This window comes from Monomorium pharaonis, chromosome 3 (assembly GCF_013373865.1).
Source record: "Monomorium pharaonis isolate MP-MQ-018 chromosome 3, ASM1337386v2, whole genome shotgun sequence".
Taxonomy (NCBI): Eukaryota; Metazoa; Arthropoda; class Insecta; order Hymenoptera; family Formicidae; genus Monomorium; species Monomorium pharaonis.
This window is the reverse complement of record NC_050469.1, coordinates 1-104,648: the sequence shown is the minus strand read 5'-3', so window position 1 is coordinate 104,648 and position 104,648 is coordinate 1. Positions and strand designations below refer to the sequence as shown.

General features: G+C 37.5%; 1 protein-coding gene and 1 long non-coding RNA gene across 2 annotated transcripts; both read right to left on the bottom strand.

The window, feature by feature from the left end:
- Positions 1-4,138: 4,138 nt before the first annotated feature.
- LOC114255451 (neurogenic locus Notch protein-like) lies at positions 4,139-65,386 on the bottom strand. Its single transcript, XM_028194113.1, has 4 exons — positions 65,305-65,386; positions 63,299-63,485; positions 6,646-6,917; positions 4,139-4,338 (listed from the first exon to the last, which is right to left on the bottom strand). The coding sequence occupies exons 1-4, from the start codon at positions 65,384-65,386 to the stop codon at positions 4,139-4,141; spliced, it is 741 nt and encodes a 246-aa protein (XP_028049914.1).
- A 37,282-nt stretch (positions 65,387-102,668) lies between these two features.
- Positions 102,669-104,632, bottom strand: LOC118644924. Its single transcript, XR_004962700.1, has 2 exons — positions 103,409-104,632; positions 102,669-103,160 (listed from the first exon to the last, which is right to left on the bottom strand). It is a non-coding gene; the product is annotated as an uncharacterized LOC118644924 (long non-coding RNA).
- Positions 104,633-104,648: the final 16 nt, after the last annotated feature.

Genomic DNA, 104,648 nt, shown 5'->3' with positions numbered 1-104,648 from the left:
TGAAATTTTGCGCTTGTGAAAGGCAATGCCTGCCACCTATCGCTCTCTTCGCCCTCGCGCCACGGCAGCGCCGGCATTACGGTATACCGATCCTACGTAACAATTTAATAGCATAGTATCTCCAACCAACACCTGGCGGTCGGGTATGCCACCAGGTATCAAAGTCTTTATTAGGATTGAACGTTACTGCGACCCTGTTTGCTCATACGCCGCCGTGTAATATCGGCGACAACAGTATATAGAATATCCGCTTCCCACCTTTAGATGCGTACACGCTAAAGTCTCGGTTGCATTGCTATTAATTAGTTCTCATCTTTCTTTCTTTTTGCTTTTATTACTAATTAAATATGTTACCGTTTCTTAAGAGAAAAACACATTTTTTTCATCCTAGATACATATATTTGGCCTGGAGCTGTACCAATTCTAAAAGACTAGAGCTGTACGTCAAAGAAACTAGAATTGTATAAGTTTAAGAATCTAAGGCTGTGTCAAGCTTAAAAGAAATCTGGAGACTTCTATTAAGACTTGTATTTAGCTTAAGGAAAAAGAAGTTAAGCAATATATACGTATATAAATAAATTCTTTAGCCAATATTAGATGATTAAATCTCGATTGTCTTATTTCTCACAACACGGTTTTTCTTTACTTTGTAACTTTAATACATAACCGGATATCTCGATCAAAAGTGTCTCTTCTCTTTTTTATTCTACTTTTTCCCCTCGATATAAGAAACGATATACAAGCGTACAAACATGTATAATTGTGAAATATTTATAATTGATGTGTCAAAATGTATCAAATTTATAATTAAAATATTACTTATAAATTATATTAAAAATAAAATATCATTAACATTATAAATTATTAATGAATTGAAAAATATTTAAAATATATTTTTTTAGTTTAAATCTCAAAAAGAAACTTTTTGTTACAATTCAATTTAATTAGCATCTTAATAAAACATTCTTCTCTGAATTTGATATAAGCGTTATGTATTTTAATTCTACAATATGAGTTCGCCGGTCAATGCAGTTGCCATTTATCATTTTGTAACAGTTACTTTTCACTCGCGCGGCTCTGAAAATCAGTGACAGGACGAAGATGAATATATCGAGTCGTGCCAGCTGAGAAACGAATGTTGTCGATGCGCCGACAAAGCCTCTTCTCGCCACTCACGGTAAGTGACTTTAAAGTAGACGGGAGCGTCTTTATGCACGCACGCTCTCGCATACACGCAATGCACCGACGTCGCACCGATATAATTCAATATAATGTAGGGACCAGCGACATTATCTGGTCCGGTGCAGTCAGCTTGGACTCCGGGGGCTTCGATTAATCTCGACTCGATCTCAACGAAGCGCGGATTTATGGTCTCCTCGCACGGCTGGTTGGGTCCCCCTGCACTTAAACCTGTTTTTTTGACGCGGGCCCTTTTCTTTTCCGCGGTGAGTTTTCTTTTCCCTCTTTTTTTCTCTCGTCAAATCTGCTCCTTTGAGATTCTATTATTTCTGTCTGTCGATTCTCGCTGACCGGATCCCGTGCCACCACTTGCGAATCCCGAGCAAATCTACCACCTTCTGATCTTTCACTTTTTTCGAGGCTCGTGTTTTTATTATCGATAATGCTCCGAAAAGTTATCTCATTACCGCCGTCTCATTATCTTCACATCTTACCTGGTTTCTCAATGCTTATGTCGAAATACACACGAATTGGATATTTCGATCGTTCCTTCCATACTGGCTTTCAAAAAAGTTGTTCCGAGGCGACTACGTATTAAAAAAAAAAAAAAAAACCGTTTAACTTTCTCTGATATCCACTTCCTCGATCGACGTCGTTCCTCATCATTGTCGTGCATCTCTCGGGCCACAATTGCATGTCGGAACTTTGCGAGCGGAACGGAGGTAATTTTCAACGTAACGAAACGCCGAATTAGGAGCAAATCAGTAATGGACCGTAAAATCGAGTCTATGAATTTCTCGTTGCCTCGCGTCGTTACGCATTTCGCGTTCCGGGGACCGTGCTCAATTGGTAATTACCACAAGGAGACAACCAATGACACCGCCAGCACATCCTCTTCCACTTGCGTCGAGATGCATCTCTTTCTTTGAATGCACTCGGATGTTCTTTTCGAAAGACCGCTCTGCGGCGGCGGCGGCGGCGCGGCGTACGTTCTTATTCGTTCGCTTTGTTGGGGATCCGCACCCTCTCCCGTTCCACATATGCAGATCCCGATTGCTCGTAGAATCGATTATCCGCGGCCCGATCGTGACCATGCACGTTCACGCGATGCACGGGTGTGCACCGCAACCCCGGACAAATGAGAGATTCCTGGCTGCCAAGCTATGGCCTCGCCTCGATATACGCGCTGGCGATTTCAGACTGTTCATTCCAGCCGTTTCTTTCCACCGGCCATGCTTACGTTAAGGCGTTCCTATCATTAAGATGCATCAACGGCGACTATTCCGCGAACGAGTCCGTAACAAGACCAACTTTTTACTCTCGAGGAAATTTCAAGTATGTGCTTCATTCTAATGGAATTTTAATTTAGTTTTAATTTAAGTTTTATTTATTAATTTCATTTAAAAAATAATTAAGAGCTTGCTAAAGGAAGGTCACCAATATCAGTATACTATATCATTTTGCTTTTCTTAGGTGATATTTCTTAAACAAAAGCTAAAAATTAAACTTTGGAAATCTGGATAAAAACTAATAACTGTCTTTTATTATGGTAGTACAATACAATGTTTCACGTAACTATAAATAAACGCCTGAGAAATGGAGGCGTCAAAACTGACGTAATAGGGTAACATCTTTTCTTTTCTTTAACATAAATCATATAAAATATTTACAAATTAATGTACATGTGGATTCTTAGAAGTCTTTCACGATGAACTAAAAGTTTTCATTTTTTTATCTAAGTAGATCATGTTTTATCAGTACATTAGTACAGTTGTAATGTTTAGTTTCTGAAAAATAAGGGAATGCTGTTTCAGGAGGCCATTAGTACTGGCGATTATCTTTCTTTAAATATCGTATTATGTTTAACAAATTAAATAAGTTGTCTTAAGGTAGGAAACTCGTGTAGATCGAAATTTCTTAGCAATTTTTTTTTTTTTACTTAAACTTATAGGAAATCTTCCATAGAATATGAAAAAAATAGCAGAAACCGATTTGAAACTTCCTTTTATGTTATTTCTGTCAAAAAGTGAAACAATTGCTCTGAGCAGAGAGTGTAAGTATACGGCGGCGGGCGCTTAACCGTCGATCTTTTTTATAACGATGAAAGGAGAAGAAAGACAGAAGAAAGTGCAAGAGTTTCTTTATGTCTATTTGTCTATTTATGTTTGTTCGTTTGAGTTTAACGGTCGTGTTAACTTTAAACGCGTTTTTCTTGAAATTTTTCGTGCCGGGACGGATTGTTCGAAAACTACTCGACCGATTTCAAAACTTTCAGAAAATATTCTTCAACTTATTGCATAAACCTCTCCAATTTTTAATTTTCAATGTTGAACAAAACTTGTGAGCAATTATTCATTTAAAAAAAGTCAATTTTTTTTAAAACATTGTAATTTTTGTAATTTTGTAAATTTTAATAATATTGGAGGTTTATGCAATGCGCGTTTTAGCATTACAAATTAAAGAAATTATTTTGGATTTTCTGTTTCAGACCATTTTTGCGGTCTCCATTTGTCCCGGCGCACTTTCGAGGTGCCATTTTTGAGCCGTCATTGCTAACTTATTTGTTGATATTTACAAGAAAATTATATCTTATAATTAGTAATGTCAACAAAAAACACAAAATTTCAAATAATTCCATCCGTTAGTTTTTCCCTCAAAAATTTCTAAAAAACAAGTCATTTACACGAGTTTCCCCCCTTAAGAGACACTGCACGTATTAAAGAGAAAGAGTGACAAGAAGATTTATAAAAATAATTAGAAAGTCCAGTTTCTCAGATATCTCGAGAGCAGCATTCCATCGATAATTATGCAGTGTCTTCAATGTCCACTTTAAAACGCTTGACTTAAAAAATTATCCCTGAATCTCGAGCGAAATGATCGCCTCAATGCACATGTCGTATAATCATCTCGGAGGCGCATACAATGTGTTGCAGGGCAACCGTTAAGCATGTCGTTCGATTTACCTGTAAGATCCGTGGGTATTCCTGCAGGTACCGTGTCTGCACGGGTTCCTCTCACACTCGTCGATGTCGTCCGCGCAATTTGGTCCTGTGAAGCCAGGTGCACACGTGCACTTGTAGCTGTCCTCGAGCGAGAGACACTCGGCCCCATTTCGACAGGGCGACGAGGCACAGTGATCCTTTCGCTCGCAATGGTCACCTGAGAAAAAAAGAAACGATGTTGTTCAACGTCTCACATATTCTTATTATATACATATGCGACTAAAAAATCGCATGGTTTGCGATGTCATATTGAGAACTTGAGTTACGATTCAATTTAATTATAATTACGAGTTTGCCGTGTTGTTTTCGTCCATTTGTTAAATTACTTGATTTAACTCTGTTTATTATCTCTAAAGGATTTTACATTAGCAAAATTTGAAGCTCTAACGTTTAGGTACAAAATATTAATTTAGAAGAAACAGAATCAAATATACATATACGTAAATATAAAATTGATAATTATTTTCTTGTTATTGTTAATATTAAGTATATAAACTTAAGAAAATAAAAAATATTTAATAAATAACTTAGATTTCGCATTTCAATGTTTTCGATTGACTTCTACATCTCGCAATCTTTGAAAATTCAACGTTGCAAATGCGTATAAAATAATAATAATATATTGGTCGATATATATAATATATTATAATTGGTAACAGGTATAACAATCTGAAATGAAAAATGACATAATTTACTGTACCATATAAACATGTAAAAAGTTTATATCAAAAAAAATTTTACTCTTTAATTAATTTTATATGAACATTGTTTTTGTAACCTAAGCTACAAAATAGATTAAATCACAGTTGTTTTAAAATTAAAATTTATGACAGTAGATTTTATTTGCACACTGTACAAAAAATTATATTTAGTATTTTAATCGAAGGTTGATCAAGACTAAAAAACCAACATATTTTTTGTGAGAGCATGATACAAAAAATTATAGCGATTACTTGTTAAACCATCGTAAAATATTCTTAGAACCTCTAAAGTCAAACGCTACAACACAAAAACGTTAACATAAAGTTTTATTGATACCAGCGAGGATAAGAATAAATTAGCTCAGCATTTCTTACCGACTAGCGTTTAGTCCGCAAGTAGAGATACCTATCCCTTAAGATGGCGGTAATCCCGGACGGCGGAGCATGTATCTAAGGTAAGAGTCTCTTTCTCTTCCCTTCGCAAACTACTGATTAGTGGAACTAATTACCGGAGTTGCTACTTGTTCTCTTGTGGCCGAGATGTCTTTGCGATTTGCACCGTGCAACCGCTATAACTTTAGCGGTGCTCATTGTTCACGATTCAAGTATATTCCAGAAAGTTCTCTTCTCTATTTATTGGTTAAAGAAGAAGATTACATATTTTACATATCAAAATTATGAGTTTAAAGAGACAAATTTTATATACGATTTTGTACATAATGTTTATCTTTTAAACTTCTTTCGCAGATAAAAATATTTTTAAGATCAAATTTAAATGTATTAAGAAAAAGAATTATTAATATATTGTTGAAACAACTAAACAAGAATAAATATTGGTATATAAAATGAGTCATTATTATCTTAAAATCAGTAAATTGCCTCTCTGAGTCATTGAGAGTTCACTGAAAATGCAGGAAACTAAGTACCACTCATCCAAAGGTACCGCCGCACAGTTCTTCGTCAATTATCCTACGAACGCACTCTTCAACCTGCCGTTCGTTCCTTCGTCCACCTCTTTCTTTATATTTCATTGCCTCTCTTTCGAAAGTTCCTGCGTTTCTATATTTATTCGTTAAGCATACCAGTACATATTTTATCTTGAAGAACAGTTGTAAAAAGATAAAGTTATTTCAATTTCTACGATTTACGCGATACTGAACTTACAGCGATCAACAATTATGTCAAATGTGTATTATATACCGAGACAAATTTTGTTTTAAATTTGATGCAAATCCTGTCATCCGATGTTACACATATATGCATAGTAACTTTTAATAGCTCAATGCAAATTTACAGTTATAGCTCGGTCTCGAGGTTTCTTTATGACGCACGGCACAATACGAACTGGTTAATTGCAACACGTTATCGTCTTGTCTATCTATTAACCTTGCTATTCAACCCACGCGAATCGATAAGCATATTTAAGTATTCAATGACTAACGCGCGGCCTGTGTTCATTGTCGGACTTGTGCAATTATTCCCCTTTAAGAATCCGCATAGTTTTCCTTTAACACCTTTGACAACCGTAACGAGTTGGTTTTCATCATTTCATCATTCATGTAATTAGTCATTTACATTTTAATGTTTATCGGCGTTTGCAACGATCTTTGATAAGCAGAGTTTTGAATCGCGGATCGGCAAGTCTTATTACACAACAACAAATGTAGAAATCGTCAGCGCGTGATCGTAACGACTCATGAATTTACTCAAAGTTATAGCGATTTCAATTTCCGGTCACAAGAGGATGTTAATTGTTTACTAACCTGTGAATCCGTTACTGCACATGCACATGTATTCGTGCAACGACCTGAGATTACATGTGGCACCGTTGAAGCAGGGTGAGGAGTCGCAGGCATTCTCGATAGGGATTTCGCAAAGGCTGGCGGTAAAACCGACCGGACATGCACACGTGAAGGATGGTGTGCCACCGCCGATGCCCTCGCGTACCCTGCATGAGCCGCCGTTTTGGCAGCGCAACGCCGTATGACATGGATTCAGATGTTGACAGTATTCTCCCACGTATTTTGATGTGCAGCTGAAACAGAATTAAGGCGAGGTTAAAGAATCGATATTTTCCCTTGTTATTGCAAATATAGGCAATTTCGAACGATGGATCGATTACACGAGAGAATTGCATGATTTATACGCATTATATACCTAATTCTATCTTTGATTTAAATAAACGTTTTCAAGAATTTTGCTTTTTTTTCAGAAATGTAGGTGGAAAAAGCTTATTCACAAAACAAGAAATTCTTTTTGTATTAACATTAAAATATTAAAATATTCTTCATTAATTTGTACATAAAATTTTCCTACACAGATATATATGAGCTTACAGATTGATTATGCTTCAAGTAAAATTTTCATCAATTAACAGAGTTATCGTAATTACTTTTATAAAATTCTCATAAAATTATATTTATGGAATCTTATCGAAGTAATTTTGAAATATCCTAAGAATAAATTAAAAACTCAATTTAAAAGAATTTTATTTTATTAGAAATACTATATTTTTTCTTCTAAGTTTGGTGTAAATAAAAAAACAGCGATGAAAAAGGGGCAGCAGCATTTCGATCGAGGCGGGCAATTTCAAGGGGATATAATGTGTTCTCGTGAAAAGATATTTTTCGTATTGCGGTCCAGACTTCCACGAAGGTCCAGAAAGAGAAAGAGTCTGGATTCGGGCTTTGTGGTCTGTTACACGTATCAGTAAATTCGGCAAGCAAGTAGCTAAACTTTGTTTGTTGCACCTTTTATAATCCCCGTCGAATTCATCGTTCGCGTGAAGTGGCATGAGAAAAAGAACGTCTTCCAGACGAGAAAAAAGTATCTACGTGATCGCTCTTCACACCAAGCAACTAATCCACGATATATTCCCCGAGTTACTAGGAATTATATCGCATGTTACTTTAAAATCGAATTATTCCGCCTGTGTGAAGTTAGCACCGCATCTTTCAAAATCGTAAGTTTTATCAAGAGTACTATTTGCACCCCAAAGAGTACTAGAGTTCCTGATAGGTATTAGCAAGAGTACCGCCGAAATACTTAGAGAAATTGCAATTTGAAAATATGAGGTGCTAACTTCCCGTGGCACCGCAACATGAAAAATATATTGTTTTAAAGATCCTATCTTAAAGTACTCGAAAAGTACTACAGTTCCTGATACATTTTAACAATAGTACCAACCGCCAAATATTATAAAAAAATTATTGAAATTTGGAGATGGCACCGCAAAATAAAAAAAATATTGTTTTAATAATTTCATCTTAAAGTACTCAAAAAGTACTAGAGTTCCTGATACATTTTAACAATAGTACCAACCGCCAAATGTTTTAAAAAAATTATTGAAATTTGGGGATGGCACCGCAAAATTAAAAAATCATTCTTTTAATGATCCTATCTTAAAGTACTCGAAAAGTACTAGAGTTCCTGATACATTTTAATAATAGTATTAACTAATAAATACTGAAAAAAAAAATTTTTTAAGATTACAGCCTATCTTTTATAAAAGTGGCCGTAACTCCTTTGCCTTTAATTTTACAGTTTTGTGCCTTAATAACTTTTGAAAGTACTCGCTGGGGTGCCAAAAGTACTTCAATCAAAACCCGGAAATTGTAAAAAAATTTATATATATATATATACATAAATACAAGTTTTTGGAAAAAATAGATTGATATATAACGTACAATTTGCTGGCCTTTTAAAGGTTGAGCTACAAAGCTATAAAATCAAAAACAAAAAAGGTACGGTCACTTTTAATTATGTTAAGTCCTCGAAAGAGATACAATTTTTTCACAATTTCCGGGTTCTGACTGGAGTACTTTTGGCACCCCAGCGAGTACTTTCGAAAGTTATTAAGGCACAAAGCTGTGAAACTTGACGCAAAAGAGTTACGGCCACTTTTAGATACAGTCAGTCCCTTAGGGAGATAAAATTTTTTTACAATTTCCGGGTTTTGATTGGAGTACTTTTGGCACCCCAACGAGTACTTTCGAAAGTTATCAAGGTACAAAGCTGTGAAACTTGACGCAAAGAAGTTACGGTCACTTTTAGATACAGTCAGTCCTCCAGAGAGGTGAAATTTTTTTACAATTTCCGGGTTTTGATTGGAGTACTTTTGGCACCCCAGCGAGTACTTTCAAAAGTTATTAAGGCACAAAGCTGTGAAACTTGACGCAAAGGAGTTACGGTCACTTTTAGATACAGTCAGTCCTCCAGAGAGGTGAAATTTTTTTACAATTTCCGGGTTTTGATTGGAGTACTTTTGGCACCCCAGCGAGTACTTTCAAAAGTTATTAAGGCACAAAACTGTAACATTGAAGGCAAAGGAGTTACGGCCACTTTTATAAAAGATAGGCTGTAATCTTAAAAAATTTTTTTGTTCAGTATTTATTAGTTAATACTATTATTAAAATGTATCAGGAACTCTAGTACTTTTCGAGTACTTTAAGATAGGATCATTAAAAGAATGATTTTTTAATTTTGCGGTGCCATCCCCAAATTTCAATAATTTTTTTAAAACATTTGGCGGTTGGTACTATTGTTAAAATGTATCAGGAACTCTAGTACTTTTTGAGTACTTTAAGATGAAATTATTAAAACAATATTTTTTTTATTTTGCGGTGCCATCTCCAAATTTCAATAATTTTTTTATAATATTTGGCGGTTGGTACTATTGTTAAAATGTATCAGGAACTGTAGTACTTTTCGAGTACTTTAAGATAGGATCTTTAAAACAATATATTTTTCATGTTGCGGTGCCACGGGAAGTTAGCACCTCATATTTTCAAATTGCAATTTCTCTAAGTATTTCGGCGGTACTCTTGCTAATACCTATCAGGAACTCTAGTACTCTTTGGGGTGCAAACAGTACTCTTGATAAAACTTACAATTTTGAAAGATGCGGTGCTAACTTCACACAGGCAATTATTCCTGGGTTTCGTAATGAACGAGTTATTCGTACTTTCAACCTTAAATAAAAATTCAACATGCTCGCGATCTTGTATTTAATCGTCATCAACGTTTATCGATTTAAAAGCTTCATAGAATTGCCCCGAAGTGACAGACTAGATGCACAAATACCGTTTCAATAACGAGGTCAACGATCCGTGCTTTCTCGATAAGGAAATTGCCGTGTTTCTGTCGACTTTTGTGACAAAAAGGCGATGGTCTAACGAGCCCTAATGATCACCGGATGGAGCACGTCATATTGCAAGCTGCAATCGATCGTCGCTTTTACATTTCAGTCCCATCGATATATGCGGGATAACCTAGAGTAACTGGTATACTTAAGATAACTTGTGTCTCCTTACGCTGGTCGACCAGAGAGCTGGAGATTTTTCAACGATACGTAGCACGCATATCCTCATTAACTTGAAAGGACCTTCATTACCTTCTTACGGCATAAGACAAATTGCGGAGCATTTATGGAATGAGTTCGCTCGCTTTCATGTTTGTAATACGACTTTATCACTCGATGGCATTGACCCATTTATCTTTTCTAAATCTAACTTGCCATAATCTTTGCGAAATAACGTTTGGAAAACTAATTTACGGTATCATTTACAACTTGGAAGAGCAATTGAAAAAATCCAACAAAGATAGTGCTTTTATGTAGACAATACTTTAGTATACAAATTATATAACAATAGTAAAATAATTTTAAATAATTAGAGTAATAAAATTAAAGAATATATGTTCAAACGTATACTCAATATTAATTAAAAATATATATTAAAAATTTCTTTAAAAAATCTCGATTTTGTGAAGTTTGAAAAGCTAAAGACCAATCCAGTTCAAGTTCCTTGATGTTCGTACGATTCTCAGGACTCAATTTTTCAGACCTTTATTTTTCATTACGTTTTGAAAATATTAATTATTACAAAATATTATAAACAATATTATAAAAATTGCTACATCATCTTTCTAGTTTACATTTATGTTTTCACTGTTTTATTTTTAGCTTTTGTTTAAGAAAGACAAAATGTTATTGATGGTCTTCCTCTATATCCATTTTATCGATGCAAGGATACTATATATACTAAGATTATGGTAGCCTTATATACAGGAAAGTATCGAGCGTATTGTCCTGCAGCTGCAGCTGCATCACACCGGACCTCGTCTCATTCTTTCGCCGCTTTCCATCGCATATATGTGCGCGCATGGTCGTTTAGAGAGCAACAGCCGATATTTCTATAAACGGAAACGACGATTCCACGGTCATTACTTGCTCAACAACGAGTTTCTTCTTGACTGCCGATCAGGACCGGTGTGCGTTGTGCCATTTGAATTTATTGACTTCTACCCGAGAATATCCGCCCTCAAAGAGATGCAACGAGAACCGCTAATACGAGCGAGTTAAAGTCAGATGCAACAAATTGACGTCATTTTCGCTCGTGCAATAACTCTCTCTTTCATATGTAAGATGCAAGAAATTATAGTCGCGGCAATTTTTTAACAGTTATATATACAATATATAAAGAATATTGGAGTGTTAAATTGAATAAAAATATTATGTGAAAAATATAAAATCGTAAAATAATTTATTCTAAATCTATATAGCACACAAGTTAGAAGAGTGCAACATTGTAACGCTGTCGCAGGAATACAAATTGCACATAAATTATTTATTCGCAGCACGTATATTAAGTTACGTGTCGCATTTAATTTAATATGTATATTTCATACATGACATTATCATGACGCTCTTGCTCTACCGATATCTGACGTGATAAGCCGGATCGGATATGCCGGGCGAACGAGATTGTAATTATCGACGAATGTCGCAACACCCGTACACATCCTGCTTCTGGATAATCTTGCAAATACATAGATAAGTATCCTTCTTGTAAGCGCATAGATAAGTACAAATAAGCGACGGCCGGGCGGCCAAGAATAGATTCGTGTTATGCAAATTATCAGTTCCACGTTGCTCTTGATCTGCAATGAGATTGCCGCGCGATTCCGGAAGCGTTTTATCAATTCTACGCCCAGAACGACCCGTCTTTATTTCGCCCTGCAAACCGGTCGTCGTAGAAGCCGTGAATTGTACGAGCGCCAGCGTTTAGTGGACGCGACGCGCGGTTGAACGATAAGGACATTGTCGCGCGCTACCGGTATAGAGCGGTTTCGCACGTTTATGAACGCGTACGAAAACGCTTCGCCGCGAGGCGAGACTCGTCGCCCTCCTCGCTAATTGCGACGGTCATCAATTACGGAGTCATTTAAGCGCCAGCGCGGTCGGCGTCTGGAGCGAACGCGATTTGCCAGAGAAAAGACAGGCGCCTGTGCGCCGCACATGCTCGCGCGCGATGATACGTGATGAATGATGTAGAAAAACGTAATATTTATGTGTGTACATTCTGCAAAGATTACATCTGATTAATTGCATGGCGAATTCGGAAAGGAACGCATTATTTATCCTTTTAACACTCACCATTTGATAAATCTGATTTCTCTCAGGGAATAAAAATAATGGTGCTTATTAAATATTATTAATCTCTGCTATTCACGTATTTTATTGAGATATATATTTTTTTTTTCATGCAGACAGTTTTGTGTATGTTCTTTTCATTTCATAATAATTTTTCGTTTGGTTCGTATATTACAAATATTTATGGTATATAATTATGGTTTTAATAGTAATATTACAACGTTACACAAATAGAAATGGAACATCTGTTTTGTAAACTTTCTAATACATGAGAATAGAGCTATTAATTATCATGTATTATAACATGTGTCCTATTCAAAGCTTCATTTTTAGGGTTGACTAAATAACTCTAACAATGCTAACTAATAACTCAAACAAATCTGTAGAATACTAAAATGCGTCTTAAATTTTGTCAGCAAATAGAATACGGAACTTAGGGTGCATTCTAATTGGATAGGAAACACACAACTCATTCAGAGATAATTAATAAATCAGACTATTATTGAATGTGTAATCTTCATTCTAAATAAATTCTCTTCCTAAAAAATTTTATTTTATCATTGATTTTGGGAAATTATCATACTAAATGCACATTGAATAAAACTATAATGCTATTTAAAATTTTTCATATATCTGATGCAAACAAAAACGACCTACATCAATTTTAACCCGTTTCGCATAATAAAGATTATTGAAATGCTCGTACATTGTGTGATCGAGAACGTGGGAGTGCAAAGTTCCTACTGGCTCCATGCCAATTTCCGCGATCTCTTCCTAGCTCGCGAACAAAGTTCTTAATTCGTTCACACGATAAATTAGTAGATGCTGTATACTCGGGCGAGTTTAGATATTACGTCAAAAATATATAATTATAAAGAAATATATAATAATGATTCTTTACTTTTAATATTTAAGAACGTTGGTCATCGATAGATAAAGTTTGTGCAATGACATATGATACATTAATCATTATTCAATCATTTGAAGTAACGGCGCTTTCTATGATAAGTATAACAAAATTTCTCTAACGAGTTGCATCAGGAAGTCGATTACATATGTGACAAAAATTATCTGCGGAATGAAATTAATAAAGCTAGATATTGCACGTGGTCGCAGCATTCAATGTGGCACATCCACGTGAAAGATCGATAGTCAAGATTTCCGTGAAGTTATCGTGCAACCTCATCCGGAAATTAACGGATCGCTCGCCGAAATTGCCTCGTAAATTCGAAGGATATTCTCTCGCCCGACTTGTTCCTGTCTCTTCCTTCGCTGGAAGACATGATGAATGGTCGTATGCGTTCCTCGTGATCTAAACAGGTATCCGATATCGCGTCGCGTGCAACGTAAATCCTTACTGATCTTTGAAACTTAATTGACTAATAAACGCGATGCAATGAAACGTGATGGGAAGTGACAAAGATATGATAATGAACAAATCAAAATATTTGATTAAAGTATTATATTAAATTTTTAAAAATCAAGAAAATTTTAAATAAAATAAATTACTTGTTTGTTTATTATATTTAGATTAAATAATTTTTGAAATAAAAGATTTTTAAAAATATTTAAGTATCGATCTTTTGTTATTTTTATGTTTTTAATTAAAAACAACTTTAAGTTTTATTTTTTCTATTTGTAAATTAATAGACAATGTTTAAAAAGTAACGAATGAGCTTCTTTACAAAGTCATAATTTAAAACTGCTATAAATATCAACAATTTTTTGTAAGTTTTTTATTTTAATATCTGATTTGCGTAGAGACAAAACTTCTGGTACACTGCATAGATTTGCAATATTTTAACTGACAAGTATACGCCATTAATATCGGCACATGAGATTACAAGTTAAAGGCCATGTTAAAACTTTTTCGTCTAAAATATTCGCAACGCGAACGTGTGACGGGAAAAAAGTAGGCGAATGAAAAACAAAAAGAGAAATGAAGGGAGAAAAAATATAAAGGCGACTACCGTCATCCCCCGCCGATAATGCGCGGCACTTAGCACTAAAATGGTAGCCTCCGGTGTCATTACGAATCGTCCACTTAGCCGGTAATAACCCGGCAGTCCCAGACGGAACGGAAAGCCAAGCGTGAGCAAAACGAGCTTGAGCATCTCGAATCGAGGATCTCGGGAGGAGGGGCCTCCCTCTTTCCTTTCATCGGTCGATCGTACATCAAGAATGGCACGATAAATTCTCGAACATCGAATTCCGCAAACGATTCCTGCCAAATCTGGAAACTGTGAAGAAAAGCATAATCGAGTGTCGCTGAACGATTATACTCAAACTGAGAATGCTGTTGCTGCACGAAAAGATAATTTTGCAAAAACTTTTATTAATTAAAGATACATTATTAAGGATTATATATGGATTTTAAGAAATATTAGTCGTCGTCAAATGTTAATACACACGAAGATCAGATATTACATCCTGATAATTTTTTTTATGACAAACCAACTTTCCAAAAAATATGCCGTACATCATATTTTTCTTCTTCGTCGAGATGAATGACTTCCGGATGTTGAGAAATATAAGCCATTGCCGCTTAAAATGATAATTACCGTAACAGAGAGTCAAGTCAATATTTTTATAACAAGATGTAGTGAGAGAACATCATTAATTATGTCTTTGTCAACAGTATACCTCCTTTAATTCTTGTACTTCTTTTAAAAACATCAATTGAAGAAAGTTTCAAACTCTCTTTAATAAAGAAATACTGTTGTTTGATTTTTGTACAAGATAGAAATTTATTTCACCGAACTTGTAACGCCCAATCGCCTAAACCGATAATTTCGTAATGTTGAAAAACATATACCTCGTAATTACAAAAGGGATAATCGTCAAGAATTGAGTGAGAGTGAAGGAAGATAAAGGTCGCTTATTATTGACTGGCGGTGACCGACGAATTTGGGACCGGAACCAACGACTTTGAAGGTAAAGGCATTTGGCCGCGGTAGATTCCCCGGCTTCTTTCGGCACGAGTTCGAATTACTTCGGCGAACGAAAGAAACGGAAAGAGAGCGGGAGGAAGGAAAGACAACGAAGAGACGAGGGAGGCACGAGTATCCGCGAAGGGAAAAGAGGACGGACGAGTGGGCGAGAAGAGGATGATGAGAGAGGAAAAGGGGTAAAAGACAGTTGTTATTGGTGGCTCTTAGGCGGGCAACACGCTTCGTCGGTCGCATTAACGACTCGACCAGGCCAGATTGTTCGTTTTTGCGAACAGCGAGAGATCAGCCGCCGCTTTTTCCGGCCACCTTGAACACGAGCAATTGCACTCGTCGAAAAGCGGACGTGCCGCACCGCGGCATCAGATCGGCAATCGTTTTATATAGGCGAGGAGCGCGAGCGATTTTTCGGCGGCGAATGATCGATCACTCAATGTCGGTCGCTACGTGATCGTCGCTCGAAGCTCCGCAAGAAAGAACTTATATGATCCAGATGTCTAACTAATACATTTCTATGTTTAAAAATGAAATCAATTCTTTGTCAATGAAATAAATTCTAAAAGAAATAATATTTAGTCGAAGACCATAAACCACTTAAAATAATTAAAATTTAAATAAATTAAAAATAAAACCTATAGACTTACAAGATAACATTTAATCATATACTGAATTAAAATTGTTTTATAACTGAAATGACGTTTATAAAAAATCAACACTTTGAGATATTCTTAAATTAAAGAGGAAAAATTATAATATTATTATACAATTATTAAACATACAATTATTTAAAAAATTAAAAAATTGATAAATGTTACATGTAATTAGAATTATCATTTTCGAATTATATTATACGTGAGAAAAGTATTGATATTTTAAAATATCAGGTGGTACAACTATATTTTCGAAGGTAAGCTTTCTAATAATACGTTAGAAACCCACTAATTTTACCATCCTGGGATTAGTCTATCGAATCCCGAAATAGATAGAAACAATTCCTCATACCTTCTAATGTTAATGTCTTTCTAACTCTTTCATGTTATACTAACTAGATTTCAGATTATGTACAAAATCAAGTAACTATTTCATAAAGAAATATGGAAATAATTATCGTCAAAATATGCAGAAGAGAATCTTTAATAGCAATTTCCGCCAATGCAAGAAATATATCCGGTTTCGTGAGCAAGTTTTATCTATTACAAAATATTTATAATTTTTCTGCTGCTAATGGACTCGAAATTGGATAGTAAAATGGCGTGCAAATGAGATAATAAAGTTAATAACGCCACAGGATTTATTAATACATATCATTAAATACAAGGAGAAAAGAGAAAAGGAGAACTAATTTCATACACACGTGACGCAAGTACTCGATATTATACAAATTAGTATTATAAAAATGTAAATTTATAAAACATTTTTTATCTCTTTTGTTATCTTCTCCTTGCCAAAAATTTTTATATTTTGCATATATTTAACGTATATTTTATGTATATGTCATTCTGTTTATTTCACAAATACCACAAAGTTTTGACATGCCAGTTACGTTTCGAAATTCCTCATTTACGTTACGAGCGACAAAATTGGTTGTGGATTACAAAGGCAGTCGCTTTGTATCCCAGAAGGCCTAATGTTTCTGTTGCGCGAAGGCGCAGTATCACGAAAACTCATCTAGAAGCCGGTCCTTCCACGACGGGATAGTAGACGGAGACAGGGAAAGGATGCAGCTCTTCGGCGACTAAGATCACCAGTCAGCCACCAGCATCACCACCCACCATCAATGCCCGGTGGACCGCCCAACCACTCGTGCCGGGTCCATTAGTGTCTCAGCTTGTAATTTGCCGCGCCGAATGTTAATGGACTTCGAGGATCTCCCCCGTCCCCCCCTCCCCATCAGTCTCCTCCCCGAAAAACTCCTCTTAGTACGCTGGTTGACCGTGTCCTTGCGTCTCACGAACGGAAAGGTTCGGAGTCTAGAAAACCGACTACCGAAACCGAAAAAACGAGTTAACGGACGCCAGTAATAGGAAGAAATATTCTTTCACTCACTCGTATCTGCGCGTACCTTCTCTCACTCTTTCTCTATTTGGATCTAGAAGCATGTAATTAGCCCTGGATGTTGATCACTCCGGCACCCGCGGCGACCAGCTAATTAAGAAACGCCACCGTAATACCGTCGTCGTCGAATTAGCATCCATTAAGGCTGGGAGCGTCGCCGACAGAAAACCGATGCCGACTGTCGGAGGAAGTCATTGGTAAACGAGAAAGGTATGGTGGAAGGTCAATAGCGGTTCGTCGAATAATTAAGGGTCAACGGACGCGATCAATTAACGGTAGGACAGAGATAAACATCTGAGAATAGGGAGGTTGTTGCGATGATCATGCTTGTTGTATCGCGTACGATTACGACGCATGATTAAAGATTGCTTCCATTAAATTAAAGGTGCGGAAGAAAGTTCCGGTAAAATATTTTTTTTTTGTAAAGAAAAAAGTACGCGAAGACAGCGAGACTATATATATTAAATGTAAATATAAAATATCATTTTGTTTTCTCATATCTGCAAAAAGTTTCTTATTCCTCCTAGAGAATATTATATTAATCTTACGTAAAATTATATTCTTATCCTTAATCAAAACGCACGAGTATTACATCACAAAGGAAACGAAATATTTTACTTTAATTGATTACCTATTTATGTTAAGCTTAACTCGACATAGAAATAACATTGAAAGTTTGAGCTTCCAGAATGTAGTACAATTGCGGAGACATGTGTACTTAATTATGCGCCTGTAAGTAGAGAATGCGAAAAGTACGAACAGAAAAACGTTCGCCTTGCACATCGTGATGTCACAATTGATGTATTTAGAGACGATCAGGGGAGAGGGGGGGGGTTATGAGGGTAAAGGAGTGCTTTTGTGAATAAAGCGGCGGGAAGACCGAGTAAAATTTCCCACGTGGATAATGTGACTGCGGGTTGAGGGAGTCGTCCTGTTTCGTGGTGGAGCGAGTACCATTTACGAACTGAGATGAATAACAACCCTTGTTTACGAGAATTTCGGATTGCTCAGATAACAAATAATCTCTCATTAGTTTCTGATTATTCTATATTTAATAAGACTTAACAATTGCAGTTTGCAACAAAAGAAATATTCTTAGATATATTGTTTTTTCCTTTATTAATATTTAACTTTATAATGTAAAACAATACATGTAAAACAAAATATTCTATTACTTATTAGGAAAAAATGTGTTTTATTTCCATATAAATATATCTTTCAGATCAGAAACGTGTTACTTATTTATACTGTAATCGAAATGTTGAGAAACAAAATATTGCGTAATCGCATTCCGCAAGTGTTTTGCAACTTTGGCAAAATACTTTTCTATTGTCAAATTACGAACGAGATAAAATAACAAGAGTGTTATTAAATTAATAATATGATATCTCTTGCGCTCTAACAATTAGAAAAAAAAAACCAAATCCAAAACGAAATCTAAATAAAGAAGGGACCGAAATGTGTTCCCAGGAGAGGACAACGACGTGTGTCCTGCGGCTTTCGAAACGTAACACTCGGCTCGTGTGGCCGACACGATCATAAAATGCGAGACCGCTGACGATTGCGACAGCGAACGTGTTTTGAAAAAAAGCGAGGCGTACGATGGTAGGCCTTTTTTTAAGATGCGACCTGCGGTAACGCCATAGGTGATCGCGGTCGTGCCGTGCTCCATACGACGCACGCACGTGCGTGTACCAAGGTGAAAAAAGTGTCGTCGTTACTCGTCACGACATCGAGAATCGTGGTGTAAACCGCGGACCATTGACGCACGCATTCTTTTCCATAGCGGGAGCAATTCGATCTCTCACCGAGCATAAACGCAAGATGCGACAATTATATCTAATCATGCAATCCGATTATATCTTGCGCGGGCGTACACCTTCGTATCTTAAATCCCGTTCATTTTGTCATTATACGAATATCGGTCAGAGGGGTCGACATACCGGTCGCCTGTTACAGAATTAATGTTCACACTGTAACCCCCGCATAAATAATTAATCTGTGTCTTCGAAGAGTTCCCACGCACGACTCTGTGAGGCCTCCATTACACCGGTAGGTACCATAAACTACGATATGTGCTGTTTCCAGTAATAATAAACTTTATGCGCGCTTTATGCGTACATGACGGTGCGTGTAATGCGTGCTCTCGAGCATGTAAAACAGAGACCCCGTTTTTGTCAGGTCTCCTTGATGACGACAACGACGACGATCGGTACCATGTGCAACGCAAGCATGCTTTTAACGAAGCTATCGAGTGCGAGCGGAGGGAGAATGAGAAACCGAAGAAGAAAGAAGGAAGGAAGGAGGCGGGGAGAAAGAGAGCACGGGAAAAGGTGAGGAGATTCTCACGGAGGGCACTGGTTTATTTTTGTACTCCCTCGCACTTCAAGGGTGGTTCATTGATAAGGTAATGGTCCCATGATACGTCGTTAAGTTTAACGCCCTGAGAACGTAATGTGACGTTTAACAAATATACTATCGCACGCGCAGCAGTGTGAGAAAACTGTCAATGACTCATATTCCAAGACACAAATAAACGTGGAAGTACATTTGGATTGGTTAAAATCGAAACAATCTTCAACAAGCTGAAACTTAAAAAATATCTCTCCGTGAAGGAGATCTATGACAAATTTAACTGCGCATTATCCTTATAATATCGACATACTAAAAAAAAGAAAGAGTACTCGTCGTTATATTTAACGTTCGTTGACTCGAGCGCTGATATCGCGATTGATGAAATTTGTACAAGTTCACGTAATATTACCGTTTAATTTGACGCTACGCTGCGTCATGTACGCCGAGTAATATGTAATTTAGCCGTCAAACGCTAATGTTCGCCGAGCCACCGAGTCGGGACTCGTTGAACAACGCGAGGCGTGGAGGTGAGAGGCCACTAAGAATTCGATCGATCCGAAGATTCGACAGGCGAACGAACCGGCCGGGTGTAATTATCGAAAAATCATGGGGGGATCTGGGTCGATCGGAAGATGTGGCCGAAGGAGCCCAATTAGGTCGTCGATTCGCCGGTCGACAACGTGCCGTGTCTGTCGGCCACCTGTGGCCATTCACCGACAAGAAATGCCGGCACTTTAGGCGATCCTTCGGGATCGGGAACACGATCCTTTTTCCGGCAATGCGTGACCGATCATTTCGAAAGAAATCAATGACGCTGCTGCTGATCAATGATCATCCGCGGACCTCAGAAATAATCATTTCGCATAAGGTAAACAGAGATAGAAGATATTCATTTACTTTTACTATATACATGTAATTATATGTAAGAAAAAGATGAACGCTATTAACAACGGTTTAAAAGATAAAAAATAATATTCTTTTACAGTCACTAATTATATTTAATGTTTCAGCAAATATATGAGACATGTTTACATAAAAAAATTTAGTGACAATGTAATTAATTTTTTCAATTTGAAAAAAAAAACCTTTATAAAATTAAGAGCATTAAGAAACAAATTATCTCAAGATTGTGAAAGAATGAATCACGCCGCTCTAAATTGCACTGGATTCTTTAGTCACGTTGCAATTGCGTTTGATCAAGGATTGAAGAAATCAATCAATTTCATTTTACGTCCATCACTATAGCCTGCAGTTTCCAGTTCGCTAGCTCATTATAATGCAATCTTTATCATAAATGCATAAACGTCTCGTGCAGATTTTATGTTGCGATGTTCCGTGAGGATGACGGCATGCTTGGTAACCAGATGGGATGTCGTATGAAAGGGTTAAACGTTAAAAAGCACAACGAGAAAGAAAAAACTGTAGAATGGAGAAAAACGTGGAGGGAAAGAGAGAGAGAAGAGAGACAGCACACAAAGCCTTCTTCTCGTCACCGAGACGCAAGTCGCATCGTCAACAATTTACGGCGGTGGCGTTTGCGTAGCGCCATGTGTGTCTGTCGTTTCTCCTCTTTCCCTCTACTGTCATCCTCCTTGCACTCCTCTTCAACAGGATAGAAAAAGCTTTCTCCGGCTCTTTTTTTTTACTGGAGCGTGGCAATGATATTTCCGTCTGCTCACTTCAAGCCGACAAACAGGTCGGCCGGAATATTTTTCTATGGCGTCCCCTTCTTCTCGTGACGTGCACAAGGACCTTGCGTTTATCTCGCTCTTTCGCCCCTCTTCAGAGTGATCGCGTTGGAAAATATACATTCCTCTCGACAGAACCTCTTCCAGAATTCAAGGGATTGCTCGCGTTAATGGAAAAGACGCATGGACACGTATGTACAAGAGGACGATAAAAAAATTTTGAAACCAGCTTGTTAACTAAATAGATCGTAAAAATTAGTTTTCATATAAATAAGTCTATTTCTTTAGAGAAATTAGTAACTACGAAGAACTTTACGGTATTCCTAGTCAATTCTTATTTTTAGACCGTAGTCTCAAGTAACGTCTTCAGATTTTAATACGGCTCTGTGATTGCCTAATGACATCTTAAGACAGTACTTAAAACGATCTTAAATACAAGGACCCGACTATGAATGCCGGCCTAGATCTTTACTCCAAGACTCTGAAATAGAATAACAAAGAGTCAAGAGAGGAAAAAAGTGTTTTTTTTTTATGTTCACAAAGTCAAAACAAATATGAAGTAAAGAGAAAATAAAATTTACATATTGCAACTTGCTTATAAAATGGATAAAATTAATACAGTAGTGCAACTCCAATTCAAACGCGCTTGGAAGAAGATACCGAAAGGAGAGGAAGAGGAGGAGGAACGATTTGCAAGCCACTTATGAACGCACGTGAGAGCCCACGTTTCTGATTGTCAGATCTTGGACTTACGCGCACAGAGCAGATTGCCATAATACGCGTATGTATACTCGCATCTCGATGGTCGATCGCTGATCTCATCAAGGTCGCTCAGGTGTGGCTCGCCTCTATCGAGAATAACGCACGGAAACTGCTGGCGATCATAATAATCAAGATGGCGGTACAAAGTTATACCATCTCGCAAGAAGGCACGGCGCACTCACACACCCCGGCGAATTCCACGTGCAATTTAATTTTATTGCAACCGGTACCTCGTTACTTTCGTAAGAAGCGCAATGTACTGAATATCCTCCATTGATTTTCAATGCATCGATGCTTGAAACGTACCACCGACAAATTATGATCGTTGACGGCAACGCAAAGTTAAGGACGTGACTTCCGTCGCCGCGTCGGGTCGTTTCAAAAACTCGAGTACGAACATCCGTTACAAACACTTCGGTTATGCCGTAGCGGAAAACGGCGCGAAACCGCAGCAACGAGATTGCGCGCGGCGAGGCCGCTTATTCGCGTTTACACCGATGTAAAACTCTCCCCCAGATCGACCGCGGACAGATACCGGAGGTCTGCGTACTCCTCCGATGTGGATCAAGGTGGGACTCGTTTTCCTATGAAGTTCCCAGAAACCTTTCCGGCCGCGTCTACGTGAACAGACACGGTCGCCTGCGTCGCCTTCATAGCGATTCTACATTCCTCGTTCCGTATGTTCCAAGTCATATCGATAAAAATGAATCGGACTATCGGGTAGTTATTAAACATTCAACATAATTGACAATTAATTTTCAGTTCCGTTTGTTTCATAAACAGTTGCATTCTATATTTACACAAAAATTTAAAAATTACATAAAGTTAAACCTGCGCAAAAAAAATTAATATTAATTCAATAATGATTTATCTTATAGGCAAGCAAAAATATAAAACCTTTAAAAAATTTAATAATGTTAAATAGTTTTATTGGAAACGATATATAATATGGTTTCAGCAAAATATTATATTTTTATTTTAATATTAGAATAATTACATTGCTAATTGTCTCTAGAGCACAATAAATATTACACATATTCAATATTTTTTCCTCTGAATATAATAAAAATTATCATTGAATAATGGGAATATACTTTTCTTGATAAAACTATAAAAAAATTTCTTCATATAGGTAAATTATGTCTATCTCAAGATTAATAAATCCTTTAAAGAAGATGTTGTTATATTCTTACTTATAAATGAGACAATGATTATAGATTTGACTAATTTTTCTCTGTATAGAGCTCTGAATATATAATGTCCGAAAATTATACTATATATTATTTATATACATTTTATATAAAAAGAAAAATACTTATGTACAAGTTTAAACAAAAAGCACTACAAATAACAACAATAATGTTATAAATAATATAACTAAGATACTATCTTTTTCTTGTAATGGAATTATCGTAACGACTCATGCGTTTGCTGAAGGATGAGGTTCACCCTTTACCAGCGTGGGAGAATTCTTTTCTTTGGTAATTATATCGCGTATTAAAACTAGATTTATCGTCGGGTGGAGTCACGCGCAGAAATACCGCGAATACCGCCGACGCGAATAAATATGCCGACTTGTGTAAGCGTCACGCGGCTGTGCACACATAACAGTACTATCTTACTCACCTCGACGAAGATTTTACATATCCGTCTTGCAATGCGCTTTTACGCGCTAGATCGATGACGAAGAAACAAATACATAAATATTAATGTTGCCTGCCATGGTAGTGACGTTATAAATTACAAATTTTTACGAATAACATTCTGCGATTATTACACCGTGAATATCGCTTACTAAAAATCAAACGATTTTATCTCACTCTCTGCATAATAAAACTCCATTCCGACAAAACTGTTATAATGCAATATATTATTTTTTAGAATACGAGAAAAATTGTGCGTTTATTAAATGACGCAGAGTTAACGCTCAGTTAATAAACGATAAAATTGTGGAACTAATAAAAGCGTAGAAGCTAAATGAATATTTTGATTGTTTGGTTTGCTCTTATTTACGATATAATCTAGAAATTGAATAAATTATGATGTCAATCTCTCAAATAATAACAAATTTAAGTAATTGTGAAAACAACTTTTGTGTTTGATAAAAAAATGTCGGAAATAAAAATATCAGAATAGCAGGCAAATATAATTAATCACTGTAATATAATTAGAAAATGATTTCCTACTTTGACATCTTCTAATACAAGCGGTGCATACTTCGAGTGCCTAAGTACGTACGAAAGTAAGATCGGTGGGAATCGAAGTCTGGCAGGCTGACCTCATGAGTGTCATGTCAACGAGCTTAAACTCCAGCCATTGTCGATCGTCGTTCACTCTGCTCTCGCCTTGACGAGCTATGCTTTGAAAAAAAAAAGGCCGCCAAGCAACGCCTCGCTGAAGACAAACGTGATAATCGTGGAAAGCAATTGGTACGCAATTGATGGGGAAAAACGGGAAGAGTAAATTGATAATCAACCTCGAATTTCTTTCTTGTTAGTTGTCATAAAGGGAAATGATTACCACCATTTCTGACAATAGAAGAAGTTTAACACTAATGAACGATAAATGGCGCTCAAATCGAGTTCTAAGACAAGTCGTGCAGAATTGTTCGCTGCAAACCGCTGCAGTCAGGTCGCGGTCACGAGAAAGTAGAGGATCGTAAGTTGCGAGGCTCCCGTTGATAAGAGAACTTGATGAGGCTGATGAGAGGGAAAAGAGAGATATGGGCGAGGGCGGGGACGAAAGGAGAGGAGCGACCGAAATTGGTGAGAAGCAAACAAAGGGTTGCGGGGGACCGAGTAAATAAAGGACCGCGGATTCTATTAGCGACGGTTTGCCTCCTCCTACTGAAACAATAAACTGACGAGGATGGACGAGGCTGAGACAGCGGCTAGCGCGGAAAAAAAAGATACTGAAGAAAAAAGAAGGAGAGGATAACACCACTCAGAGTTGTTCGCTAATCTTCTTTCGTGCCCTCTCCTCCCTTTGGTTCAACGGAGGCGGATCGCGCTTTGTCCCTGCGGTTTCTGCAAGCTGCTTCCCGCCGAAAGATATCTTCTTTCATTGCACTCTAGGAAATACTCCCAAGGATAATCAGAAGGTTCGGCCGCAACACAATCACGAACAGCGCGATATTATTACAAGATAAAAATCTTTAATGCCTATATTAAGAATATCACGGTTTGCGGGATGAGATGTCGATTATTATAAGAATGACACAACAACAAAATCTGAAATATTCGTAGTTTAGAAATATCTGTAGAGTCTCTGAAAAACTAAAAGTTTTTTTCACATTTATAATTACCTGAGTATGCGTTAAAAGTATTCAGTAGCAATGAAAAATATAAGACAAATAAATACTAATATTTTATTTCTGTACGTTTGTAATCGTGAAGAAACGTATGGTCGCGTCAATTGTTTTGAATCTCTTGAAATTAAATAAATTATACATTCTTGCAGGAAATAGGTTCCGTTCACGTGAAATGTTCAGTATGACAGGTACATTGTCCAATCTTGTAATTGCCACGGCTATGAACTAACGACATTCTGACATACTCTTCAGGTAAGAGCATATGGACTGCCATAAGTGCCAGCTCGATTATACCGTCGTCGAATCAAATTCGACGACGCGATGATGCCGCTCGGAGAGGCAAAGGCAAATGAGTGCCTAGGATGATGGAAAGTGGCTCGGCGGTCTTTTTGCGCGATACTGCGAACACGAGGCTCGTTGCGAGGCCGCCTTAATGCATTCTCGCTCGTCGATAATGACAGCGATTTTCTTTCCGGCGCGCGGCGCGCGCAGAGCGAACAATTCGAGACGAAAGCGGGTGAAATGCGCGATAATTTCAATTACGGATCGAGCACGAACGTTACTCGGCCTAATCGCGAGATTTTATTGTGACCCTGTGTTCAACAGCGATTAAACTCCAACGCTGATACGTTTTCTTCCCGAGAATATACTAGTATTAGGACTTTAGTAGACCCGCGCCGCTCCATTACCGTTATTTTACCTATAATGGGGTGTTACGATACGTAATCGTTACATTATGAGCTAATAAAGATAGAACTGGAAGAATAAACAAGTACGACTGATTTCACTAGTCTTCTACTAGTTATATCTAGTATTCGTTAAATTTCAAGTGTTTTTACGAGCATAAATCTTTTCTATCGAATTCAGATAATTCTAAAAATAGAATGTATAAAATTATATAAAAAGTTTCCACACGAAGTTTTGAATTAAAAATTGCTGCACGAAATACATATTACTTGTTTATAATGTAGAAAACGCGTAAATATTAAGAACAGGAAGTAAAGAGTTACTAGTGATGCCGCTATACTATTACTTTTTTATAATATGTAATTTGATAATAATGTTATAATTTTTCATAACAGTAATGGTACCGCCGGGATTGGCGAACAGTCACTAGACAAGTAACTCGTATTACGTATTGAAAAAAAGTAACTCATAATCATTACGTAATAAGTCACTTAACGAGTCGACCAACAAGTTGCATTTTTCAATGTAACGTGTAATGATAATGAGCTACTTGTCAAACTGCTATTACGAAAAATAAAGTCATTATTATAAAACCCTTCATTAATATAAAAAATCATTATTATAAAAAATGATGACGCGTTATATTTGTAACATTATGCTTTACTTCCTAGCGCTGATAAATAAGTATGTAAATGAAAATGCAAGTTGCATATCGCGTAAACTGTAAACGCGTACTTGTATGCATCGTGGGACTTGTTTATCATGAACAGTATAACGAAAAACATATTTGCTATGCCACGTAACAAATAGCCGAGAGAGCGGCTCATACAAAGCAGAAACGAATAATGATGTACATCTACGTATAATGTCGAATCCTACACGCAAATACGTGTTCTATCCCAAGCAATTGATTGAGGGAGGAATTCCGAGAAATAATGTATCAAAATATCCTATTGACTTCGTGCAAAAATAAAGCTTTATTTTACGCGTGGAAAATAAGTGCACATAAAAATATATATGTAATTTTTGTGATCTTGATAACATGATCTGGATTTTTAATTAATATCACTGTATTTATAATTATAATTTTAATTACAGCTTTAAATTTTTATAGCTGTAGAAAAAAATTAACATCAAATTCAATGAACTCAATCATATCAATTTAACAATTATAGTCTCATATATAAGCAAGAATATATTATAAAAGCTTCTTTAAACAGTTTAATAATATTAAATTTCAGCAAAATATATTTTTATTTCAATATTATAATAATCATCTAGAAAACACAATATGTGTGATTGTTTTGATAATAACAGTATTAAAAATAGTATGAAAAAGTTATATTTCTGGATTTGAAGAATTATTTCTTGTCTGATATTTATTTCTTTCAAAAAATTATTTGGAATAAAAGTGAGTCTATTTTTCTCGATAAAACTGTACAAAATTACTAAATGTAAGCAAGTTATGTCTGTTAAAAATTATTAAATTCTTTAGAAAAAAATTTGAGACTAATTTTTCTGTGTGAAAATTTCTCGAGTTATTAAAGACGTTAGTAACTTTAGCTTTCTTCACACGTGAACACAATACTTCAAAGCGGTAATTGAGTACCTGATGACGCGTCGAACGCATACATGGGTTCTCGTAATAATGTCTACGCGGTCGCGAATTACTTGCATTTTTGCACTCTGTGTCACGAAAAGTGCGTCCCCACTGGGCCAGCTTGTCATAGGTCACGCGATACGTACCGTGCCGACAATCTAAAAGGCGTCTTACGATGTTGTGATTATACACTGGTGCTAAAAGCGGTACAATTTCAGATTAGTTACGCGTCGTTCATGTCGGTAACTCCTTTGAGATAAAGGTTCAAGTTTAAATTCTGATTTTATGAAGAGTAAAAGGCTCGCTCTTTCTCGAAATTAGAAATACATATACCTTTATATTTTATCATAATACAATAAACAAGCGGTTATTTATATTTGTATTTTGCGTTTTTTTTCTGAGAACTTTAATATTTTAAAACGTATCTTTAGAATTAATAAAGTATATAAAATCGGGCAGAAGAAATAACATTTTTACTAATTGTAAGTATTTTTGCTTGTATGTTACTACACAATATTCCTTAACAGGTAATATTTGCTGATTCACGTATCTCTAATTGCACGATCGCGAGCGTATCCGCGGGCGAAATTCCCTCCTTCTCTCTCGCTTAGAGTATCCGTCTGTTGTTGACAAAAAAATTTACGACCTGCGGGCCACGTAGGCAATTTACTTAATATCATTAGAGCGATAAAAGTGTGCGATTGCCAACGCAGAGGCATTGCCGCGCATGCCGCGTCCTCTCCGGTAATGGCAGAAGCGGATTCTATGCGTTGCTTGGAATCCGGCCGGGTATGCGGCAGAACTGTGCTTTAATGGTTCGAACGGTTTCTTCCGACGACGAGGAAGTTTGGTGAGGGAAGCGTAAGCCGAGTGGACCTATTCGAATTGCTCCCGATGGAGCGCGCTGTACTTCCGGTTCCGCGGCGCTCGCGGAAGTTCGCCGCCGGCGTCGATGAAAGCGAATCGAAAGCCCTGGCTCGTTAACGAGAGCACTGGACTCTCGAAGCGGCGACACGATCCATTAAAGTCACGCAGTGAGCGACGCGACGATGCGCGCGATCGGTGGGAGGCGAAAACAACACGTGTAACGTGAGTACTTTTATGCTCTAATGGCCGAGGAAAACAATAGTTACGGGCGAGCACCTGCAAATGCTGCCGTGAAACAAGCAGCTCGAACACGATTTCGCTCCCTTTCATTAGCGACCGATCGGGAGGCGGTTAACTTCTCACTCGACTGCGAAACGCGACAGCGGAAAAAGGGACAGAGATAAAAGGTATAATCGAGGCAAAAATCTGCATACTAATTTCACGATCGTGATCGGCAATACTTGATCATTAATCGAACGCATACTAGTAGCAATTGTAGTATGATTTCATCTAATAAATACGTTTCAACCGTCATAGAACGAAAATTCTGTTCGGACCGACGGAGTGACTCCTCGCCGACAGACGAACAAACGAAACGAATTAGCGGACACCGAGGATAATGAGCCGCGAGAGCGCGGTAAATTTTTTTCCACCGCGCCCACTTCCTGCTCGGATGTACCTCGCGCACGTCAGTCAAAAATCTCTCCGAACGCAGGGAGGGAGATGGTAAGGGTCCCTTGCGGCGGGGATTACACAAACGCGCGCTGCACGCGAGGAGGAAGCAAGACGGATGGCCGCGGATGTACGGGTATTAGCTTAGAAGGAAGAAGGGATAGGGATGTGGAGAGAAAGAGACACACGCGTATACGAGGAATGATACACGGAACGAACCGGAGGTCGCAGCGAGAAGATGCAAAGGCGCGCTAAATCGTCGGTGGATACCCGTCTTCCTCGTCTTCTCTCGTCGTTGTTCCACCCTTACTAACGATCTCGTACGTGGGGGCCTCGCATGGCCCTCGTGTACGCATATATGCCGCTTGCACTTAGGCTGCGTGCACAACGGCCTAAGTGCCGGTTATACGTTTGCGTTATGCCTAACAACCGGACCGAATTTCAAACAAATTGATCACGCTAAGAATATTAAATATTCATACGTTTGAAATCATTGCAAATTAATCCGTGTAAGCTAACAGTGAATGATTCATAAGCTTACCGATTGACTCAAGATGTAAATTATATTTATTTGCTTTTTAGCTCACAAGCATATCAAAGATTTATTTCCATGATTTTCATTATAAATAAAAATGACAAATTTAGTATAATAACTTATCGCTTGCCGCTCGCCAACTGTGCACGAAACTTTACTCCCTACTTCGACGTGTACACCTCCTCACGATGATTACGACTACGATTGCGATGTAAATCGCGGGCCTACGTTCAATCACGCGCGTACGAGTGTAAGTCTTCTTCCATCGTGGCCTTCGACTACACCGCTTCGACCGACGTGCTCGTCGCTCTTCCTACATTACCTGACGGAGATCGAACGTGCGGGTGATACGCACGACAGAAACGAAGAACAGCGGTGAATCCAGATCCCCATTCTAATGTCGATATGCGAGAGTAAAAGAAGACGTTTCGGAGATTCGAGCTTTTCTCTCGAGACGAATAAGGAACATTCGCCTTATGCGATTTCATGAATTATCTTGGGTATCTCGATTTGAAAGAGAGAATAATGTTCTAGTCTTAAATGTATAATTTGAAAGAAATAAATCTGTATGTAATCTCATCATTTTCTAAATCTCTGAAACAAGGGAGCTGCAAATAATTTTTTGCGAGACAAGAATTAGATCCAAATAAAATTACATAAAAGAAAAATTAGTCTGAAATCTATAATCATTGTCTCATATATAAGCAAAAATATTTTAAAGTCATAACTTGTTTATATGAAAAATTCTGTATAGTTTCATCAAGAAAAATATATATATAATCATTTTCACTGAATTGAGAGGTAAAAATATTAGATAAAAGATAACGATATCAAACTAGAAATTAAAATCTTTTAATATTATTATTGTCAACACAATTATATTATGCCCTTTAGATGACTATTATAATATTGAAATAAAAATCTAACACTTTGCTGAAAATTTCAAGATTACCAATCTCTTTGAAGATGTTGTAATGTAATATATTGTTTTTTATATACAAGATAATAATTGTTAAGTTGATACTATTTTTTTTCTGTATAATACGACTTCGTAGTACGACGTTCTGACGGGCTCGCCTATCACCGGGATTACGTTAAACGTTCAGGCTGAGATTGCGCCATGGTTCTCCGTGTCCTTCGAGTGGCCAAACGTGACATGAACTAGTAGTACTCGCAACATCGGTGAATTACCTACGCGTAATTATTCGCGATCCGATTAGTATTGAGCCCGCTCGATCCGCTTACTCGCGTCTCCATCGGAGCAAAGCAATCTCCGCTATTATTCGTAAACGCTTGATTCTCGTTTCCATGTTAAATGCCGGTGACGGTGTCGGGACATGGCTTCACCTCCACCAACTGCGTCGTCTACTTTTTCGCCCGATACGTTTCGAAAGTACGTACTAACGTTCTCCCTAGTCCTGCAGCGATGCTGCGAGCGCGATCGGCAGGCTGAGCGATCGTTTTTGCGTCACGCTTTCCAGGTATCTTCCTGAGTCAGCCTACATAAGGTTGCTTACTAACTCCGTCTCGTGAGGATTCCACTTTTTTTACACGACTTCTCCCTCGCCGATGTATCTGGCGGTGCGGCGGCAGCACGCTACTCGTTCCCGAAGAACCAGCCATCGATAGGATATTCGAGTTTATCGTTTCCTGTCGTTTTATGGTCTTCCTTCGACTTCGCCGCCTACCCCACCCTTCCTTTCTCCTCGTCTGCCCGTTGTTCGACCTCGTTTCGTTATTTTACCTAAATCTTTGCAAAAGAGTAGCGAAAGAACAAAATTTTGGTACCCGCAAGAACTTTGTTGATAGACGATTTATCTTTAGCTTGAAATTCTCGATTCAACGATGCCGAAACTTTGTGATTTTCGATTCTAAACAAAATTTACAAAGCGTATAATTATAAGATTTATAATTTTCTAAAACAACAATGTAAAATCTCCGAAACGTACGTATTAAAGATAATTGATGATGAAAAGGAGTATCGCATGTATTTGGAGATAACTAGTTCGCGTCCAAATATGTTTTAGAACCACTATTAGCCAGACGCGAATTCCTCTCGCAACGATTACTCCTCAAATTCTTTTCGTGCGAACAATGTCTGTAGCGCGGCATAAAGACACGCCGAACACTAAAATTCTCACAGACACCGTCTCTCGCTTTACAACTTTTTCTTACGTGTAGAAAATAGTTCCTTTGCTACATCGGCGCGGGTCGATGGCCGTTAAATGCGCTGGAGAAACCGGCGTATGCACGCGAGGTGTTCGCCGCTCGACGCTTCGGACAGGAGGCTAGGGTCGTGACAAAAATGAACTTTCATCGAATTACGTTGCCACAATCAGGTTGACGCGTCGCTGGCCTGACGCGGCCTGGGTAATTTTGTAATTAAAGAAGATATTACGAGAATGCAAGCGTAAAGTAGTTAATGATCGGCCGATGAGTAGAGACCCCTCCTCACTCTGTTACGCCTTCCGATCGAAAATGATCGCTTTCACATCGTAATCTCATCTGCGTATCAATGCATTTTCAAATCATTGCAGTAAAATCGTTGTTGCGATGAAATGAGTAACGCTTTTACTTATCGCGACTTTGCTGTTTGCGAACTAATATCGTCTTTTAATAATCTATGATTTTTTTGAATTCTGAAGCTAATTATTTTTAAAATAAAGAGCACAATAAATGAAGAGTAACATCAAGCAACGCATTCTTTCCTTATGCCAAATTCATAATATTGGTACACATTTTTTAAAATAAAATTAATACAAATCTATGTAAGCTGTTATTGATAATAATTTTAATATAAAACGCAACGTGTCAAATACAAATCATTGGTGAGCAGAATAAAATTTAGAGAAAATTTTATATTTTATGTAATAAAACTTGAAATGGATATTGATGTAAACTTTGGAAAGACGGAAAGATGTGTCATAATATTAGTTAACATTAATAATAGGATATAAGTTTCCCATTGCGAACGTGCAGACTATCTTGTACGACAGATTAACAGATTAACAGAAAGATTCTTGTCTAGGTGAACAGATTGAGAGATAGAAACGACATCATTCTAGACGTTGAAAACATTCAGAGAATGTCTGTCTACGAGACTATCTTTTATGTTGCGCTAAAGAAACAGTAATTTATGAAACAATCACGAATAGACGTACAATTAAGCAGCGGAAGGCTAAACAAAAGTGTAACTGAATGTCGAGACTTATTTTACATCTACAGATGGACGTAGGACATAAGTATTAAAAGGTTTAAATGCCTCTTTAAACTAAATAAATTTTGTGCTTATGTATGTGTATATATATACATATGGTTAGAAGATTTTACATCATAATATATAAATATTATTTTTCAAATATAAAAAATACCCGACATTAATAAAGAACTTATATTTAGTGCTCGAATATTTTCATATAATGAATGCAATTGATCTACACGTATATTGATTGATAGTATTGCGCATTTTGATTACCACGTAAGTGATCGGAGTTTCTCTAAATGCCAAAGAAACTTGAAACGTCAAGCACTATCAAGGAATCCCAAGAGAGATGTGCACGTCTGCACATCTTTTTCTAGAAATCACGTTACGAACCAGACTAGACTAGACTGCAAGACGCTGAATCGAGTTGAAGAAACTGAAAAACGTTGCTAAGAAAATCAAAGCACACGTGGGAAAATCGGTGGTGGGAGAACGCACCTCACGATGAATTAATGATTTTGAAATTAATGATATTATTCCTGATATGAGACAATGACTGTAAAAAGATAATCTGAATAGAACACGTAATTTCCAGATTAAACAAGAATACAAAATGAAGAAAGTGCTTCTAAATATGTTGAACACAAATAATAGAAAACATTAATTTTTAGATTAATATTAATTTTTATTCAATTTTAGCGCGTAATTTTAGAATTAATATCACCCGAGATATTTAACGTTAAAACACAATGTACTATAAAATTATAACAAATAAATTTGATCAAAAGCATGAAACTTTATATTAAAAAATTGATAATAAATGTTGACAGAAAATTTTTATCCAAAATAAAGAGTATACCATTTCAAGAACTACCGTTTATATTTTGCACATAAAAAATCCTCTTACAATAAAGATCGCTCTCTCCGTTTCAATGCTGCGCTTGATTAATATAGTACTTCATCAGTACCGATCTTAATAGTCATCGCAAAACGAGATAAATCAGAGCGACGAGATCAGCTAAGGCGGCGCATTACAAGGCGGCACATTTCGCGTTAATAAGAGCCTTGAACTCCACATGGCGAGCACGGGCGACGTGGATCGGGGCGCGCTTACATCGGCATAGCATTTAACTCCCCCGCTTTACATGGCCGCGCTGCGACGTGAGGCCTCGATCTGACGATTGGCCTCCCACGGGAATGAGATGTGCGTCGTCGGGCCGCGCGTGCTGTGTAACTCTAATTAATAGTCTGTTAAAAGCCGGGAGCTGTCCGCTCGGACGCCGATGTACGCGCCCATTTAATTAATTATGTACCGGCCGGGCCGGCTGAACGTAAGTGTTACGCGCGCTTCTCGCGGGGACGGCGATACCAGTCCCGTCGGGAAGACGTCGCGCGTCGCGGCCGAGAGGCAACCGTCGACTAGGAAGAAAGACAATGTGCTCGTTACGGATTCGTCGGTGCTGTTGTGCGAGAGACACAATGTGCAATTTGCTCCGTGCCGCTCGCGATGAAACGCACTCGGCAAGTGGATTACAGGCGGACCGAATGAGCTATAAACGCGGACGGCACGCCGACAGATCCGCGCGCTAATTAACAATTGCTAAATTTAATTGTTTCGATAGAATTAATGAAAAGCGGGTGATTTTATATTCTCGTGATTAAAACAATTAAGGGTACAATTATTAATTGAAAATTGTTTTGAGTTACGATATTTATAGCAACATGTTTCTGCCAGTCGCAAAATTTTCGGCCTTTAATTATATGTATAAATTGTTAACGTTTTTCGCTAATTTTTATCAGTAATTAAATGCGCGTATTTAAACGTAAAACAAAACTGGATCTTACGTATCAACAATAGAAGTGCTATGTTTTATTAACGTGAAATATATATCTTAACTTGAAGTAATAAAGATGTGTTGCAACAGTGTAAATTTCTGTGAATGAAAAATCGGATTTATCATTATTACATAATCTAAAGAGCTTGTCGCATCTTTCATCCTGCAACAAAAATTTTGTCGCAATAATTATCGTCTTGTCGTTAATCATTTGTTATTATAACGCGTAATAACGATACTTCAGAGGTGCACTAAAATTATTCTTTTCACGACCAGCAAAAATCATGCTTAGGTTTCTGCGAAATTTTAAACACGCGAATTACTTGCGTACTTCCGCGCTCCCTTGCATCGTGAGTGCATATCGCACTGCACACAGATGCACCAATACCTTCGCATCGCTCGAGTTCAGGTTTCGCATTGACGAGGCAAATTCTGCATGCCGCCGGATGCCGGCAGCGCCGTCTTAATAAGCGGAAATTCCAGCGACCTTGACGCCTCCTTGCCGATAACGACGATAAAGATCACGATGGTCAGAACGATAATAAACCATCGCTAATGAGCACTCGCGTTTCATCCCCTTTTCTTAACGTCATAAGAGGGCGGACCTTTTCGTCGGTAAATTAAAATATAATTTCGAATGTGTAAAACAACCCTTGATAGAGCTCGGAATTTTAATATTTAATATTTAGGAAACGCGCGCGGTTATACTAAACGTCTCACGCATGAGTTGTCTACAAGGTAAAATGCACAATTACCGATTAGCTAAATAAAAATTTTTGTTTAACTGATTCTCTGACCTGACATGAATCGATCCACCGTGTATAATTACCAATTTGAATGTTTCACTCACCTGTAATAAAAGAAAAATATAAATTAATAATCATTACTATCAACTATATTAATAATTTATTAAGTTTAATTTTATGAATAAATAAGTATTAAATAATACAAATAATTCTAAATATAAAAGTAAAAATGTATTTTTGTTTCTATAATGTATTATAACATAAGTTATGGTGAAAATCATTCCTGTAAATATTAAATAATTATCTGTCTTAAATATTTGATATTGCAATGATACGTTTCATGATTATTAGCCTCTCGTTAGCCTGAGAATGAACGAGAATTGTACACAATAAAATCGATCGACTAATTATATCGCAAGATCCGCTGAAAATTTGTATTGGCATAACTCGCCGAAGTAAACGAAGTTAACGAAAAACGCTCAACAGTCGGTAGTCAAGTTGGATCGCCATTACAATGTTTGTTCACGTAAAATATGTACGACTGACGAAGTCGTTTTCATTTTGTCCTCCCCTTCTCACCCGCGTATCCAATCCTCAAATATATCAATGATCACCAACCGAGAATACCGAAACATGTCAAATATGGACACTGCACTTGAAATGCCAAGCGAGACACCTTGAAGTACACGTTGGACTCTACTAAAAAAGTGTCCTACGAGTTTATATTTTTCTACGTACGCTTTCGAACGTGTATAATTCTTAATCTCTTGACAAATGGAAGAAACATATCTCTCGAGAAAAATTTGGATATTCCTGTCAGGATACAATTTGAACATTCCATTGGAATACATAATTTTGTAATGTGCACCATGAAATATAAAGGATCCTTTTAAAATTTATTTAAAAAATTGAAGAATACGGAAATTCGAGACATACTACACAGAACGTTAACCGCGCAAAAGTAGTGAAGAAAAAAAAGAAAAAAACGAAGTGATTGCGAAGCTTTTCAGAAACAGCCAGAGATGTACGAGGATGGTTAGAGGTCATCAGCATCGCAACACCATCGTGTTTCTGACCTCGTTGACTGAGCACGCCAGATGACTCGGTAAACAAGAGAGCTTCTTCCCGGGTGTAAATCCAGGTGATGTTCCAGGATTCAAAATCATTCTCATATTAAGATTAAACCTTAGAGGATCAAACTTGATTTTTTGTGACAAATGAAATACACTTCTGTAACCCTTAACTCTTTTATAATTGCGGTCTTAATACAAACTGCTGCATTTAGAATATGAAATCTCTCGTTATGTAACATAAAATATAAATAAATTCTTTAATTCATCGATTTATCAAATGCATTATGCGTAAATGCATTTTTATGCAAAGTGATATTTGTACATAATATAATTAATCGATGAATTAAAAAAAAACTCGTCTAACATATTTAATTTTTACAAATAAGTATATAATATAAACATGAAAAAATATGTTAAAATGTTTAGAATGAATAAATCCAAGATTCATAAGATTTATTTCAAACTATTCAGAAATAAAATTATACTTAAATTTCTCTTTAAATGTATTAAATACATAAAATAAATTGAAATAATATATATTAAAACAAAATAATATATAATAAAATAGAATTTATGTGTTATTAATGTAATCTGCTCTTAATTCTAGGCACTTTGAACATCCACTTGTTGCGTGAAAAACTATAAAATGTGATTACATAAAAGGCTAATGATATGTGGATATTTCGAATCGAATCGAAAATACTTCGCAAGTCCTTGCGAAAGAACCGCTAATCGTAGCCATTAATAACGCAAGATCCTAAAAAAAAAAAGGTGACACTTCTTTCGAAACAAGAAGAAACGAGGCGGGGAGTACAAAGCGATATTTTAAAGGCGTAGCTTTAATCGAGAAAACTTTTTTCGACACATCAGCGCAAATCGCGAGTCATGCCACTTGCCTCCAGCCCTAACCGTTAGTTATGTCCCTCTTGCCCATCGTGGTTTAAAGTGACTCTTCCCCCTCCTCGTTTCGTGCGCGGCAATACTCCCTTAATCTTTTTTTTTTCCGTCGGCATAATTGCATATAATAATAGCTTTATTCACAAGCGCGAGCGTAATAACGTTTTAATGGTACCGCGCTGGTTTTTACAGTGGCCATTGTGTCCTCTCTGGACACATAATGGTCTTCTGATTTCACACGGGTTTTATCATTAAGGTCTCTTCTCTCGCTTACTTTCCGCATCAAAAGTGGAACTTGATTTTTTACAACGTCTTAATGGCTCCCGCGGCTCGCATTTTGCGTGCCATTAATTTTTCCATGGAAACATCGGAAGCGAAAATAATTTATGCGTTTCGCAATTTGTGGACGGATTGAATAATGATGCCAAAAAATATACTACTATCTAAACATCGTTTTCATTTTTCTTCGTTCGATAGTCGACGCGACAATATATAAAAAGTACTTAAGATTCCTCGTCACAAGTTAACCGTATATAGGGTATATTAGCGGTAATCAGGTAGCGAGCGTCTACTAGAAAGGACTCGGACGAGATTCGTTCTCTTTGGTAGTCCCACATTGACGCGTTTTTTCATTCGCCGAGAAATAGATCACCCGCTAATTGGCTTGAAAAGCACGGTGGTTCCCGCTTGCCGATCGTGAGAGGTTCCGAGAGATTGACGTTACGATCAAATCATGGTGCAACGTTCGCACACGTGGATTCCGGAAGATCGGTAAACGCGTGTCGTTGGGTCATTCAGTAGTGAGAAAATAAACGAATAATTGATCATTTTGTTTCTCAAATATTTTTTCAAATAAACAATAAAATCAATATGTGTTGATACATTTAAAATAATAATCAAAACTAAAAAAAAAAACGAATTTTAAAATGTAAAGTAAAAAGTAAAAAAGTAAAAATAGGGAGGATTAAAAATGTAAAGTCTTAATATAAAAAGAATATATAATCTTCTCTCTCTTTATTACATTTACAAAAGATTTACATATATGAGTTTTTGCAACTGTGATTGAAGAAAAGTTAAATTCTAATTTTTCTTATTAGAATAGTTTAGATGACGCAAGCTTTCAACCTATCCACTTAACCATAACGTATTTATCACCGCCATACCTCGTCGAGCGACTCGGCATAAACGACCCGCGGAGAGCTAAGAACCGTGGGACACTATATCAATTTTGCATTTTACTATCAACGAACGGCGGCCCGGATCGCCTTTTGCATTCGCGGTACGAAACAACGAGCGCGCGGAGTAACACGTCCGGCAGTTTGTGAGTTTCTCAAACTTTCACCGGGCTCGCCCAACTCGCTCGCATAGACCATCGATAAGAACACGCAGCCCGGGAAAATCGTGACTCCGATATCGGCCCGGGCAAACCGGCTGCGCCGCGGTTCCGCGAGGCAGCCATGCGCGAAGTGACATCGGTGTGCATACGCCGATCTCCCGCGCGCGCATACAGCGTGATTACGTTTTACGCCAAACGCTCGCTCTAGCATGACCGCGAATGCCGGCTGGACCGAAAGAACAAGAAACGAGAGGCATAAGTTAATGGTTACGCGCGCTCTTTCCGGCCCACTTGTCGGAGCAATAGATAAATCTAATATCTATAATCTAGAATGTAAGCATCCCTAAAGGATATCAAATTAAGCGAAGATGCGAATGTACGCACAAAAAATTAATATCAATTAAATTGTGTCATATGTAACCAAGAATACAAAATATATTCTTTAAATAGAATTTGATAATTTTAAAATTTACTTTTTTATTTAAATATTCCAAAAGTATTTATGTAAAATTTGTTTAGAAAGAATATAATTCTCTAAACATAATTAATTTTAAAATTATTTAGTGTTTAATAAGAAAGTAACATTCCAAATTAAAATCAAAATTTTTACATAGACTAATAAATATTCGTCTAAAAGTTTATTTAGATTCACTTACTCCTAAGTTTTAAAGTTACTTATCTAAAACTGAAACAAAATAAAGTCATTTTCACCGTATAAACATTATCCATTATAATCCAAATTCTTTTTTTCTTTGCAGTAAATTTCGGGTTCAAAATTCAAAGATTTACGACTAAAACTTTTTGTCGTTTAATTAGAAAAAAAGTATTTGGAGTTATTCACTGGCCAATATGGGTGTTATCATGTTCAGTGCAATATTGACAGTAAATATGAAATTATTTAGTAGCCAATATTGGTGTCATTATGGATATTGCAATATTGGTAGTGCATTAACATTTTATTAATAACCAATATTATTTTTACATTGGATTTTAATATCGGCCAAGACTTTCTCAGTATAACCAATATTTAGCCAACGTTGCCCAATGTATTGCCAATGTATTGTGCTACGAGGGAAGAGCCTACAGTTTTTAAAACTTTGATAATTTTTAGCTACACGCATTAATTGTAAGCAAATAAGAACCAAGATACAATATCCTGCTTAAGGAAGTGCTACTGCCATGTTTACATTATTAAGAGTAATTTTAACTTCCAAGTACAAGATATATCCTTTCTTTCGATATAGATCGTAAAGTCGAACGAGAAACAACATTTATGGATCGAGACCGTAATAGCCGCCAAGACTAATAGTACACGCGACGCTAGTTTTTCAGATGACTTCGTGCGAGAGCCATTACGAAAGCGTGAGAAGGGTGAGTTGGTACTGGTAGCTCTTCGACCAAGGGCTCGCGCTAATTACGTCATTATGCGGGACAGGGTGGATAGCTCTAACGAACCTGCTGCGCTTCGCAACGTGCCCATCCTATGAATAGTGATGAGTATATAACCAGCAACCAATTACGTAGTATTATAATATAGTAAGCCAGCTCCTCCGCGCTCAGTGACCCCTTTTGCATAATAATTAAAAATATTCGACACGAGCTTTCATAAAAGCTCCATCCTCCTCAATTATCTCTGGATTCAAGCATCAACATCTCTTGCAATTGAAATTGTAAACAAAATTGAAATTATTATAATAAGATGTAGGCTGCACTGCAATATTAAAATAGAATTAAAAGAATAAATGTACAGCTTATACATTTTTATCAAGTTTTTAAAACGTATTACACAGTTGTATACATGTGCGTAAAATTGTGTAATGCGTTAGATACTTTCCTCCATATTCGTGCAAAATCATTCTGGAGCGAATTATCAATATTTGAAGTCTAATTGACCGAGAGAAATATTTTCTCATAAGAAAATAACCGTCCATACGTATTCACGCTCGGAAATGAGATTTCTATAAGCGAGCTAATCAAAGATTTCGAAATTTCTCTCTAACCACAGCATCGCAAATCTATCGAATCTGGAGTGGGCCTAAATACGAGACCGGTATCTGTATCATTGTTGTAAGTTGCGATACGCGCGAACGTATCATTATCATAATCGTCAGCGGTCTCGCATACGGACCGAGGAATCGACCTCGGAGATTCTCGGTGTGGGCCTGTCGGAGGCCTAATCGCGATAATGGCCTGGAATCGCTTCGTGACCGCAGAAACGGAAAACGTCTCGGCCTGATCCAAGACGAGAAAATGGAGCCGAGTTGTCGATCGATCGATCGATCGGTCGCCCACACTTTTGCGTCCATCCGGCGTGGATTGACCGATCATTGAATGCTAAGCTGAAGCCCATTGCGCCGCGCGCTTTTATCGTCGTTGCAAAATCTCGATGTGGTTATAATGGACAAGACAATGTTTGCTCGCCTGCTTGCTTGGTTGCTCGCGAAGGGCACAGAGAGTTGCATTCGATATGATTTCGTATGCACGATAACGAAACGGAATTGTTACACTGCTACAGCATTCTAAGCAGTACGTTCCTCGCGAATCTCACAATTTTCATTTCATTTGGAAACATTTGCCACACCCAGCGCGCTATTACGCAATAACAATTTATGCGAGACTTTCGTTTATTTTATTTTAATACTTGCACTCGAGAGAAGGGAAGAGGTAAGTTGAGAAGCCGATTCCTCGCCGGGTAGGAAAAACGGTAATAGAAAAGACACAGTACAAGTAGGAAATGCTGTAAATAGACGTAAAAACAACGACGGCAAAGCGGGTGTACCGTAAAGATAAATGCAATGAGATAACAACAAAGTAAAAACGCCCGTTGCTGTACGTGACACGTAGCAATTACACTCGACGCAATAAAATCCAATCGATCGTTTGCACTCTTCGAGATTTATTTACCCATGCCCTCCACCTATCTAATTAAAGAAGCTTTTTTGTCCTTTTATTATTGTGGAACGAATAATTATAGCTAACGTGACAAGTGCGGTGTAATTTCGCAATAAGGCCAATTCAATGTGTTAAACAAACACACAAAAGCAAAGTTATTATTCATACATATCGAATGCGAAATCGACATACTTCTAGTCGTCAAACTACATATCTATTGTTCCCAATTAAATACAAACGATAGATTCGGATATTAAAGACATAAAATTAAAATTAAATCCGTATGAATTCGCAATTCACAACTCATAACGATACAATAAATTCAAAGTATAATGTTTATCCGTAACAAAGTTAAGTTGTGTTAATTCCACGGATAACTACGACTGATTACTCTCCTTGTATAGCAAAATCAGTTTTTGTTTTTTTTTGCAACCTCTAACGACTACTAGGTGCGACTAGATAATGTACCGCAATTACGAAGAATAAGCACGAAAACGGAGTCAGAAGGCACGAAAAGATGCGCGCACGATGGAAGAGAAGAAGTAGGCTGGACCAAGAGGGTTACCCTCCGGATCGTTAATAATACGGCGGGCCTGCGAGTCCCTCTTCAGGTATGCCGGTCTCGAAAAGCACCTTCTTTCACGGCGAAACGTTACCATCATCGGGATCGGCCACTTCTAGGCACCTTAGCCTCTCTATGCGCCTCCCTACACGCCTCCGAGCACGAGCGCGGTTTAATCATAGTTTCGTATGGTCCATACGGCACCAATAACGAACATGTATGGGGCAATTCAAGTATAGACTCGGGGACTTGAGGAGCGAGGTCAAAGAATTCGAGGCGAGCGAACTGGTCGGCAGTCTGAATTTTTACGCAAATAGAAGAAGTACCGGACGATGGAGGAGAGAGGCGAGAGAGTTGAAAGAGGGAAGAGAGAAGGAAATGGACCGCGTTAGTCACGAGAAGTGAATGAAGCGGCCGGCTGGCCACTCGAGGCCTTCTCCCCTAGCAAACTCATAACTCCAGAGAGTCCTGAACGTCGCGAACGTGCGGATCGAATCTTTCCGAGAAAAGTCAAGGGATGCGGCGACATGGATTGTAATTGTTCGGAAAACATTGAGAGATAGTTTAGAAAAAAAAATAACTTAAAAACCGATCTTTAAGAAAAAATGAAGAGAGAAGAGCAAAGAAATCTGTTCTATGTAAGACTTCGGTATTTTCGTTCTCTCCACATTTTGTTGATGCAACGGGTGGAACGAATCAATTCAACGCCGGATGTTCATTACGGGACAACATCATGGTCCTCAGCATGATAAATTACAAGCTTCGCCGGATTATCCGCTGCTTAGCAAATAGGACTTTAATACCTAATAAAAGTAGTATAAAATCTCTATGTCAAGATGACTCGCGATAAATCGTGCCTGAACGTATTCGCTAAGCTGTTCGCAATGTATCGCCAAACCTATACTTTGTATGACATGAGCCTGATTACTTTCTCGGACAATAATTAGAGACACGAATAAAAAGGAGCACGCTCGAGCTATGTGAAGAAAGTCTGACTTCATGAAACGTATGTCATTCCTATATGTTTTTATTTATTTAATGTCTTTAAAAATTTAATAAATCATATCTTAATAAAGTAAGATTTTAAATTGTTAGCTCTGCAAATAATACATGAAGGGCAATAATATCGTAATTATATTTTTCAGAAAAATCTGACAATTTTATGATTATTTTTCGTGCGATAAGGTTTTAACTTTCTCCAAAGCCAAGCTTGAAACGGGTAGCGTAAAAAGAATGAGATATGGACGGAACGATCGTGTCCTAGCTACATCGTTGAAAGAGGGAAGTCTGGACTTTACCAGAGCAGAATAACAAATGAACTGGCGGGACCTAGTGGGTCTGCCACGGTGCCGCTCCGAAATCGAAGAAAGTAACGCTGGAACCGGCTCGGCCGGAGCATACTAATCGTTCTATGAAGGATGAAGGGAAAGGAAGGCCAGAAACAAAAAAGAGGCATCCCAAAGGGGACCTGGAACACTCGATGTGTTATACAGGGCGAATGGAAAACAAGATTCTAGCGCATTCGGCAGTTTATCAGAAAACATATGACATATAAAATGATTTTAATCTTAGAATTAAATTCTGCTTGTTTGTTAATTCCGGTATTGGGATTAAGCATAAAATGTCAAATCATATTAAAATATGTACAGGCTAATACCACTTCAGAGCCAACGCAAGTTATTCGTGTGTATATCCAAGTATATATTATATTATTCAATTGAATATACAGTTAGGTATACGCTCATGTTAGCTTTGCATCATCCTATTCACATTTTACTTTATTTCTTTCCTAATTCTTGTCAATAAATTTATCAAATTATACTGTATCTAAAAAGCTCGAATTTTTACTGCAATAAGTGACGATTTTCTAATTAGAAAATACTAACCGCTGCTGCAAAATTTTTCTAACGCGAGAGAGATAGACATTTGCGAGTCACCCGTTAGGGCAATGGAATTTGTTTCTCGTTTCGGCCACACGCCACTTATTACGGCACACTGTGTTCGAGGGAGCGCATCCACTTAGTGACCCGTGCAGCCGAAACTTCTCCGGGAGAGATATCCGCTTGGCTGGCTCGACTAGCCAGGATCCTGGCACGCGATGTGGTCCAGGATCAGGATAGTTGCCATTACTGGTTTTATCGCGTGAAATAATATTCACAAACAACTGTAGATAAGCCTAAAACACGAGCTTCTTTCAATAGTTTGAATAAAACCCCTAATATTCCTTCGTACTAATTTCCAAAGTATCCGATACGCGTCTTTCTCGAGGAAATCTTCCTCGAAGACGAACGAATAAACGCAAAGGATGACATTCGCGAGCGCAATTTACTCGCGAATGCGAATCGTGCAGGTGCATTTTACTGTGTCTCATATATCGTGACAGGTTATTAAAAAGGAAAGACCGTATCACGGATTTTTTAAATCAGCCAGTTAAACAAACTGGTTCGTACGCGACGCAAGCATGTTAGGGTTCGTTCTGATTATAATTCGAGATTTCCAACTCGCGCGTACTGGTTTTGATTCCGGTTTGACGATGACGTTTGTATTTAACTGCGACAAACTGCAAGTGCGACGTGAGTCTCGCAAGAGAACGACCGCTTTTCCATTCCAATATCCAGATCCGTATTTCGAAACATCGCAAGTCGAGAAAGATTTCTGACGATTACTCGTCACAAGAATATTCGTGCGCGCAGTAGATCATACCGAAGTGTCTTTCAAGTCGTGAAACAATCACGATTTAACAAGAAGTTTCGAAATAAATAATCGTTGGCAAAAAGAACTTTTACTAAGAGATTATAGATATTTAAACAAATAAATTTCGAAATTTTCACAACGACGAATCAAGAGCAGAACTGTCGTGCATTGTTTGTAATAAATAAATAAAAAATATATAATTTGAATGTCTTATATACAATATTCTTTTCAATGTTTCCTAAATGTATGTAAAAACGTATATAAACGTTTTGTGAAAACATATTATTATATATATATATATATTTAATATAATTGATATAACTATTCAGGAATATTCAGACACATATTTTATATAAAAGGTTTAGTTTTTTAACATTATAAGAACACATAGAAAAGAACGAAGAAAGAACCATCAATCCCGTCTAATTTACGAGAAGGAGGGGACACACTTTCAAGATGCAGGCCGTGACTCGAGGCATGTAATCAGCTCTTCCTTCAGTTCTTAAACACCATGGTGCCACATGGTATTGCCATGCCAGGATATCATCGGTGATCACCGACGTGGCGGCCAAATCCTCAGAGGCAAGACCATGCATAGACGTCGGAAGAATAAAGGGGGGGGGGATATAATACGGGATTCTAAATGACGCTTTAAGCGCAGAACCCACCGAATCTATAGACACGGCTGGACGGTAGCTTTCCTCCGTGTCTGACGTCAGGCTATCGCCGGCGGGGAAGAGGGACAAAAAGAATGATGGAGACTCCTGTGCAATTACACCGCAGGTGGCTACGAGCTGAGCGCGACGACTTTGGGGCTACCTATTCGGGGCATGACGCGAAGCGCGCATGGTGATTAACGCAAAGGGATCTTCAGGGGTCTTCGAAAAGAGTGCTTCCGATGGGTATCGGTTTTGGTTAAAAAAAGAAAAAGAGAATATAACCAGATCGCTCGCTAGCTAATTATTACTTTAATGCTCTGATTATTTTAAAAATTAATGGTCCTTCTTTTTCCACTTGATTTACAATTTACATTATTCATGCACGAATAACAAACGACGATGTCATCATTCACATGCAAACAAATCATCGAGAGATACAGACGTCATTCATATGCATATGTCGTGGTGGTTGCGGCACTAGTGCACGTCTGCAGGTTAAACGCGTCGTCGATTTCCGAAATTTATCTTCGCGATTCCTTCGCTCTTGGGACCGAGCGTGAATAGAGTGCGATGCCAAAGCGCTTCACTTGTTTGCGAGATTTTTTCAGCCGTAAACAGAACTGGAACTATACAATGCGAATGCGAGAGCATGAATCCGCTTTAAAAGCGCGGATCCTACTGTCGTGGACGACACGAGAAATGAGAGCCCTGTCCTCGATTTGAATTTGCGGCATAACGAGAAACGGACGAGGAGCGAGAAAGATAGAGGGAAAGATAAAGGGCGGGGCGTGGGAGGGTTCCGTTCCGGACGGATAGGAATTACCATGCGAAAGGAACCCGACCCTTCCAAAAGCTTATGTTTATTTCAATTATCGTCGTTCCTACGTCCGCGTCTCCACGGGCGGATCGCTGAAATAAGAAAGACAAGAGGAAAAAAGTAAAATAATAAAATAAAAATTATGGGGGAAAGAAAGAGCGGCAGGATGATACGAATGATGGCAACGTTTATAATATTTCCCATGGCTTGATCTTCTTTTCGTCCCTCGAGACGACCGATCTCGAGCGAGCGATACGTTAAGGGTGTATCGGACATACAATCTTAGACAAAAGTGCATGAAACTTGAAATACTTAAATATCTATGCCTAACGCATAGTAAATCTAGATGTAAGAAACTTGAACGATAGTTGGAGTCTTATTTTTACTCTTACAAAGGTATTTTTTACGTATTTGCGATTTTTTTCACTTATGAGTTTAAACTTTTGACAGTGAAAATGCACAATTATCTCAAGTTATATTTTATTTCTTTAAAACGGTGTAGTGAAGATAATTAAAACTTGGCAGATATTTTCATCTATTCATATACTAGATGTACACAAAAATTCAAAACACTAGTACTATTTCTTCTATATTTTTTTAGCTGTTTCATCCGTCAAGATCGTCCTTTTCCATAAGATAGAAAAGGATACCATGTAAAATCAGTAAAAATTAAAATAGTTATAACTCAGCAACCGTTTAGTGGATGCATTTTCAATTTTTTGCAGTACATTAGGGAAACCAAAAGAACAATTTCACAAATTTTTAGCAACTTTGTACCATTTTGAACTTCAGTCCGATACATCCTTAGGTATTCGATTCGTTAAGTATTCGAAAGATCATTATTCAGGTCGGTTTTGGTAATCTACTGTTTTATTTTATTTTGACAGAATTGTTTTGGTTTATAATAATTATCTATGTAATAAAACTAGCTATTAAAATATTGTACATGATATTAGAATCAAGAAAAATGTGAAAGAATCTGATGTTTCTCTTCGATTATTTAACATTTTAACATAATGACGATAAGAGAAAGTGCATGTACGTTTTCGATATTCGTATGCATAATGTCATTAATTGGATTTACGTGTTACGCGAAAGCGTTTTCACGTCAATACTTAAAAAAACATAAAACGTGTGGTACACGTGTACCGTTTTCTACATACGTCGCGGATTTTATTTTTACTGTAATGAGAAAATTATGTAGAGCGCTTCTTAAATAGTAATACCGCTTTTGGTATTTCAACTTGCTCACTTGTGTAATATCTTAAATTGCTTGTTTACGTATAATCTACGATTTCCCTAATCGTTTTTTGTGACACTGCGACTCATTAACATTGGCTTTCATACGTATAATACTGTATGCATAATGCAAATGTGTCGAGCACGGATTCGCAATACAGATCTGTTCTGAACGCCATTCGTGCATGTTGTTCCACGATCTAAATGCAAATTAGAGCAAGCAGTATCAATTAAAATTAATATTAATCATATAAAATAAAAAAGCTTTAAACCACAAGTTTTACATTTGTTAAATTGCTTTGAGAAGTAAAAATTTTGTTTCATACAAAGTTTGTGTGTCACATATACTAAAGAAAACTGAAAAGCATTACCATCACAAATATAATTATGATTCAGAAATCATAGCGAAATTATGAAATCCCTGAAGTTAGGAAGTTCCACGGTATTCGATAAAGTCACACGTAGAATAATTGTAGATTAAAACATAGGTGAATGCCCGGCATCGAGTTTCTCAGGTTGCTGATCCTGTGCGAAAGATTCACGATATCCTTATACATGATTATGGCATTAATACACGGCGACAGGAATGAAATTCGCGTGGCTCGGTAAAATGGAGAGGCACCGCTCATTTTTCGCGTTCGGCTCGGCTGCACACGCGCCGATCATAATTAAGAAGTGATCTCAAGCCGCATCTCTCTATCTCCCTCCTATAAACGCATTCAATTTCTGTATATATTCATAAAAACCACACGTACCCGCATGTAACCACGTTATGTATCGATAGTAGAAAGGCTGTAGATACATCGCCAAGCGCATGTACGATACTATGTAGCAGATCCCATAGATACATAAAATGAGAACATTACACAGAAAAATTGCAGTCTTCATGAAAAAAAGAAAAGGAAGGAAAAACTGTTACAAATAAGATTTTTAATCCACATGTGGAATATTTGATATAAATTTATGCCAAATATTATTAGTTAAAAAATCTCTTGTATCTTATAACCGTACTCTTTTTTTTTCTTTTTTTCCCTTTTCATCGTATGTACGTTATCTTTTACACAATGCTAATTATAAATTCAAGTTTAATTAGAAGTGTTTCAGGTATACAATATCCTTTCATTAATTTAGATTTAATTGAGCCAAACGTCGGAAACAATTGTTATACCAGGATCTACGTAACTTCCGCAAAAATTTCTGCCATGGGAGCGCGTGGTTTCTCACACAGAATAAAATATTCCTTCATCGGCAAGATGCCAGGAGGAAAGCCGGTGAGATTGTCAGATAGAAATTTAACGTGGTATCGCAACGTTTTCTTATTAACCTACTGAACACCGAAACATTGTATATGTACACACGAGCCCTCCGCTACTGTCAGGCATGAATGAATGCAGCGACTTAATTATGAGAGTTAGGACGCACAATCTCGGTCGAGCTGTCTGGCTCGAATATATATGCAAACAGGCGATTATCGTTTTTAATTAATGACGTTCATGAATATTACACGTCCGAACTTTTTATGTTACTCGTCGCTCGACGTGCGGCGCAATATTCATTCATGTTTGCACTTCGGCTTGGGAACTTTTCTATATCGAACAATGTGGCAATGTATAAAGAGTAGACGATTAGCCGTCATTAATTAGGAAGACCACATAATCTCAGGATTGTTTTAAGAAAGATTCATATATATACATCTGTGTTTAGTCACAGTAAGCCTTTAGTTACAAACGCTATACGTATATGTGGATGTGCATGTTCCATTAAAAAAAGTAAAAATTTATGTAACGAGACAAAAAAATTCCTATAAATAATATTTATCTGAAGCTCTTTTTACAATTAACTTATAATTACATTGTTATCTTGTGCTAACTAAAGAATGATTGAAATGGAAAGAATAAATATAAGTACACATTATATTTTTGTCGATAATTTAAGAAAATTTTTTATCATACAGAATACACATCAAACAGGTGAACGCTATGTTTTTACGCGCGTGATAGAAACGAGACGGGAAGCTTGAAAGGAGAATATTTAAAAAAAAGAGTGAAGAACGAAGAAGAGAAAAAGCACGACACGAAATAAAAGGAGGCCCTTAAATAGCATCCACGGGGGTGTTGTGAAACAGGCGCCATAAAGAAAGTCGAAAAACGAGTTGCTGGCGACTTGGCATCACCATTTCGTCGGGCGACGATCATTTTTACTGCGGACGGTCTATAAGACATACAGTCGGTCAAAGGTATCGTCGTATTTTCGTCCGCCGGTGGAATGCTTAGAAATATTTAATCGGCAAAAAGGTACTATGACATTCCAATCATCATTTGTAACCAACTTTGACGAAAAATGCTAAGAAAGCATGGCTGGTAACAAACAAGTTTCTCGTGTTTGTTACAAATATTATTATATAGCAATGTTTCATTTATATTGTGCTCTTTTTTTTCTATTTGTTAAACATATATTTAAAAGAAAAATTATAAGGATAATAGCTACTAATTTTAAATGATTGAAAATAAACTAATAAACTAAATAAATATTTCGTGATTAAAAAATAATATTTATAAGAAGTATATAAAAGGTAACAAAAAGTATAATAATGTATTTATTAATGTCAACATTTTGACATTGATACAAAAGTAATAATCGCCTCTCAGACGTAATTAGCATGCGCGGGGCACTTGACAAGCATGCGCTAACATCCATCCACCTTTTCATAATAAGCCGAAATGAATATATTTCGCCAGTGTTATTTATTTTCGCAGAAACGTGTGGAAATCGCGCGATTTGCACCGAAGAGCGTCGATGACGGATATAAACAGGTTGGTCACCGAGAAAAGAAAAAAAGTGGAAGGAAGAATCGCGGGCTACCTCGGAGATCGTTAGGCGTACGTTTCTAATTGACGCTAAATAATGTTTTTTCCCCTGCTTCGAGATTCGCGCCAATCCTCCTACCCGCGCGGGCTTCCTCGAACAGACCTATTACTGTACGACAATATTCGCGTTGGCAATCAGCACGTCGGTGCGAGAGGACAACGGTTACGTTCGCGGACGCTTCATTATGCGCGGCGTCGACGACGACCACGGCCACGAAGACGACGAAGACGTCGCATCGTCGCTGCTCTCGACTCGGCACTAACGAGGAGACTACTCTTTGACCGCGGTATCAACGTCCGCAAGATGTTCCAGACACTGACCAACGCCACCATCGAGTTACTCGACTATCAAGTAAATAACGAAGATCAATGGAGATCAACACAGTTTGTATAACGTATTAAACAATTGCATATTTCATAACTAGTATACAATCATGTATACAGTTATACAAAAATATATGTGTTATATATTATACATACATAAAATTATGACTTATGTATATTACGTATAATTCTTCTAATAAATATAAATATCAACGCTAGCTTAATACACACTTTTAAATATAGCTTTAGTTTCTTGGAAACAGCTAATCGATTATAATTATATAGTTGAAAGCACTTATATACAATTTTTTAAAAATAAACAATTATACAAATACTTTTTAGAGATTTTGAAGTATAATATATGTAAGAGTGACTTAATAATTTTCTTATAAAAAAGTGATAAAAATTAAAGTACAGAGCCTATAAAGGTCTAGAAAAAAGAAGGGCATTAAGTGTTAAATACATTTTTCATATATTTGATTCGAGATTGCATGATAGAACCTTTAAAATTTTATATTACTTCTGGACTAAATTTTCCTTTCTTTATATGTATATAATTTTCATACTAAGCTACTCTTCTGCAATATTTGAGACATTTTTCGAACAGTAATCCTTTCTTGCTCATTTTAATTGTTGCATATCTATGAGATTTCTGCGGAGTTAAAAAGTTTAGTAACTTAATAAGTAACAATATCCGCACAAATAGGAGTTAATCACCGTAAATTAACATAGAACATCCGGGATCTACGTCAACGAACGGAAGAACACCGTAGCAACAAACGACGTTTCGTCGGTTTTATTGGGCATTTCTCGGCTCTTGTTACCGTCCAGCGGAAATAGTTGCGGAATGCCGTAAGCACGTCTTCTCTCATGAGAACGAGTAAAACCGTCTCGCGTAAGGCATTCGCAAATAATACGTTCCGAAGGGTTGTGAAGGTTCTGCAAACATTTCAGGCACCGCTCTCTTATCCTACGCGTCGTAGACCCGCGATACTTCCAGGTCTGAAAAATCTCAGTCCTTAACCTTCGCATTTCTCTATACGTGAGCCTTCTCTAGGCATCGATCGAGCTTCTATAGATAAAAAAATATTACGGATCGAACCCCCCCCCCCCTCTGCTCCTCTCTTCTCTTTTGTACTGAAAAGTAATCAAGCTTATGTAATGCGAAGCAATGGAAGAAATGTCAAACAACTACGATTACACTTGTGATGCTGATACAGAGCTCGGATAAATTTTAGGTATAAAATCCAAGTGTATAACGAAATCAACATCACCTGATGTAATCGAGCAAATTAACCAACGTCGTTCTCTCCCTCTCTCCCACCACGTTTTACCGATTTATTTTACGAATACGAGCGTGACAGAGATCGCTATCTTAATCGATACTTTGATGAATATTCAACGAGCGGCGCGATATGAATCTTCAAAGAACCCTCCGCGCGACTCGTGGTGCGTGGTGCGCCGCGAGTATGACATCGCTGCGATTGCGGCAAACGAGCGAGAAGAGAGGATTAATTCCGCAACATTTTGCCACCTTAAAAGCGAAGTGGTTCACCGAAGCGTCGCCGCGGCGCGCATCCATTCGGAACCAATGTCATCACGCATCGGCGACGAGACGGTAGCGATGATGAGCCGAGCGACGATAATCATTAGAGCAGCATTCGTTGCGCGAAGGAGGCGGAAAAAGAGAGGTGAGGATGGAGAGCGGGGCGAGGTGAACGTCGAAGACCCCACTGTTGAGTCGGACGGTAAACCGATGCGCCGGCCGGCGAGACAAGTGGTGGAAATGAATATTGTGCGCGGGCGAGGCATACAGAGAAAGAACGTGGCGGAGAGAAAGAAGCGACGGACGGGTCCGCGCCGCGCTTGAATCTATGCGGATGTCGGGAGGGAATGAGAGACACCAGTAGGAGGAATAGAGATGGACCATTGCGCAGGGAAAGGAAGGGTAAGGGAAAGATCCCCGAGAGAGGGAGAGAGAGAGGAGGGAAGAAAGAAAGAAAGCCACGGGTGCGAGAAGGAGGTGGACGACGCGACGGTAGGGATTCGCATAACAGAGGGAGCGACGAGGACGGAGAACGCCGCTCGCGCCGTGGCGCACGAGAGAGCAAGTGACCGGCGGTGGAGGAGAAGGGTGGCGGCCGATTACCTGTGTAGGGAGGCAGGGAGGGGAGGGGAGGGGCGCGACGGGGACCGAAGCCTCGGCGCATGCGCGGCTGGCGTGGGAACGCGCGCTTATGCCCAGACAATCCCTCGTCCTCTCTCTCGCGCCGTTGCCCCCGCTATTTTCGTCTCGCTCGCGAGTCGCTCGTTCCCTCGCCCATTCGAGGGGGCCCTCGATCTTTCCTTCTTCCACCTTCCACTTTCCACTGCCTCTGTCCCTCTCGCTCTCGCTCTCGCTCTCGCTATCGAAAGGGTCCGCTCTCTCCCTCCCCAACATCGCAGTTGTGGGGACACGGCGCGGGCGAGCCGCACCGATCACGGCCGAGTGCGCACGATCCAAGGCCCCGCGGGCGCGCGTTGTTACTCGTTCAGGGGTGCTCAGTATCTGGGTGATCGCCAATGTAAATAAAGATAATACTTGGCGTACGGTAATGTCGCGTAATTACTCGGCATACCGAATATAACTGCACTGCCGGCTTTTCTAGCGCTTCAATTATGCTACGGCGCGCGGCGGCCGTTGTCAGAGTGACTCGCATACTTGCAGACGGCAATAAAATACTATCGCGGCGCACGCATTTGTTTCTGTTAATAAGAGATATAATTTAATAATACTGCAGTATTTTTACATCATTATAATACAGCATGCTTAATTTAATTGGCAAAATCTCATTTTAAACTTCCGAAAATGTTACAAAGAGATAGAGATGGAATAAAATATAAGAGTTTTAAATAAAATAATCGCAAATTTAAGTAATCGCGTACGGAAATAGAAATATGGAAATTCCTAGAACACCTTTGCTATGTAATTATTTTGTTATAATAGAACGTATGTAATAAAAATCATTCATTCAAGCTCGCGAGATTGTTTTGAAAATTGCACTGCGCCTTTCTCGGGCGTGCGTCGACGCGCAAACCGGATGTTTTGATAATGGCAAACGATTTGCAGGTAGGTCCCGTCCGCGGGAAATCTCGCAGTCGATCGACACGCGCGATAGATCATTTGGCGCGGCCCCGGCATTTGTACCGCCGTTTGCGCACGGGTAAATTGTACAACGCGTGCTGCGACGAGCGGGCGACACGCGCGTGTCTCGCGGCACACGGACACGCTGGATTGACTGCGCGTAGTACGACTATACGAGAGCTACGCCCGCCGCACCGCGCCGGCGCATGCTAATGCATAACGGCGCGCGCTCGGCGGGGCGCTCGCGCTCCGGAGCGAGGAAAAAGAAAAGGACACGGTATTTTGACAGCGCGCCGTCGCTAACCTTCGTCATCCGCCGTCGATTCCGTCTCTTTAGGCTTTCGCGCGGTCGAGACTTATGGAACAAAGAATATCGCGCTCTTTACCCTCACGACCGCGCCGCGTTGGTCCCTCTAAAATCCCAAAGTTCACGGTCACGAATGACACAGGCGAAAATGGCGCATCGATGCATCGCTGCAGATATACCTGTGAGTTTAAATCCCAAGACTATTCGGACGTCGAACTCGAACGAACCATCTGTCGTAATTTTCCGCCAAAACTGTAGAACGTCGCACTTACATGCACGTACGACACCCCCCAAAAAGTATGCTCCTTATAAGCGAAGAATTTTTTTAAGCATTTCCTTTAAGCAAAAAATCTTACATAAAGTATATTTCTCTTTAAAAACATTACACTTCTTTTACAAAAGAGTGAATAGGTCAATATCAATCAAAAATAAATTCTTCTATACGAAATTCTAATATAATATAATCCAAATAGTCTCTAGTGTTTTATGATTAGAGGATATTCCATTAAGATTTTAAAACATCCTTTTTTTCTTGAAACCATATATCACGGGAAAATCTAGGATCAAGTGAAAGTCCCTAAATAACAGAATATTCGATTTTTGGGAGAAGGGATGAAAGAGGATAGATTAAGCTACGATATTCTTGTACATTTTCTCTTTAAATCAACATAAAAATTTGAAATTCGAAGCCTTCGTTTCTAAGTATATAGCAAAGTAGCGCTTCTACGTTTGAACTGTTTTTGTGACTTTATGACTCGTCTCCTGTGTTTGAGTGGATCACATAAAAACGTACGCCATCCAAAAAAAGGGTGAGATCACGAAAATGGCGTATTCGCGAGCCGCAAGATACGCGAGGTAGATTATTCTCCTGAGATTAGTTCCGCGATTTGCTACCACGCCGTACCACGTTCGATAGAGCGCCCTCGGGGAGAACGGATTAACTTTTTATCGTCCCGATATAAGAGTAATCTCACCGGGAGTTCCGCGGTGACTCTTTCATGCATTCCGTAGCCGGCGAAAAAGTCGATGAGGAATGACGTTACTGTGTGTCCGTAATCTACGTAAATCGCGCGGCGACGCGCCGCCATGGCAGACCAATAATTTCCCAGCGAGCGAACGTAAAGCATTTGTCTCTCTCTCTCTCTCTCTCTCTTTTTCCTTCTGTCTCCCTCTCATTCTTTCTACACCGGTAGAACAGATGGCAATGATTACTGCTAATGACAGCCATCAATTCACGGCGCATTCGTGCGGCCAGAAGCCACCGTAATGCGCGAGCGTGCGTGGCTGCGAGGAACCAGCTTGGAGACATTAAATATCGACGGAAACGGCATTCAAAGCGTAATTTCGGCGCTAATAAAGAAAATAAACACCGAAACCTCGAATAAAAAGACAAGACTGAGAAAGACAAGAGAGTTGACAGAATTGGAGCATGAAAGATCTTCTGTTCGCGTCTGTGAAAAAAATACATTTCGTAAATACATTATGTCGATTACAGACCGCATCGGTAGCGAGCGCATTTCCGTTCGGTGTATAAAGAATGATTGAATTCAACTTAATTTAAAAACGAGCATAATGATCCTCGAGTTAAAATAACCAATAAACCTTTTGGTTACACAAATGATATTACACAAAAAAGTATACACACAAGCATCCTGTTATATACGTATTTCTCCTTTTTCGTTTGCAAATTATGAATTAGTCGCTTTATTTCCACGGTACTGAAATATTTCAATACAGACGTACCCTTCGATAACACTGTCAAGAGTAAAGTGAATAGAAAGTTAATTCGAGTACAAATTGGCGCTAATGTTACATATCCAAACTCTATTCTCCCCGGAAATTACGACTAATAGCTTCGAACGGTTTAAACTAGTACGGTAATTAATGTCTCTGGTTTACACGAGCGCTTACACGGAAACGTGAGTCTTCCCGAGAGATGATTCCTGGAATCATTTGTATGGGATTTATATCGGAGTAATCACATTTCGAGTGTCGATAATGAACGCACGGATACGGAATTAATCATCCTTTCTGTGATCGCTGGGGATTTAGGATACATTTATAAAAGGATTGCCCGCGATATGCGCACAATGACAACCCTGCGAGCCGAAGGGTTGCGTGCATATCGCCATCCATCATCACGCATATGTTGCTCCCTTCGATCAACCCTTAAGGGGTGAAGTGAAAATTTTCACGAGTTAACGGTTAACAGCTGTGTTTAGCCCGCTGCTTCCGTTTTTATTCACTTGGAAAAATATGAAAAACGATAACTTTAATTATTTATTAAACTTATTGTATGAACAATTTCTCTTCAGAAGGCATTATTAAAATATATATGCAATTATCGTGTTAACTTTAACAAGTTAAATAATAAAACTATCTCGTTCAAGGAAGAAACGCTTTTCCAAAAATAATTGTAAAAGTAGAATTAAAAAAACACTCGTAAATGTTGAAAGTTAATTTATGATACTGATAAAAAAGATTATTTGATTCAAAACATGTTTTTGGTACTTACTGTTCATATAACTTATTTACATCTAACAAATAAATATATTACTTGTTTAAAATAACTAACACTGATTTAATATAAAATAGTTATTCGAATAGTACTGAAATAATACGTTTATTCGAGCAATCATTCAATTTCTTTGTGTGTAAAAATAACTAGAAAAATTTTATACAAAATTAGATTTATTCTGTGTAAAGAAAATAATAACTCAGTCAAACGTGGCTAACGGCGGAAATGGAAGAATAATATTGTTTTTCGTGGCAACCCATTCGGTGCGAAACGTTCGGCTTCGATTCGACAGGCATGCGCGGAGGCCACGTGTACCGCCACGTGACCTGTCCACACTTGATGCTTCAGTATATACACGCGCGAACGCGCCCACAAAGAGATGCCGCACGTTGCATTTACTAAAATTCACGTGTAAGATTCAGCCGCGGGAGTCACGCGTGTGAATGTATCTTACAACATAAACGCATAACGTACGCGTGTGAAAGCCGCGGACGTGGCGAGGGGTTGTCTTTATGCGAAATCCTTTATTCTGCTAGGGTTGTTTTAATTCGTCATATTGTCAAGTGGAATCGCTCAAATTTGTTATCACTTTGGATTATATTTATTTTACTAAGCTTCGACTTTCATAAAGGCTGTAATAATATGATATCAAAAAATCAAATCGACGTTATAAAATGTTTATTTCAACTGAATTCGTTAACTTTTTCTCAATCTTCTAAAAAATTCTAACCCTTTTTTTGTAAATTTGATAATTTACAAATCAATAACGTTTTAAACTATTATTATATATCATCGATATATCGAGATAACCTATTAGTTGAAAAATGCAATGAATTTTTTGCTAAATACGTTTATCCAAATTCCAACTTACATTTTATGAGTTCAGTGCCTCATGTTAAACAAACCGGAATCGCGAAAGCCTGACAGGTTCATTTAGCGCGCCGAGAACCAATGACAGGCTTACGTGAATCGGGAACGGTTTTCAGTCTCCAGAAAATTTATTTTTAGTACCTCAGGTTTTTTTTACGTTCGTCCCGTCGTCAACCAATTAAGAGTCATTTATATAGAAGATTTCTTCTTCTCCGCGATTGGCGATCGTTCAACGCATAAATACGCAAAGAGATGAGAGCTCAAGGCTTCGGGAGTAATAACGTACGCTCCGCTTTTTTCCTTTTTGTTAGCAGACTTGGGCGCAGGTCCCATTAAATCGAACCCCAAAGTGCCTCGGGCTTTAGCCCGTGTTACGCCGATTGCCTCTCTAATTAAACAATTAACATATTCTCTTTCCTTACGGGTGACGGGAGTCTTGAAATATTCTCGGCTCACTCGCCGTAAAAGCCGAACGCGCTATAAAGCCGTTACGCTCGCGGTATATCAAAATAATTTAAGATTCGCTTGCCTGCGGTTTTCCACTTAAGTGGTGAAACGAACTTCGCGGTGACGGTAATAGAAAATTTCGCGGCGCGCGATAAAAAAAAGTGCGGACGTTTCTAAAATTTCTTACAATTATTTCCACGCGATGATTAGAGACGCGGAACGCGGGTCTCTCGGTAATAACATTTATTGCGCGCTCGCGCAAATTGCACTCGCGTTAACGCCACGCGAGATCAAACGCCACAACGAGGATCAGGTGAAACAAGAGTACAAAATATAACCGAGATCGTGAAGCGCGAAATCTGTCCAGGGTCTGGACGCGCGGAGGTCGTCGGGGCATAACGGTATTAAATCCAAGGGTTGCAATTAATTCTGATACCGCGCGCGCCTCCGTATCTTAGATTACGCGAAATGAGATAGCCGCGGCTGCATACATGCAGCCCGACCCGCATCTGTAACGAGTCCAAGAAATATTGCGGTACACGGCGCATTCTTTTACCAAACGCGTATAGATAGTATATGTCGACGTGATCGTATGTGTCGTCACGCGTGTATGCGCGCGTAATTGTACGCGCGTCGCGCGCGAAGTTTCATTAACCTCTCTAGTGCATCGTCCCGAAAAAAAAAAAAACGCAATTTTACTCGTCATAATTAATTGTTCAGCTAATTTAGAAACCACTTTATCTTAATTAAAATGTCACGATCAAGAGCTGGAGTTGCAAATAATGAAAAAAATTAAGTGGGACATTAAGTAAAAAAAAAAGTTGAAGCTATATGTATATGAACTCGTCGTTATTTATTTATGCAGAATATAATGCAGAATGAATTTTATTGAATTTGTTGGCTTCGTGTGAGAATTAAATTGTACATAACACAACAAAAATTAGTATCAATAATCAATCTTATAAGCAAAAATATAAAATTTTCTTTAGAGTTTGATAATCTTAAATTTTAAAATATTATATTTCAATATTATAATAGTCATCTAAAGAGTATAATATACATAATTATTTTGATAATAACAATGTTAAAAGATTCAAACTTTTTATTTAAAGATATCTGATATATGAGCAATTCATAAAAATACATAAAAGTTTTTATAACGTTTTTTATGTCTTTTAAAAAAAAGAGTCGACAATGATTGCTTTTGAGAAAGAAAAAAACGTTTAATAAATTTTTTAATCTAAAACATCTAAACTATCTAAAGGATAGTATCTCAGTCTCAGAATAATGATAAACGTTCTCAGGTTCATGCCACTGTTTGCAGAAAGTCGGACTGTACATGTGTATGTGTGTGTGTGGGTAAAACAAGGGAACCATCGTCAAGTATCAAGGGATCACGGAGGCGTCGAGCTGACTGATACAAAAGTGAAACCTACGACGACCGGGAGAGAGATAAAGGTAATTTAGATGCGTCGCCGGGTCACGACTGCCGACTATTACCGCTATTACCGGATCCCGACCCATCTCGTTCCATCCCGTTCCGTATCGTCCCACGCCATTCTGTTGGTATTACGTTCCGTCGATGCGAGTCTAAGCGTCATTTTGCGCGCGATCGAATCGTGGCGGATTGCGATTGTAGACACATCGATTGCCATGCGAAGAAAAACACTCTCGAGCGAACTTTGCGTCACGATAAACGTGAACGAAATTTCGGTCACGCGAATTTACAGGTTTGCACGAGATGCGTGGAATCGAAGATGCCATTATTGCAAATCTGCGCGTACTTCTATCGAAGCGTGCAAAACTCCATTTGTCAAGTGACTAAGCGACTGTCTGTATGACACTATATTTCTCTTGTATGACATGACGTTATGTGCTTGTATATAAAATAATTATTAACAAAATATTTTAATATATAATGTAATTAATAATTAAAATAGTTTTAACGATATAAATTAACAATAAGTAACGTATAAAAATTATAATTATTACTTAAAACATATCTAAAGTTTTTAAAATAATATCTAATAAAATATTTATAAATGTTATATATGTATTAATATATTATCAAACGCAAAAGAATGAAAATATAAAAATAACCTTTAGTATTAAATATAGCACAGAATTCGATGATGTAACTTCATTTGTGTAATCTATCCATTAGTATATAATATCACTTACAAATCTTTCAGATGAAACATTGATGCTACCAAAGATAATTGGAAATTGACAAATTAAAATATATAATACTAAATTATTAAATTTTAAAGGCAAATACATAAAATATCTTGTTGATAAATTTATATAATATCATACAGACTTTTGTGTTCTAAGTGGCAAGGTTCTCAACAGCGACCGTCTGTTCACGTATTGGTTATAGGGACAGATTTGCTGTGTTCGACTACTAAAGTATGGTCAGAAATCATGCCCGCCGCGTTCATTACCCCGTATTTTGAGAGGGCGATCGACGGAGGAAAACGGCATGATAATTTTCCAATTATCCATGACGACCGTGAGCCCTTCGGCGCTCACGTAGTAAACATCGATCGTTTCGATCTGGCGTGAGAGTGCAACGATGGAAAGCAATGAGCCAGCTTGTCGCGGAAAGACAAAATGTGAACGCTAATTCGAACTCAGCATCGGCATCTACGTGCAAACTATTATATGTAACAAAGATGCGATAAAAAATATTTTTTTATTTGAATTTTCAAGTCGGAATAATTAAATAAAAAGTGCGAACTTATATAGTTGTTACTGTATACTGAAGATGGCCGAAAACAATGTGCCGAAACGTCTGTACATTTATTAAATTGTTATTAAGCAAACTCCAACCAGTTTTGGCTCTATTAGCGTTTTATTTATTTTTAGTTTATCTTTGCTAAATCAAAAGTACCGTTGATTAAAATTTTATATATTATCATGAAAATAAATTATGCAAGTTATAAAGATAAATAAAATGATCATAAAACATTTTAATAATTTTTCTTAAGAAAAACATAAAACTCACGTGCATTGAAGTATTATTTATACGGTATTCAAATAAACAATAAAAAATAAATTTTACTTGTCAATAAATTACGTATAAAAAATCGATAATTTTAATATATTCTACGAACGTTATAGTTACGAGTATAGAAGATCAATATTGATCAAGAAATAGAGACACGAGGTAATCGGATTCCTCGGCTACATTGCGCGCGAGTAAATAATTCCACGCGTGCGTAAGTGCGTACGTTGGCACGAAGTAAAAAAAGTCCGGCCAGAAGTGGAATATTCGCTCGCGGAATAAGGGTGTTTTACTACTGGTGAACGTTTTATGACACAGTCCTCAGCGCGCATTAAAGTTACGCTGCGTCGACCATTCTGAGAATTGCAAAATAGATAGATGTTGTCTCTCGTGCGATTTGGAACGTAATGTTTGCGTCTCTAGACGACGAGCGACTTTACTGCGACTTTACGACAAGGGAGGAATACGCGTGTCGATGATGTAATTAACTAATAAAATTCTACAATGCAGTGCAGCATTTAATTCAAAATTATGTGTACAATTATATTTAATATGAAAAAAGCATATCACTCGAGAGCAAAATTATTGCTTTTTACATAGCAACTGTACCAAAATTTTATATAAAAATATTTTATATAAAAATTCTAAAATTTAATTTTTTGAGAGAACCGATATATTCTTCTTTTAAAATTATTACTCATTAATACACATCTCTCCTGCTGTAGCATTTATTTGTTTTATTCGTAATAGTCGAAATCAATATAAAATAAACCTCGGTGTGTCATTATCATGTGTTATTATCTAATTAAAATCATTCAAAAATACCAAAAGCGCTTTAGAAGATTAGAATATTAAAAAAAAAAAAACGCCATGATTTTCTGACGCAAACTTTTCCAGAGCTCGCGTGATTTCGCGTCGTGGAAGTCGCGACTGCCAGTTCTCCGCGCCCTTCTTCTCTTCATCCTTCTTCCTTCTTCTTCTTTTTCACGGTTTCTCATCCTTTTCGCGTGGGAGGCGGCGAAACGTCCGGTTCTCTCGCCTCCTCCTTGTCTTTCCCTCTCACCCCGTCATACCCCTTGTGCCTCTCTCGGTATCTCTCTTTATCCCCCCTCCCTTCTTGGACCCGGTCGTCGATCGCCAACTCGGCGTAAAGGTGCGTTTACTACGTGAGCACCGACGAACGAATCAATTCGTTGTAATACGATTCATTGATTGATTAAAAGAGAATGAATCTCATCCAATGTGAATAAATTAAATTGAATCGAATATTTGAAGTAATTTTCCTTAATTTTCTAATGTTTGAGTGTATTTTCTGTTTGAGTGTAAATTCAATAGCTTTTTCTAGTTTGTACTTCTCAATATGATTTGATTTCAATTTTTTTTTACATTGTATTATTGTAATATTGTTACAAAATATATATAATTTTAATATTGATTGCATTTTCAAATTTGTTAAATTCAGTATCCAAGTGGTATATATAAAACGATCGATTAATAAACAAGAAACGCGAAGAAATCAATCGGAACAAAGAATTCGTTTACAATAATCCGAACGTTAACGTTGTATGTATATTACAAACTTGCTCATACCTGCGCATAATGTGGTGTACACTCAAAAAAGAATTTAATAATAATAATCAAGCTTTGGTAAAATAATTTTAATGAAATGTTTGATTAATATAATCAAGTATTTACTAATATTTAGTAATTATATTAACCAGACGCGTAACAATAGTAATAAATTAATAACTAAACAATTAGTAAAGATTACTAACAATAAGTTTTCCTAAATATACATATAATTATATCAACTAAATAATTAACTGATACAATTTCACCAAAGTTTATTAACCATCATTTATAAGGTTTATTATTGCAAAACTCTTTTTTGTGCATGAATGATGTGTGTATGTGTGTGTGTGCGGTATAAACATCTCGAAAAACTCGATTGCCTATAATAGAAGCAGTCGTTTCACGCGCAATCGCACGGCACGCATGCCGAACGATACGTACAAACAGCTGACGGAGAGGCAGAAACGTCGATTCGTAATTACAATAATAGGAATGCCAGAGTACAGTGTCTACTCACTTGCAATGTGATTCGTCACGTGGCGACGACACGCAAAGTCCTCCGTTTTTACAAGGGCTCGGCGAACACGACACGAAACCTGTAATAATGACAAAAATCTCAGTTATTTTATGTTTTGCGTGATAAAATATTAAATAGTGAGATACAATACAAACAAAAATAATAAACGTGCTTATATTATAACATACTACTTATACGTATAATACGTAAACATAGTATCAATTTCAGAGAGATATCTGAAAGGAAGCGTCGTTGAAAGTGTTGCATAAATGATTGGAGTTTTTAGTAGATTTCCTCTCCTCACATATAAAGCTTGACATAACAAGTCCCAATGAAAAATTCCAGGCTTTTTATGCAATTTGCGAAGGACTACACGAGCAACGAACGCGAAATCTCGCTTATCGAAACCTCACTGCAATTAGAGTGCATCACGGACCCACGAAGAAAGGGAGTCCAACGGGTTCGAAGGGAACCTTTGACATACCATGCAAATTGAACTTTCGTGTAGGACCCGACGAAGAAGACGGAGATAAAAGAGAGGCGAGAGGCGAGAGGTGAGAAGAAAGAGAGAGAAGAGAAAAGACAAAACATCTCGTATTCCAGAAGTACTTAGAAAGAAAGGACGAATATTGGTGGCTCTCTCGCAGTAAACCGATACCAGAGAGGAAGGGACTCGACGAGACCATTCTCGCTGCGTATCCTGTTTAAAAATATTTTGGTTTTACAATGCTAGCTAAAAGTTATCGAAATTTTATACACCTGCAGATTTTTTTCTTTCCGAATCAACAACAAAAGTTTTGATCTAAATTTTGAGTCTAAAAAAACAATTAAAAAACGATAAAAAATTTGATTTAGTAATTAAGATTTGATTAATGATTTATGTAGCAAAATAATTGTGTTTTAAGTTTTAGATAAATAATGTTTAAACGAATAAGTGGACTCAAATAAACCTTTGAACAAATATTTATTAGAGTTTTATTATACGTATAAAATAATTTAATTTATGACGTTACTTCTTCGTTAAATTTGCAAATAAATACTACAATACGATTTTATACAAGAAAAATAAACAGAACACAAGACTAAACAAAAAGTTTAATAACTTTAAACTAATAAGAGAATTACATTGAAATTTTACAAAAATGTGCAACATAATAATAAAATAATCTGTAAAATTTTTAAGTTTTTCGTAATACTTTGAAATGTAACACATATCTATCGTCGTAACTTCGAATAACTTTCATACGCGGTTGCACTCGTATGTGCAGCACACATTCGGCGAAAGAGTTAAAAGCTACGTCATCAAATTTCGCGATCCAGCATAAAATCCAAAAGTCCCGATAGAGCCAACGCCCCGCGGTTATTGGAATTTATTCGACGATCGAGCCTTCGATATTTCGCGCGTACGTTTTGTCCGAGTATCGGCGACGACACGCAGTAAAAGCGTTTTACGATCACGGAGGTGAAATTTTTATCCTTCCCATAAAATTTAATATCGAGTCGTCGGTGACGGAACGCGCTTTTGCGTGTCGCGCGTAAGGGGCGCTAGGAAGTAGGGGTCGAATCGCTCGTACAGAAAAGCGCGTGTTTAAAGACTCGATTAACGTGACCGGCGTGGCACGTAAAGCACCATGAACAACTAACGCGCGCATGCTCGACATCGATATAATAACAACGCAGCAAATAACCGCGTAGGCAAGCAGCGAGAGGAGGGAAGTAGAAGCCTCATGTACTTGTGTTTTATCAGAGTATACCGCAAAGGAGGGCCACGTCATTTATGGTGAACTTTCCTCGTGCCGTCGTACAAGGGTCTCTCAACTTCCTGCTACAGGATTACCTTCGCATAAATTTGCAAAGTATTTTCAGTTATACCTATAGGCGCGTGGTTGCTTCAGTTTTACTTTATTTATTATTCGACTTTTGTATTACACGAACGAATCCATGCTTTTCATGCAACCACCAGCTTCTAACAAGCTACGGTGTGTTGTACTGTCGTGAATATTCACCTAATTCGATATTCGCATCCGTCACGTCACGTTGGGGTATCAACGGAGTAAAGTCCGTGACGTAATGAGCACGAGGCTTCATGAAGCCGCGTGGGACGCGCAGAAAGCCGTCTTAACGTTTGAAAATGTCAGTAATGGCATACATTATTCGATCGTCACCTCAATCTCACACCAGCGACACCGCGTTGTGATCCTGCGATTCCGGCAGGCATGACCCGATTTTATGAAATTTGCCATCGAACTTTTACAAGGGTTTCACAATGCCCATAAATAAGGTGGACGACAAATATTCCTTCCAAGAAATGTTGTACAAGAAAAATTCTCCCAACAGAAGAGCATTTGTCTTAGGACAATTTATATGAGCCAATAACGAGGCAAACACTGAAAACAGGGAGGAAGAAAACTGGGAGCTCCGTCCATCTTTTCAATTTCTACTTAGAGTTTAGCAGTTGGTACGTTGGTCGAAATGGTCGTTGGCCTGTCAGGGCCATCGGGACGATTCAATCTGTTTGGGCCTGCGACACGACGCGACGATGCGATGCGAGAGTGACGCGCGTAATAAAGTCGACCAGCTGTCAACGTTGTCGCGACGGCAACGAGAGCGAAGACAATCGGCGACACTGGGCGACGCGTCTCGCGCCGCTCGGTCGCAACCAAGACGGATGAGATCAGTTAAACCAAACTGCCTTCGTGACAAATCCTCCGTTTCCTCTGTCGCTTCGCGGCTCTCTGTTCTCCGCATCTCTCGTCGACGCACTTGCGCGCTCTCTTTTCACTCTTCGTCCGTAATTCGTTGTACGTGGGCTCGCGAGCAAGCGAGCCGTCTTCTCTCTCTCCTTTTCGGTTCGCGATTCGTCAGGATTTCCGGCTGCCGACACGCGCGATTAACCGTCGTAGCCGGTCGTTAATCGAGAGGAACGCTCGTGTTCGGTCGGAGAAATTGAAGCACGACCATTGCGTCACCTATTGTTGCGGTCGTAATAGATTCCTCGCACTTGGCCGTTCTTCGTTACTGTTATTGGTCGAAATGGGAGATGTATTAACCTTGAGTGTTTTTTTGTGTCAAGGTTGTTTACGAGAAGAAAGTCGATAGATGCGATCGGTTCACGCCGTAAGAGATGAATACTACGCTTTCTATCGCCATATTTGTAACAGATTCCTATTAGTACCACCTTTTTATCGAAATAGCAGAAATTTAAAACTTACACACACACACACACACATGTGTAATATATTCCTTCGTTCGACGTGGAATTGAAAACAAGAAAAGAGAACGTGAGTGAACGACAAGTCATTAATGAAAGATTGTTGCATAGAGCTAATATTTAATTATGGCGATTGCGTAATCGCCATAGTTATTTTCACTTTCAACCTCCGGCGAACAGCTGTACCGTCATGTGTGCTCGCACAATAATCTGCATTATTCCGAGAAAAAAACCAGTTTAATTGTTTCAATTCCAGAGTAAATTACCACAGCGGTAGAAAGCCACCGTTGAATTACGCCTTCCTTCCTGCTCCCGTCCGCAAAATTAATTCGCGCTAGCACTAAGTGTAGCCTCCGTGCAATTTGTCGCAAATGCGAAAAACTAGAGTTGCGTCATATAGTAAATATAAGAATTTTGTCTATTTCGATATATGACTTAAATTTTATCTCTGTGTCGTTCAATTTTTCTTTAATACTAGAACAACCGGCATTAAATGTATATTATATCTATTTCTACCATCTGTTATTATTTTTAATTTTACTTATGATATAATTCTTTGAAATATTTTCTTATAGTCCGTGACTACTGTCGTAAATAGTTCATTTTTTTACGTAAAATTTTTTCCACGTACGAAAATGCCAGAAAATAAAATCACAAATATAACTAAACTATGATTAAAATAAACTTTGTATATTAAAAATTCACGCCTTATCTCTCTTCTTATCTTTCTCTGTTGATTAAATTAACACATTTTTATTTTCTGTTTTCAATATAAAACGACTATATCGCGTACGCCGTTGCAATCTTCGATATCTCAAGAATCCGTGATACGCGAGGGCGAACAATAGCGCGAGGAATAATAATATGAGAGCTCGATATAGGACGGACTCTCGCAGGGTCGCGCGATAAAGCGCGATAATGAACGGCGCGACGCAATCCGAGATTGGAATCGACTGCATACACGCGGGTGCGTGCCATCACGCGTGTCGTTGGAATTGCGTGTAGTTATCCCGGCGCGGCGGGCCCCGCGTTACCGGGGTCATGTTAGACCGACCGGCGCGGCGGTGGAACGGCGGTATATTTTGCATCACGTCGTGCACCGTCGCGCGTCGTTCTCGTCGGTAGTATCGAACGCGCGCGCTTACGTAAAAGCCCGATATTCAAGCCGGTATCGAGACGTGCACGTAAATGTTATGCATCTACGCAGACACACCACGGCACGGCAATGATGCACAATCCACGACGACCTCTTTCTCTTTCCCGCGGGATGAACGATCGTCCGAAGTACCGGCAGCACCGCGGTTCCCGCATACGATGCGATACGTGCATGCGAGCTCGATATCATAAATCTGGTGGAGGACAAGATTGTATTTTTGCTGACGCCGGGAATTTATTGGCTTTGCGGTCTATCAATTTTTTTTTTCCTTAATAAACGGTAATGCAGGAACGCACGATTAAGATAAATATATACGTAAACATATTTTATGAAAGTATGTATTCTACAGAAAAAAGAATTAGTCTCTAATTTACAATCATTGTCTCCATATGTAAGCAAGAATATGTGATCTTTTTTAAAGAGTTGGATAATCTTAAATTTCAAAAGATTATATTTTTATTTCAAAATAGTTATCTAAACAGCACAAAATTTTTAAAAAATAATAGTATTAATATAATAACAGTTAAATTCTTGAAAATATCGTTAATTTTTATCTGATATTTTTCCTTCCCCACTCATGAAAATTATTTTGAAATAAAGATGCTTTTTTTTCGATGAAACTGTACAAAATTTTTTCATGTGGGCAAATTATGTCTGTTAAAAATAATATTCTTTAAAGAAAATTTTATATTCTTACTTGCATATGAAACAATGATTGTAGATTTGAGATTAATTTTTTCTGTGTAATTACATTGAGATGTATTAATTACACCGTGACATAACTCGCATTTATAAAATTATGAGCATAATCAGACTAGGAAAATACCAAACTATTCTATTTTCTTATTTTATTAAAAAAATGCAAATCAACAGTTCCAACTAATTGCTTGTTTTCAAACAATGATAATTCTATACATCGTACAAAGCTTTTTCTAATGGTCAATTTCTTTCTCGAAGCAATACTGTGATTGCAGTTCTCCGCATTATACTACTGTTATTTGATTTTAATCAAATTAGAAAGTTTACCGCAAATGGAATAATTTTTTAACTACTTTATTAAATAGGTAATTGAAATCCTGCCCCCCTCCCCCCTCAATCTCTTGTATCGTATGCATCGTGCTCGAGGCGCAACGGCGGTGTCAATGCCACGGGAATATGCAACGAGGCTCCCTCTTCCAAAGTGCATTAAAACGAATCTCTCTCGCTCTGTCTTGCCCTTTACTCGCGCACGTCTTAAAAGAACAGACTTCGAACCGAAGAGATATGTACTCTCAATCAGCGTGGGCGTCGATTTCTCGCCCGCCGCGCGACGACTCCGTTCGACTCACCCACGCGCGGATCAAGATCGATGCGAGGTGCGTCGCTACTTTTTTCTTCTTACATCCTCGTGCAAACGGATGCAAGGGCTCGAGGTACCGTTCGCATAGTGCGATGTACCCAACTTATCGTTTGACCCTCAAAGAAATTCATTACTTAATTTACTCGTTGATCTCGCCAAATACCTTGTCCAAAATAAAAACGGAGAATATTTAAGAAAAACATTTGCGATTTCACCAAACGCACTCTTTGTAAGTTTGATAATCGGCAAGTTTAGCCTTTGCCTAATCGGTTTTCACTCAAAGATCATCCGGCGCTTATTGCATTTGCGCCGCGCATTACCGGTGCGTACGCCACGCGATACGGCGACGGAGATGGGTAGCGGCGAGTCACGACCTCTCCCGTGGATTACGTAACCCGCGCCACGTGTGCATAAACCGTGTGCGGTATCACCATCGGAATATATCGGCGTGATATGCAGCTCTGCCTCCACCGCGTTGCATCGGCTGCCTGCTCGGTCGTTACGTGCGCCGGGCGTTTTCGCCGGCAAACTCCCCGGGGCGAATTTAATTCATTCTTGACGAGGCAGAAGATCCACTTTTACTACTCATGACCCAACATTTCAGAAGGTCGTTGCACCGCAGCCTCGTTCTCGGAGTCGGGGTCGGGGGTTACGCGCGCCTCGTTCCTACGTCGCGCTATCCGTTTGGGCTCGCATTTTACGACCGCTCGCGCTCGCATTAAGAGAAACCACCCGTTAAATACTCGAAAAAGCCGCTCCCGATATCTTTAACGTCTTCCGTTCCTCTCGTTTACGATTCTCGAAACACTAAAAGTCCAAATGCCACCACGAGCGCGTTATCGCCGGTCAAATGGATTTAAATCTCTCATCAGCGACGTTCGGAAAACTTTCATTTCCACTGAACGTTTTTAAGTGGATACCCAGAGAGCGATGTTAAACCGTACATGTAACCATCGTGTCTCGCGTATTATCGATTTTATCATAGTCTCCTACATATATAAAATATTAACACCATAAAAGCAAATGAGTAACCTTAAACAATTTTAACTGCTTGAACTCTTAATATATTATTTTTCTATAAGAAAGTACAGCTTATAAAATAGTATGTCTCGAGTATTTATAATATAATATATGACATACTTGTCGCAAAAATGATAACTTTTATTAGTATTTTCTACATATAGGAAGCGCTGTTATCGCGTAATGTTGCAAATAGTGAGGGAATACAGTCTGATAAAGACTCCTTTCACGTCTTGACATCACGGCTAACCTACCTCGCGTTTCCTCTGGAAGAAACGCGACTCGACACGAAGAGAACGTTTGAACTTTTGCGTCTATAAAAGTTTGCTGTATCATATAGACTCGATTCTATGAATTTGATGAATGAAATCGTAAAGTCCTCGAGGCTTCGCGGTCGAGGTTGACACAGAAAAAGAATTAACCCACCATCGTTCGCACTTATGTAATAACAGTTTATAATAAAAAATGACGTGAGTTAATGATGCTATTAACCCTCTGCGAACCAGAATAAAAGTCATGTTCCGGTTGGGATTAATTTTACTCTGAAAATTATCCTGAATATTATTATTATAAAAAACATAAACACAAAAATTTATCATCGTTAAAATTTTTGTTTGTTATTACACATAATGATAGAACTCTAGCAACACTATCTGGAATTGGTATTAAAAATGATAATATTTATTGTTTTCTTGTACTTTAGAGAAAAGGTATCGTGCTAACTTTGCAAAGTTAGCACATTTTTTCATATAAGGATTGCAGGACTCTTTTTTATTTTTATAAAGAACTCAAGAACTATGAAAAGTGCTACTAGAATTGTAATTATTTTTTTTTCTATATTAATAGAATTTCGTACCAGCTTCAAAGATCAGCAATTTTCATCGCGAAAAACGTAAAATTATCTAAATTAGAAATCAAACCTGTTTTCACACACACATTTTTTATAGTTATTTTTATCTTTATATTATTATAAAATCCGTTTTATATTCATCATGAAATACATATCTTATCGTGTTAAGCATTTCTTTGTGCGATACGATGGCAAATATTCCTAAGAAACTAATGGTTTCATATATCGCACTTACGGTACGCGAATGAGACGACCGCTATGCAGTGATTTACAGTTCCCGGATTGACAAAGTCAACGTACAACTATTGATAGCGCTTAATCAATAGGACGGCAATAAATCATTAACACATTATAACGCTAATGTCCAGGAAGCTATTGCATCGTTTATCATAATATCCTCAAATTAATATCTGTTAACAAATCTGACGGGTTATCGTCTATAAATTTACATCCATGTTATTATAGGCGACTATGTCCAAAGAAAATATGCTAAATCCGTTAATGTTGCCCTTTCGCACAATATTGTCTTCATACGTTGCTATTGTTATCTAAGATCATTATATTACAGTGCATTAATTTAATGAGTTCTTCCATAATTATTATGCATTTTTATTATAATTTAACACACGATATTTTGAATTATTATTTTAAACTCCCCTCATATTAGTAAAAAGTGTCTATGTAGTCTATACTATAATAATTTCTTATATTTGGAAACAATTTTAAATTATAAAAAATTGCGAAAAAATAGTCAATTATTTCAAAGGATTACTCTGTTCATCCATCCAACCTCCTTAAAAAAATAGCTATTCAAAATAATCGAACACGTTTTTCATGATTTTTCTTAATTTTTAAAAAAATTGTTTCCGAAGTATAAAGAGTGTACAATGAAAAGAAACTTTATAAACACTCTGTATTACTTATATTATAATCAAAGGATTGTGCGATCAGTTCACCAGTTTATGTCCTAAAAGCTGAACAAGACATCCACCCACGTTGGATTCTACGAACGTGCGGTTAACCTGTTGTGAGAAACCGTCCGTGAGATAAGAGAGAAAGAAAAAGAGAGAGAGAGAGAGAGAGAGAGAGAGAGAAAGAGAGAGAGAGAGAGAGAGACTCAAAACATGGAAACTCAATTTCGAAGGATTAGAAGACACTGTTTCGTCGAGAGGTGCTAAAATGTCGCTTTCTATTCAGAATGATGTTCTAACTTTTTAATTAATTTTAGTTTCTAAGCTGCGAATATTGTTTCGAGTTGAAAGCACAAGTGGATTATAAAAAAATAAAACTAGAGAATTTTTTAAGAAAAATTAACAATGATGTATTTCGTTGACCACTAACTTAGACCACATTTTTTAATATAAAAATCTCAAAGTATGATACGACATAATTTTTATCTTTACATACTGTTTTAGAAATTATGTTGTCTTTTTTCTTTTTCGCAAGGAAAAGTCTTAATTCATCCAAAAATAATAACCGTAAAGAATTGCATCACATTATGACGGTTTAAAGTGCAGTTTTGAGCATGAAACAGCGGAAGTCAGTCTCTACCAGTGACATGTCATTAGCACGCGAACAAATCGTCCCTCGGAAGCTTATCGGATGTGTCAATCGACAGGCTGCCGATGGTAGACACGTAAATTTTGCCGGTTGTGTGGGAAGGGAACGCTACACGACCCTTTCGTCGAAGAGAGGCTCTCGTGATCTTGACGTCGCGATCGAAGAAAAGGTAGATGGATAGAGCGACGGAGATAGAAGAGCTGGTTTTAAACGCTACAACACGCAGCGAGACTAAATCCTGAACTGTTTCAGACGCATCTTTTCTTAGGAATGTCGCCTCTGATGCTGCTGCGCGAAAGATGAACGATAAAACAAATATTTTATTGACAATGTCATAATATGCTTTCGATGTCAAAGAAAAAAAAAAGTAATATATATATATATCTGATTAATAGGAAAAATGTCTTGATTGTATATTTTATCGTAACCACTTTCTTTCTTTTCTGACTGTCCTGAAATAAGTACCGATCATTTTCATACTGAGACATTAAAACAAGATACGGGATGAAAGTCGTTGCGAGAACGCAACGCTAATTCCTTTCTCACGAAAATCTAAACGATCCTTCTTGTTATCCTTGAAAAATCTCGAAAACCATTTTCACTATTGTTATTCGGACACGATTGTTACGAATCACGTCTACGCCGCGTCGAAATCGTTCGTCGTCATTCCCGGCACGATTCGAGACGGCTGGCTCGCATTAGCGGGCCCATTAATCACAATTACGTGAATTCAGGTCCTGGCACCGCGTGCGTGCGTGCATGCGTGCGTGCGTGCCAGCCACTCACGTGCGCTAAAAGCGGCTACATGTGTGCGCAAGTCCGCATCTCGCGGATGAGGACACGCTCAGCGGTGAGAAACGCCACAATTCACCATGGTAAAAATACGCCGCCCACTGGACAACCGGCGACAAACCCCCTCTTGTCGTCGCGTTCGCAACGGGCAGATTGCATATCCCCCTCCCTATCCCCTTACCCCTAGCGGAATCTCGATTGCGCGCAGAAAGCTTCTTGAAAATCATCCGCTCGAATCATTCGCGGAATTCGCGTGGGTCCAACAAAATAATTCTCGTGGACCGTCCGGGCTGATGTTCACCGACCCCTCTTCCCATCTTTTCGGCCGCACGCATACCGTTGAGGATTCCCGTTGGTTTCGTGCCATACAACCGTGTTGTTTTCGTGCGGTTGCACAAACCGAGTGCCCTGCAGGATTACCAAAAAAAGCGATAGTGGTAACAATAGCGTCGCAAAAATTTTCCACATAGTTTTTTCGGAAATTAATATAGAAATTGCTTGAAATCAATACACAATTATTAAAAAAGTCAGTTAATCATAGTCGATAAAGTTCCAAATATAATTCTAAATGCACAAAAAATTATTATAAATTCCACAATCATTTTCTGATATATATATAAGCAAGAAAATAAAATTTTTGAAAAAATTGATTGAACTATACTAACTTTTTTCTGTGCGTACACAAATATAATTTGTACCAAATTAAATATTTAGTTAGATAACCTGCATTTTGATCCAATTTTGCAGCTTATAGATTATCAAGGTGAGTTTGAATATTGTTCGTATACGTACAAACACTTGCAGGCAAGGATAGACGTTAAACGTCAAACAGGAATAATCTCCATGAAAATATGTCGGTGGATCAATGACAAGCGCCAATAGCGTGAATGAAAGCCTTGAATGAAGTTCGACGTTCACTCGTACACGGCAATGCACTCGGCGTGTATGTAAACGTACATTCGTGACTATCGTTAAAGGTATGGTTCAAACGACTAACACGTGGATCATCATCGGCGATACAATTCGCGTGAGCAATCATATTTTCTATAAATAACAGACACAACGCTGTTTATTTCGCTATAAGAAGTAGCAATTGCGACTTTAATTTACTCTAATACATTTTAATTCTCATCAAATGATTCATCATTATTCTCATAGTGAAGCTATCGTTATTGAATAGAGATAAGACGCTGTTAATATTTGTAGTTGTACGTTCTCTCGTACTTCATTTTTAAAGTGATTCCGCTTGATTAATGATAGACCGGGTCAACTAAACGCAACAGATTATTTAGAGTCTGGCTTAAGTGTCTCTGAAGCCGCTCGCGTCCGAGCGCGAGGCAGAGATCGCCGCAAACCGGCGGAAGAAGAATTACCCAGCGTAATGGACGCGCGCGCGTAATCCGCTATAACGCGCACGTCACGCACGGCTTTCGAAATCGCAAATAGCAGCGAGACCGGCGAGGGGGGAAAAAGCCATCCCGTGGCTTTGTGAACCCGCGGCCGCGGTGATTCTCTCTCTCCTTTTAGCACAATACAATCCGAAACGCAGATTCACGATTCGCGCTCACGTATTAGAAACTGCTACGATTCCGGCACGACACAAGTTTTCGTTATGCAACGCGACGAGAGATGATTTGACGGTGCGTCTAACGATCATTGGATAATATCCTGTGTAACTGCATAAAATCGATCTGTAGGCTTTCATTGAGAGATTCGCGCCTACGGGCAGGAAGTGGTCATTGACATCGCAGACCTTGTGCCGGTATTTCGAATCAATCTAAACATTTACATATGAATTGATATATCCGTTACCTATATAAAAGATATTTTCATTGTTAGACACGCGGATAAAAAGAAAACTTCTCTTAAAATGAATTCGCGTTTTTAGTTCAGTGAATTACATTGCGCTAATAGTTGTCTTTTAAATTTAAAAAACTGCATTTTAATATTTTGCAGTTTAATAGTTTTGATGCCAACATGCAACTATGACATCTCCCATCCCTTAAAAGACTGTAATAAAATTATTGCGAAAAATAACACCTTATAATTACAAAAAATATTTAATATATTTATATATTCACACATCGTTTAATTCTAAGAATATTATTATTTATAATATGTTTTATTATGTTTTGTGTCGTATAAATTAGTTATTATGAAAATAAATTAAATAAAATTCAAATAATAGCTCTTTGTGCTTTACGCTTTTCATTAAAACTTATATTTCTATTCTGTAGTAGTGATAGTTTGCAAGAATCCTGCACTCTTTGTCTCGCGTCTCTTGATTTTCAACAAAACACAGTGGTCCATCTCGGCCACAGTTTCGATCTTCAGGGAGCACAAAACGGAGGAGAGGCTCGTATAAGGCGAGGCTGAGCATCGAAGATGGAAGTAGTATTTACTCGTTGAAGGACTTTTACGGTGTGGCAGCTGCGTACCCGTTCACTATCGTCGAATATTTCATGGAAAAATGATAAACACAAAATTCCTTTTAAATATATATTAAAATTTGTTTTTTACCCTACTTAAAGAAATAGTTGCCACTCATCCCTCCTTACCGTATTATATAAAAATTTATAAAAACTATAGTTGTAATTATTATAAGTAGTGTAATGTCTAATATTATAAACATTATTGCTTTGCAACTTTCTACATTTACTATTTATAATTACGTATTTTGATTACAAAAGAATTAAATTGAACTTTGTAAAAAAAACTCTTATGAAAGTACATAGTCTCTTACTGAAAAGAATTTAGACTTTATCTACACAATTAACTGTTTCATACATAGAAATAATTTGATTTTCGCTTTTGAGAATGTAATCCAGTGTACGGTGCAGCTTCCTCGCGGCGTCCATGAATGCCATGTAAGGTACATAATGCGAATTGCGTCCCATTGTGTGCTCATGGATGGACCATGTGCATACAACACAAACCCGCCTTTTCCTTCGTTATGCGCGCCGTGCCGCGGTAGTCCTCGGCACGCGGTGTTTACTTTGACGAGCGCGGTCGTAAAGTTTGCGAACGATTATGCTTTTTTTTCTCTCTCTTCCCTTCTGGACCCTCCCCCGTACGGCAAAGCTCTCGAAACGATACCCACTTGCGAGTTTCGAACGTAGGTACTAAGGTAAGGTAGGTACTGGCTTGAAGAGTATCGCTACCGCACGCAAAAGTATCAGTGCCATTGTTACCGTAGCGCTACGTAGCGCTACGTTAAGAAAAATTCGTCCGTACAATATTGCGACTTGGTTGGCGAAACCTTGAAAATGTGCAAACTAGGGCGAATTTCTCGGACCTCTTCACACAGGCTATTATCATCGGTCTTTCGCAACGACCGCACCGTAATTTATTGTGTGCATTTCTGACAGATTTTAATACTTCACGCTGCGATAAAAGTAAACTTACTTCCATAAAATCTTGCGCGTTCAACACTGTGGTTGGTTAGTCGAGTAATTTACCCGGCGATAATATTCGCATAATTGTACAATATTTACTTACGGGTGTTAACTTGAATTTTGTAAAAAAAAAATTCCCCCAAAATTTCCAGATTTTTCAAGAAGTTTATTCAAAAATTCAGATAAGACAAAATGTTTTAATGTAATTCTGAAATAAATTTGTTTTCTATTATACACATTTTTCAATGTTCCTTAATCACACAATTATTTAAAAAAAAAAACCATATTTTATAAGTGTTTCGAATATTAAATTGAAGAAACTCAAAAGAAATAACATAAAGTAAATAACAATTTGTCTACAATATATGAATCTCAAAAATATAAAATTCTAAAAGTGATTTAAACATACAACGCCAATTTGAAATCTGTATTGTATCAAAGTATTAAACATATAATATTGATTCCCTTCGTGGAAATTAGAAAATTTATATAACATAATTGTTATCGTATTTGAATTGAATTTCTTCATTGAATATCCTCACGGAGAAATGCGATATCATTCACATGATAGTGTATAACGGTGGCAATTTATTGCGGGCAATGTTTTTTGTGTTCGATTTAATATTTTCACGTTCGACCACTTCATGCAATCATTTCTTAAAGTTACCTTCCGATTCTGTTCTCCTTTTTAATCCGTTGGCGAATGGACGGCCATGCCGCATGGTTATTCATCGAGCCCTGAATCGTTTGTTAAATTATCACGAAATTCTGCTGACAGCCCGCGTGATTGCGATTTATGAAGCGACCTGGAGATATTTTTTATCAGTTCGTTAACTCATCTTTATTCTTGCTTACGCGCACTGAATCCTTCTCTGATCATGTAATTAAGGAATTCATATCTTTTCTGAAACGGTACTACTTGTTATTTTCTCGGTGATAAATTTTCTGTAGCAGATATGAATGAAAGTGTTCCGGTAATTAAATATTATAATTGTAAGATATTGCAGAGATTGAGCGTAATCACGTACAATTGTACAAGCGCAATTTTTCAGAAATTTTATTAATAGCTCAACAAATCAACGGCATTCTTAAAACAGTCTCAATTAAATTTATTTAACGCGAATGCTGGCTAAATTTTCATATCTTTGGTATTATACATTTTTAACAATTTTCATAAACGCGATATTGTTTTATTTTCTACTTGTTACTGCATTACAACAAATTATCGCATGTACAAATTACTATAATAAACGATATAATGAATTAAGAGAATTTAAATGTGAGAAGGAGATTCAAACTTTATATTTTATATTAAAAAGTCAAGTAATGCTTCATCTAAAATATATCTAAATGATAAAAAAATATTTAGCTGAACCAAACAAATTAAAAGGTGGAATAATTCGGAAATCAATTTTTAGGAATTGTCTACAAAGGGCGATGAATAACCGGGATCCTTTTACGTCGTAGGAGACTCGGTTGCTCCTTTCTCCCTCAGAGGTCATCAGGAGCCTCTCGTAGCTTGCGGTATCTTATTATTCGGGAATTCTACCTCCGGTACGCATAATATTCGCGAACACTCGCGGGCCCGCCGCTCCCGAGTCGTATTCCCGGAGCGTTTTCCATACGGCGCGCGGTGCGCGGCGCGGTGGCGGGCGGACCGGACTAGCCGCTCGTCCGCGTGCAAAAACGCGCACGGGTGGGATCCTTTTTGGCTTCGCTTTTTGCCGTGGGGGCCGGCCGTAAAATTAGCATAACTCCAATATATTATCCGCCTGTCCGTGGACGAGCCACAAAGTCCCGTGCTTATGCAGCCCGTGCGCATACGACGTCCGATCTTTTACGAGCGGCCCGATGCGGACCGAAAGCGCAGTTTCATTGAAAATAAACTTGTCGGTCGCGCAGATAATTGCGTGTACGCCGCGACACCTAGACGGCCACGCGACTCTCGTCAACGTGAACGCGCGTGTGCGTGGCATTCCCACGAGTTTTTCCCTTTCCGTTCAAACAATCGCCACCCGAGGTATAATGTCGTAATTTCGGAAATCTTCGAGAAGGAGGGATGATTCTTCGAGAATGAAATAAAATTATTTAGAGTTTTAACTTTGTTTATCGGCTGTTTGTCGCTCCCCAAAAATCGTAGAAAGAAAAAAAGAACTATAAGAATTTATTCTCTTACAAGACATGTTTTTATTTAGAGAAATACATTTTTCATCATCAAAAACGCTGAAAGAAAATCGGATAAACTTTGACGGAAGGTTGCGACTCAACATCTCAACTCTCGACGAGGAATGCCGGTCACACATCGGAGCAGGGTATCCTCTCGATATTCGATACCCACTTCGACACTCGATACTTAACTAGACCGGTCGTCCGCCTCAGATGCAGACTCCGATAAAACATTCTTTTTTTATTTTTCTACGCTATTGTCGACCGCTTGTCATGCCTCACCTTTCTTCGCAGGCTGCGTCGACATCTTGACACGAAGAGACAAAAAACGAACAACAACAGGAGATGTCGCGAGAATCACTGAGAACTATCACTGATCGATTCAACTTTCATCGACTGCTAAAAACATTTTCTTCGGCAAAAGTGCAATAGTAACATTGTTTATTATCATATATCAATTATATACAATATATAATACAAGTTTCACATTTATTGGATGAAATTTTTTAAAAACTCAGAAATTAAGTTTGATAATAAAAATATATTTCAACTAATGTCAAAAGTACTTCACCAAAACATTTTTTAAACTTAATTACGTCCGTGTTTAACAGTAAAATTAAAATAATATTTTTTTATATAAAGACAAAATAAAGCAACAAAAAAAATTAAGTAATTAATAATATTTAATAATTAATTTAGATCTTCAATCTTTATTTTCTACTAGAATCACGTTTGATCAAAAAATTTGAATGGTTTTTCGAGTTTTTCCAATTAACCTAAACATTAATGATACATAAGGAAATTTTATTCTACACCGTCGGTAGTCTTCAAAGAGGACGAGCCTCCTCAAAGAAGAGTACTATTACTGGCACGTAGCACCCGCTGTAATTGTATGCCCTCTCTCCCTCTCACCTAGCCCCCTCGGACAGGAGCGGATCTATACAGAGCTAACTAAGCAAACAGTCTTCAGCTTCCAATCATCCAGAAGCTCTACACGATAATTTTAGAAACATCTGTCAAAAATTTTATAGTTATAAAAAAGCTTTATTATATTTTCTTGGGCCATTATTTCCGTTGGAGCTCCAAAATCGTTTCAAATCTTTGCCTTTCGGGAATACAATGTCACGCAATAATTTCGGAATATATTGATCTTTCCATTGTGATATAATTGTGCGTGAAGAGTTCAAACACCGAAAAGTCGTCATCCACCTCGGTAGAAAATATTCAATATCTTCGCAGACATCCGGCACATGTTGACCGCGCGTTTTATGGCGCGCCGGGAAATGCGCTCTGTCGCCGATATGTTTACCCGTTCATGAACCAGAGGTAGACTCCGGTTAAAACACGTGTCCAGTGCGGCCAGATTCGCAACGGTCGTAAAGAAAAGTGCGGATCAGTGGAGTCGCGGCTTTGTTCCTTCGAGTTCCGCATACTTGAAGGACCGAAAAAGAAATGGAACGGCAAACCGCGAGTTCCCGTCGACATAAAAAGATATTTCATAATAACAATATCAAAAGCATTACCCGATATATTGTAAAATAACACGTTTAAAAATATATAGTGTTATTCTAAAATAAAACAGGCAATGTGCTAGTTAAATTATATTAGAAAACGAATCGACATATAAGATTATATAAAATTGTTAATATTTGTTTTATTAAAAAAAAAACTGAATTTTTATTTCCGAGTGACACATGGTGTATCCAATGCAAAAGTATACTGTATTGAACATTTTACATAATACACATTTGCCAAAGTTTACTATTACAAAATCATCTTAAAACACGCCATTTAAGAGACAGTCATCGAATCCTCTCTAACAATATATTAGGTTTTAGATTAACGCGATGGATAAAATGGTAAGTCAACCGAATTTTATAAAACGAAATTAATGCAATGCTCGCCGAGCATTTCTTGAAATCAAAAAAAATTTTTTTCGTAATCAGTAATTCACATCACAAAAATATTACGGGGTATATTATCGATTCAGAATCTCAAGAGAGTTCCATGAACGTCAGGTATGCAGTAGGGTCTCAAGTTACGAAGCCAGTATATCTGGCTTTTGTTTTGACTGCTCTCATTGGGCATCTAAGGGGTCCCCGTCTACCGTTTCAAACCACGAACCCTGAAGAATCAAACGAGCAGAACGCATCGCCATTGTTTTCGGGGACCAAGTAGAAATAGAGGAAAGCGAAGTGACATTGGCGGCTACGATAGAACAGTGTATTGTATTATAATATACATTACAATTGTTTGCCTAAGTGGCTCGTAGCTTGTTCCTGTTGCGCAATTTATGGCTGTTCGTTAGCCAGCCATATTGTTTTCCAGGGATTCGCATTCGAATTCGCATTGGGATACACACAATGGAATCTTGTTTCTTTCTCGAGACAGTCTTTAAGTTGTATTGTACAAAAAAGATAAGCCCTTAAAATTATGTATTATATCTAAAATTCGTAAAAAACTTTTCGATCATAAAATTATTATTCTGAAAAGTTTAATAACGTGAATTTTAATAGACTGAGGAAGCGAGTAAAAGTTGAGCGTTAATTTAAAAACTAAACAAACTGTAATGTGTTTGTGGTGAATTTGATTGTAATATATATAATCATATATAATCGTTCCTCTTATCATACAACATTTATAATAACATTCACAATTACTTGATATTGATTTTCAATTTTTTGTGTCACATTTTTAAAGATCGATTATTTTATAACTCTGTGAAAACAAGTTTCTTGTTATAAAGTCAAATATCAAACAAGAAACATTTCACAAAAATATTTCACATTATAATTTCATTACAATGTAAAAAGATGTTTCATGAAATAAACAAGTATATTAGATATGCTTTCCGTTGAGAGGCCAGTATATTAAATATTCAATCGCAGGAAATTTCTCTGAACCGCAATGACGGAATAAATATCGTTACTGGTACACTCGAAGACTGTGATCGAGGAAAATCTTTGGGGAGAATTGACGGATGCAGCTGTTCGTTTCGATATTATCGATTCCTTAATACGCGACAACGTCGGCGACGTTGTGCGTGTATCCGTGACTTTATACAGCCCTGCGAGGGGCCCTCCGTAGCGGGCGGCGCGGCGGGACGAATGGAACATCTGCCGGTGGTCCGGGCCCTTCTCCAAACACCACCACCTTGCACCATATTACACAGAGGACCCCAACGCGTACGTACTATCCATGCCGCTGACATTGACTGGGTTACGACATGCGCGTTTTCACATTTTATATATTGTGTAATCGTAAAAAAAAAAAAGAAAATAACTGGAAACAGAAAATTAAATAATGTAACTATTTTTGCAGTAATATAAATTTTTTGTAGAAGAAGATTACTAATATTGGTACGCACTTTGTTTTTGGATTGTAGTTTTTAAACAAAGACTAAAAGTACAATTTTTTAAAATATAAATGTATACTAAAAAGTATCAGATGATGTATCAGTTTTACAATACTATTTCATATTTTGTAATAATTAATGTTCGTAATGTAACCAAAAATGAATGTTTGTGAAATTGGGCCACAAAACGGGTAACATTTTTCATTCCTTTTTAACATAAATCATTCGTACAAAATATTTACAAGTTAATATACATGAAGATTTTTAAAAGCCTTTCACTTCGATGTAAAACACTTTTGTCGATTATACAAATATCGTAACTATTCTATAAGGCGCAACATGTATAAACACAACTATATATAAAAGTTAAATTTGTTTCTAGTAGATTTTATATTTAAAAAGTCATGAATTTTACATCCTTAATTATCTAGGTAGATCATACTTTTATCAGTATTAAATATATAAAATTAAAATATAAATAATTATACAAAATTAAAACACAGTGCAAAGTTTAGTTTCTGAGAAAGGACATTTACTATTTATTCCACTATTAGTCACCTTCCTTTATATAAATGCAGCAGATTTACAAAAAAACAAATTTTGTGTAATTGTATTAAAAAATTTTGACTTAAAAAATACGTTCAAATTGGCATTCTATTTTGATTTTGTTTAAATAACATTCTTTTTACACAAAATAAACAGCATTATGATCAAAGCAGAATATTAAATCTAAAAAAATTGATGTAAAATGCAAGACACTAAAATTGTCTGAATTTAAAAGATAATTTTTAATAATTTACAAATATTAATAACAATTTATAACATTAAAAAATAGTACTAATAATCATATTCCATTCAGTTGTTCAAAAAGTTAAAATTAAAATATTTGAATAATTTAATACTTCTTGCGAAAGTATTGAGTATGATATATGCAGGCATTAAAGTCACCGAAAATTCAGTGATTTCAACGATGTCTTAAATAAGACATGTGTCTTAAAAACATGTTTTAAAAGAGTTAAATATTTTAATTAAATAAAAGTACGTAAAAAATTATATCCAATTCACTATGCTTTGGTAGCGTGTTTGCAAGTAATATTAGAACAAAGATTTATGATACAAATTAACATGTTTATTTATATCATGCAGTAAAACTATCTCTCGTTTATGGAAATATATATGTATATACACTATAGCAATAGTAATAAATATCTCTTTCGAAATCTCTATTTCGAATTAGGTTACCCAACAAATAATTCTAATTCTATCAGAACTGTTCTTACATGTGTTCATTAAAATTGATAATAGCCCACAATTTTCTTTTATAGTATAGAACGATAGTAAAACATTTAGAGTATAAATTCTTTCGAACAGTAACGAAAAGTATAAATAGTACAATAAATCGTAAATAAGGATTATATAACCAAGCAAATATGTCACCTGTATCCTCAAAAATTTACTAAAAAAATATTACAAATCGGCAATATCTTTCTTAAGATTGGTTGTTCCAACTTCTTGGTAAACTTACTATCAGATAAATATATGTTTATCTTTATTTATTTAAAAAAAGAAATGAAGATAGACATATGCTTACCTGATAAGTAAGTTCACCAAGAAGTTGGAACAACTCAATCACTGCAAACCCAAGTGTGTAGTTTTATACACTTTAAGTGTGTAAACTCATGTAGTCACTTTTTACGCGTCTGTGCGTGTGTATTCGTCTTTATCTGTGTAATTGTACATACTTTACTGTGTATTTTTACACAGTAAAGTGTAAAACTATACACTTAAGTTTGCAGTGATACTATTATAAGTATTATACGTGATATAAATTATATATAAATTTACATACAACAATAGCATATCTCTATTTTAAATATGCATTACTGCAGAATTATAAGCCGCGTGTTATCAGCGGATTTCCTATTCAATTGTAAGAATAAATGAGCAGAAGAAAAACGTTAAAAGCCAGTAGTTGTAAATTCAAAGGTCATTTAGAAAGGGCAAACGGAAAATCGAATGTGAAATGAAATTTTGATGGAATTTTGTCTTTTAATCGCAATCGTCATAACGATAAATCCCATTTTGTCTTTTAGCGGGGAGGAGGGAAGAGACAAACGCGAGATAAATAACAGAACTTCAACGGTACATTGATTTGTAAATCGTTAGTCATTATAAGGTAAGTCTCCTAATGAACGCATGGTAACCTATGGAGCGCTTACAACGCAGCTTACAAGCATCCGCGATTACGAATCGGCGGAGCGTTAAAAGTATCTTCGGGATTCTTCACTTTAGAATGAAGGTACAGTTACGCGAGGTCTGTATATATACGCGCGAGATGTTTGTTGCGCCAGGTGCATTTATCCTAGTAATTAGTAGTAATAGAGAGAAGGCGCGGCGATTTCAGGTCTGTCGATGGAAACAATTTACGCCCACACAACCAAAATAAACTTTAAATAAACACGAATAAAAGATTATTTAAGATATTTTGAAAGATGTAATGCGTATACAAGAATTCTAATTAGAAAATTGTGAATACGTGAAAATGTATCTCGACTGACATAAGGCTTTTGCCAGTTATCCTCTTTAAAAAAATGCATGTAATATGAAGTTTCTTTTTCACGATGCTGATTCTGGAAGTACTACATTTACCTCAAAGTATCTGAGCGAACTTGAATATATATAAGACAAAAAATGTAATTAAACTATCAACTGCTTCTACGTTTTGTGCCATGATGTACATGTGCGAGGAAAATGCTCTAAGAGCTCTAAGAGCAATGATGTTAAAAAATAGATATTTACGCAACTAGTGTGGTAAATCGGCTAATTGCCCGTTAGTGTGGGATATAAACATACGGGCCGAAGGCAAGTGACACGAGAAAAGGACCATTTTTCATACACTGGTAGCAAAAAATAATTTATTAAAAATCAAATCCTGAAAGGATTCCGTTTAGTCCAAAGTACTTATGTGCACAAATATTTATAGGTTTCGCTTGTTTTTTGCGTAAAAAAATATAAAATTATTTTAAGCAGAGGATTCATGTGTTGAATTATATTTAACGAGTTTAAAGCTAAATGTTTAAAAACGTTAATTATATGATATTAGTAATTAGTAAATGTAGAAAATATGAATTAAATATATATTTCTTATTTTTATCATCTAATCCATCTTTTGCTTAATATAACTATAAACAATGTAATAACTATAAATATTTCTATTATAGTCGCTTAATTACATTTCTTGACTCTCGCGATAATTACACAATATTGGGATTGATTATTGCGTTATGACGATTTCGCTGCTAGTGTCGCGTAAAAAAACAGCGATTCTTGACGAGTACGCGAAACGACCAGCGTAGCATTTCGTGCCAAACATAAAAAGTGACCCAGCTTTTAAAACTGTTGAGAGTGACGCATGAAATTCCGTTCACGTTCGAAAGTGACGTGAGTTGTTCGTGAAGGGACGACAACGACAACGACACGAGCTACGACCATGTTTCGTCTATGTATAACGGCGCGTTATTATGCATATGTAATCTGAACATGGTTCGTGTTAAAGTTCGCATTGGCATATTAAAGAAAGTTCGAACGATAACAAGTTTATTGCTGCAAAAAAGTTTACTTCAAACATGTTTTACAGAATAATATCCTTTTCATACACCAACATGCTTTCCGTTATTAAAACCATGTTGCATCAAGCAGAGCATAATAAAGGCTTTTTGTTGTGTTTTGCTAAGTAAAACATTAAGCTCGTAAATTATAATAAAACTTGCCTTAAACTTACATATTAAATGGATTAGTGTTAAACAGTGGATACTGAAAATAGTTAATAATTTAAGCTATTAATTATAAGTATATACAGAACGTAAAATTAATTACGATGACTGAAAATGCCATCGTGCATAAAATAATTTATAATTTATATTTAATTTAATCATTTTTTGGTGTTTAACAAAAGATTGCAAATTACTGACATAAAAGCAATACATAATAAAGTATTCATTACATAAAACATTGGATAATGGCAAATAATATATTATTTAAAAAATTATGATAAAATTATGATAAAATAATATAAAAAATTTACTGAAATGAAAACAAATTACAATTATGATAAAAAAATCATTACTTTCAGATAAATAATTCATGATCTATATTTGATACATTTAATTACATGTTTCATATATTTTTATATAAACTTTGACATACTTTGTTATTATTTAAAATTACGATTTAAATTAAAAATATATAAAATTTGATGTAAGTCTTTTTAATTTTTAATTAAAAAGCGATAACTTAGTTCTCTTAATTTTTTACAAAGATTTGTCTCGGCTCATGTATCATTTTTAATGCATAAAATTCTATATTTTAAATGCTGAAATTATATATTTTATAATTAATCTCTTTTCTTATTACACACACACACACATACACACGCACGCACGCATGCACACATACAAAGAGTCTCAAAATTATAGACATAGCGCTTGCAATTGTCGCGCATAGAAGTAGAACAGACCAAATTGAGTAGAAAAATTCTTTACCATTTTGCAATTGTCGCAAGTATAGTTTACGGTAAGAGTCTTATCTTGTTTCGCGCTGTCGCGCGCTTACTGGTTCGGTATAAATTCGGTATAAATTCAACAACAAAATTATGGTATAAATTCGGCGGTAGGCCGGGCAAAATGTCTATTCTTTCTTAATTAATAACTCGTAAACTATTGCAACAATTGCAAAATGGTAGAGGACTTTTCTACTCAGTTTGGTCCGTTCTACCTCTACACAAGCGCTATGTCGATAATTTTGAGACGATCCCTGTATACATTGAAAACCGGAAATCTCTTTCACGTCCGCCAGAATTTCTCGGTAATTCTGAAGCCGAGACTCATAAAAGGTTTATGGGTAAATAGCATTCTAGGCATAGTGTCAAATATTGTCACGCCTTATCTCACACGTGCGTCTCTTAAGGCTAATCTACAATATGCTCTTTGCCTTATGTTTCTTGTTTTTTGCCTTTTTGCTCTTTGTGTAGTATTTTATCAATAATCGTGTTTCTTGTCAGACATGTATCTTATCTCTTTCGTAGTTCGTCAATTTTTATCTTGCTCATTTCAATAAAACATTGTGCCAAGAGACAAAAAGGCAATAAAGAAAAACAAACAATAAGACGCAGACAGCACATTAGATTAGCCTTTATTCGTGATTATCGCGTCAAGAAAGAGTATCGGTTATTTAATGGAAAGCAAATAGAAACACACAAAATTTCATGCACACATTCTTTCATATAAACTAAACGAAAAAGTCATAAACTACAGCTTGTGCAGTAGTATTACTTAAGTACGTATCACTGAAACAAAAGAATGAAGAATTTGCCCCCGCAAAGTCATAAGCATGACTCACTCTCGTTAAACACCGATGCTTAAAATGATTCCATTACTGTTATATATTCCGTATATTGTTGTATATTCCGCTCACATCCGTACATTGCTCATATATATTAAAATATATTTAAAACTGAATGTGAAACCTAAATTATCTTAATAATTGTAAAATATACAAATAAAGGGCACATATGTAAAAGTTGTGACATAAACAAAATTAATCTCATGTTTCACTCTGTATTTCAGTGAATACAGTGTTGCAATTTTCAACAATGTACATTACACGTATCGTGCCCCGCCGTTGAAGAGAAAGTTCATACCTTGCAGCGGTTAAGTAACTCGCTGTGAAGCTAATCCCCAGTGAAGATCGGAGCGGGAGAGCTTTGATTTACGGCGGATAATTAATAAAGAGGGCAGCGATTGAATATCTCGCTGATTTAAACTTTCGCGCAGTCGTCGCGATATTAATTTAAGGAAAAAATTTTTTGGAGTAATTTTCTATTTTTTCTGAATTCTATCTTCTCTGCAGAGCATGAAATAATTAAGAAATACTCATTTTTGTTAATAAAGTTATTAGGAAAAATGGACAAATGTTTGTTGTGTATTATTTCTAAATTATAACATTTCTAAATTATATAAATATTTCTTATTATTTTAAAGAATGTGAGGCACTTCGAGGGAGAGAGAGAGAGAGAGAGAGAGAGAGAGAGAGAGAGAGAAAGTTAATAATACTATTATATTTATAATGCAACATTGCGAATAATTATCTGTTAAACGTAAATAAATAAGATACTAATAGAATTCATTTAACGAGTCCATTACTTTCTCCGACATACTGGAAAGGTTAAGACCCTCATGAAAACTCGGAGAAACTAACTTACGTTTGATATCACAGAGGAAGTTAGTTAGAACACGTTAAAGAAAGGGAAAATATTATAAAGTATTATTTCTGCTCGAACAAATATGGATTTGTTCAAATCTCATTTAGCGTGACTAAATTAATACACGTTGTTATTATGAAGTTACCACTCATCGCGATCGATCATTGTTCCGCAACTCGAAATTCGCGAATCACGTGTGCCTTTTATCCACGCATATAATTATATACTTCGCACATCATGAATCGAATATAAATTTCAATTGGCCGTAATCGGCTTGTCGTTTTCTGAATGAAACTCCATCGACGTGACTGCGCATCTCCCGACCTCGCCGGGAGCAAGCTTGCGAGAGAAATGAATTATGTCATAAGATCATTTTCCACATCATCCCATCGATTCTCATTCATCGGACATAATTTTCATAATTCCTCGCATCAAATATAACGGCTATTTTCTTTAATGTTATGTTGACGTCAGAATAATGAATTTCCGTCAATGTAAAATTAGCCCAAATTTTCGAATAAACAAACAAATATATGCAATATATATATATATATATATATATATATACACACATTTATTCCACACAGTTGGAAAATTTGTGTTAAATTTAACATATATGTATTGCATATATATTTCAGATAATCCACTCAATCTTTTGTGTTGGTTTAACACAAGATCAATATGTTAGAAAATCAATGTTATGTAAAAAATTAATACAAAAATGTAATACTTTGATACAATTTACAATTTACAAGTAGAATGTAGAAACATTTTTGCAATAAAATTAACATTTATAATATGTTGATGCACATGCACGTTATTCATTAATTTTAAATCTTTATATTTCAAAACTACATTATTTTTGTTATTTGTTTCTCTATTCATTATGTGTTATTTTAACATAAAAAATATTAAATATTAATTTAACACAAAATAATATAATCACATTACGTTAAATTACATTTAAATATGTTAAAAAATGAACACAAAAATTTAATAAAAACCGATTTTAACTAAATGCAAAATATTTTCTATTGTATCTGTGCATGTATACATGTACGTATAATAAACTACATGTATATAAAATTCCGTATATACATGTAATGGCTCATGATATTTGTCCATTTATTCGGAAATAAAAAAACATATAGCAAAATTTACATATAGCGCCTGAGAATTAAATCCTATATAAAAATAAGCAAAACATTTCACGATGCATTCCACGACATGTAATGATCGGACTTTTATTAAACATAAGAGTAAAACGATCTTCCCGTGGATCTGTGCAAAATTGCAAATCATCGTCGCGGTTGATCGTGAATAGCTCGAAGAAGTCCAAGCCGGGAGAACCGAGCCCTTCTAGATCGGTATAAGGTCTCAGCCTAGGGCCATTATACTTAGTATCCCCTCGGTGTGTTCTTGTGCCTCACGATAATAAAGTCGACGCCGGCCCGGGCATGCCAGTCGTAGCGCACGTTATGAATAAGTACGCATAACGTAGCAACGTGTGCGCAGGAACGTATCTATATTCATGCACGGGATATCGCCGCGGGGCTCGGCCGAACAATACGCGAGGGAATACCGTATGTGAAACGGCCTGCCGACCCTCCTTCAGGACGAGGCATAAGGTTCTCGCAAACGTGGCCATTATGCAAAGGAACCGGGTACGCGAGTTAATTAGTTTATACCTACAGCGAGGCATTGAGAAACTGTAGCGATAATCGGTACGCAAATGCACCAACAAAGACGAAGCATTCACGTTGCGCGGCAAAAATTCAACGAATACGCGGCGCGATCACGTTACGACTATTACAAGCCGATTGTGTCTCTATTGCTATTTATACGGGATGATTTGTCCAACATAATGTCTTTCTATTAAGATAATTTTAGAATCAAGTTTCTTGTTGCAATTAATAATAATAAAGACAACATTTTTAACAAATTTGAATTTTTCATAAAAGTTTATGTAATTAATTTTATTAATAAGAAGTATAAAATATTTTTTAAAAATTTAAAGTGCCTTTCGATCTTTACTAACATATACAGTAAAAAATACATATACATATATCTTTTACTAACCTATCTATATGCATATTAATAAAAAATACATATATTCTACAGAAATGTAGTAATGCTACATATCTTTGTATAATCAAACGACTTATATGATTAATTGATTAATGCCAACACTGTTGTAGGTATATGCAAATGGATTTAGATATTTATAACGCACAGAAATCAAAGAAACTGATTATGACATAAAACAGATTGTAACATAAAACCCCAATGAGAAATGTATTAAAAATTAATTGAAAAATCTCGCGAATATAATGTGCCGCGGCAAATTGTCGATAAGACGGGCGAGGCAACAGGGGAGAGGAGTAATCGATGGCAAATACCTCTCGATACTCGGACGTAACCTGCATAAGGGGAAGTGGCAAGAAGAAGAATCGTGACTTTAGCTGCACCGCGCGCAAGAGTCGAATGGATAATTATTATCACGAGGAGGCGCGCGCGAAAACAGAGAGGAGAGGTGGAAGCGAGATGGGGACAAAGAGAGAGAGGGGGGGAGAGAGAGAGAGACTCAGCAGGGTTGCAAGGGACGGGCAAGATGAAGCGGAGGAGAAAGGTGTTGGATGCGAACACGTTGATCTGAGGTAGAGATGGTTCAAGGATCAATATACATGCACATTCTCTGTTAGTGCGCGCCGTCGAATCTGCCTTTCTCTTTCTCTCTCTTTCTCTCCCGTATCGTCTCTGAACCCTTTTTCGCTTCTCGCTCCTTCTATCTCGTTCTCTCCCCCCTTTTGCCTCATTGACCCCAAATACCAACGCACGATTAAGTACTCGGCCGACGATTCTTTCGTGACCGGCGAGCGCAAAGAGGCGCGCGATATAAATGTCTATATACGCGTGAATGAAGATAACGACTACGCTGACGGAGAATAAAGATCGAGAACCGGTCAGCGCCAAAGGTCGAGCAACGAATTTTCTTTCACTCGATCACAGGAAGTGATGGTAGCCAATAACGTTACCGACACATACTATATATCCGATACAAATTAGAATAAACTGAAGGTACACTGTACTTATATGTCAAAAAATCATAGACCATTCACCTTGCTGGATTAAAATAAGATAAAGTAAAAAACTCTCAATTATCGCATATGCCATTTTGCAAATATGACGTCTAAAGGGCGTCTAATTCAGCCTCGATCTCGCTATCTTCTTGCGTGAATGACAAAGTACTCCGGTGGGACTTTGTCCGAGGAAATAAGTCACGGTGAAAACGTCGTTGACTACTACCTTCGTATCTCGCACCTGCCGCTGACAAGACGCCCGAGTATTCTCTGCGGCGATGACACAGGCCACCAGCGCGGTTTTTACACATTGCCCGGTATACCAGCAGCCATCGGCAGCAACGTAATAGTTGCCATCAAGATCCTGCCGTAATAATTCGTCGCCGATCGCCATATATGTACGCGCGTCATGAACAAAAATAACGAGAGTAAGACAAATTATTGAAATAACGAGCGCAAGAAACGGAGAAAAGTGCCGCGAGACGCGCGCGCGATTAACGAGGGTTAAAATACTGATTTCTCCTTGCGTCACACACGTTAGATTTTTACGGTCGTTATCCTTTTACAAATCGACGAGTGTTAACGTACAATCGGGAAAAAATATCTAAATAATATTGCATATCTTCTCTAAATACAATTCTATATCCAATATACATTTTCTTAATTGTGGTAAGTAAAGTTTATCTTTGAATATTTATTAAGCATTCTTTCATGTATAATCCCTGAAATGAATATGGAATCAACAACTATATAAAAAACAAAAATGTTTTGCAACAGCAATGCTTGAGTATTTGCGTAGAAAAGATGTAATTAATATAAAATATTTAAAGGGCGTTAAATACAACAGACGTACACGATACATTCTTATTAAAGGCAGCTTTTGTAGCTTAAACAGCAAAAAATATAAATGTACACGGAGTAAGTGCAGATACATATGTTCCATATGCCCGAGGTGTATTAATTGTGCTGGATGCCATTCGTGTTTTGACTTGAGTTATGGATACCAATTGCTCGTAATTACACCGAACCGAGCACTCATCGTTTACACATAATTAGGTCCCGTATGGTCGGCGGCTTGAATACGACGCGACGCTCGCTGTGTTATATAAATCTAGGGATTCTCGGAGCTTTTTTACGAACAGATATTTTTTAGATACGCTTGTAAGAGAAATCTACGTGATAAATTCATACATGAACACAACATGAAAAATACTATATTGTCGAAGAACTTTTATGTTTTCTATCAGAATGTTCGTCATTAAATTTCATACGTTATTAGACGTTTTCATTATTTGTGTACAGTTTGATTTCTTTAATCTGAAATATAATTTCCAAGGTGAAAGAGAGAATACGCAATAATGCTCTTTAAGTTCTCAAGGAACTAACGGAAATGTACTATCCACCCTGAAAACAAAGTGTCACCCTTTCCCGCGTTCCGTCACGCACGGGGACTTATCGAAAACGCACCTGGCAATCGATAATCATACAAAGGTCCTTCACAACTCAAAACGGCCGAAAGGGCCAAAGGAAGGTACCGTACGTTGTATGTGATTAATTCAAGCAGTAACTGTAATTTCCTCAGCCGTGTAACATTTTTCAACTGATCTTGTCGCGTATTTACTCGAAAAGAAAACCAGTTCATATTTAATCGCCAACAAAGAACATAATATCTAATAATGATAACCTATTACACTTATTAAACATATTGTTTACGAATCAGTATTTAATATCATCTCGGTTGTCTAATATCTGATTAAGATTTATTTGAAAATTGTTATCATAAAATAATTTTTTTCATAAAAAACAGCAGATTGGTCATCAGAATATTAAAGAAATAATCTATTTAGAAATCACGCCAAACTACATTCACGAGCGGAAGTAAACTTACATATTAGATCGAGAAAGCAAACACACATACACACGACCGTAAAGAAATTCACAGGGGACTCCTCGTGCGTCGGAGTTATATCGAAAATTACACAAAGGCGGCGACAAGCGAACGTCCTCCATCTCACCGAGACGTTCCGAGAGGTTCGGTCTTGCAAACAATACGGGTCCATTGTGGTCCGGAATGTCGGACCACGAGAAGGGGAAAAGGGGGGGGGAGGTGGGGCTCTTAATTTGCTAATAAAGACACGACACAGGAAGTAACTTCAAAAGGACGCGCCCTATCCTCTCTCGTACGAATGAACGAACGAATAAACGAAATTATTTATCGAGGAATAAAAGGGACCAGTAAACTAAGAAATGGCGAGAGATTGGCGCGACGATGCCAACCGGCTGTGCGCCATTTTCGACTCGGCACCAATCTGGTTCGCCGCTGAATTAGCTCGGCACCCGCTAATTGATGCGAAGTCTCCTTTCGTATGTTCGGAATAACGCTAATTGAGAGACAGAGTTTACCGTGCGGTCAGTGGTTGCCGAGTTTCCGTGGATCTGCCTGCGGAACGTCGCGAAGAAAGTTGGAGCGACCAATCGAAGCGCGGTTATTCTGCTGGAGTGCGGTTTGCACAATAACGCTAATTTCCATGGGCCTGACAAAAAGTATGGAGGTGCAAAAAGTTGTAAAAACGATATTTATGTACGAAAGTTGTGCATACACAAAGTCTCAAGCCAGACAAAAATACACGACTCCCGTACACGAGTTTGAAGTACAAAGTAAACGAACTTATTGCAACGTGTTTTCCCGTTGCAATAAGTAAACAGAATATTTTTGTGTCACGGATAATTCGTAAGATTGGCGGCTGCAAAAAGTAGAACCGAAACCGATTTTTACGCGACACGCTTGTTAACTCGAAAATATTTAATTCCCCGCATCGACGTGTTCGGACAATCTATCTCTTATCCGTCTAATACGCGTTCAATGTCAGTGTCGGAGATGAGGATTGGACGGGGCCCGATAACGCTAAACGAGACTGTGGGGCGTGATGTTCGCGCAGAAAGCGCATGTAACGCAAGGCGCTTTTTACACGGCCCGACGCGCCAACGAGCCGGACGAGCACGGCCGCGCTCAAGCGGCGTGACGTGCTCTCGCATCGACACGATTACACGTACGGTCGTCGTCGATAGGCGGATTTCTCGGCACGTCTACAACACGGCATGCGTGCGATGATTCCGCCGTTATAGCAAAGAATGGGCCGCGGAGGACGGGGAGAGAAAGAGAATCGAAGCCCCAGGGGAGGTAGGGGGTACCCATGCGATTCCATTGTAGCCGCTCACTTGCTCGCTCGGCCGAGCTTGACGGAAGTGCACGGCCGACGACGATGATTGACGAATGTCGCGCGCGATCGTTATCATTATGGATTACAGGGGAAACAAAACGGCGCGAAGGAGGATCCGCTTGGGCGATCGTAACTCGAATCGCAACTTCCGCGATGTGACAATCGACGACTGAGAAACGTATGCATTGCGGTAAGGTGACAATCGATAGTGATTATTTGAAGTGTTTTAATCTATTTATTCAATTTTGTGATCGTTTTTATAAAAATTTTTCTGTAAAAATGATTTAGGACGTAGTAATATCCATAAAATTACAAACTAGAAAAAATAGTAGAGATGTCAAACATTAGCATCAAATTAAAAGTAATATATTCTATTTAACAATGATTGTTTCATATACATACAAGCAAGAAATTATATTCTTGTTTATATATAAAACAATGATCCTCTTATTTACGTATAATTTAATCTTCTTTATAGAATCATCTTGAATTTCAACAAAATATATATTGTATTTTTATTTCATGTAATATTATAAGTCATTTAAAGAGCACAATATGATATTTGATAATAATAGTGTTTTAAAATATATAATTTTTAAAGATATTTCCTATTTGATCTTCCCTGCCCGCCCTTAAATTATGAAAATTATTATTGAATAATAAAAATATATGTATCTTGTTAAAACTATACAAAATTCCTTATATAAACAAATTATGTCATTTTCAACGCTAATCTCCTATAATATTTAACGTTTCGAAAATAAAGATATTCTCAAAACAAGAATATTCCGTCTTTCTTTTCTGTACACCTGAATATTAACAGTAACTTAAAAACATTCTGTAGAATATTAATAATAGAGACTGTTAAATGCGCAAGTTATTATAGAATTACTAATTTACCTGCACTGATGACGCCTTATTTCTCGGTCATTCGTTCGCGTGTGTGACAATGAAAAGAAAGCGATGAAAAAAAGGATTCGAGGAACTTCTCTACCGCAGGCTCGTAATTTTCTTCAAAATCATACCGCGAAAAAGCACATGATCGAGACCGCAATGTCACCGGTAATTGCTCTGCTTTTATGAAATAAAGACAAGTGGAAAAGAAAAACGTAAGAGAGTCAAATCCTGGGAATTTTAGTAGGACTCGTGCCATTTGATGGCAGGGCGTGGGAGATCGTCGACCAGGTGCTGGTCGATGTTGGTTCAAGGACCATTACACAATGGCACTGTATGTGCGAGAGCGCGGGTGGGACACGAGAAAGTCACGTTTTCGTAGAGAGCAGCGGGCGAAATGAGGGGAAGAAGAAAAGGAAGGGGCAAGGGGTCGCATTTTCCGGGAAATCAAGTCTTCATTCGCGTCCGCACGAGAGGGATGCGACTTTATTATCCAGGTAGGAAATGAATTCGCGATGGAATTACCGGCCGACCACTTTCTTCTGCGCGACACAATGTACGAACGATGCATACGGAGCAGCCGTCGTGCATTCGTACTGTGCGTCTGCTGTTTACTTCGCCAGCCACGTTCGCTTACGTTCAGCTGATTGTGAGTCTCGTGCAACTGCGTTTCAACGATTGAGAAAAGAAAAGAATTTATGGTTGCGTATTTTCGCCTCAAAATTTTCTCCTCGGTTTAAATTTTGAATTTTTAAGAAATTTAAATCGAAAATCGATTTATAATAATAATATAATCGCCGTGCGGATATGGAGCGGCGAAAAAGAAAACTTTTTATTTCGCGAACATAGGGGCGGCGGATATACATTTACGTACATTAACAGCCGCGCCTTAATTAAGCCAGCGCCTTAAAAATTATCCCAATTAGGAAGTGAAGTATCGCAAATTGAGACCTCCATGATTACGTAATCATCTTATCCGAGGGGCTGCTAATTAAGCGGGAGGCGTCGTATCGAGAATATCGCTCGACTCGCGAACGCGCGAACGAGCGTGTCTTCGGTATTTTGATCGTAAATTCATTTGGCCGGCTAATTCAGCGCCGGCTCGATAGCGTATATACCCGACGATTTAAGAGAACCGAACTGAACTCCCGGCGCGCGGCGGGAACCACACCGCTTCCTTCGTTTACCATGAGACGGAGGCGCCCAATTAAAGTCGAGCCAGCCAATCAGCGTGAAAGCGCGGGACAACGCAAGCGCGAGGCATGCGTTATCATACGGCAAGATCGCGACCAAGTTTGTGGGAGCGAAGGTGGTTGATAAATCGGCGCACACCGTCGCACAGGTAGCTCACACGGATACTCGCGCACGGTTGGGAAACAAGCAAACGCATTCGTACGTATGTAGCATGTAGCATACGTTCGCAGCGTACAACGTGCGGAGACTTGCCGATGGGACTCGGTAGGAACGGCGTTTCTCACTTACAAGTGAGTTGCGAAAGACTACGTTAACGCACAGATTCTTCCTCTTATATGTGCCAAGTCGGGGAGAGACTTTAACGCTACTCGGAAGGACCTGACGTAATTTCCGGATAATCCGTCTAGTCGAGATTATCGGAAACAAAGCGATATTGTTTTGTTACATAAAGATTCATAAGACAAAAATGTGGAAAAATGTATGCATCAAAAAAAAGTTTCGTATAGATTCCATTTAGATATATTTTGCTAAGATTATAATTGATTAATTAACTTGATTTATAGAATTATAGAGGCAACAAAGTTAAAATGTAGAAAATAATTAGAATAAAATTTGCCTCAACGTTAAAAGAATAAGGCTGGATACTTTTTTAATTGCAATTTTTAAGGATGTTACATATGCCTCGTAAATTGCAAATATTGTTTTAACTTGAAAGGCTAAAGTTACCACTCGTAGTTAAAATTTTCAAAATAAAGATTTTATAATAATATTGCTATATTGCGCGATATTCGTGACTTTTCAATAATCACTAATTTTCCTAATTTTTGGTAAGACACTGGGCAAGTATTGAATGATTAAATATAAAACTAGAACGATCAATTAACGAATTGGTAATCGGCGCATTTAATGGAATGTTAGCTTCGTAAGTATGGGTTTCGATTGTTCCATCGCGTAAGCATGTAATATGAGCCAACAAGCCGTGTCTGCTAAGGGGGTCCGGCTTTCAAACACACGCAGGCTTCACTGACCGCGTGAAAAATTAATCAAGGCACCGTTCCACGACGCTGATTGTAAAAGGCTCGTTGCAGCTACGCGCTCGTTATCGGACGTCGTTGTTACCGAGAAAATTAATAGCGTAAATTCAGCGATCGTTCGCGTTGCAAGGCATAAAAAGAGACGTTCGCCGCTTTGTGCTTAATTGGCGGCGAGACAGCCGGCATGCTTCTACTACTGATTTCTCTTACGATCGAAATGCCGGCCGGCCATAACGCGGTGATAATAATTGGAGAGGCTAACGTACGCGCGCGCTCGGCCGTCTTTAAATCAGATTCTCGACTTTAATGGGCAATTTAAAAAAATATGGCGAACGACAGTAAGAGTCCATCCGGACGATACACTGAGGTGTTACGAAACATTATGAACGTATTTAATTGTATCGTTAATCAACAAAGTTGATGCACATAATGGTTTCACAAATTTAACACTTTCAAATCTCAAATATATAAATTTAAAAAGTACAAACTTAAATATTTGCAAAGACTTGAGTTTCATATGCGTCAATGTTTGACATATTAAAATTTTTGTTTTCAAAATATTGGCAACCCATTTTCAATTAAAATAAAAAATAAATACTAACTATATCAAAGATTGGAATTTATTTCAAAACTTTTGTTCGATAATAAAACTACCTTAACCACGACATTTCTGGTAATCTTGCCAGCGTAAGTGATTATTGTCTATATAAAATAATCATAATTTCTAGAATGTAATTTACAAATCAGTGGCTCAATTATACTCATATTTTTTAAAAATTAAAATATTTTTATAACTACATAATGATTAAATCTTATCATTCCAAGTTCAATTTCGCTACATCATCTTTCCGCTTTGATCGACGAGTTTCGCGGGCTCCAAGTCGGGCGAAAGTCGGGTTTTGCAAAACGGTCCGGCGAAAACGCGGGTTCGAGGCACGGAGGATTTCCCATGACCGTTTCGCGATTGGAGAGGAGTAATTAGTCAGCGGACGATCAACCGCGCGCAATGCATTCGCCTCACCGTATAGCGCGCGCAATGCCATTTATCAGGCGAATGAGTGACCGTGTGCGCGCCCGTTCTTACGTCGATGCAGAGCAAGAGACGATACCGGCGACGGACGGAAGCCGGGCGTGATTAATAGCGATACAGTCGCATTGACCTGATACGCGCTCATCCTTGTCTGCGCTCTTGGGGAAAAACCGCCGTCATCGGTAACAACAATCCTTGTTCGTGCTCTCGCGCCCGAGGGCGCAGTCACTTTAAACCGATACGAATCCGGATTACGTTAAACCGCTTCCACGTGCTCTACAGTCCACGTCGCGGGGAAATTGCACAGCGCCGAGCTGCTAGGGTGGTCGGTCTCGCGTCGCTAGCGCGTGGACCAACTCCCATCGTTCCTTGATCTCGGCTTCTTTTCGGATCGCCGCCGCGCCGCGCGCCGTCCCGTTTCTCGCGCTCCGTCCTCCGTCGTCGGACCACACACCGGACGTTTCCACACCGGCGATGAAGAATCTCTCTTGTCGCGTGTGCAAAAACGTCAGTTGGCGTGGGACCATACGTCGAAACAGCGACGCAAAGAGAAATAAGACAGGAATGAATGTAATGATACTCTTTCTCGCATCAGCGTCGAGAAGAAAACGAAGAGAACGAGAGAAAGAGAGATAGATCGTTTGCAATTTTCTCGAAAAGTTAAATGTTATATAAAAATATAATGTCAGAATAGTTAAGGTTTTTACATTTTGCTAAGTTTGTGCGTTTGAAATTGTATTACTGGACAACTTAAAAATATATTAATTGAGAATTAATTCTGTAAAGAATTGAGGAAAAACAAGTACTGTGTGAAGCATCTAACATCAACGCTAATTCTTAATAATCAAATTGTAACGGTACTATCGGGAACAAGATACCAACCAGAAATATCAGTATTTTATTTAGAAATATTTTCCGAGCATTTATCAAGAAAGTAATAAAAAGCACCGCGCGGAATTTGCTTTCGGTCGATCGAGACAGCGAACTCAACATCGACACCGGCACGAACGTCTAAACGTCTAAACGACGCTCCAAGATCGCGGCTTCTGCTGCCGCTTGTCTGAAAATCTCGCGAATGTATGCGAATTGAGCTCCTCTCGGGATCTGCATAGCGTTCTGCACGCGAGGGATACATCCTGGCGCGATCCTCTATAAGGACTCGTCGCCATCCCGCACGTTGACTGACAGCACAATCCTCGATCCTTCTACGATACTCCCCTCTTGGATCTTTCCGGGAGCGACGTAACTGGCAGCGGGAAACGGATGGAAGAAGAACGGACGGATGGACGAACGGACATGTGCGGTAGCGAGGGTCCTTAATTATGCGGTTTTACGCTAGAGGTATCTACGCCAGCGAGGAGCTCGGGGACGAATGCAAATACCCGGGTAGGTTCTCGATAGGAGAACGGCGACGGCAGAGATCTTGCCCTTTTAGTTAGCAGATGCCGCGAGATACTCGACCGCTTCCTATCCTTCCTACCTCGACGGAAAAGAATCACCAAGTAGAAAGGAAAAATCCAGCGAAGGCCTGCTGGATTAGAAGACACGTAGGTTTGCGTCCAAGGGTCTTTAATCCCGACAGAAGCAGGAAAAAAACATTGACGTATTTACCGCTCTAACTTTTGATTGTATCTGTACGCCTTTTCTATGTAATAGGAATATTTTGTAAACATTTTTTAATAGGTCGATGGAGATACTTGTAAGATATACGGACGGTTCTTTTTTTAGCTCATCTTGAGTTTCATGAAGAAAATATTTTTCCTGAGTAATATTTTAATTACTATCCATAATCCTTCTTTACAACAACAATCCTCTATCATCCAGACTAACTGATATTAAATTTTTAACTTTTAATGTCAAATTTTTCGTCGACATTATAAAGTTGCCTTTATTACTCAATGGTCCATAGCCTTACCCGGTTTGCGAGATACTGTCACTTGGTTCTTACGTAATACGTTTCGATTGTGTGGCACACATAATATTGTATATAATACTAATAGCGATACAGGACTGATGCAGTAACGGGCAACAGCTGACGTAGCAGCATCCTCTGTATGAGAGATTAGCAAAATATGGCGCGCGCGCGCGCGCGCGAGTCAATAAAAACGAAAGCGGGAGCAGTTATGCATACACACACCGCCGTGCACGCATTTCGCGTGCATATGTGTGCGTGTGTGTGTGTGTGTGTGTGTGTGTGTGTGGTGTGCGCGCGCGCGCGCGCGCGCGCATGGCTGGTTGCACACGTGTGCAGAACCCGGACTAGCTCGTGTGCCGGCCTGCCTGAACCGATGAAAGGGAACGAGAAACCGGTTGCAGGTCGATCGCACGGCGACGGTTTCTAAGTCGCGTGAAGGTTTCGAATGTCCCGGGAGTGGTATCGAGACGATTTCCTGCAGTACTTCTTGCATGTTGTATCACCGGTCCGTCTATAGTTAGCTCGTCGCCACGCGTAAAAAGATAAATAAGTACATTCCCGGCGTATATTAGAGTTTTTAATTGAACTTTTGCGCGCTTATCGCTCGGAGATACAAAATCGACTAAATCATCGCGCCACGGGTTATGCTGAATACGTCGGCTTTAATTCATCGAGTTTTCAATTAACGCGCGCGAAGCTGAAATGCAAATGAAACTTCTATTACGAAACTGGAAAATAATGTTTTCCTTTTTTAATTACACATAGAGTGGCGCCTGCGACGTGATTCCTGTTTCTTCGAAGGGGAATGACTTCAAAATTTATCGTGACACATATAGCATGTAGGATGTAATATATATTAACAACATAATGGTAATGCGTTTAGCTGCGGAATGATATAAGCTACATTTCAGGTGGGCAGATATTTATTGCAGAAATCTCTCGCAAATTTATTTACGCGACTCTCGACGCATTATTACGCTCGCGGACGGACGAATACTCCGTTCGGAAACGATAAAACGCGCCCGTTTAAAAGCCTCGGCTTTTCTTTCGCAAACCTGACGCGATCCATATATCCCGCGCGCGTTTCAACGCGCGCGGATCCAATATACTTCCCGAGTCGGCGGCGGCATTCCGCGGGCACGACAGTGTTTCAATATTCGCGAAAAATGTAACCCCTGTTGCACCGCGCGTCTGCTTCGCGTGGCGGCGAACGCGGCGTGTCTCGTGTGAAAGCACGTTAAGCCCGGGCGGATCGGTTTCTATGGAGAGAGAGAAGAGAAAGCCTGAGAACATAAGAGCCGGCGAACGTCTGGAATACACGCCGTCGCCGTCGCCGTCGCCGCGCCGCCACCGCCACCGCCATCGCCACAGCCGCACCGCATCCAGAGTATATCGTGAGATGTATAGCGAACGAGCCTCTTGGGACGAGATCTTCGCCCGATTCCTTGGAACGACTATCTCAGCAGGCCAGTCGCGAATCGCGAAATGTTCTCGCGTTCGCGCGATACTACGTGGTGTTACCTAATTTTCTAGTTAAGTCAGTAAAAATACAGATTTGAAGTATAAGAATAATAGTAAACGTTATAAAATTAAAAAATTAATGACTGCACATTATGAGAAGAGATTATTCATTTCTAAATTATTGATGCGATATACGTGTCACCTATTCACATTTCAACTCTTCAATTTGAAGTTGATATATGAGGCGTTCGTTATTAAAATGAATAAGTCTAAGTTTTATTTTAGATCTTTTTCGTCGAGTATTATATGTATATAAAATGTAAATCTCAATACTGCAATATATTATAAATATTGAATCATTTCAATTTAAGAAATCGTAAAAATAAAAGAATTTATATAGACATGAATTTAAAAATACATGTTGCTTATATTAATAAATTTTTTTTTTATATTTTAGTACAAATTAATAGTACAAGTATATTTGCCATTAATAATATCATCAATAGTATATACGTAATATATCTTTTATGTGTAGCAGGACAGTGTCTAAAACAAAATTGTGTTCGTACAGTTTTTCAAAGAATAAAACCTACTCTTGTTTCATGAATGTCTAATAAGTAAGAAATAAAGCGTATAACTACACCTAATTAAAAACAAAGGATTAAAAAACCTATATAATAAAAAATAAAACAGACGAATAATTCTATCGAATTAAATTTCACTTATAATTCAAAATATTACATTATGATTTAAATTTAAGACAATCCAAAACATTGATGGTATAATTGATGACGTCTAATAGAAGGATCCTAATTATTCTCTTCCATTTTTTCTTGGACTTTACCAACTTTCCTTAATCGCAATTTTACAACAATATACGTGGCAATACTCACTGCAGCGATGCAATATTACATCATGTTAATTTATGTCCTGGCGAAAAGTCAAGATAGAAATTTACCAAAGGTAAACAATTATCCTGCGTCAATTCTCGTTACACACGTCCAGATAGAAGAAAATTATCAATTACATTATCGACTTAAAATTCCCAAACATTAATTTTCAAAAATGTACATTAATTGAACTCGAAAAACCGTTTTATTTAATTATTTACATATTACTTTCTCTAAACGTAACCATAAATAATTAAAGATCACAAACACTAATTAAATCATACCTACATTTTACATTCGTAAGATGTTTAAAGATGATTGCTTCAAATTGCTCTAAATATTTCGTTTTTATAAATGATTTCTTTTAATGGATTCTTATATTTCGTATTAATCAATTTCACGTTGTTTTAAAGTTATTTCTACAAGTTCCTTTTTTTCAACAACAAAAGGTCACGTTCTCACAAATGTCATTTCCGTTTCTGCCAAATCATCGCAATATTCTACGAATTACTGCATGCAGTAAAACATTTGATGTCGAATGTAAAAAACGTCGAAATTCACGAATTATCTCGCGCTTGGCCATTCAACTCGAGCGCGTTTGATCATTTCAACCGTTATTTATTCAGAAATGCGCACGATGACATTTAAGAAGAATTCATTTTCATTGCGTTACTTATTAATTTCAAGAGCGAATGTGTTGTTATTGCACCAAGAAATTATAATATACCAGTTCATAATATACCAAATTTTCATCATTATCAATACGAATTATGTGTTACGTTAATTTATAATTAATCGAATTCATAATAAACACATACTTCGAGAGTTGTTCGATAAAAAAATCCCTAGAAAATGTATGAAATGGTATCGCTATTCAATCTGATATAATAGAGGTTATCCTTCAAACCTCTATATAAAATTTCAGACAGATTCATCAATTGATTTACGACAGCTACATAAAAACTATACTTTTGTTAGCTATATTTTAATATATTTAAGAAAAATTAAAATTTAAAATTTGGAATTATAATGCATTTATAAATAATTAAAATGAAACTACTTAATTAGTAAACAATTTTTATTTCTTTAAACAAATGGAAAAACAAACTTCCCATAATCTAATAATTTCGAAAAATTAAATTTTATTCGGCAATTAATAGAAACTAATAGGATTATTTTAATAGAATCGCTCCTCATTTTTTATTACCGTTTTAATAAAAAAAAGCAATTATTAAGAATACCAATAACATCTCTAATCTACTTACGCAATGGTAATAACCATTTCTGCATACATATATTTAAAGACAAATGCAAACCTAAATATTAGATAATATAATTAAATCAATTACATCCTATTAAAAATTTTAACGCAAATTTACCCTAAACTTAAAAAAACCGTTTAAAGCGCAATTTATTGTACAACAATGATGGTAAAAAGATCTAGAAAGTTATAATAGCATTACTTTGGTGGATTCCGCTGTAGAATTTTTCGACAACCCCAGGTCACCCAAGCAGTGTGCTCATCGAA

What these genes read in the sequence shown, in the direction of transcription:
- LOC114255451 (XM_028194113.1), bottom strand. Translation starts at nt 65,386, where the DNA reads ATGAAGCCTCGTGCTCATTACGTCACGGACTTTACTCCGTTGATACCC. An exon ending in GGATGCGAATATCGAATTAG is followed by an intron (nt 63,486 to 65,304) that starts GTGAATATTCAC and finishes ACGTATAAGTAG; the next exon opens with TATGTTATAATATAAGCACG. An exon ending in GTGCAGTAACGGATTCACAG is followed by an intron (nt 4,339 to 6,645) that starts GTTAGTAAACAA and finishes TTTTTTTCTCAG; the next exon opens with GTGACCATTGCGAGCGAAAG.